The 135,252-nt window shown below is 45.9% G+C and overlaps 1 protein-coding gene and 1 pseudogene across 1 annotated transcript; one reads left to right on the top strand and one right to left on the bottom strand.

Annotated features, from left to right (window-relative positions):
* The first annotated feature begins 23,938 nt into the window (after positions 1 to 23,938).
* On the top strand, positions 23,939 to 124,445 carry LOC147460844 (zinc finger (CCCH-type) family protein). Its single transcript, XM_086508533.1, has 14 exons — positions 23,939 to 24,416; positions 24,498 to 24,590; positions 24,679 to 24,909; positions 25,199 to 25,271; positions 47,260 to 47,392; positions 69,480 to 69,633; positions 69,912 to 69,974; positions 70,058 to 70,174; positions 70,432 to 70,596; positions 70,669 to 70,803; positions 122,900 to 122,995; positions 123,275 to 123,553; positions 123,668 to 123,711; positions 123,815 to 124,445. The coding sequence occupies exons 1-14, from the start codon at positions 23,979 to 23,981 to the stop codon at positions 124,062 to 124,064; spliced, it is 2,271 nt and encodes a 756-aa protein (XP_086364659.1). The 5' UTR covers positions 23,939 to 23,978; the 3' UTR covers positions 124,065 to 124,445.
* On the bottom strand, positions 95,064 to 108,992 carry LOC147460845 (uncharacterized; annotated as a pseudogene).
* Positions 124,446 to 135,252: the final 10,807 nt, after the last annotated feature.

Below are 135,252 nucleotides of genomic sequence, written 5' to 3'. Positions count from 1 at the left end.
CATGATGCAAAAACTTTTCAACCTTCTAATGAAGGAGTCAGCTAGCGTTGCCCACCATATCAATGCCCAGATTCATGCACAGCGGATGACCATTGATGATGAGATGAAAGAAATCTTTTTGCTTTGTTCGTTGCCACCCTCTTGGGATATCTTTTTCACAGTTGTGAGTAACTCTGTTCCTAATGGTATGCTAAAATACAATGATGTTACTAGTGCACTTTTGTCATAGGAGATGCGTCGGAAGACCATGACTAGCTCTCATTATGGCGAAGCTCATTATGTGCAAAGGGATGATAAGCAACGTAAGGGCCATTCTTCGCAATGTGATGTTAGAATTAGGGTTGCAGAGAAATACACATAGCTTGGAGAAGACGAATGAAGCTCAAGGCACACAAAATGTGAGTGTTTTACTTAGTGTGCAATGGAAAGATAGATAGCCCTAGAGTGATGGACGTATATACAATACACGGGGGGAAAAACCTCCTAAAGAGAGAAAAAATGACCCGGCGGTCCTAGTGTGTTCTCACACATCACTACCACATGTATATGGTGACAAATCCCCCCTGGAGTGATGCGGTGAACGGGAGCTAGCACATGAGTAAAGGGAAGTGCCATGCCCTGAGGACATGATCGGTCCACAAAGGGGAGTAAGCCCAAAGCTTTGCAAAAAGCTTCAAACATCTCACGAGACAATGCCTTTGTGAAAAGATCTGCAAGGTTGTCCTGTGTTGGCACATAAGCGAAGCTGATCTCTCCTATCGAGAGCCTCTCCTCGACATAGTGGTAATACACCTCAATGTGCTTTATGCGAGCATGAAAAACTGGGTTCCTCGCAACTTCCAATGCGCTTTGACTGTCAGTTCAGATAGTGTTGGCAGTGTCCTATCCAACACCCAAATCAGCCATAAGGTGTCTGAGCCATACACACTCAACCGTAGTTGTGAAGATTGCCATGTACTCAGTCTCACAACTAGAAGTGGCCATAGTAGGTTGCTTATTGCTCAACCATGATATACAAGAACAACCAAGCATGAAACGAAAACCACTTGTGGACACTCGCGTGTCAAAACAACCAGCCCAATCTGAGTCCGAAAAAGCATGTAAGTCTGGCGGCAATGATCCCCCCTTGGGATAAAACAAGCCAAGATGTAAAGTGCCACTAAGGTAGCAAAAAATCCTCTTGACAGCGTGCCAATGCTTAGACCCTGGGCTATGCATAAATCTATTGACCTGTGAGACTGCAAACTGAATATCCGGCCTGGTGTGGCATACATAAATGAGGCATCCAACAACAGTTTGGTAAAGAGTGACATCTGTAGGATCACCAGCATCACGAGGACTCGATTTTAAAACTAGGAGTGGCAATAGGTTTGCAAACCTCAAGTCCAAAGTTACATAGCAATGTCTCTATGTAACTTTTCTAACACAAGGCAATACCACCATCACATTGCTTAAACTGTACTCCCAAGTAATGATGCAAAAACCCCAAATCTTTCATCTTGAAAGTAGCATTCAAATCAGCCTTAAATTCAGTAATATGTCTCTGATTTGGTCCACTGATTAGCAAATCATCCACATAAAGAACCACAATGAGAAGTACATTACCCTCACGCTTTACATACAATGTGCTTTCAGTTGGATTGTTACGAAAGCCTCGTATGACCAAATGAGTGTCAACTTTCTCATACCAAGCACGAGGAGATTGCTTCAACCCATACAAAGCCTTCTTACATCTGCACACTTTGTCCTCTTGTCCTTTCTTGACAAAACCGCGAGGCTGTGTTACATAAACTTCCTCAAATATGTCAGCATTCAAGAAAGCAGTAACAATGTCTGATTGATGTACATCCCAACCAAAATGAGTTGCAAATGCACAAAGAAAACGCACAGTAGTCATAGGACAAGTAGGAGCAAAAGTCTCTTCATAATCTATGCCTTTTTGTTGTGCATAACCCTTTGCAACAAGTCGAGCCTTATGGCGATCTATCTCACCATCCAGCTTGCGTTTCAACTTGTAAACCCACTTTGTACCAATGGCCTTTTTGCCAGGACGCAAATCACATAAAGTCCGTGTGTCATTTCCTATAAGTGCATCATATTTTGATAGCATAGCAGCCATCCAATTTTTTGAATTATGTGCTTTATCAACAGACAGAGGTTCCTCAACATCATGTAAGCTAGACACAGCCAAAGCATAACAATCTGATGCATAAGATGCATGGTCAGAGCCTGAACGAGTATGACTAGACAAAGGTGCATCCAATTTACCGTCACGCAATGTATGCACCAACCATTTTGGCATGCCTCTAGCCTGCTCATTTTCAGCCCTTCGTTCATCAAGTACATTATGTATATGTGCATCAATAATAGGTTGATCTGTAACATTTTCGGAAACCCCCATAGGCTGTACAATTGCCTCATTGGAATTTACATTCGAACTTCCACCACTGGAAAGAGGCAACAAAGTGTCATAAATGTCCTGTGAGTAGTCTCTAGTACATAATAGCAAAAGCTAAATACCACCCTTTCTTTGAGAAGCAATAAAAGCTTGTTCAACTGCACGCTGCCTAGTCCTCTTTTTTCTAGAAAGTGACTCTTGCAACAACAATGTGCATAATGCATCAAACTTGACAACTTCAGGATTTCCTTGGGTCATAAGTCTCCAAGTACTAGCAAAAGTCTGGTAAGAATCTCGTAAGGCATCAAGAACAGTCTACACAAGGGAACGGTCTGAAATGACTTCACCTGCAGAAATAAGTTGCTCATTGATATCCTTAACACCAGCAAGGAAAGTTTCCATATCATCTTCCTCATGCATAATCTTCGATTCCAGCTCATTACGCAACAAAGCAATTTTAGCCTCATTGCGGCTTGCATAAAGACCCGCTAGAATATCCCAAGCCTGTTTTGCAAATTTCGTTGAACGAATGTGAGGAGTAATGGTGCGCTTCACAGACAACACAATCAATGCATGAGCATGTGCATCCTTTACATCCCAATGATCTTGTTCTGTCGTAGGCAAAACAACTCCAATAGCAGCAATTCTTGCAGCAAGACCTGCAACATCCTCAACATCGCCTACATCCTCAGAACCAGGACGTACATCAATGCCCTGCACAATATTCCAGACACCCTTTGACACAAGAACATGTTGCATCATGTAAGCCCACTTAGGGTGATTGTCCCCAACCAACCTGTCCTCAACAGCAAACATCTTGAACACGTCTGTGTTGTTGTCAGTCATGGAAAATGTCTGCACCTAATGTGAAAACTGCCCAAAATGAGGAGAAACTGACTGAGACTAGCACGTGCTATATAGCACAACCCACAGTAGAGTGTATAGGACCTGTTATGTAGAAAACAACACTGACAAAATTCTGCACAAAATGACGAAATTGCATGTGCAAATCTACTAGTGGAAACGAAGGTCGAAATGAGCCCGAATCAGAAAGCTGTGTAGATTGAGCTGTACGAGCACACCTGAGATTTTTATCGACCTGCGAACGCTTGCCAAAGCTCACTGAAATCAGAGAAATCTTGCAGGCATGTGTTGGAACTGTTGGAGACTAAGCCCGAGAGGATACAACTTGCTCTAATACCAATTGTTGGAATTAGGGTTGTAGAGAAATGCACACAACTTGGAGAAGACGAAGGAAGCTCAAGGCACACAAAATGAGCGTGTTTTACTTATTGTGCAATGGAAAGATAGATAGCCCTAGAGTGATGGGCGTATATACAATGCACGGGGGAAAAAACCTCCTAAAGAGGGAAAAAATGCCCCAGCGGTCCTAGTGTGTTCACACACATCACTACCACATGTATATGGTAAAACAATAAAGAGGGCAATAGAGATGCATCAAAGGGTAATCAAAGTCTCGTGGTCGCCATAATGTTCAATGCCATTATTGCGATAAGTTTGGTCACATAAAGAAGGATCGTTATGCTTGGAAGCATGACAAAGAGAAGGGCAAAGGTAATGGTAAAGATCATGATGATAAAGAGGAGAAACCAAGGAGTTCGGTTAAGATTGAAGAACCGAACATAGTTTAGGATGACAGTGATGTGCAAGACATTAATATATTGACTGAAAACAATGATGCCTTTTATGATGCACAGGAAACTCTATCTTTGCAGAGTTCTATGCCAGCTAAACTCCTGGTTAGTGGTGAAGTATGCCATACATGGATTCTTGATTTGGGTGGTTTGTTGGATGTCATACCTCATAGGCATTGGTTTACTACATACGAGGAAACCATTGGCTCTGTTATGCTTGGTGACAGTTACTCTTGTGTCATTGTTGGTGTAGGTGATATTGCCATAATTATGGCAAATGGAGTGAAGTTTATCATCCATAATGTGCATCATGTTCGAGCCTTCACATGCAATTTGATTTTGGTTGGACATCTTGATGACTTGGGTTACAAAGTCACTTTTCATCGACAGTCTTGGCGTGTTGTGAAGGGTCATCTTATTATAGCCCATGGTTCTAAAGTCGGTTCTCTTTATGTATCTAATAAAAATAGTGTTCTTTCTGTAATCGAGCTGCTAACCGTTGCTTTGTGGCATAGCCGAGTAGGACATATGTCAAAGAAGGGAATGGAGACACTCTCTCGTTTGGGCTACTTACCGTCTTTGTCATTTTTTGGTTTACCCTTTTAAGCACTGTCAATATGGAAAGTAAACACGAACACATCGTACACATTCTTTTGACAAAAAAAACCCTTAGAGCTTGTGCACAGTGATTTATGTGGGCCTATGGCTTCTAAATCCCATGGTGGTGCGCTATATTATGTTACATTCATTGATGATGCAACATGGCATGTTTGGGTCTACACCATGAAGTCTAAAGATGAGACCTTTTCTTGCTTCAAGAAGTTCTTATCTAGTGTTGAAACTCAGTCTGAACATAAGTTGAAAGCTTTGCGCTCAGACATTGGTGGAGAATATGTTTCCAAAGAGTTTACAGACTTTTGTTCAAGTAGGGGAATTAAGCATGAGTTTACATCTCCTTATACCCCTACACAAAATGGTGTTACGGAATGATGAACAGGACCATCAAAGAGCGGATTATGTCTATGCTATCACATGCTAGTTTACCGCAAGCGTTTTTGGCTGAAGCATTATACACAGCCATGTACTTGATCAATAGATCACCACATGCTTCATTGCAATTTTGTGTACCTTTGGAGTTATGATCAAGAAATAAACTATCTTATGAAAAACTCCGCACATTTGGTTGTGAAGCTTATGCACATGTACCCAAGGAGTTGCGTGCTAAGCTAGATCCTAAGTCCAAGAAATGTATCTTCAATGTAGATGGTCAATTTTGGTATCGTTTATGGGATCTGGAAACTCGATCAGTGATCCGTAGAAGTGACACTAACATGCATAGACAACCAGTGAAAGAGGTTGAATTCCAAAAAGTGAAGTTTTCTGATGTATCACCTCCTATCCAGAAAGCTCCCGAGCCACTTACTACACCGGCTAGTACGAGTTTTGATCAACCGTAGAGATCTCAAAGAGTATCACATCTGCCAAAAAGTTTTGTTCCAGGCGTGGATTTTATTTTGCTGATAGATAGTGGTGAGCCTTCTTGTTACAAAGAGGCTATGCTAGTCAATGATAAGGTTCAGTGGGAACATGCTACGAAGAGGGAGTTGTCCAGTATTGCAAAGAACAAAACATGGGAACTTGTTCCGTTGCCAAAAGGTACGAAAGCATTGCCTTATAAATGGTTTACAAGAAGAAGATTAACAAATACAAAGCTCGTATAGTGGCCAAAGGTTTTAAGCAAGAATATGGTGTCGATTTCCAAGAAATCTTTTCTCCATTGGTCAAGATGACCACACTGAGAATGTTGCTTGCTTTGGTTGCCACTAAAGATACGGAGCTTGATCAAATGGATGTCATTACAGCTTTCTTACATGGTGATATCAAGGAAGAGATTTATATGCAGCAACCTGAAGGGTTTGTGCTAAAGGGCAAGGAACATTTGGTCTGTAAGCTTCTGAAAAGCTCTGTGTGTATAGAGCTTCCATGGACAAACACCCCCTCCAATCTGACAACACTACCTCAACTAACGCCATTAGTAGAGCAAACAATGGGTGCCAGAAATGCGGAAAAAGTGCAAGGGCTAGGACCCACACAACCACCTCCTCCAAAGTAAGGTCCAAACAACCTCCAAGGCAAGAATGCCGCCTTAGTACAAGGAAGTTTGTGTTCCAAATGTGCACATAATATGGCACTCAAATCATAACATTGATAAGAAAAGTGCACACAAGAAAGCACTCAAATCATAACATCCATAAACAATGAGTAGTCAATGTATCAAAATCTAGAGTTGAGATAGGAGAGCTCCATGCGAGTGACCTAATCCATCTTGCACTCCATAAACTTCCTTGCAAAAAGGCTATGCAGACAAGACTCAAGAGACAATTTCCATAAAATTACAAAATTGGACCACATGTGCGTACAAGGCAATGTCTCAAAACTCCATATATAAATGTGAGTAATATGAACTGAAATGCTGCTAATAGTAGATGTGCACAAGCATGCACTAAATAATATGACCACAAGCTGTCATACACACCTTAAAGTGATAATAAGGACGGTGGCAATGTAGTATGGCAAGTTCATATGTGGCTCAAATCTCTAGAAGGTGGTAGTGTCTTCCAAAATCACAGCCATAAATCATCAATGGAGTGGCACACCATAAACCAAATCAACTATGGATAATGGCATCAAATGACCATCAGCTATCATACACACCTTAAAGTGATAATAAGGGCAATAGCAATGTAGTTCGGCTAGTTCATAAGTGGCTCAAATCTCTAGAAGGTGGTAGTCTTTGCACACATCATCAAGAACGCATAAAGTGGCATAAACTTGACTATCATTATCTCAACTCATTGAACACAAGGCACATCCGTAATCCATAAACTAGCATGATTGCATATGTGCCTTACATACACTTAATGTATGCATAGTGTCTCTCACATCAACATCATTATCGATGCATAAACAATGAAAGTCGTCTCGCAAGGGGGCACAATTTGGTGTACAATCCTCATCAATAGACCAAGTCCAACACACAGACGATGTACATAATCCACAAAGGGATCAACATCGGCCACTTTAGGCAATCACAACAAGAAGCGTATCCTAGAATTAACACATCCACTAGAAAGCTCGTCAATTAATCGAGTGTTTTTGGGGAATCACCACATTGGGTATACATAACCATTAATGCATCGTTCAATGCCCACATCCACATCTTAGATCTTGCACGTGCAAACTCAATCATTTGTAGTGCTTTCAAACGCACATTACATTTTCACAATGTGAGAAACAAAAAACCAAAAATTTGTGCACATAGTCTGTCTATGTAGAATATCTACAAAATGTTGCAAAATCTAACGAGACTTCCTTTTGCAAAGTTGTAGATCTTGTCAAAAAAGATGCACCTCGTGGGTAGAATTTTTAGATTTTTATTCTACAAAAAGATATTTGTCCTACGGAATAATGTTGTTGTGCACACACAATTTTAGATCAAAGACCACTTGAAGGCATGCACTTAGAGGAGAGAGAGAGAGAGAGAGAGAGAGAGAGAGAGAGAGAGAGAGAGAGAGAGAGAGAGAGAGATAGATAGAGTAGTACACAATCTTCGGTGGAGCTTCATGTAGCAACCTCTGCAGCTCCTTATTGCTTCATTTTGATAAAAATGAAAATAGAGACTTGGTGAGTTAGTGGGTGGTTGGACACTCTGTCTGGGCATAGTGGCTCTTTAACCCCAACAAAAATGAGCCCAAATGGAAATTCTAATGATACCAAGCTCTATGAGTTCTCTTAAAAGTTATGTCACCCTCCTACGAATGGTCACCAAATATGACCTCAATTGGAGAAAGTGAGGTAAGAGGATGGATGTTGGAAACGTTGGCTAAGGTGCCAAAGCCAGTGCTAGTACCCATTGTTGGAAATAGACTTGTAAGATACATAAAGGTTTTTCTTTAGCTTAAAACCTTTGCCATTCTCAACAAAACCTCATAGATGTTTTATGTAATGAAGATCACCTTGTAAGCATGCTATCTTAACATCCGTTTGGATGAACTCGATGTCCTCACTGCTAGCCAAAGCAAGTATTTTCTACAAGCTAGTCATTTCGCCAAGTGGAAAAAAATCCCTTCAAAATCTATGCCTTGCTTCTGCTTGAAGCCTTTGTTAACCAATCGAGACTTGAATTTCATCTTTCCATCATTGGGTGTGTCTTTACCGTGTAGATTCAGTTTCATAGCAAAGCATATTCCACTTTAGAAAAAGATATTAAGTCCCAAGTTTGACTCTTTTTCAAAGAATTTATCTTTGATTATATATCACTCTCCCACTCAAGCTTTTCATCCTATCGTATAGTCTCATCATTGTAGGAGAGCTCACCACAATTCATTAACTAAATGTAATCTTGGCTCGGCACAATCCTCTGAGGTGGCCTAAATACCCTCATTCACCTTCTCAATGAATTAAGTTTTGCATGAGGAATCACAAGTCCCACTCGCATTTCAATACCACTCAATGTAGTGCTAGGACTCTTAGCATGGTTAAAGCTACTAGGAGCATCAATGTGCATGCTTTCTTCGCCCTTTGTCACATGGGCAACCTCATGTCTTCATTCATGAGTAGGTGGCATAACATCTTGAAATGTAACCTTTCTCACATGAACCTGTTTGGGAGGATTCTTTTGCATTTTCTTCTCATTGTATACCACATCACTATTGCATATAATCTTTTGAGAATCTGGATTAAATAAGCAATTTCACCACGTTCTCCATAGCCAATAGAAATGCACTTTGTAGAACGTGGCTCTAGCATTTTTCTAAGCTCCTTGGGTACATGAACAAATGCCTCACAAACCAATGACATGCGCATGATCATATGATTTCTTTTTACCACTCCAAGCTTCTTTTAGAATTCCACCACCAAGCGTCTTATTTCGTGACCGATTGATCAAATGAATTGCAGTCTTAGGAGCTTTAGCTCAAAAGCGATATAACAATTTAGTAGTGGGTAACATCTTGTGAATTGTCTCTTGAATTGTGCGATTCATTCTCTCAATAACTCTACTTTGGTTAGATGTATGGGGAGAAACAAGCTCTCTCCCAATGCCATGGGTATCACAAAAATGCTGGAAGCCATTGGAGACATAGTCCACTATTATCAGTCCTTTACCACTTAAGCTTCATGTTTGACTGATTTTGTACAGGTAAGATTCATCTTTGCATGATACAAAGTGCATAAAACTAGATTTTGTTCCATACATACAATGTCCACACATTTTAAATTTTGCAAAGTTAAAAATGTGCAAGTAACCCAAACACGATAAATCAAACAAAGAACCGATCGCTATTTGGTAGATGATTTTCTTGACAAAGTTTCTTGCATCATAGCAAAAGTCTAAATAAAACCCTTCTTGTGTGGAGTTAAATCCACCAACTGGCATGCTTTGCATAAAGCTTTTGCAAATGTAGCAACATGCATTTGCAATTTTTTGACCTTCTGGATTCCAAAAATATATAATAAGCCTTCACTAGTAGAGTGTGTCATTGCTCTTGGAAAGTCTTTATCGAACACCACTATTACATATAGGCCGTGCCACAAGCTATACCTCCCCTTAGTCCTACCCTTGTCTTGTCATCGTGTGGTCAACTTGGCCATAAATCACGGCTTGCTACAAAATTAACAAATATCACAAAATGCTCGTCCATTGTAGATCCAATGGTAGAAGTAATGGACGAAAACAACCAAAATGATACCCAAATCTAATGGATCATGTGTTTCTCTTAGAACCATTAAGAAGCCAACCACCGTCGTATAGGTTTAGGACTTTGTATGCAAAACCTGTAAACATTGCCATGATAGCTTAAAGCTCCGATGCTCAAATTAGATGCATTTTGATGTCAACTTCATATCCCTTGGATAACTACTACCCTTGGCTCATTCCCTCAAAAGTTCTCTTAGATCAATCCTCTCTCACTACATATCATGCAATTGATTAACGGCCTTTATAAATCTTCTAGAAACAAGCCCTTGTCAATAAAGTACTTTGGGAATGTCCAATACGTATGTGTAGTTGGATGGCAAGCTTGTTTCCTATCGTCAAGTTATGCTCTTCATACACACTTGATTTGGAGCTTGTAACTTCTTGTTGCCAGCCATCATCAAGCTCTCTCAAGTTATGCACCTTGTACACTTGATAGAATACCTTGCATGTTTGCTCATCCATGCATGCATCATACATGTGATATGGATGGTCACCGGACCTTGTATAAAAGCAACGGAAGCAGGCATGCATCGTGCATGCGTAGTCCCTTCTCCATTCTGCTTGAGATCTTTTCTCATGAGCCTTGCTAGTCTAGTTTTGAGAAGTGTTTTGAAACCTGTCACAAGAATCTCTAAGCCCTTTGGCTTTGTTCGATCCTTGAGACCTCACGAGGCAATCTTGCAAATTTGTAAGCAAAGCTTTTGTATGCTCCGTGATGGAACGTTCAGCCTTGCATTAATTCTTTTGAAGTCCCATGCTTTGAGGGTTGTATCCGGCTTGTAGCCCTTGCAATGCCCTTGGCCATGTGTTCTAGAGAGATTTTGAAATTATCACATGGCAATGCCAAGTATAATTCCATGATTACACTTTGATGTATATTGAATCGTGAACCTTGAACTTCTCAAACTTGCAAGAACCTCTCTCTCAAATGGCCACTAGCCACTAAAGTCGCTCGGAGCTACTCATGAGCCTAGAGCAAAATCCAATGAGAAAAGGGGAAAAGAAACAATCCATTTAGCTTGCATGTATGGCTATTGTACGACTAGCTCTGTCTATATGGCGAGAATAAACCCCTTAGAATGGGATAGTCACCAAATAATTCCCCAAGGGGCATCCTAATAGAAAAGCAAAAAGAAACCATGGCTTGCAGGGCTCTTGACAACGTAGAGAGAGGGAACCTTACTTGCATCGTGCTCCATGGGCCTAGGGTGAGCTCATTGATGAAGCACAAGTTGCTAAGAGGGGCATCGCAAAACATTTAGGAGATATAGCCACCTCCTTTTGTGCACACCATCTCTCACCCTCTTTGTGTGTAAGGCCTATTTCTTGCATGGCTCACTAAGCTTCCTACACCCACCATGGAAGCTTTGCATACGATGCAAAATTGTGGGAGTCCACGACCCTTGTACGCAGAACCATGAATTGCTTTGATGCCACTGAGAGGACAGGGAGCTGAAGCATGCCTTTCTCCACCCAACCATACTCTTATAGGCATCCTAGTTTACATTTAAGAGATCCCTTGACATGAATGCCTAGCCATCCATGTGAGGTTGTGCCCCCCCTTGGTCCTGCCCTTGTCTTGAGATGCACAATGAAAGCATTCAATGTCCTTCTTATCCCAAGAATTATTGCGATGTCCACAAGATTTACTACTTTCATGTAAACTCCTCTCTCCCTCAATCAACAGTGAGACAAACACTTTGCTTGCCTTGATCCACGCTCTCTTGTCTAACCTCTTCAAAAAGCAAGTTTCCAACAATGTTATCGATCTTTAGGGTACTGTTAACAAGTATAAATTTATAGATAGTAGCAACATGCATGTCCCATGACAAAGGTAATGAGCATAACATACATCTTTTTATCACTTCAACTTTTGCGCTTGTAACTTACTTAAAATGATATTGAACTTATTCAACTAAGAAGCAATGGTGTTGCCTTCTTTGATTCTCACATCAAAGAGTTTCTTCATAAGGTAGATCTTCTCTGTAGTAGTCTCCTTCTCATAAGCACTACATAACTTTGTCAATAAGGCCATAATGGTCTTTTCATCAATCACAATATAATATATAGATTCTACAAAATGTAGTCTAGTGGTAGACTTTGCCAATGCATCTAACTCAAACGAATCCTTGTCATACATGGTAGTAGGTTTAGACGACAAGCCAACAACGACTTTAACTACTTGTTTAGAATGTCTACATTTGCTTTGGAAAGCATGAAAGGAATGCTTGATTGCGTGTGTAGAGGTTCCATGGTCAAACACCACCTCCAATCCGACAACACTACCTCAACTAAGGCCACTAGTAGAGCAAACAATGGGTGCAAAAAATGCGAAAAAAGTGCAAGGGTTAGGACCCTACACAACCACCTCCTCCAAAGTAAGGTCCAAACGACCTCCAAGGCAAGAATGCTACCTTAGTACAAGGAAGTTTGTGTGCCAAATGTGCACATAATATGGCACTCAAATCATAAAAAGAAGGCACTCGAATCATAACATTTATAAACAATGGGAAGACAAAAGTGCACACAAGAAAGCACTCAAAACACAACATCCATAAACAATGAGTAGACAATGTATCAAAATCTAGAGTTGAGATAGGAGAGCTCCATGCCAGTGACCTAATCCATCTCACACTCCATAAACTTGCTTGCAAAAAGGCTATGCAGACAAGACTCAAGGGACAATTTCCATAAAATTACAAAATTGGACCACATGTGCGTACAAGGCAATGTCTCAAAACTCCATATATAAATGTGAGTAATAAGAACTGAAATGCTGCTAAAGATGTTCACAAGCATGCAATAATTAATACGATCACAAGCTGTCATACACACCTTAAAGTGATAATAAGGATGGTGGCAATGTAGTCTGGAAAGTTCATAAATGGCTCAAATCTCTAAAAGGTGGTAGTCTCTTCCAAACTCACAACAATAAATCATCAATGGAGTGGCACACCATAAACCAAATCAACTACGAATAATGGCATCAAATGAACATAAGGTATCATACACACCTTAAAGTGATAATAAGGACAATAGCAATGTAGTTCGGCTAGTTCAAAAGTGGCTCAAATCTCTACAAGGTGGTAGTCTGCACATATCAATCAAGAGCGCATAAAGTGGCATAAAATTGACTATAATTAGCTCAACTCATTGAACATGTCACATCTGTAAGCCATAAACTAGCATGATTGCATATCTGCCTTACATACACATTAATGTATGCATAGTGTCTCTCGTATCAACATCATGAGCGATGCATAAACAATGAAATTTGTCTCGCAAGGGGGCACAATTTGGTGTACAATCCTCATCAATAGACCAAGTCCAACACACAGACGATGTACATAATCCACAAAGGGATCAACATTGGCCGCTTTAGGCAATCACAACAAGAAGCGTATCCTAGAATTAACACATCCACTACAAAGCTCGTAAATTAATTGAGTGTTTTTGGAGAATCACCACATTGGGTATACATAACCATTAATGCATCATTCAATGCCCACATCCACATTTTAGATCTTGCACGTGCAAAATCAATCATTTGTAGTGCTTTCAAGAGCACATTACATTTTCACAATGTGAGAAACAAAAAACCAAAAAATTGTGCACATGGTATGTCTATGTAGAATATCTACAAAATAATGCAAAATCTAACGGGACTTCCTTTTGCAAAGTTGTAGATCTTGTCAAAATAGATGCACCTCGTGGGTAGAATTTTTAGATTCGTATTCTACAAAAAGATATTTGTCCTACGGAATAATGTTGCTATGCACACACAATTTTAGCTCAAAGACCACTTGAAGGCATAGTGGCCCATGCACTTAGAGGAGAGTCAGAGATAGAGTAGTACACAATCTTTGGTGGAGCTTCGTGTAGCAACCTGTGCAGCTCCTCATTGCTTCATTTTGATAAAAATGAAAATAGAGACTTGGTGAGCTAGTGGGTGGTTGGACACTCTGTCTGGGCATAGTGGCTCTTTAACCCCAACAAAAATGAGCCCAAATGGAAATTCTAATGATACCAAGCTCTATGAATTCTCTTAAAGGTTATGTCACCCTACGAAGGGTCACCAAATATGACCTCAATTGGAGAAAGTGAGGTAAGAGGATGGATGTTGGAAACGTTGGCCAAGGTGCCGAAGTCGGTGCTAATACCCATTGTTGGAAATAGACTTGTAAGATATATACACATATGGAGAACTCAAAGGCACTGACATATACCCATCCCCGAGGTTCTATGCACAAAATATACAATTTACACTTTTTTTACAATTTTCAATATACATCAGAGTTGGGAAAGCATTTGCATAGGGGAGGAGTTTTCAACGCCCGACCAAGAATGGAGTTTAGGCCATGAGTCGGACTGCATCTAGAGGTACCTAACGACTAGTGCTATCCTTGAGTGGGTGTTATGAACGAAAGCATACTCAATAAAAATATAACATTGTGGAGGGTGAATATATGTGTACACCGCGTTGTGGGAAGAGAGAGAGAGAGAGAGAGAGAGAGAGAGAGAGAGAGAGAGAGAGAGAGAGAGAGAGAGAGAGAGAGAGAATATAATGGAGGGTGAAATAGAGTGCACAGAGACATGAGAAGATGACAATAGAGAATCTTTAAATGCCCATCTAAATGGAAAAAGCAACCATGTATTAATGCAAAGACAAAACCTTTGTATACCATAACATCAAAAAGTTTATGAAAAACCAACTAGCAGAGCACCGGACCCTATGTAGAGATCGACCAATCCACGCATCCACTTCCGCTTTACTACGGACATGGAGAATTTCACTTCGCCGGGAGCGAGCCAAAATACCTCCAACCTACTTGAGTTAGACATAGGCTGAGACCGCCTTGCCTCCCTCCATGAACCTGAGCTCTGAAAGGATCCCAAGTACTAGCAGGTGGTAGGGTATCAACACCAACCATACCAGCTGAGGCGCCACGCGTCTTCGATGCCTAGCACCGGGTGTTTAAGGAAAGCCAAGGAAAAATCCCCGACGCATTAGCCGTGTAGGTCATTCAACCCCGGACGCACTAATCATGTAGATGAGCCTAACAAAAAGAAGAAGACCTAAGCAACACCCCTGATCCAGCAAAGCCCCAGGTCAACGACCCTTTAGTCTAAGGCTAATCTATGTAGGTGATCCTACTCTTATAGCGACGCTGCCATGAGAAACATAACACATGAGTCCAATCATAATAGCGTTTCCGAGATGCACAAGCAATTTTTCCCAAGCAACTAGAATGTACAGGTTTTCTACCCTTACACGTCTGCCATAAACCATCCAAATCACTTCACGATCCCATCCCAAAACCATAAACCATAATCCAATCACATCACACGGGCGAGCACTCCACCCAACTTGGGTGGGGCACGACCAATCTTGCATAACCACTTTAGAACATAACATGGTTGCAAAAATTTCGGCAACATAACCAAATCCAAAAAAAAAAACCATGAGCCACATCGGCTTACACCATAGAATTTCAACCATAATCCCTAAGGGAACCTCAACCCTTTACCATGAATCATAATCACACTGAACGAACTCCCACACTTGGATCAATCGAAGTCTACACACATGTGACCCTTAAGATGCAATTTTTTAATGCATAAAGAGAGTCTGATGAGCAACTAATCATGATATAAAAATCCAATTTTGATCACATCCAATCATGCAAAGTTGATGCATCACATCTGCACTTCACCTATCTAGCACATAAAGCTAGTTTTGACCTAGGAAGGTGGAAAGCAATCACGACCTTGCATATGAGGCATCTACATCAATCCATGAGTTCTCATATATCATATGATAACATTCCATCACCATAAACATGATGCAAAACAACTCTGAACTTTAGGTCAATCATAAACTATAACTTCACACGTATGAATTTTTTTTTTTGTTGGGATTTTCGGTCGTATGCAAAACATGCAATTGAAAGTATTTGAACTCAAACCAATGCATCAAGCTCAGCTCCATAATATAGATTATCACTCTTTCACCCATATGGTACTCACACAACAAACGGTAATCCCAAAAGAAAGCCACTTTATTCATATCTGACTATGCGATTCGGGATGTTTAACTCTATACTCCCACATAAGTTTATAGCCATCTAATTATTGAAATCAACTCACCAAAACAAACCATAAAACATATCAAAACAGCTCGGTCAACTCACGACGTCATATGGTACCCCTCCCCCCCCCCCCCCCTTCCCCTTGGTAGCACCCTTACACGTGTAGGTAAAACCGGTTATAGAGCGTTTAATAACTCACATTCCCGAGGTGATAAAGGGACCTAAATTCATTTATCATCAAGTTTCATCAAGATTTTCATCAAGTTTCATTAAGATTTTCAATTGTTTAAGTGGATTTGTCCATCTGATGAATCTAGAAAGTGGTTCTCCAAGGAGCCCGAAGTCCAAAATTGTGGTCGTGTAGTGGTCAACAAACTGTTTTTTGACCATATCTCTTAGCTCGTGCGTGTTTTTTACATGACACCAAAGAGATAAAATATTCTAAATGATGTGTTCTATCTCTGGCATAAAGAGTTCGGACTGATTCATAGCGGTGTGTGATTTATGACCAAAACAGTGTTCCTATCACCTTTATGACGTGAGACAAAAACGTTTTTTTATGCACGCACGTGATCATAAACGCATCATGTGCATAAATCAAGGTGTTAAACATGATGAAATAGTTATGGGGCAACTTTGTATGTACTCGATTAATCCATACATGCACTCGTATTTGAAAAAACAATGATCGAGAGGGTGACTACTTAGAAAAACAACATAGAGAGAGAAAGAGAGAGAGAGAGAGATGATGGTTGTGGAGTTTAGAGCTTCTCTCCGTGATTTAGAATCGATAAGGGGCCATCGAAAGGCTTCTTGCTTCGCCACAAGAGAACGGTGATGAGAGCTACGTAGAGGTATCCGCCACGAGAGCTTTCGAAGAGCGCGTACACCGTGAAACAAGCGAGAAGATAATAAGTAAGTAGAGAGAGAGTGTCCTTCTTCTTCTTCTTCTCAAGAGAAGATTTTATGGAGATCGTAATTAAGAGCTTGCACCACTCCGTATATGTAGATACGAATAGCTTTGCGGTAGAAGATGCAACAAACGACACTGAAAACTGAGGCTTAGGTGAATTTATAGGCTTTGCAGCTGGTTGGAGTGTACCACAAGCAGATAGGTGTTGGAATTAGGGTTGCAGAGAAACACACACAGCTTGGAGAAGACGAAGGAAGCTCAAGGCACACAATAGAGAGTGTGTTACTCAGTGTGCAATGGAAAGATAGATAGCCCTAGAGTGATGGGCGTATATACAATGCACGGGGGGAAAAACCTCCTAAAGAGGGAAAAAATGCCCCGGCGGTCCTAGTGTGTTCACACACATCACTACCACATGTATATGGTAACAAATCCCCCCTGGAGTGATGCGGTGAACGAGAGCTGGCACATGAGTAAAGGGAAGTGCCATGCCCTGAGGACAGGATCAGTCCACAAAGGGGAGTAAGCCCAAAGCTTTGCGGAAAGCTTCAAGCTTCTCACGAGACAATGCCTTTGTGAAAAGATCTGCAAGGTTGTCCTGTGTTGGCACATAAGCCAAGCTGATCTCTCCTGCTGAGAGCCTCTCCCTGACATAGTGGTAATGCACCTCAATGTGCTTTGTGCGAGCATGAAAAACTGGGTTCCTTGCAACTGCCAATGCGCTCTGACTGTCAGTGTAGATAGTGTTGGCAGTGTCCTGTCCAACACCCAAGTCAGCCATAAGGTGTCTGAGCCATACACACTCAACCGTAGCTGTGAAGACTGCCCTGTACTCAGCCTCACAACTCGAAGTGGCCACAGTAGGTTGCTTCTTGCTCAACCATGATATACATGAACTGCCAAGCATGAAACAAAAACCACTTGTGGACACTCGCGTGTCAAAACAACCAGCCCAATCTGAGTCCGAAAAAGCATGTAAGTCTGGCGGCAATGATCCCCCCTTGGGATAAAACAAGCCAAGATGTAAAGTGCCACTAAGGTAGCGGAAAATCCTCTTGACAGCCTGCCAATGCTTAGACCCTGGGCTATGCATAAATCTGCTGACCTGCGAGACTGCAAACTGAATATCTGGCCTCGTGTTGCATACATAAATGAGGCAGCCAATAACAGTTTGGTAAAGAGTGACATCAGCAGGATCACCAGCATCATGTAGACTCAACTTCAAACCTGTTTCCATGGGAGTGGCAATAGGTTTGCAATCCTCAAGTCCAAACTTACATAGCAATGTCTCTATGTAACTTTTCTGACACAAGGCAATACCACCATCACACTGCTTAAACTGTATACCCAAGTAATGATGCAACAGCCCCAAATCTTTCATCTTGAAAGTAGCATTCAAATCAGCCTTAAATTCAGCAATATGTCTCTCATTTGGTCCAGTGATCAGCAAATCATCAACATAAAGAACCACAATGAGAAATACATCATCCTCACGCTTTACATACAATGTGCTTTCTGTTGGACTGTTACGAAAGCCTCGTTTAACCAAATGAGTGTCAGCTTTCTCATACAAAGCACGAGGAGATTGCTTCAACCCATACAAAGCCTTCTTACATTTGCACACTTTGTCCTCTTGTCCTTTTATGACAAAACCGCGAGGCTGCGTTACATAAACTTCCTCAAATATGTCACCATTCAAGAAAGCAGTAACAATGTCTGATTGATGTACATCCCAACCAAAATGAGCTGCCAATGCACATAGAAAACGTACAGTAGTCATACGACAAGTGGGAGCAAAAGTCTCTTCATAATCTATGCCTTTTTGTTGTGCATAACCCTTTGCAACAAGTCGAGCCTTATGGCGATCGATCTCACCATCCGGCTTGCGTTTCAACTTGTAAACCCACTTCGTACCAATGGCCTTTTTGCCAGGAGGCAAATCACATAAAGTCCATGTGTCATTCTCTATAAGTGCATCATATTCTGATTTCATGGCAGCAATCCAATTTTCTGAATTCTGTGCTTCATCAAAAGACAGAGGCTCCTCAACATCATGTAAACTAGACACAGCCAAAGCATAACAATCTGATGCATAAGATGCATGGCGAGAGCCTGAAGGAGTACAACTAGATAAAGGTGCATCCAATTTACTGTCACGCAAAGTGTGCACCAGCCATTTGGGCATACCTCTATTTTCAGCCCTTTCCTCATCAAGTACATCATGTACATCTGCATCAGTAATAGGCTGTTCTAAAACATTTTCAGAAACCCCCATAGGCTGTACATTTGCCTCATTGGAACTTGCATTCGTATTTCCACCACTGAAAAGAGGCAACAAAGTGTCATAAATGTCTTGTGAGCTTACATTATTGTCTCTAGTACATGACAGCAAGGGCTGAACAGAATCTTCCACAAACACTACATCCCGTGAAACCAGAATACGTTTTGTTTGCGGATGATACAACCTGTAACCTTTGCTTTCAGCACTATAACCAACAAAAATACATTTGACAGCCTTATCATCCAATTTTCTGCGCTGCACTTGTGGCACCAAAGCATATGCCAAACAGCCAAAAACACGCATGTGCTCAATAGAAGGCTTTCTATCATGCCATGCTTCATATGGAGTAATAGACTGCAAAGCTTTCGTAGGACACCTGTTAAGTACATAAGTGGCACACATGATGGCCTCAAGCCAAAAAGAATGCGGCAAAGCTTGACTTTTGACCATACATCGTGCCATTTCCGTTAGTGACCTGCTTTTCCTCTCAGCAACACCATTTTGTTGAGGTGTATAAGGCACTGTACATTGGTGTTTTATCCCACGACTAGCCAGAAATGCATTAAATTCATGAGACATATACTTCCCCCCTCGATCGGAACGGAGGGTGCCCATAGTACATTTTGAGACATTTTCAGCCATAGCCAAAAATTGTTTGAAGCACATAAAAACTTCGGACTTCGCTTTAAGCGGAAATACCCATGCATGCCTGGAGTAATCATCAATGAAAGTCACGAAGTACAGGTAATTGCCCAAGGACGGAGTTTGCATGGGCCCACAAACATCACTATCCACAAGCTGCAACCTGCATGTGGCCCTAACTGAACCATCCTTTGGAAACTTAGAACGCTGCATTTTACCCAGAATAGAGCCTTCACAAACATGTTTGACAGGTGCTTCAAGAGGCGGCAAAGAAGCAACCATATCAGATTTCTGCAAACGCAGCAAACTGGCAAAATTCAGATGACCAAAACGTGCATGCCAAAGTTTTGCATCTGAAATAGCCCTTGAATCTGCAACAGCATTTGCAAAATTTTGTCCACACTTGTCATACAAAGTGAGCTTATACAGCCCACGGCACAAAAGCCCAGATGCAACAATTTCATCACCAAAATTGAGATCATGAACTGTACATCTGTCATCCACAAATTTGACTACAAGTCCAAGTCTAGCAAGTGCGGATACAGACAAGAGATTCTTCTTGATCCCAGGTACATAAAGTGCATCAACAAGTGTGAAGGAACTGCCATTAGCAGCAGTGAGCACAATCGTTCCAACTCCCTGAACTGGATAAGAGGCGTTGTTGGCACAAGTGACTGAATTCCCATGAGGGACAGACTCGAGAGAGGTGAACAATTCACGATGTGAGGTAATGTGCTTTGTAGCACCACTGTCAAAATACCACACATGTGAATCTGCAGCAACTGACAAGCATGCATCATGGACAGCAGGATTGTAAGTGCACTCTGCGCTAAAAGCCCATTCTGCATCAACATCAGCATCACAATCTCCTTTCACAGAAGACTCAACAATGGCTGCATTTGTAGTGGAACCAGCATTTGCAGTGGAACCACCCTCTTTCTTCTTAGCCTCTTTGGCCTTCAACTTAGGACACGACTTGATCAAGTGATCATTGGCTTTACAATAATGGCAACGCATCTTCTTTTTGCCCTTATCACCAGAATTGCCAGACGAAGTGCTGCCAGCAGAAGCATTAGGAACAGAATTTTTGCCACTCGCAGCAGAACCATAAGAAGTGGCTGCATTACTGTTACCACCCTTTCTTTGAGAAGCAATAAAAGCCTGTTCAACTGCACGCTGCCTAGTCCTGTTTTTTCTAGAAAGTGACTCTTGCAACAGCAATGTGCATAATGCATCAAACTTGACAACTTCAGGATTTCCTTGGGTCATGAGTCTCCAAGTACTAGCAAAAGTCTGGTAGGAATCTGGTAAGGCATCAAGAACAGTCTGCACAAGGGAACTGTCCGAAATGACTTCACCCTGCAGAAATGAGTTGCTCATTGATATCCTTGACACTAGCAAGGAAAGTGTCCATATCATCTTCCTCATGCATAATCTTCGACTCTAGCTCTTTACGCAGCAAAGCAATTTTAGCCTCATTGCGGCTTGCATAAAGACCTGCTAGAATATCCCAAGCCTGTTTTGCAGATTTTGCTAAACGGATGTGAGGAATAATGGTGCGCTTCACAGACAACGCAATCAATGCATGAGCCTGTGCATCCTTAACATCCCAACGAGCTTGTTCTGCTGTAGGCAAAACAACTCTAATAGCTGCAATCCTTGCAGCAAGACCTGCAACATCCTCAACATCGCCTACATCTTCAGAACCAGGACGTACATCAATGCCCTGCACAATGTTCCAGACACCTTTTGACACAAGAACATGTTGCATCATATAAGCCCACATAGGGTAGTTGTCCCCATCCAACCTGTCCTCAACAGCAAACATCTTGAACACATCTGTGTTGTTGTTGTCAGCCATGGTAAATGTTGCACCTGTTGTGAAAACTGCCCGAAAATAGGAGAAATGGAGCGGGAACAACTTGTGCTATATAGCACAAACCGTAGAAGACTATAAGGCACCTGTTATGCAGAAAACGGCACTGACAGAAAATCTGCACAAAATGACGAAATAGCCTGTGCAGTACTGCCCGTAGTGGAAACGGAGGCCGAAATGAGCCCAAATCAAAATATTTGTCGACCTGCGAACGCTCGCCAAAGCTCACTGAAATCGGAGAAAGTGAGCAGGTGTGTGCTGGAGCAGCTGGCGACTAAGCCCGGGAGGACGTGACCTGCTCTGATACCAATTGTTGGAATTAGGGTTGCAGAGAAACACACACAGCTTGGAGAAGACGAAGGAAGCTCAAGGCACACAATAGAGAGTGTGTTACTTTGTGTGCAATGGAAAGATAGATAGCCCTAGAGTGATGGGCGTATATACAATGCACGGGGGAAAAAACCTCCTAAAGAGGGAAAAAATGCCCCGGCGGTCCTAGTGTGTTCACACACATCACTACCACATGTATATGGTAACAATAGGTAGCGCTAGTTTCTTGCCTGGAATAGCCCCTTAAAAACAAGCCTTTGCTTTTGGTGGTCAACTCTCCCACTTACCATTTAATTTTTAGAGTAAAATTGACTATCCGAGCAGTATTTGACCCACTAATAGAAACCATAGCTAGACTGTGCCACCCTGTAATATCCCGACATAATTATGAATTTCCGTACTGTCCCGGTGTATTTATAGTACAGCTTTTTATAAAAATATTTCTTGTAAAAATCCCATCTAGTCTCATTTTTGCTCCGGGCGATTGGATTTAAATCCGACGAAAACTAAAACTAATATTTTTACATTTAGGTCATCATTAAAAGCACATTGTTTTTCAAAAATGCCGAAAAGCACGGAAAGCTAAAAATAGCGTTAAAAAATCTAAAATTGAACCACGGATTCCCCTCGTCCACTGGAATAAGAAAGCGGACTCGCTTTTCACTGAAAAACACTAGAAATTATGAAAAACTATAAACAACGTGAAAAGCACTCAAAAAGAAAATTTTTACAAAATTGAACCATAGCTTCTCTAGAACACGTAGATTAAAGATCCGACTTTGCTTTTTGCAAAAAAGCACCTAAAAGCATAAAAAACATAAAAAAGCTAAAAATAGCGGAGTTTTTCAAAACTGAACCAAACGTCCGTTTAACCTACTGGAACATGGAAATGAGCTTGCTTTTTACTTTAGAGCCTTCCAATACTATCAATCAAGCATCTTAAAGTCAAAATTTGACAAAATAGATATTGAAAGCTAATTTTTTTATTTTTAAAAAAGACCAAAAAATTGGGGATCTTACAGGCACACAACACATGAAGTAGTCTTATTGAGTGTGCTAATATAAATTGCCCTAAAATGATAGGCATACGTACAAATCAGGGCAAAAAACCCTTCTGGTGAGGGAAAAAAGTGCCTTCATAGTCCTAAGTTTTCTCCCACATATCACTCCCCCCAAATTATGGTGACAACTTATTCATGTAAATATTAATAAGATTAGTACACGTTTTTTCAACCACAATACTTGCGACGATCGTGGTGTATGTAGACTAGCTTCTATTACATCTAACATCTACCATCCCAATAGTTGTTGGGACTATCTACTAAGTTTTAGTGTTAATTATAGAAGAGTATGTGCATGTTAAAGGAATTTTGTTGCACTCAAAAGTTGATGCAGAAGGCCTTGCGATATATTGTTTGTTGGCATCCCAAGAGGGAAAGGGCTCTTATGATGTATACCCTTATTGCTATAAAAGACTGGCAACATGTTTCTTGGTAGTTTTATGTAAGTGAAAAATATACTCTTGGATGATAAATGAGTGGTTCACTCATTATGTTACTAATACCATCATAACTCAAAACTTATTGACCCTCAAGCGAAAAGGGTTTCACACTTTATGATTGTTTCGTTTTGAACCTCTATCCTTCTCCTCCATAATTACTAAATTAGATTGCAATTTTTTAAAAAGAAAATGTAAGCTTTCAACATTAGGGTGTAGCTTTCTTTAGTAAGCCATCATCATGATAAATAATTTAGCCTTCACACAAATAATACAGTCTTCATACAACCTTCACAAGGAGAGCCAAGGTGCTTATCACCAAAGTACAAGTTTTTTTGAGGGACGCGGGACAAAATGCTCCTCAAATTAGTGGACATTCCCAAAATACCCCTCACATTAAAAATTTCCCAACATAACCCTCAAACTTGTTCCGATATGCCCCTCAATTTTGACCATGATTTTCAAAATGTCCCTCCCATGTACAAAAACTCCATATTTATACAGTCCGAAAATTTTGAAACTTGAACACTAGCTAGCCATGGAGGATGGCGTTGTCTCTGCTTCATTGCTTCCTGATGAAACGGGAACAGGGGCTCGCGAGGATGTAACGGTCACTGGAGAAGCAGAGCAGAAGAAGACTGACGCCCTCTTTAAAACCAGTCTCTGCTCTTACTTTCGCAAGTTCGGCAGCTGCAGGCATGACTTGCAATGCAGGTATGCTCACGGCAACGATGAGCTCAGACCTCGACCTGATGGCACCTGGGATCCCACATCTCTCAAAGGCAGTCCCGCTCACACATCAGAAAGCCAACTTTCTTCAAAGAGGAAGGGACAAGAGGAGGAGGAGGAAGAACATGATGATGATGGAGGAGGAGCAGAGAGAGGGGGGGATGGCATGCCTTCCCTTCGTAAATGCATTCAGGACCTTCCTCTAAGGTGGAGTTCTGAGGACCTCAACAAGCTTCTGGCTGACAAGGTATGGCGAATATGTCATCCGGCTTTACTGTCTAGTCTGATTGTGCAAACCCACTGTTTTATTGTGCTGGCCTTTTTCCAGGGGCTCAAATTTAATTCATCTAGAAAGAGGAAACACTCCAGCGTCGCCTTCGTAGAGTTTGAATGTAATGAGCATGCAATATCAGCCAAGGAGGTATTCTCTGAAGCAGAAACTTGACTGCAAGAGGCTCTGTCATGTCTGTTTTGAGTAGTAGAGGATGATATATTTGTGTATGACACAGACGCTGGATGGGTTGTTGCTCAAGTCCAAAGTCCTGAAAGTTGTTGATGCTGCACCGCGCTTTTGGGAAATGCAAAGGGTGGCTGTTTTAGGAGATGAGGAAAGATTGGTTGATCCAGCTGACAGTAAATCCACAGACATATCCGACGTTGTTACACCATTGGCTAAATTGCCCTATGACCAACAACTCGAAAAGAAAAGAGCAGAAATCTGCCAGGTTCTCAAAAAGCTGGTTAGTTGAAATTGTCAACTATTCATGTATAAATTGGCGTATTGGAATCGATTTTTTTGGGCATTTTTCTTTTTTCCATCAAATATCTTAATAATCCAAACATGACCAGAAACTTAAAGATTTTCATGGAAAACATCCAAGTGACACAGTATAGGAGCATACTAACAAAGGAGCCTAAATGTTGGCACATTGGAATATGATTTTATATTGTTTCTCTGTTTTGACAAAAAAAGCAACATGTTGGGAGCATTGTAGTTTGAGTGTTCAAATTTTGTTGAGTGTGTTCCAGGTGCGCAACGTGAGGAAAGCAATGTCTCCTAATGTTCCTCTTCCACAGTGGGTTATGGATGCCAAGCTTAGAGGTGTGTTTTGATTCGCTTATTTGATTAACAAAGCTAGTATTGAAGTGACCTTGAGCAGCCATCGGTAAATTTTAAAGTTGTAATTACATGAGATAGAGAAAGAAGGAAGATTTATTAACGTCTTGTAGAGGCCAAAGTCAACCTATAGGACAAATCAGATACATACTATCTTGTACATTCCAATGCGGGGTTGATGCATATACGACAGAGAGGGAAATGGAATGTATATTAATGTGTGCAAAAGGCCAAAAAGACCCATGAGACCAAAAGAGGTTACATCATCATGATCATATGATTCATATCTCGGCATGAAAAAGACTAAACAAAATACCAAACGACCTACACAACATGATATCACGAGTCTCGCATAGGCCTATGCCTCATGGCCTCAATCCTCGCCTGTGCGAAGAACGTGGTAGGGGCCGCTCTGTGCCTCTCAACGATGGCTTGGATCCGACGATGAAACATATGGCGATGTGATTTAACATGGAGTTGTGGTCGTTTGGATATGCTAGTATGTGTACCTCTATCTATGAGAGTTCCTTCCGTGGTCTTGAGGCACCTCTAGGTCTTCTGCTGAGGATGATCCCCTCTAAAGAAATCTGTGACTTGCCTTTGCATCGATACTCTGATTGGAATTGAACTTTGAAGCAATGTCTCTCTGTGTATGCGTATCTCTAGTAGGAAAAGCCCAAGACGACTGTGATCTATGTAGTCCATCACTCTAGCTGTAACAGACTTGGATACTCCAAGTCAAGAATCAATCACTACAGCACGAAATAACCACTTGAAAACAGTTCATAGTTCACAAGAGATTTGCACTCGCCCGGCGGAGTTTCGTGCCTAGAGATATTGGCCCCAAAGACTGGCGCCCCTTTTGGTATTTCTTTATGTATTAATCAGTTCAAAGTACAAGGGAGTGGTTAGGGTTTCACTCTCAGACTCTGCGTCCAGATGCTCTACAAAGTGTGTGCCCAAACCACTTATTTAAAGTTTACAAGGGTTGCCAAAAGCAGAGCCTCAAAAGCTTCAAATTAGAAGCAGAATCTCTCTCTCACAAGCTCTCTTGCTTTCAATAAAATAAAGCAATCCAATTCTCTCTCTTCAACTCAATTTGCGTAGAGAAAATAAAGCAAAAGCTGCAAATTCAGCGCCGCAAATTCGGGTCTGGCCGTACAGTGCCACGCCATCAAGTAAGCGCTTTTCACGGAAATCTCAGCCTGCTGGTAGGGTTAGGGTTAGGGTTAGGGTTTATGACAGTTTTTAGGGTAAGGAGTTTTGACAGATTTTAGGGTTTGCAGGTTTTAGGGCAGAATTAGGGTTTTCAGCAGCAGTCATGGTTTCGGCTTCCGGGTAGACACGTCATCACTTTGTGACATACCCCCCTCTTGAAAGCATTGTAATCGCCCTCGATTACGCCTGCAAAACAGACAGAGGCCATAAACCATCTTAGCAGACACTAACTGTTAGTACCTATGTACTAGGAATGCATATCTAGCACATGTACCAATCGACACTCACATCACACGACATCACAGGACATCACTAGACATCACAGGACATCACATGACATTCAACATTCATTCGGATCTTAGACCATGATTTATCGGCAATGTAACTAGCAATCGCATCTAGATCCAATCACGACCTCATCTATGTCCGATTGATTAACCCCTATTGCAACCATGTGTATTCGAGATCAATTAGACCAAAATGCTGCAGTCATTTCGTCTATCAGTTCCCGCACTTAAAAGAAGTCAAGAACAAATTAGTATCATAATCACGAATTCCATTTCATAAAGTCATGTAGCAGAATACTGTCAACTTTCAGTATCCCTGAAGCTGGAAGAGACATCAGTGACTCTAGTATCTAAATCAAGGCATCTGTTGACAAAGGAGCGGAGTGACTCCCCTCTTGTGCATCCCACTGCACCAGATCTCCGGCCAAGCTGAATTCTGGGTTCCATTTGGAGTAGACTATGCTAAACCAAAAGCCTCGAGGTAAAGTTTCACAGTCTGAGGAGTATCTGCTAGGTCCTCCTCCTCTATCCACTTCGCATCCAATGCAGGATAGTTCTTGAACTTAACCAAGAAACGCCTTCGGACTTTACCTTTATTCTTCGTATCCTTATGTGCCAAAATCTGTTCAGGAACAAGGATCTCCTCGTTTTCTTCCACTTCGTGTTGCTCATCAGGCTCCCCATCATTAGGCACATCACCTTTAAAAGGTTTCAAGAGACTCACATGAAATGCATTGTGAATCCTCCAAGTATCAGGCAGTTTCAGTCGGAAGGAGACATCATTTATCTTTTCACTGATCTGGAAAGGTCCGTAGTATCGCATACTAAGCTTTGGAAAAAGCCTCTTCTTTCCCTTTTTCTTTCTCAGGCGTGCCTTCTCAAAACGTAAGAGCACCCAATCATCCTCCTTCAATTTCAAGTCGCGACGATGGTGATCCGCTGCCTTTTCAGTCGTTCTTGAGACTTTTGCAAAGTCTCGCGAACCTTGGCAAAAGCCGTATCTAAGTCTCACGTATATTCATGCGCTTCAAAAATCTTATCTTTCGTGCTTAGGAAGGGCGGAACCTTCGCAGCACCTTCAACAATCTCAAATGGCGCCTTCCCTGTCGAAGAGTGTATCGTGTTATTGTAGGCAAATTCCACCAAAGGTAAGTACTTTTCCCATTGAGTCTTCTGATCCGAGATATAAGACTTCAATAAATCTAGAACCACTGAATTAGCAATCTCAGATGCCCGTTAGTGTGCGGGGGGAACGATGACGAGAACTGCAACCGCGTGCCAATGTTCTCCCAAATTGCCTTCCAAAACAAACTCATAAATCTGGGGTCTCTGTCGGAGACAATCGTCTCAGGCATGCCATGTAATCTGAAGATCTGGGCCACAAATAGTCTCGCTAAGTGATTCGGCTTGATTGTTTTCTTCATTGGAATGAAACGAGCCTGTTTGCTAAATATGTCAATAACAGTCCAGATACCATTGTGACCACTCTGTGTTCTCGGGAGATCAAAAATGAAATCCATTGCAATACTTTCCCAAGGGCGGGTGGGTATGGGTAAAGGCTGTAACAATCCCTGTGCTTTATGCCTGTCAAACTTGACCTTTTGGCATACCAAGCAACTGCGCATAGACTCTTTCACATCCTTCTTGAGTCTCGGCCAAAAGAAGTATCTCTCTACCCCTTTTATGGTGGTAGCAATGCCGCGGTGACTCGTAAAAGGTGGACAATGGCATTCAGTCATAACCTTTTCCCTCAACGGCTGTGTAACGCACAACATAGTTTTTCTCATCAAGTAGCCATCTCGAATGGAATATCCCGCTACTGTCTCCCTATCCCGTATCCGTGTGAAAACGTCTGCAAAATCTGTATCTGTGGCATACTGGTTGACCATATCCTCGAAGCTCCTATGATGTATCGTGGAAATAGCCAGAATCAACGGCTTCCGAGACAAAGCATCTGCCACCACATTCTTTTGTCCCTGCACATGGACAATCTGGAAGTGAAACTGTGACAAGATGTTCGCTCACCGCATCTGCTTTTCTGAAAGCTGCTTCTGTGACAAGAAGTAGCGCAAACTCCGATGGTCTGTAAAGATAGTAAAATCCGCTCTAAGTAGGTAATGCCGCCACTGAGTAAGAGCATGGATAACCGCCAAAAGCTCTCTCTCATAAATCTGTGCTGTCATCTTCAGCCTTGAGAACAATCAGCTCTCGTAAGCAATGATATGGCCTTCTTGCATTAAGACCGCACCCAGACTACGACCACAAGCATCACAATATACTTCAACTGATTTCTGCAAGTCCGACAAAGTCAAAATTGATCCTGTAGTCAAAACTGATCCCCACGAGAAAGGGACTCCTTATTGTGTCAAGATATGCAAAGGGGAAGCAACCTCTGCAAACTTTCGAATGAACCGCCTGTAGTACAAACACAGTTCCAAGAAGCTTCTAACTTCATGGACATTCTTCAAATCGTGCCAATCATGGATAGTCTCTATCTTGGCCGGATCCATTTGCACTCTTGCTGCTGAGACAATGTGTCACAAAAAGTGTATCTCTGGTAGGAAAAATTCACTTTTCTTTGCATTAATCACTAACTTGTGATCTCGTAATGCGTGAAAGCCTGAAGCAGATGATCTTTGTGTTCTGCTTCATTCTTGGAGAAAACAATGATATCGTCAAAGAAAGTGCCATCAAATAGCCTGTACTCTCGAAAAATCCTGTCCATCCGGTTAAATGTCGCAGGAGCATTAGTTAAGCCAAAAGGCATCACCAAAAACTCAAATAAGCCAAAAGTAGTCCGAAAAGCTGTCTTGTAGACGTCTCCCGGCGCGATTCTGATCTGATGATATCCACTCTTCAGATCAGCACGAGGATTCCTGTAATCTGTCGAGTATATCATTGATCCTAGGAATCGGAAATCTGTTCCTGATGGTGATTTTGTTGAGAGCTCTATAATGGATGCACATTCTCCAAGATCCGTCTTTCTTTAAAACCAACAACATTGGAGAGCAATACGGTGAAGTACTAGGCTGGACAAGACCCTTTTCCAAGTGGTCTTTCACTTGGTTCATAATCTCTTCATTCTGTGCTCGGCTCACACGATAAGGTGACCGGTTCGGTGGTGTGCTTCCAGGTATCAGATCAATGGTATGATCTTCAGGACGAGCAGGTGGTAACTCGCCTGGTAGGCCCTCTGACAAGCAATCGGCGTGAGAGTGGAGAAAATCTTGGCGTTCTTTATCAAGTTTATACATATTTGTCCTATCCTTATCGCTCAATTCTTTCATAAAGATCGAGTAAACAAACAGACTAGACTTCATTAATTTAGAAATGGCCGAAGCCGATACAATAGGGACAGACTCGCCCTTCAGTTTAATATCAAGTACAATGGTTCTGCCCTTCTTTGTAGTCAATGTCGCTTTCCTCACCCGATAATCGACCACGGCGTTGTTCTTGTGGTACCAGGGAATCCCTAAGAGGACATCACAACCTTCCAAAGGCATTATGAAAAAGTCCTCATGCCCCAAATACCCCTGACAATGCAACCGAAGTTTGCCAATGTGACAGGTATAATGGCTATGTCCCTGCCGGGTGCCGCTAGAACTACCTCCGCAAGTGGTCCCATCCGATCGGGAGTGATCTCGAGCCGCGCCGCCAATTTTGGTGAAATGAAGTTGGCCTTGGCTCCTCCATCAAAGAAGATCATGGCCTCTTGGTCGTTCACTTTGCCCCAAGCTCGGCAAAGTTCTGTACTCTCGTCCATGGTGTTGGGATCGATACCCACACAATTTGGAACCAGTCCTGTTTTCATCTTGCCTTTTCTTCCACGTTCCTCAGTTGCTCTCGAACTCTGAGGCCTGTCGTCGTCCTTGTCAGTCTGTTCTTTCTGTGCCTTTTAGGGCACTTAGCGGAGATATGTCCTTGTTCCCCGCATCCAAAGCACTGCCCCTCTCTGATGAAGCGAGCTCTCTCCTGAGGAATAAGCTTGGGTCGTGCATCCTTCCTCTCTGGGTTGCTCTTTCTCTTTCTACTTTCATTCCCAGAAGTCTATTTGGTTCGTTGTGTTATGACCTCATCGATGGGGTAGGTTCGACGGCCAGAGTGAATGGCAAAGCCCCGCTTCGCATGACTCATCAACTCCTGAATAGAAGTTGACTTTTGTTCCAAGTAGTGATCTCGGATCTCTGTAGATAGACCCAAGGTGAACCGCTCAATCTGTTCTCTGAACGAGATCTTCTTGAATGAAGAGGCGGGTAGAAAAGAGCTCCAGAATCTCTCATAGTAAGCATCCACTGTATCTCTCTTGGTCATCCAAAGATGGTTCCAAGTAGCTCGTATATCGCGTTCATATTCTTGCGTCAACCAAGATTGTTTAAGAGAAGCGTGGACCACCAAGTTCGAGCATTCCCCTTAAAGTAAGAGGCAGCTCAGTGCTCTGAGTAGGGTCCTCCCACGAAAGCGATGTCAAACTGCTGTATAAAAGACAGCCTTCGAAGCATCTTTGTATCCTGAAAAAGTGTCAAATGTGATCGACTGTCCGCCTTCCTTAAACTCTTGGACTTTCTTGCTTTTATCTTCCAGAAAGTCATACTGGTTGGCTTTATAAAAATTCTTCTTGTTCGCATAAAATTTTCCGTCATCGGAGTCTGAACTGTCTGTAGCCGAGTCGTGTGTAGAACTGTCATTCACTGGGCGAGATTTAGACCGCTTTGCCTTTTTCTTGCCCTTTCTGAAGCGTTGTTTCTTGCTTCGCTTTTCACCTTTTCTGTCTTCTTCGCTCGAATTTGAAGAGCTAGAAGTTGTGCTCCTCTATCTCCTTCTCTGTCAATGTACCTCTTGTGAGAGCGCGTGTGCGGGAGCGTGAGAGAGGAGAGAGAGAGAGAGAGTAGACACAAACGCTAGATATGGAAGATCGCCCCCCCACTAACCATAGACAAAAAACGCCAACGAATGGATGTGTACAGATGATATGTGGGTACCCCCCGTGGCTCCATATATAGGTGCCCAAGGAGGGGGTCGAGCAGTGCCAGAAAGTGCTCCACGACCCAACTTAAAAGAAAAGGGATATAAGGACGTCCGAACAAAGTGGACGGCCGGCTTGGACGATGGGCGGCCAGACGATGCAGTCTGTATGCGTATGCAAAGGGTGGCCAGCTCGGAGACATACTAGCGTACATGTATGCCCTAGACCTATGTGAAGCAGCAGAGCGGTGTAAGTCTAACACCCCTTCTCAGCAGCGGATGCTGAACAAACCGCATGAAGCCGAAGATGTGAGGCAAATGATAAAGATGTATGTTGCGATGTCTACTGAAGGACAATACTCTGCGAGTGTAGCAGCAGTCTGGGGTGTCCCAACCGTCGAGAGATCTCCATGGTAAAGTGCCGTCACAAGCAGCGTAGCAAACTGCCGTTCTCCGCTGATACAAGGTGAAGATATTGCGTGAAGGTCCCGAACTGAGTGTGAACAAGTCCTTGTCGTAAAAGAAGTGCGAATAGACCTGCAAGTGTCGTGCCCAATAGGATTTGTGGTGTCTATAGTCAAAACGCCTGGAGAAAATGGAGAAGCCCAGGAACAGTCATGAGAATGACTGGAAGCCTGTCATTGCATGAACCTGCAACCAAGTGTGGCCAGGTGGCTAAGCCGTGTAAAACTCCAGGAAGGCCAAATGTAGCAATTTGCGCCGTAAACGTCCTCCGAATCAAGGAAAGCTAGACTAAACATTCTGCACTGTAGAAGCTACCGTAAGCTGCAGTAGTCACCGAGAGACCGTAGGGACCACCATCGGATGGTGTCCTGTCAGTAGGTAGGGTAATGCAAGATGAGGGGAAAGCCAGACTCAACATTCTCTGAGAAGAGGTTTGGTTAGACCAATCTGTCTGCACTGTAATCATCTTGTAGAAGTAGGGAAGCCAGATTGAGAAGTCTACACTGTGAAGATCCTCTAAGAAGAGGGAAGGCCAGACTAGTGTGTCTGCGCCGTCTTGCCTGTATCTCCTGCCTCCAATCCTCCATTGTCAACCAAAAACAGATTCCGCGCCAACAACGCACCAAGCCGCATCTCGGTGTGGCTCTCAATGTGAATGAGCTGGGAGCAGCCTATTGCCCAGGTCGGGGGATAAGTCTATTGTAAGGTTACCGAGGGTGAGTGTAAGTAACTCTTAAGGTAGCAATCCAAATGATCAGGAGTGTAGAAGAGCAATTGCACTACCATCCAAGCGAAGCTCTGGGTGACTCCGAATGTAGTCTTGTAATGATGCTTGATCTCCCGCATCTCGCGGGTAAACTCTCCAAGAGAGTCCAAAGCACTGAAGTGCCACTCCAGTCTGTAGATCCAAGCAATGAACCTATCCAAGAAGAGATCCAAGATCATCTCCTTAAGTCCCATGTAGATGCTCCAGTGTAAGCAAGTGATCTGACATGTCGAAGGTCAAGCGGTAAGTGTCTGCCCACCCAAAATGGTGGTGTCTTCTCTGGGAATTTCAGAATCCCATATGCCATGAGCATGACCATATCTGGTGTAAACTCCTCTGATGAGTGCATAGGTGTGTCCATAGCAAACCACAAGTCACCACACCCTCTAGAGTGCACAACTGCCGAATGATGGCTGGAATGAATGAATCTCCCAAGGATTGTACGCACGTAGATGATCAAGCCGATGTTGAAGATATTGTGTACCTCAGTAGTCACTGAGAGACTGCACGGACCACCACCGGATGGTGTCCTGGCAGGAGATAACTTCATCCTCTGTGAAAAGCACAAGCCTAGAGGCTGCTGTCCACTCAAAAACACAATTGCGAGGTGATGAAAACGTTGCTGTCCAGCGATTTTCAGCGTGCTCGTACGCTCCCGGCACGGTCCGGAGCGGTGCAGAGGGTGTAGGGAGGGAATCAATGTCACAACCCCAGGTGGGCTGAAATCAGAGAAAAACAGCAGGTGTATGGCTGAAATATGTAGATATGAAGTAGGTAGGGTAATCCAAGATGAGGGGAAATGTCGTCTTGCTCTTGGGAGAGGGGATCTAGCCCAGACGCCGTCGGGATGCGCGTCCAGTGTCCGGGCGGACGTAGTGCGAACCCGGCCAGTGTGGCCGGCCATTATTATAAAAGGGAGGCCAAGGCCTCATTTGCAGTTATCGACCCCCACTTGTAGAGTGCCAGTGGTTAGCCCGCGAGGCTAGGAGTGCGCGAGGTCACCTCGAGGAGGTGAGGCCGGGTGGTATGGGACACTTGGTCTTACAGGTGCACGCCTACGTCCTTGGACGCTGGCCTCAGCACGGGGAAGTTGCCGGATGGTGGCTATGGTCGGGTGTTTCGTCCGACGCGTGTCTGTAGGCGGTCCGTGTAGCCGGGAGATCCACTCTCTTCGTTCGTTTCATGGTATTAGAGTCGGCTTGGCTGCACGAAGGACTGTGTGCACACCTATGGGTTGGTTCGAGTCGGATAATCACTGTTTTATGTAATTTTTGATGATATAATTGTTTAATCGATTATTTTCTTCTCATGAGCATGTTTGCAGGTGTAAATCAATACTATGTTGCTGATTTTTGATAAAAATCAGCAAATTGGCAGGTGAAACTGCTGAAAATTGGGGGATTATTTATTAATTTTACTGGTTTTCGATAAAAATCAGTATATTACTCATTAATTTGCTGATTCTGGATTAAATTCAGCATACATCATGTTTAAAAAAAAAACCCTCCCTATAATCTCCTTCTCTGTGCGAAGCATAGAGAGAGAGAGAGAGAGAGAGAGAGAGAGAGAGAGAGAGAGAGAGAGAGAGAGAGAGAGAGAGAGAGAGAGAGAGTTACCTCTCTCTGTGGCAGCCTACAGAGAAGTGTTTCGGAGGAGCGCTGAGAGGCCAGTGTGGGTTTTTTTTTGCAGAGTTCGCTCTTAGTTGGAGCCTGTTTTGCATGCTGGACACAAGCCTCCACGAGCCCGAAGATCTTCTCTCACTACGTGCGCTACGTGTAGGGTTCTCTCTCCACGCGTCCGATTACCGGATCCATGCGTCGACGGAATTTGTAGCCCTCGCTGAATTTTTTACGCTGGCAGCGTTTAAGCCTTGCGTTGTTTTTCATAAAACATGCTACCTTGTTTTTTTTACTCTCCCAAGTGGCCTTTTATTTTAAATGGCCTGGACACTTTGAGTTTCTTTAAAAGAGGTACGATAGCTGAGTTTATTAGAAACTCACCTACAGAGTCTAACAAGTTTGCAGAAAACTGACTTCTTGGCTCTGTTGCTTCTCTCCCACCGCTCCTCTCTCTCACCCACCCGCATTCCCGCGCTCCCGCCATCACCTGCTTGCCTCCGGACGTGTACGCCGCCACGTAGCGCTCTTCGGAGTTTGACTTTTCGCGATCGAAAAGTACAGAAAAGGTTCAGTTTCGTGTGAAACCTTCAGTTTTTCACGCACTTTGCCATGGATTCCTCTAGCTCGGATGCGCAGCGTGACGACGTGCCAGGTAATTGAAAAATTTTATTCACGCAGGCTCTCTACACATGGATTACAAGTACTTTCTGAGTTTCGACCAACGTGTTATCACTATGGTAAACGTGAACGTTCAGACGAACATTCGCTTGGCCTCTCTTGAAGGGGTCGTGCAAGGGCCTAGTTCCCGGCTTACTGCTCTAGAAAATATGGCTCAGTCGAGGATTGCGCGTATTTTCGAGGGTGAAACCCTCTCCAGCAATTGTGGACGCAGATTGTTGCTTTTGGGCGTTCACAGGGTGGTCCGACTGCAACGATACCGTACAAAACCACAAATTTCTGAGTGAAGGAGTGTACATAACTGGCTGAAAATAAGTGGTTGCATCAATGGACCACGTATTTTGATCTCCATGGGGAGCATGATAAATGGAGGATTCAGATGATTCCTCTCTATTTGCGCAGTAAGGCACTTACCTGGTGGCGCAACATGACAGAGAAGCCTACGACGTGGGCTGATTTTTGTGTGAAATTCAAGAGGGATTTCACCAAAATGGACCCGTTGAAAGCTTACGTTAAACTGCAGAGTCTTTGGATGAAAGCTCTATCTTTGATAAGTATACGACAGCTTTCAGAGAGGCGCTCACCTTCTGCAAGGTGGATTCTACACATACTGTGCACATGTACTTGCTGGGATTGCATGAGGATTACCGTTGGGCCTTAATCAAGGAGAAAGCCCCGACTGATGTCGAGGATGCAGTGGCAAAGGCCAGGTTGTTCCATTTGATAAATGGAGCGAATTATGAGAAGAAAAGAACTGCAGACCATCAATCCGGTGAGGGCGCTTTGAGGAAGCGACCCCAATTCTAGCATAAGTCCAAATCACCGCCGAGATCTTCTCAAGAGAAGAAGAAAGCCAAAAATGCTTCAGTTGCTGATGCAGTGAAGAAGGGGGCTTGCTTCGGATGTGGCCAGACGGGTCACCAAATCAAGGATTGCCCCAAGAAGAAGAAGACGCAGAAACCGCAAGGTCGTCCTTCGGTTTAGATTCACGAGATCTCAGGTAACTCTGATGTCATTCAAGTTGAAATCCATCATTTAGCGCACAGTTCATGCACTAATTGTACTTTTAGAACCAAAGTGTTTGGTAAGCACGATCTTCTCCGTTTTCCCGAGAAGATCAATGGTCACACGTGACCGTACTCCTTGATAATGGAAGCTCACACAATTTTGTGGATGCAAAATTGGTGCAGAAACTGAGTCTGCGGACACGGGACAGTGACCATGAGTATCGTGTGAAGATGGCTCGTGGCGAGGATACGGATGTATGGAATCAGATGGTTCCAGATTTATCGCTCGAGCTGGCTGATTACAAAAAGAACCTGGATTTCCACATCATGCGCCTGGACAGAGCAGATGTTATTTTAGGAATTCGATGGTTTTATGATAAACAAGACTCTTTGTATATAAACTATGTACATCACTCTCTTGTTTTTGTTAAGCAGGACATGCCTCATGTATCTGTGTCGCTTTGTAATCAAAAGTCTGTAAATAATGGTTTTGCAATACCAGTTGTTATTGCTTTGGAAATGTATAAAGATACAAAGTCTTCTGATGTTGACTTTGATCAACGTGTATCATCTGTTTGGTTTGATTCATTAGTGCTTGGTACTTCTGTCACCGAGTTTCGTAAAAATGTTTCACGTTCTTCCGTTGAACTTGGGGATTCCGACGAATCCAATCTTATCCGAGAAATCATGACTGATTTCGAGGATGTTTTTCCTGATGATCTACCTCCTGGCTTGCCGCCTTCGAGAGGAGTAGATCATGGCATTGAATTGGTGGTTGGTAGTCAACCCTTCTCAAAGCAACCCTATCGGTTTAGCAAAAACGAGGAGGACGAGATTCAGCGACAGCTGAAAGATTATCTCGACAGGGGTTTTGTTCGGCCAAGTAAATCTCCGTGGGGAGCGCCAGTATTACTTTCTCGAAAGAAGGATAACACTATGCGCTTCTGCGTCGATTACAAGGGGTTGAACAAGCTCACTGTCAAGAACAAGTATCCGCTCCTTCGCATGGACGATCTGATAGATCGGCTCCACGGAGCGTTGTACTTTACGAAGATAGACCTGCGATCAGGCTATCACTAGATACAGATCAAACTGGAAGATATTCCTAAGACAGGTTTCCATACGCATTATGGTCCATGCCTTTTGGTTTGACCAATGCTCCAGCTACGTTTCAACAGACGATGAATGATCTGCTGAGACCATTTTAGGCAATTTCGTTGTTGTATTTCTCGATGACATCGCGATCTACAGCCGAAGTTTGTCTGAACACTTAGCGCATATACGCGCTGTTCTCGAAGAACTGAGAACTGAGAAGCTTTATGTTAAGGCTTCCAAGTGTGAATTCTTTAGGAATGAGCTTTTGTTCTTGGGTTACATCATTACTCGCGATGGTATTCGCGTTGACCCTGAAAAGTTGGATAAAGTGCGAAATTGGTCCATTTTGAAGAATTTGCGCCAAGTAAAGTCCTTTTTAGGCTTCACAGGATTCTTTCGCAAATTTATCAAGGATTACTCTAAAGTTGCTGCTCCGCTTACGCAACTTTTAAAAGGAGGGGTGAAAGGGCCGAAGACTTCGAGTCCTCATCGTAAAGGTAATCCCCCTGTTGTCATCGAGTGCTCTTATTGCTGTCCATCATCAGACCCATCATCATCTGCGTTTTCAGCCCTGCTTCACGTGACAGATCCGCTTCGTTTCTGCAGCCAGATCTGCGTGCAGCCAGTTTCCAGCCTATCATTCCTCTCACATTGGGAGCGTGTATGAGCCCCAGATCTACCTCTTGGTGGCCATCAGAAAACCCCTCATCGAGATGGATCCAAGGTGCATCAAATCAGCCCGGAGGTGCTTCATTTTGAAAAGTTACCGTGGCGACCTTCCCCATTCGAGTCAGTAGAGTCTGCATTGAAGTATTGCATGAGTGTACATTCCATTTACAGAATCAAAAGCAAATACCACATCGGCAATGGTGTGAGGGTCCTTGAGAGGGTTGGTTGGGACCCATCGGGTGTCATTCTCCTCTCTCTCTCTCTCTCTACACATTTCTACCTCTCTCTAATTCTCTCTTTGTACAAATAAATAAAAGGAACCATTATTTGTGCTAAGTAGCACACATCCAAGCAAGGAAAGAAGTAAAGATTTTTTGGAAGTGTAAAGTCTAGATCTTGTCACCATTTTAATTCCGCTGCACTTCACACAAATAGAAATATTTTTCTACATCTTTAAAGGTGCTTTTGATGCCTCTATGCCCAGCATAAGGTGGATTATGGCACTCTGTCAAGACCATGTGTAACCGGCTTGGGCACTCCAAGCGAGAAATCAATAGCAACACACGAACAGAAACTTCATAATCACTGAACTTTGAGAGAGAGAGAGAGAGAGAGAGAGAGAGAGAGAGAGAGAGAGAGAGAGAGAGAGAGAGAGAGAGAGAGAGAGAGAGAGAGAGAGAGAGAGAGAGAGAGTCGACATGGCCCGGTGGAGTTCCGTGCCTAGAGGTATTGGCCCCAAAGTCTGGCACTCCTTTCGGTATTTGTTTTTCATTAATCATTGCAAAGTAGAACTCCCGAGGGACCTTTGCTCTCAGACTCTGCATCTAGATCGCCTGCAGAGTGAGGCTCCAAGGGCTGTTCTAAATTTTCACAAGGGATGTCAAAAGCAGAGCCCCGAAAGCTTCAAACTCAAAAGCAATAATCTCCAAAACCAAATGGCTCAAAATTTGCCAATAAAATCAATGAGCGCAAAAAGTGGAATTCTGTACAAGCTGCCACTTCAGCACTGTCAGTGCAAATCTCGGAAATCGTAGTCATCGCAAAATCAGGAGAGTCTGTAATGCTGCCACGTCAGCGTCCGTACTGTTTTTGCCATGTCAACACTTACCCGGTGGTCATGCCACGTCATCACTTTGTGACACAACATTGTCTTCCACATTAAATAACCTTCCTTAGAGCATAGTTTGCAACTGTCTCCCTACTCTGTGACTAGTTAAAGATGTCTACAAAATCTAGATCTGTTGCGTACTGATCAATCTCATCCTCGAAGTTCTTATGATGTATCGCCAAAATAGCCGATATGTGTGGCTTTTGAGTCAACGCTCGCGCGGTCTATACATCTCCAGGAGCGATCCTGATTTGATGATATACACAACTTGTCCATAGATAATAGCCGGAGACCCTTTCTGTGAGATGAGGTTTGCCAAAAATGCTCCAAAATACTAGACATAAGAGAATGCAAGCATGAGCTAGACCAAGATAACAGAGGTAAGTAGAACTGCACATAAGCCATAAGAATGACTGAACAATCTTGAGTTGCACATGCAGTGGCCAAGTGGACAATTTCCAATAATTTAACTTGGAGTGCAGATGTTGGAGAACTCAATCCGTTTTTTGTGCCGCTGACACATTCCAAGCAAGGGGATAACCCAAATGACGAACTATGACGTGTGGAGGAACAATCTCCCTCGGCCGCAACAACTTATGCCAATCATTGTTAGGTGCAGCGGAATGAATGTTGTATTTTCTCAAGATTAGTGATCTTTACTGCTCAAGGTTCCTTTTAGTTCTTAGGGAAAGAGAGAGCTTTCCGTCTTATAGAGAGAGTGGTGATCACGAACAAAGTGAGTGGATCTAGTGCGTGCAAATGAATGAGACTGAGAGAAGGAGAGAGAAGAGATACGACACCGAGGGGTTGTAAAACCCTCCTTCGAAGGCCCCACTCTCGTCGGCGAGAGTGGTTTACTTTGATTGCACAAAGGTGTACAATGCGTATGCAATGGACTGATGCAATGGGACTATGCCGATGACGACGAGGGCGATGACGACGGCGACTTTGTGGCTGAAACTATGATCTTCTATGGGCTGAATTCGGTGGCTGTTTCGAGGCTGAAAATGACTGTTTTTCTTGCTATTTTAATGACTGAAAATGACTGTCTTGATCGGGGTTCCTACTGAAGGGAAAAACGATGAACTGAAAGGCTTCTTTGGCTGCGTTTTTAGAGAGGTTTGCACCTGCTGAAAACGCTGTATACGCTGATGTATATCTGCTGAAAAACGCTGGGCAGCAAGCACTCAAAAACGCTGTATGCTGAGAAATCCTAGCGTTAGTAAATTTCTGCAGGCTGGGACAAAAACGCCATGGCATGCTGATGCTGAAATCCCAAAACCCTGGCCCTTTAGGCCGATTTGTTGCTGGTACTGTCGCCAGAAGGGGGAAAGAACTTCAGGGCGAAGATGCTCTATGAAAAAAACGCCAAGAGATGGGAGGTATGGCGATGGGGGTCATAGGGGGGGTTACTGCTGAGAAGTTGCCGGTTGAGCGGGAAGCTCCTGCTGCCTCTTCTGCCAGAAAGTGCTAACTTGGGTTTGCTTATATATTAACTTAGCAAAATTGCCCTACCTACTTTTGTTGGAAAGTCACTTAAAAATAATAAGTGAAAATACCAATAAATAGGAAAATAGGCTAAATGCACTGAAAACTCCCCTAACTGATGCTAATGGATTCTGATGGGAATTTCGATGATCATGCTGTGTGCAACCGGAGGATATGCATTTATGCTAAGTGACTGGGCATGCACGGTCTACGAATAGACTCACAAAAGTGCCAGATCACTGTTAATCTAAATTGACTGGACTGACTGAACCCTGCTGTGGTGTAGCTTGTCCACGGACACATAGGGTTGGGATGTGCCACGTGACATCCCCTCCTTTTCAAAGTGAGGTACCGGTACCGAACTGTATGGCGTCGAGGGAGATCGCCAACAGCATCCGGAATCCTGGAAGGGAGTCTTCGCCGGCCCACTCTGATGTGTGGGTCGTGTGGTACTTGAACTTCATAAAGGTCTGCCACGCTTGCTTCTTTGGGCCGCGCCTAAAGCGACACAAAGTCTTTTGTGGCTCCTTGGATGCTTCAACTTTGTCTAGAGTCATGCTTCTTTCGTCTTCAACAATCTCCATGGCTGAAAATTCATGGAACCATCTCCAACACAAAACCATGAACATACCCATTCCATGTGAAGTGAAGGAAAAAAATCTTGTCTTCTCTAAAGACTGTGTATGCAGTGTAGATGAACATAGAAACGGAGTGACAACCCGTTCATCAAACACATGCAAACAATGCGATCGAATCTTTTCTGTTTGATGGAAATCAATCAACTGTGGCAAATCACAAAGGAAATGCCCATGCTTGGTGCTCATACAATCATGTGCTTGTTCGGAAACTGTGTCATGCCAAGGAAGAGACATGGAATGCGACTTTCTGACATACAAACTTTTCAACTTTTCATGAACAATCCGCATACATTCGTGCTCATCAATGAGAGAAACGTGCTCAACATACAATATGTCATGCCTAGTAAAAGGGATCACATAAGGACGCTGACTAAAATACAGGAAACGATCACGAATGAAACACTCGAACAATGCGTGCGTATCAATCATGCGAACACATAATACTTCCTGTGAGGGTGCTTTTGACCAAGGCTCGAGAGCCAAGATCGCTTCTTCTTGAATGATCGAATCGTCTTGTGGGGGTTCTTTGGACCTCGACTCGAAAGTCAAGATCGGTTCTTCGTGATTGACCGAATCTACAATGGGGTTAGCTTCGCTAGGAAAAGCATCTACTAACTCATCATGCTTGTGAACAATCACATCATCTTCGTGCAAGTCATCATGCTTGTCTTTGTCATCCAAATCATCATGCAAATCATTATCATTCAAATCATCATGCTTATCCTTGTCATCCAAATCATCATGCAAGTCATTGTCAATCAAATCATCATAATGCTTAAAACAATCATGCAAATCTTGTGTGTCATGCTTGGGAGAAGAAGAGACTGAGAGAGTCTCCTTTTCCCGATCTTGTTGCATCTGTGCTTGCATTCGAGAAAAGAGTCGCAACATCTCTTGCCTTATTGCTTTGTTCTCGCGATCAAACTTGGCTTGCATTTCTTTGTTCTCTCGATCAAATTCTGCTTCTCTTGCTTTGGCTTCCAAGCGTGCTTGCTCGCTCTCACGCGCTATGGCTGCCATTCTTTCTTGGTATTGGCGCTCTATGGCTGCCATGTCTTCTTCGTATGCTTTTCTTTTTGCTTCTCTTTCTTGGTCCAACTCCTCCCTAGGAGTTAGCGCAATCCTTGTCGTAGATGGTGAAGGGGGAGGGTCGGAAAAACCTCATGGTGGGGAAAATTCTTCTTCGCCTCTCTCATGCTCATCACCTCCAAGCGAAGTATCCATTCCGCTTCGAGTGATGACCATTCTGCAATCGTGGGTTCTTGTGGGTTCGTAAGTTCACGAGGAACTTGCGTCCTTGCGGGTCTTGGGTTCTTAAGTTCACGAGGAACTTGGGTTCTTGAGGGTCTTGAGGTTCTTGAGGTCCTTGATTTGTGAGAATCTTGGGTTCTTGAGGATCTTGAGGTTCTTGAGTCTTGAGGGTCTTGGGTTCTTGGGGTTCTTGAGGTTTTCTTTCGCTTGCAAATCGCGTTGGAGAAGGATCTTCTCTTCACCCAAGTTCTACTTCTTTCTGTGGGCGCACCCCTTGGCGGCCTTGCGCTCACACCAAGGTTGCTTTTTCCCACCTCACGTCGATTGGCCTGTCGCTAAGTGCACGGTCCGCTCTCAATGAGTGAAAAGAGACACAAGGGGAGGCTGGACAAGCCCTTCTTTCTTGGGATTCCTGTCACTCTTCAACAAAACACGATTAGGAATCGACACGCCCAAGTAAACTTGGGTTCGTGCGACCGCAACAAGCAAAAAAGTTCTTGTGGTTCTTGTGGTTCTTTCCTTGAGTAATGCAAAACACTTCCAAAGCTCTGATACCAATGTAAGGTGCAGCGGAATGAATGTTGTATTTTCTCAAGATTAGTGATCTTTACTGCTCAAGGTTCCTTTTAGTTCTTAGGGAAAGAGAGAGCTTTTTGTCTTATAGAGAGTGTGGTGATCACGAACAAAGTAAGTGGATCTAGTGCGTGCAAATGAATGAGACTGAGAGAAGGAGAGAGAAGAGATATGACACCGAGGGGTTGTAAAACCCTCCTCCGAAGGCCCCACTCTCGTCAGCGAGAGTGGTCTACTTTGATTGCACAAAGGTGTACAATGCGTATGCAATGGATTGATGCAATGGGACTATGCTGATGACGACGACGGCGACTTCGTGGCTGAAACTATGATCTTCTATGGGCTGAATTCGGTGGCTGTTTCGAGGCTGAAAATGACTGTTTTTCTTGCTATTTTAATGGCTGAATATGACTGTCTTGATCGGGGTTCCTACTGAAGGGAAAAACGCTGAACTGAAAGGCTTCTTTGGCTACGTTTTTAGAGAGGTTTGCACTTGCTGAAAACGCTGTATACGCTGATGTATATCTGCTGAAAAACGCTGGGCAGCAAGCACTCAAAAACGCTGTATGCTGAGAAATCCTAGCGTTAGTAAATTTCTGCAGGCTGGGACAAAAACGCCATGGCATGCTGATGCTGAAATCCCAAAACGCTGGCCCTTTAGGCCGATCTGTTGCTGGGACTGTCGCCAGAAGGGGGAAAGAACTTCAGGGCGAGGATGCTCTATGAAAAAAACGCCAAGAGATGGGAGGTATGGCGATGGGGGTCATAGGGGGGGGTACTGCTGAGAAGTTGCCGGTTGAGTGGGAAGCTTCTGCTGCCTCTTCTGCCAGAAAGTGCTAACTTGGGTTTGCTTATATATTAACTTAGCAAAATTGCCCTACCTACTTTTGTTGGAAAGTCACTTAAAAATAATAAGTGAAAATACCAATAAATAGGAAAATAGGCTAAATGCACTGAAAAATTCCCCTAACTGATGTTAATGGATTCTGATGGGAATTTCGATGATCATGCTGTGTGCAACCGGAGGATATGCATTTATGCTAAGTGACTGGGCATGCACGGTCTACGAATAGACTCACAAAAGTGCCAGATCACTGTTAATCTAAACTGACTGGACTGACCGAACCCTGCTGTGGTGTAGCTTGTCCACGTGGCACGGACACATAGGGTTGGGATGTGTCACATGACAATCATACTCAAAGTAGCTTAGATTTACAAAAATTAACTTTGGAGCCTGCCGCCAATACAAACAAGTGAAGAGCATGCATAATTTTTTCCGCATCATCAGAGTGATTGCGAGGCATAAATAAAGAGTCATCCTGTGATGTGTAACGGAAGAGAATAAGGATTTTGCTCTGATCTAGTACTCAGCAAACAAACACAAGGGACGCTTTACTTCACTTGAAAGAATTGAACTGAATTGAAAGAAAGAGAGATGACGAGAGAGAGAAAAGAGATGACACAAGGATGTCGGGTCCCAACCCTCAAGGGCCCCCTTGCTCTGTTGCTAGAGCAAGTACTTTCTTTATTCTTACACAATGCTGATACAATGACGAAATGCTGAGATGCTGATGCTAATGGGTACTGATGCTACTGATGCTGGGTACTGGGTACTGAAGGGGTACTGAGGTATTGAGGTTCTATGTCGAAGACGGGGAGGTCGATGACGAGGTCTATGTCGAAGACGATGAAGTCGACGACGAGAGACTAAGGGTCTTTGTCAATGATGATGAAATCAACGATGGTACTGTGCCGAAGACGGTGAAGTCGAGGACGGTTCTATCTCGATGACGGTTTTGTGTCGAAGACGGTGATGTCGACGACGGGGTCTATGTCGACAATGATGATGTCGACGACAGGTACTGCTCGTCTATGTCGACGACGATGACGACGACGGTGACGGTGACTGTGACGATGACGATGACGATGACGATGACGACGACGACGACGACGACGGTGACTGTGACGATGACGACGACGACGACGACGACGACGATGGTGTCGTCGTCAAGTCCGGGACTGCGATGACGATGACGAAGGTGTCGTCGTCAAGATAGGGATCTGGGATGACGATAGCGATGGTGTCGTCATCAAGATAGGGACTGCGATGACGATGACGATCGCGACAACGACGATGGTGTCAACAACGGCGTCAAGGCTGAAAACTGAAAACGTTGGGCTGTCTGCTACAAACGCCAGGCTGATCTGGGTCTTTTTCTTCTTGAGAAAACGCTAGGGCTTCTGCTGAGGCGCTGCCTGACTGCTGGGTGCCTGCCTCCTTGTGTCCCTGCTTCTTCTGCTTCTACTGACTGCCCAATGGGTTTCTTTTATAGATCTTTAGCAATTTGCGCTACCTACTTTTCCAACAAACTTACAAAAAGAATTCCAAAAGTCACTATTAATAAAATGACTTATAAGAGGTGGTTCGCGCGAGAAAATTCCTGCATGATGAAATGATTGTTCTTGTGCAAGAGAGGGTGTGCAAGTGTGACTGGCTTGGACATGCACGTCCTGCTAGAGGCGCACAAAGGTGCGAGACTTAATCTTAAGCTAAGACTCATGCTAGACTATGGCAGAAGCGTGTCCACGTGGCGCAAGTGAAGTGCGCACGTGACACATCCGCATAGGCCTGACCAACAAAGTGTCGCCCAGATGGTAATGCCCGGCCATGTAATCTACCAGTGGAAGTCAAAAAATCCAAATACATAAGGAGGGGTGAGTGGAGATGGCAAAAAGCAAAGCATTAAGAGGACATCCTTGCTTGACAGACCGTCCAAGAGGCCAAGAGTCTGGGAGAGAGCCATCCAGCAAACCTATTGAAGTACTATGTGCATATAAGAAAAACACCACACGAGAAAGCTTAGGCCCAAATCCCAATTGACTCATGGTGTCTGAAATATAGTCCCAAAGAACAATATCAAAGGTCTTTTCAATGTCAACCTACATGACCAATACATCCTACCGAGTGTATTTCGCATATTCTATGCCAAATGCCAATTATGACATTTGCCAGGTTATCAGAAATTTGATGGCAAGGAATGAAGCCATATTGAGATTGATGGAGCCCATCATATAGAAAGCCCTTGAGACGATTAACAAGCATTTTAGCCATCAATTTATAGACCACAGACATGAGTGTAATTGGTCGCCAATGAGAGAACTCTTCACACAATGCATGCTTGTGTATCAACTTGAGCAAGCCTTCTTTCCAAGAGGAGGGCAATGCCTGCTATTCCTAAGCGGTGTTCATTATGATCAACAATGGCACCTTTAGGTCATCCCAAAAATGACAAGAAAAACTCCACAGTAAGACCATCCCAACCGGGAGCTTTCCAACGACCCAAGTCAAGCAAGCCGGCATATAGACTCAGTGAAAACGGCTTCCAAGTCTTGAGCCTGCTGCAATGAAAGAATAGGAGTAACATGCGATAGGAACAATTGACGCGCTTGAGGAGCTTTTGGTGTCGGAGGTAAAGGAGCCTCAAAGCATAGTAACAGGGAATGGCCATTTTCAGGTCCCCGTTCCCCGTTCTCATCAATTTCCCATTCTGAATCCCCGTTCCGTGTTTCAAACGTGAATATCCGAAACAGGGAATGGCATTTCATGCATGTTGCCGTTCCCCGTTTCCCGTTCCGATTTCCGGTTCCGAGTAACTATGCCTCAAAGAGCTTGCCATAATGAGAGTGTAGAGCCTATGCCAACTTCGGTAAGGAAGAGGTCCACTCCTCAGATGGAAGTTTAATTCTCTTGATAGCTTAAGACTGCCGAGAATGATGCAAGTGCTGGAAGAACTGTTTCGAAGCACAGCCTTTGTCAGTAAAAAGCCTGTTGGCGAGCGTTAGTTTGCTACTTGGCCAGTTTCCTCTCATCATTACGGCGTAGCAAAGTGGGAGTAGAAAGCAACTCAGTCAATTGAGTCTAAGTAAGAGAGGACGTGTCAGTCAAGGCTCACGTGCACACACATCCTCATGCACACACACACACATAGAAAGAGACACATAACCACCTTGCTCATGAAAGTTCAATAACACTTGCGGCACAGCAATGTGCAATTTGCATGTATATATATATATATATATATAGATATGAAGTTCACTATTTCAGCGTAAAAAAGAGATTGCGTGTATGCCTTTTCGATGGTCTTGCAGGTGGTTTATGCTGTGAATTTGATGGTGTTGTGGCATCTCCTTTGGTTGATGGATATCGGAATAAGTGTGAATTTACAATTGGACATTCAGTGGATGGCAAGCGAATAGTTGGATTTCTACTTGGTAATTTTAGGTACGTATGGTCGCACATATCTATTTAAAATGAAGCTATATATAGAAGATTCATGCCTGTATTCAGTGTACATCCTGAACCGTACTTTTAAACAGGGCTTCATAAATTATTTAGTCACTGAACACTAGAGCTGTGTTTCAAGATCATATGGTGCTAAAATTCATACATGCTCGCTTGTTTTTTACTCGGGGTTGGAGATATCCAGCTGCTCACATGGAGAGCTAATGGGGTGCATTTTGCAATGTTTTAGAATGCCATATAAGCGATGCCTTGGATTCTAGACGACATTTTACTGAAGTCATCAGGCACGTAGGCTATGTTGTTCATATATTGACCTACATTTGTTTAAAGGCCATGGCACATTGTCTATAATCTGTTAGCAGAATTTGTTTGATGGAAAGGTGACACCTCACCAAGTGATAAGAATCGCTAGCGGAGTGAAGTGAGGAATTGTAAGGGGTCCAGAGGCAGAGTTGCTTTTATAATCTAATCTTAGTTTGAACTTAAGAGAAGGTGTTTTTTGGCATGCTTTTAGAAGGCCTTAGCCTACCTTTACAGATTATTGTCTAGGGAGTCTTTGAGGCTAAACCATTGGACAGATGCACACTTTTTATGCGAGACAAATATTATGATTGTGTGCAACTAAAAACAGGAAATGTTAATGTTGCCCAGCAGAAGAGCTTTTTTCTTTCGCCAAATTGGAGCCTCAACCTAGAGAGCAGTAGCAAAGGTCAATCAGTGGTGTCCTTTTCACATCTCTATAGAGATTGTTTACCAACAATATAGCTCCTTCTTGCCTCAAACTGATGGATGTGCATCTCTAGTATTGATTCATCTGAATGTGCCACATAGATTTTCTTCCAAAAGGATTCATGATAGGATTACTACCAGCGTCTACGGTAAAATTCGCAACTGTACTCAACTCCATACGAGGCCACACCCTACAAGTTTCTCAATGTTATCAGCAGCCAACTATAGTTTCATTTTTGGCCACTGCACCTTCTCGAGTTTTCACTTCCTGTTCTGTGTGCACTGTTGACGTGGAGTGTCTTTCACAATGGAGTTGCATGGGACATTGGTGCATCTTCATCGTCTTCCCAGGTGCTTTGACAAAAAAATTCTCCGTTTACCAGTTGTTACTGCTCATATAAGGATGCTTTGGCATGAACAGTTTAGAGTTATTTAATTTCTGTTTTTACCGATCCCCATGAAATCTGGGGGTTGGTTCCGCCTCAAACTGCATATGATAGGGATATAGACACCATTCTCGGATGAACTGCTATACCAGTAAAGGATATAGGCATCGTTCTCGGATGAATTGGGATTCTGAGTTGAGGCTGTACAAATGTGAATATTTTCCAGGTAAAGTCTTCTTTTGGCTAACTAAAATTATTCTTTGCGCTCAACTCTGAGTTGATACTCAACAAACGGTGCTTTATCTTTCTCCTTATCCCATATGCATGGGGTAGCATATGTATCGTTTTTTGCAGGACTCTAAAGCAAGGTTTCTATCTATTGCGATAGGTATACGGATTTTCTCAATGTCAATTTTTGCTCACACTTCATCTGAGAGTGTTTTAGTACCCCTTCAGGTGTTGGAATTCTCAGACAAGAAACCGACATGTCTATGTATCTAGCCATATTTTTCTTAAGAAAAGATGCTTGAAAATTTTCCATACCTTGGAATAATTACTGGCATGCTGAGATTTTTGATGTTTACTGAAACAACATATTTTGTGCGGATGATGGCATCAAGCAAGAGCTTGCAAATACTTGATCGCCCTCAAAGAAGGGAGTAGTGGAGAGAAGAATAGGACTGCGGGGAGGATGGCAATGACGGTGCTCCAGCATCGAGATCTGCCGAAGACCTTGTGGGTTGAGGCAGTTGCTACTATGGTTGCTCCTATGATTTCGCTCTCTTGACAGAATCGATTCGAGGCAGGCTTCGGTAGAAAGCTTGATTTCTCCTATTTTTGGGTCTTTGGAAGCGATGCTTACGTAGTATGTCTATGTTATGAAGAAGGAACAGGGGAAGTTGGACTTTGGAGTCAAAACCCAATGCTTTGTGCTGTCTACAATATTCTTTTTTAAGGGCTATTGACTCTATGCTCTTGACAGGAAGGAGATCGTGGTGAGCCATGATGTGGTCTTCGTCGAGCATATTCTTCGAAGGAGGCTTCTGCTCCTAAGTCTTCCACATTATTCTTGGATTTGCCTCATCTTGGTGATCCAGATGATGATTCCTCTTGTACGAGTGATGAATTCTCGTCTCCAGCTTCTGTCCCTCAGACTCCAGAAAGTGATGCATGGTCTCCAGATGATGCAGTGGATGATGATTCTTGTCACAATTCAAATGAGGAGGAGGTAGCAAGAGCTGCAGAGAGTGGGGGCAAACTTGTCAAGTTACCGAGCTGACTGTCGGATACTTTGTGAGATATGATTACAAACTTTCGACGAGGATTGGCGTGCTGTGGGTACTATGAGGTGGTCTTGACCATTGCATAAACCTGAGATAGATAGATGGAGCTCTATCACATGTGAATTATCCCTTGATGTCCTCAGTTTCAAAGTACAGAGAACGTCTTAAAGTTGAGGAGGCACTTTCACAATCGAAGTGGAAGGAGACCATGTAGAGAGAGCTTGTTTCCATCGAGAGGAATGACAAATCGAAGTTGGTTTTGAGGTTGAGCAGAAGGTCATTGGTGTCAAGTGGGTTCACAAAAAAAAATCAGATGGGTCGTTGGACAAGCACAAGGCTTGCTTAGTAGCCAAGGGCATTTCTCAGCAACTAGGAGTGGACTATGAGGAGACCTTTGCTTTCACTGCACCAATGGTGACTATCCAAACAATTTTTCCTCTAGCAACCTATCATTGATGGCCCGTGTTTCAGATGGATGTCTCTCTCAACAATGCCATGTCCAAGAGTTGTTGGAAGCTTTTAGTACACTGATTGCAAGTCGATCTCTATTCTGATGGATCCTAACCAGAAGTTGTCCTTGTATGACCCCTCAGATGTAGTTGATGCTATGAAGTATCGGGAGCTGGTCGGTTCTCTTATTTGCGTGTTGAAAACCCGTTTTGATATCAATGTCCAAATGGACTTCTTAGTTCATTCATGGAGAAGCCAAGTCTCATTTTGAGCAAGCTCTTTAGATCAAAAAAGTCGAACACTTGAGTCACTTAAGCCGGAAAGATCCCACGTCCGCGCTGCCATGTCAATAGCTCCGTATGGCCCGCCACATCAGAATCGTGACTTGTCGCGTTTCACGCCATGATTGCTCTCGGGAATCCTTCTTGTGGGCATTCATGCTATTGTTCTCCCCATCTCTTCCCCATCATCCCTACTGGGAAAACGAGAAAATTTCAGCCATAACATGGTTGCCATACTTGTGTTTCTTTGCAGCTAGCATTCAGGTCTTGCTTACACTGGGTGTGCAAATCAGCCATCCCCTTTTGGTGGCCATCACCTACCCACATTGAGTCGGATTGGCTTAATCAAAATCAACAAGGAGGTGCTTCGATCGAAGAGTTGCTGCGGTGTATTTTCAGTTGGACATTTGGTTTATGCAATTAAGAGCAAATATTATAACAGGATGGGGGGCCCTTGAGAGGGTTGGTTGGGTGTAAGGTGCAGCGGATGTGAATGTTGAACTTTGCTCAAGATGAGTGCTCTGAATTGTGCTCAAGGTTCCTTTTACTTACGGAAGGGAGAGCCTTCCGTTTTCTAGTGAGAGAGTGCAAGTGATCACAAACAAAGTGGATAAACACTGTGAACGAAGGTACTGAGATTGAGAGATAGAGAGAGAAGAATACGACACCCTCCTCCGAAGGCCCCACTTTCTATGGCGGGAGCGGTCTACTATTGATTGCACAAATTTCTACAATGCAATGGACTTGCCGACGATGTCGATGACGATGAGGACGACGACGAGACGGGCTAAAATCTGAAAATGCTAATGGCTGAAATCTGCAAATCTTTATCTGCTGAATTCTGACTCTATGTCGGTGACGACGCGCTGAAAACGCAGATGCTGTAAATCTGTGTTTTCCGGGCTGAATCTGCAAACACTGGCTGATCTGATCGTGCGGCGAGGATCTGCTGCCGGAAGGTGAGATCTGCGAGGTTTGGGGGCTGCAATGCGGAGTCTACATGCTGAAAACTGAAAACGCTGACATAGAGAAGGTGAAGACGCCGGAAAATTGCAAAAACGCTAGGATTAAAATCTGGTGCAAAAACGCTAGGGCTGAATCTGAGGTCTGCAGCAAAAACGCTAGGCTCGTGTTGGGTCCTGCTGTCGCCAGGTGGATCTGCAAATGCAAAACGTTGGGGCTGATCTGCACTTGGGAAAACGTTGGCTGTCTTGGTAGCTTGAAAAACGCTAGGTCTTTAGGCTGGTCTTGTCGAGAAGTTGCACTTCACTGTAGTCTGCTGTCTCTTTTGCCAGAAAGTGCCAGCACTAGGTTTTCTTATATACATGCTTGTCAAAATTGCCCTACCCAGTTTCCCAACAAAAGTCACTTAATAATAATAAGTGAAAAATGGCTAAAATAGGTAAAATAGGTTTTCTGCACTGTAAAATGCTCCTGATGAAATTTGATGGTAATGCTGATGATCATGCTGTGTCCAACCAGAGGATATGCATCTACTCTAAGTGCGTGGATATGCATGGTCTGGGAACAGACTCACAAAAGTGACAGAACACTTCCTAAGCTAGGCTAATTGAACTGAATTGAACCCTTGTCATGAAGTAGCATGTCCATGTACACATAGGGTTAGATGTGCACGTGACATCCCCTCCTTTTCAAAGTGAGGTATTGGTACGGAATTGTATGGCGTCGAGGGAGATCGCCAATAGCGTCTGGAATCCTGGAAAGGACTCTTCGCCGGCCCACTCTAATGCGTGGGTTATGCGATACTTGAACTTCATAAAGGTCTGCAACGCTTCTTTCGGCCGCGCCAAAAGCGACACAAAGTCATCTGTGGCTCCTTCAATGCTTCAACTTCGTCTATAGTCATGCGTCTACCTTCTTCAAGAATCTTCGAGGATGAAAATTCCTGAAACCACTTCCAACACAAAAACATGAACATACCCATTCCATGTGAAGTGACTTGAAAAATTCTAGTCTTCTTTAAAGACTGTGTATGCAATGTAGATGAACATATAGACGGAGTGCCAAACTGTTCATCAAACACACGCAAACAATGGGGTCGGAACTTGTCTTTTTGATCTAAATCTATCAACTGTGACAAATCACAATGGAAATGCCAATGCTTGACGCTCAATCCTTCTTGTGCACTTTCTGAGACTGTGACATGCCAAGGAAGAGACATGGAATGTGAATTCTTTGAATGCTTTATCATGCAAATCATGTGTGTCGTGCTTTGGAGAAAACAAGATTGAGAGTCTCCTTCTCCTGATTCTCTTCAATCTGCACTTGCACATTAGAAAATAGTAGGACCAACTCTTGCATGCGTTGGTCTCTCTGTGCTTCACTCTCTAACCGTCTTTCTTTGCGCTCGCGATCCAATTCGGCTATTCTTTCTTTGTGCTCGCAATCCAATTCTGCGTTTCTTTCGGCGGCCGCCAAGCGCACTTGCTCACGCTCACGCTCTATGGCTGCCATTCTTTCTTCGTGCCACACTTCTTGTTGTCTATTTTTTCGTATCATCATGTCCATCATCGTCTTGACCAAAGGCTCCATAGGATTTGGTGGAATCCTTGGCGTAGATGGGGAAGGGGGAGGGTCAGAAAAACCTCCTGGTGGGGAAAATTCTTCTTCGCCACTGCCATGCTCATCATCTCCATGCGAAGTATTCATTCGGCTTCGGGTAATGACCATACAGTGAAGTCTTGGGTTCTTAAGTTCACGAGGAACTTGGGTTCTTGTGGGTCTTGGTTCTCGATGTTCATGAGGGTCTTGAGTCTTGAGTTTCTTCATTAGCTTGCCTTCTGTGTTAGAGAAGGATCTTCTCTTACCCGAGCTCTACTCTTTTCTGCATGCGCACCCCTTGGCGGCCTTGCGCTCACACCAAGGTTGCTTTTTCCTACCTCACGTTGATTGGCCGGCTGCTAACTGCACGGTCCGCTCCAAATGAGTGAAAAGGGAAACAAGGGAGGCTGGACAAGCCCTTCTTTTTTGGGTTTCGCGTCACTCTTTAAAAACACGATCAGGAATCGACATGCCCAAGTGGACTTGGGTTACATGCGACCGCAACAAGCAGATGCTCTTCCGCGAGGAATCTGTGTTTGCATTGCATCTGTGCGTGAGAATTGCATCCGGGGACGCCCGGAATGTATGTGTGTAGCATCAATTTTCAGCTCACTCAGTTTTATTGAGGTTTGTCCAGGTGTATATTTTTTTTGTTAAGTGACCAGCCGCCCACTTAAATTGGAGCAAGGCCTAAAAAAAGAAAACCCGCTGCTTGTACGGCTGAAAAACAGAAGTGCTCTCTCTCTCCCCCTCCTCTCGCTACAAGCTGTCGCCAAAAAATTCTCTCTCTAGGCGTATTCTGGCCGGTGGACACCCCAAGGCACCTGTTTCCTCTATTCTTGCGAGCCCCCAAGACCTTTAAAAACAGCCAGCGTTCTCTATCTAGGAACAACTACAGCCAGCGCTGAATTGAAGAAGAGTCTCTGCCGCCAAGAAATTGCAAGTGCTCGCGACTATCTCGCAAAAGATCGCTTTTCCACACTCGGAGCAACAAGTACTGATTGTGAATACGCACTACGAGTAGTTGTTTTGTGCTTGTGTTTTTGCCAGGGACTCCGTCACGGAGAAAGAGCCAGAGGGCCCCGGCCTACGCTAGATTTTGGGAAAGGAATCCAGTATAGTTTGCGGAGTCTCGGTTGTGAGTACAGGGGGAAAAAGGACTGGGAGCTCGCCTCTCGGATTTCTCTCATGGGAAGGACCGACCATCGAGTGAGAATTAGAACAGAGTGGTTTTCTCCGGTTCTTGTGCTTGTAAAAAGATTTTCCCTAATAATGATTCTCTTTAAGGGGCCCAAATATTGTGTCGATCTTGTCCCGCATCTCTTTTGAGTTGAAAGATTATTTATTTTCAGCTTGTAGAATATTCATGTGCGTCCCTGTTTGTGACAGTGGTATCAGAGCTCGGATTCGTCTCTTTCTCTGCAAAGAAGGACGATTCCGGAAGGAATGGGAATAACCATGTCAAGCCAAGGGAGAAGCGTTGAAGAGGAACTTCAGCAAGTGCGATGTCAGCTTGCGGAATTGCAACAACTTCTCACGTTGCCAGATGTCTAGAAGATTTTGGATGGACTTAGAAACACGCAAGGAACAAATGCCGGTGGGCATCAGGAAAATACTGCGGGTGGTACAAAACCGCAGGAGGAACATGCTGAGGATGGTGTCGATATGCACAAGGGATCTTTGGATCGGAACAAACGGCCTACAAAGAGCAAAGGCCAGGAAAAGGAACTCTCTATTGGATGAAAGCAAGGATGTCTCTATCTCTTCTCCATCTTACTCTCGTGATTATACTATTTCCACTTCTCATACAATATCTAAATCTTCTCTCAAGAAGAAAGAAGCCACAATTTTTAGCATCAATTTTCAGCTCACTCAGTTTTATTGAGGTTTGTCCAGGTTCATATTTTTTTTATTATGTGACCAGCCGCCCACTTAAATTGGAGCAAGGCCTAAAAAAACAAAGAAACCGCTGCTTGTACGGCTGAAAAACAGAAGTGCTCTCTCTCTCCCTCCTCTCGCTACAAGCTGTCGCCAAAAAATTCTCTCTCTAGGCCTATTCTTGCCAGTGGGCACCCCAAGGCACCTCTTTCCTCTATTGCTGCGAGCCCCCAAGACCTTTAAAAACAGCCAGCGTTCTCTACCTAGGAACAACTACAACCAGCGCTGAATTGAAGAAGAGTCTCCGCCGCCGAGAAAGTGCAAGTGCTCGTGACTATCCCGAGTGCACTCCAAGTCCAAAAGTTGGCGTCTTTTTACTCAATCTGGTAATTGTTCAGCTTCTAGCTATCCAAATGATTTTAAAATTGAATCACAAGCTAATTAGGTCCTAAGGATGCTATGTTGGTGCTCATTTTATGCTGTGAGACATCATATGCGTACTATGTCTATGTGCTCTGAATGAGTTGAAAGTTCAGATTCTTATCAGCATTGAGAGCCTTTCCTAGATCTCTCTCTCTCTCTCTCTCTCTCTCTCATTCTCAAATGTCTCTCTCTCATTCTCAAATGTCCTGCCTCGTTCTACCTCAATGATTGAGCTCTTCTCTATAGGTGTTCCTTGTTCATGTGCTTGGCATTACAAGTGTTCTAGATCGGAGGAGGTGAAAAAACCTAGCAAATTTGGAGGAGACAATTTTGACAAATATCCTCAATTTGACCTTACAACTTGCAACAGAGCAACATAGCGAGCATGGACCTGGGTCAAGTTTGGAGTTGACCAAGAACATCTTCAGCTTCTTACCAAGCAGATTGCATAGCGAGTGAGAAGCCACATCAAACGCCCCCTCCTTCAGAACTTGCATGGTTTCCACCCAGTCCTCCACGTCAGCCTTCGCTGCCGCTTGCTTATTAATCAAGGAAGGGAATGCCTGGCAGCGCACCGCCAGTAGCTGGCGTGGCGCCCCGCTTACAGACACGCCATGCTGGCCGCCTACTGGCTGACGCTTGCCCACACGAGCTGGGAGAGGGTAGGTTGTAAGCTGTTGGGCCGGGCCACGGGCGGCTGATGTGGCAGCTGGCGCGGCAATGACGGCCGATCTGGTGGATGTGGCTGCCATAATGAACTTCGAGTGGTAAGAAATGCGCCTAGGTCAGGCTATGCTGATTCGGCCCGACACCTGAGTAGTGTAAATACAATAGAGTTGCAGCAAGGGCAATGAGAATTGGCAATGCTGACAGGCAATTAATAGAAGCTAGAACTGAGAATCAATGACCAGTTGAGAGCTGGCTAGAGAAGATGCCCTGTTTCACACATAAAGGTCTCCTAGAACGTGACTTGCTTTTCCACACTCTGAGCAACAGGTACTGATTGTGAATACGCACTACGAGTAGTTGTTTTGCGCTTGTGTTTTTGCCAAGGACTCCGTCACGGAGAAAGAGCCAGAAGGCCTCGGCCTACGCTCAGGGATTCCGGGAAAGGAATCTGGAATAGTCTCCGGAGTCTGGGCTCTGACTACAGGTGGAAAAAGGATTGCGAGCTCGCCTCTCGGATTTCCCTCACGGGAAGGAACGACCATCGAGTACGGATGGGTTTTCTCCGGTTCTTGTGCTTGTAAAATGATTCTTCCTAATAAAGATTCTCTTTTTGGGGGGGGGGGGGGGGGGGCAGCCCATCTTCTGGTTCCAAATACTGTGTCGATCCTGTTCTGCATCTCTTATAAGTTGAAAGATTATATATTTTCAGCTTGTTGAATATTCGTGTGCGTCCCCGTTTGTGACGACTACAGAAATTAGTTCTTGACTAAATTGGAGGATTGGTTCATATAGAGATCAGGATACATGGGTATATACATGCCATATGGTGCCCGAGTGGCGATTGGTCAGCTCAAAGTATCATCACACAGATGAGAGATTGAAGCTGGCCGAGCTACACGCTTCCGCCGTGCATGGAGGATTGGCAAGATTTGTACATTAGAGGTAGAGAGTGAAGCCAATATGTATGCACATGAAAAGCTCATGATAGCATATGGAGTTGCCACACAAGCAGATGTAGAGAACTAATGGAGAGGAGAGATTAGAGACAGCTGTGCACTTCTTGCTTGAGATACAGAGAGATAGAGGCACTTCTCGAGTCACCCCAGTGGAGGACGATAGTCACAGCTGACAGATTTTCTATGAGAAGGCACCCCTTGAGAGGAATCGAGACTACAGATAAGAGGCACTCCTCGAGTCACCCCAGTGGAGGACGATAGTCACAGCTGACAGATTTTCTATGAGAACGCACCCCTTGAGAGGAATCGAGACTACAGAAAGAGGTTGTTTGGTCCAATAGATGACCCCAAGCACCAAGATATAATGCCTTGTGGCTACAACATAGTGAGTTTAACAGGATGAAGACGGGACATTAAGAAGCCAGCTGCCAGTAGGAGAGGCTGCATCAGGTTTTCTTTGATCACGGAGCTATCCTCGGTGGAAACTCCTCACTCTCTACTCACATATGCATGATATACTACACCCACGCTTTGGTATTGAATGGAGTTAGATTGGCTAGTTCACGTTAAAAGAGCTTTCATATTGATTCATTCATTCATTGTCATGTGCACATCTAACCCTATGTGCATGTGGAGTCTGGACAAGGTGTAACTCCTACTTCTAGGGTTTAGGTAAGCCTAGGAAGTGTTATTGCACCCTTATGAGCCTGTATGCAGGACGTGCATGTCCATGCACTTAGTGTAGCTGCATACCCTTTGCACAAGAGCACGGCCCATGTCTACTAGGTGTAGGCATCGGGGAGTGTTCCCATTAGCACCAAGCCTAGGCCAAACTGCATGTGAACCATCTTTTATTAATAATTCTCCAATTTATTAATAGGTGACCTCTTAGCATTAATCCAGCAAGGTCGTGGGGGCTCATAATTGTATTGCTTGACCCAGCGTGAGGTTGCTATATAGGCGACCTTAGGGGGGGTCACTAGAAGACAAGTCAGGGCCCTCAAGTACCAGCAGTACCCAGCATTTCAGCACCAAAGTACCCGCGTTTTTAGCCTGTCTTCCTCAGCGTTTTTCAGCTAGGTGTAGGCATCAGGGAGTGTACCCATTAGCACCAAGCCTAGGCCAAACTGCATGTGAACCACCTTTTATTAATAATTCTCCAATTTATTAATAGGTGACCTCTTAGCATTAATCCAGCAAAGTCGTGGGGGCTCATAATTGTATTGCTCGACCCAGCATCAGGTTGCTATATAGGCAACCTTAGGGGGGGTCACTGGAAGACAAGTCAGGACCCTCGAAGTACCAGCAGTACCCAGCATTTCAGCACCAAAGTACCCGCGTTTTTAGCCTGTCTTCCTCAGCGTTTTTTAGCCCATGTCGCTAGCATTTCAGCCAGACCAATCCGTTTTGCAGCACCAGCATCAGCAGATTTCAGCCTCTCATCAGCGTTTCCATCGATAGCAGATTTCAGCCCCTTATTGCCCCGTCAGTTGCAGATTCCAATTGGCATCATTAGTGTTCAGCATTCAGCCCCTAGCCTCGCAGAACCTAGCATCTACGGCAAGTACCATCAGTATCCCCCATTTAGTACTGCTGTACCAACATTTGTGCAATCTAAAAATACCTCTCTAGCAATGGAGTGGGGTTTGGGACCCCATCTGGTCTCTCTCTCTCTCTCTCTCTCTCTCTCTCTCTCTCTCTCTCTCTCAGAGCACTTTCACTCATAGCTTCATTCTCTGCTCGTTCTAGTCTATTCCACAACTCTCATGAAGTAAACAGGGGTCTCTCTCCCCCTTTCAATAAAAGGAACCTTCAGTATGCACTGAGCACTCATCCTAAGGACACACCATAAATCACTTCCACTGCGCATTACATTGGTATTAGAGCTCGTTGGTAGTGTTCGGTATCATCACTCAAGAAAAGAACCTAAAGAATCTCTCTTAGATTCAATTTGTCAAGAATCTTCGTGTCTCGACCCCGAACTTATTAGCCACTCCCACCCTTAGTCCAGACGCGCTTCCGTCTTCATCGCTCTGTCTAAAGGGCAATTAAGCCATAAAGAACCACAATTTGTTTATTTTGCTCTTAGAAAAGAAGGGCTTGTCCAGCCTCCCCTCGTTCCTCTTTTCCATTCATTGAGAGCAGAGCTTGCACATTCTGGCAGGCCAATTGACGTGAGGTGGGAAAAAGCAACCTTGGTGTGAGCGCGCAAGGCCACCAAGGGGTGCACCCGCTAGAAGGAGTTGAGCTTGGATAAGAGAAAAGCCCTCATAAACGCAGATTGCAAGCTGTACCAAGTACTAAGAACCCAAGTACCCCAAGAACCCCAAGAAACCAAGTACCCAAGTATCTCAAGAACCCAAAGTACCCCAAGTACCCAAGTACTCGGTGCATGGTCATCACCAGAAGCGGAATGGATACTTTGCATAAAGGTGATGAGAGTGGAATTGAAAAAGAAGAAGTCCCTACACCAAAAGGAAGATTTCCAGATCCTCCTCCTCCTCCTCCTCCTCCATCCCCATCTACGCCACTGATTACACCAAATGCTATGGAGACTTTGATGAAGTCCATGATGGAGATGATGCTACAACAAAAGGTTCACTGGGCCGCCATGGAAAGGGAGCTTAAAGAACGGAGAGAAGCTCTACGCATAGAAGAGGGCAGCTATGGAGCAAGAGCGTGAAGCGCAGGGAGATCAACGCTTGAAAGAGTTGGTCCTATAAGTACTCTCCTCGAAGAGTGAACCACCCAAGGAGGCCGGCGAGTCATCACGTAGCACAGGTAGAGATGATGACTCCAACAACCCATTCACTGACAAGTTGACTTTCGGTGAGTATGATGGTAAGATGGATGCTTCTGTGATTCATTCTTGGTTGCATCAATTTAATGCTTACAAGAAAACTAGTAACAATAAAGTTTTTACTGCTGCCATGTATCTATCAGGTGATGCCATTAATTGGTATCAAGCCTGGCAAGAGGCACAGATGGCCGAGCACCTTGATCGTGCCGCGGATGGCAAGCCACTGTCTTTCATTTGGGTTGACTTCCAAGACGAGCTCAAGGCTCATTTTATGCCACCGCAGTACCTTGATCGGTTGAAGGAAGATTGAGGAGGCCTCAAGCAAAATGACACTCCTGTTGTGTCTTTTTCTAACTGTATTTTGCAAATTGGCGTTCAATTGCGTAAATAGGATGCGGAACGCAAGGATGCTTCCTTTTTGGGTTGGATGAGTACATCGAATTCGATATCTCAAAGTACTTCACAGAACCCATGACCCAACAAAATGGTAAGAACAACGGTAGTTCTTCCTCTTCTCACTATTCCTCTACACCTAAAGCACAAAACTCTCACAGTGGTAATAAAGGAAAGACTAAAACTCAGGAAACCCCTAAGTTGACACCTATGGAAAATTTGCTAAAGGAATAGTAGGAGGATGGTTAAGTCTTGAAGAACGAACCGTTTATGGAAAAGAAGAAAGATGTTTTTAATGTCACACTAAGGCTCATATGAAAAGAGATTGTTCTAAGAAAGCACCCACAAAAGAACCCACATCTTGTGTCAATGTCTTGATTGACCCAAGTAGTGCACCACAAGTTTCTGATGAGCATCCTGATGAGTCTCTTGTTAAGTGTTATGGTCATGTGAATGGTCAGCGTATTGTGATCTTGTTTGACCCTCTGGCAATATGTATGATGTGGTTAGTGATTCTCTTGTCAAGAAGGCTCGCTTAGAAGCTACTCCAGTAACTCCTATTGACGTTTCTGGATTCGCTCCTCACGTGAGCTCTTTAATCACGTAGGAATGTCCTAGTGTGTTAGTCTTTGTTCAACAATCATCTTTTCGTCGCAAGCTTGTTGTTTCTTCTCTTACTGGATATGATATTTTTTTGCATTAAATGTTTTCGTGAGCATGATCCACAAGTTAGTTGGAATGAAAACGCGCTCACTCTCTCACCGGAAGGTGCCTCTCTTGTGGTCATTCGTGGTGAGCAGGGTCTCCTTACTTTATCTCTAATCTCTCATGTGCAGGCTAAGCGTGAGCTATGATGAGGAGCTCAAGCGGCATTCATTTATGCCACTCTAGTGGCTCGGAACCTCAAGACTCCAGAACGGTATTCAGGTTTGTTGAAGAAGTATGAGCACCTCTTCTTGTAGGATGAGCTTCCACCCTGTCTCCCTCCCGAGCTTTTGGAGGATCATGGCATTGACCTCATGAAGGAGCACTGGCCGTTAGCAAGCCTCCCTACCACTTGAAGAAGTCGAGAGGCAGTGGGAGTGTTTTGTTATTTCTTTTGGATTGACAGGTGCCGTGGATACTTTCAACAATCTCATGGTAGGTCTTTTTGGTGACGTGATTGGCCTATGTGTATTTATTTTTCTAGACGACATTCTCATTTTTTTTGCATCATGGGAACAACACATGAACAGGATGTAGAGAACGTTTTAGCTCGCTTAGATGAGTGCCAATTGTACATTGGAGCTAATAAGTTGGAATTTTTTTCTAACTGAGGTTACTTATTTGGGCTGTATTATTTCGGCAGACGGTGTGAAGCTGGACCCCGCAAAGGTAGAATAGGTTCGTAGTTGGGATTTGCCCAAAACAACATATGATGTGCGTTCATTCTTAGGTCTGTGTCATGCATATAGTTCGCATATAGCAAATTTTGTACTCGTTGCCGCACCAATGATTGATGTTTTGAAGGGGTAAAGACTCGCCTCGTCGCCAACGGGTTGTCTTGCCCAAGGCAACCGTTGAGGCTTTTTAAGCTCTCAAGGTTGTGGTGACTAAGGCCCTATATCTCCTCCTTGTCTCTTGGGATGACCCCTTTGAGGTTTGGACGGATGCGAGTAACGTCACCATAGGAGCTGTGCTTCAGGAGTATGGCCATCGAGTTGCATTTCTCAGTAGAAAGTTAAACAGTGCAGAAAAGAATTACTCTGTGTACGATAAGGAACTTCTCTCTGTAATTCATTCTCTAAAGTCATTGGAAGCATTTTTTGTATGGTAGAGAGTTTACTACTCGTACTGATCATCAAGCCCTCAAGTGGCTCCAGTCTATGCCTATGCACATTGGAGTGACCTCCAGGCACGGTGGTCTCAGTTTTTTGAGCATTTTGGTGTTTTGGTTGAATATGTTCCTGGTAAAACTAACCTTGTTGTAGATGCGTTAAGTCACAAAGGACAAATCTTGGCTCGAGTCGAAATCTGCAGTCTCCATTCAAGGAATATCTATTGACATCATGAAGAATCAGTATGCAGATTCGGAGTTGGGTAAGCAATGGTTGTAAGCTCTTGCTTCCCAAGGACCCAACAACTATCTTATTTGTGAGGGTCTTTTGTATTTTCGTCACCGTTTATGTGTGTTACCTTCTCATAGGCAAGCCATATTACATGATGCACATGATTCACTCACGGGTGGGCACAAAAGAAAGATTCTTTTATTGGCTTTAAATGCAAAAAGATGTGTTTAAGTATGTCACACAATGTTCCATTTGTCAAAAAGTAAAAGCTGCTAGGAGTAAGCAGCAGGGTCTTTTTATGCTGTTGTCTATTCCCGAAGGGCCATTTCAGGACATTTCCATGGATTTTGTGACTGATCTTCCACCTAGTTTTCTCTCAGTGTTTAACAATCGTTGATCGTTTCAACAAATTTTGCATGTTAATTCCTTGTAAGGCCACAATCACAATGCAAGATGTAGCACGTTTGTTCTTTAGCACTCGTATCCTCTTTGTGGTTTTCCAAAGTCATTTGTGTTAGATAGGGATGTCAAGTTTACATCACATTCTTGGCAAGCACTCTTTGAAAATTGTGACGCTAAGTTGCATTTTTCATTTGCCTTTCACCCATAGTCCGATGGTCAAACTAAGATCTACAATCAGTTAGCCTTCGGTGTCTTAAAGTCGTATGTGCATGATCAACAGTCTTATTGCGAGCATTATCTCTAGTTCAAGCAATTTTGAATGACTCCTATTCTAGTGTCATTGGTAGAACTATGTATGAGGCAACATTTGGCTGCTCGTTCTAGTCTTTGTTGAGATCAATCAATCAATTGCCTGATGCCAATGCTGAGAGCCAGTCCTTGGACGAGATTACTGAGAGTGTGAAGCTTCGGCTAAGCAAGGCTCATGAATCTTGTTCACAGGAGACTAATAAGCATCGTCAGGATGTTACTATCAAGGAAGAGGATTGGGTCTATCTTAGAATCATGAAGCCACGTCTTAAGCAGGTAGGAAAGAAGTGTCCAAAGTTGTCCTTTTGAATGTATGGTCCATTTCCAATCATTAAAAAGATAAATGATGTGTGTGAAATTGCGGTTACCTAACTCATGGTCAACGCATAACATTTTCCATGTTTCTTGGTTGAAGGTTTTTCAGGGAGATCCATTTGGATGTATGGTCCATTTCCAGTCATTAAAAAGATAAACGATGTGTGTATGAAATTGCGGTTACCTAACTCATGGTCAATGCACAACATTTTCTATGTTTCTTGGTTGAAGGTTTTTCAGGGAGATCCCCCATAGGACATTTTTGAAGAAAACGGACCGGAGATCGGACAAAGCAGAATTCATGGAGCCGGAGCAGATTTTGTTGCATGGTTTTCGCCATGGCTCAAAGAAACAAGCACGAAAGTACTTTTTGAAGTTCAAGGATCGAAGAACCCACGAGGCAGTGTGGGTCGACGAAGATTTCTTCATAGATTACCTTGAGTTGTTGGTAGACTGCAAGGAAGCCATGCAGCTCGATACAAGTACCTCACCTTGAAAAGGGGGGGATGTCACGTGCACATCTAACCCTATGTGCATGTAACTCCTACTTCTAGGGTTTAGGTAAGCCTAGGAAGTGTTCTGACACCCTAGTGAGCGTGTATGTAGGACGTGCATGTCCATGCACTTAGTGTAGCTGCATACCCTTTGATTGCATAAGAGCACGACCCGTGTCTACTAGGTGTAGGCATCGGGTAGTGTTCCCATTAGCACCAAGCCTAGGCCAAACTGAATGTGAATTACCTCTTATTAATAATTCTTCAATTTATTAATAAGTGACTTCTTAGCATTAATCTAGCAAGGTCGTGGAGACTCAGAATTGTATTGCTCGACCTAGCATGAGGTTTCTATATAGGCGACCTTAGCGGGGGTCACTTGAAGACAAGTTAGGACCCTCAGTACCAGCAGTACCCAGCATTTCAGCACCACGGTATCCGCATTTTAAGCTTGTCTTCCTCAGTGTTTTTCAGCCCATGTCGCCAGCATTTCAGCCACACCAATCCAGTGTTTTGTAGCACCAGCATCAGCAGATTTCAGCCTCTCGATCAGCGTTTCCATCGATAGCAGATTTCAGCCCCTTATCGCAGTTGCAGATTCCAATCGGCATCATTAGTGTTTTCAGCATTCAACCCCTAGCCTCGCAGTACCTAGCATCTACGGCAAGTACCATCTGTATCCCCGCATTTAGTACCGTCGTACCAGCATTTGTGCAATCTAAAGCAAATACCTCTCTAGCAACACAGAGAGGAGGGGGGGGGGGGGGGGGGGGGGGGGGGGGGGGGGGGGGGGGGGGGGGGGGGGGGGGCTTGGAGGGGGGTTTGGGACCCCATCTGGTGTCGGTCTCTGTGTGTGTGTGTGTGTGTGTGTGTGCGTTGTGCGTGCTGCTGCAGCTCCCGCTGCCCCTGCGGACCCGCACCCGCACCCCCTGCCCTGCGCTCCCCCTCCCTCGCTCGCCTCGCACCCGCTGCTGCGCACCCGCCCCTGCTGTGCTCCCGCACCCCTCTGCCCTGCCCCCCTCCCCCCTCCCCCCCCCCCCCCCCCCCCCCCCCCCCCCCCCCCCCCCTTTTAATTTTTCAACCTATCTATCGCGCCCCCCTCTCCTGTGTCTATCGCGCCCTCCCCCCCTCCCCCCCCTTTTTTAATTTTTCAACCTATCTATCGCGCCTCCCCTTTTTAATTTTTCAACCTACTAACTTAACTCTATCGTTTTAACTTTTCTCTATTGTGCTGCTTTTAACTCTATCGTTCTTTTAACTTTTCTCTACCGTGCTGCTTCTCTCTCTCTCTCTCTCTCTCTCTCTCTCTCTCTCTCTCTCGCCCGTACTCAATCGCTCCCCCTCCCTTGCCATACCTCCTCGCGTTCTCCCACTCGCCCAGCTACCACGCCCGCTGCTAGTGTGGATGCACACGTATGCTTAGTGTCTTTTTCGAACGGCGATCAGGCATGAGGAAGCTGAAAGATAAAGCCGACCCTCTAGAGCATGCCATTCAAAAGTGCAAAGAGGAAATGACGGAGACCATTACCAAGATGAACTGCAATCTCTTGGGCACAATAAACATGTTCGAAGGACGCGTGCTGATCCAAGAGAGCAAGATAAATACGCTGAAACACCGAGTGACGACTCAAGATGAAGAGATTGCGTCACTCAAGAAAGATCTGGCCGAAGCACGATCAAGAAACACACTGGAAGAGGGCGAACTGCAACCCTCTGTAATCGAAGAAATCAACACGATCAAAGAGCAAGTACGGGCAATCAAAGAGGGAGAAGAGCAACACAAAGAAATGACGACTTCTTGGGTGGATGTTCTTACCAAAACTCAACAGAAGGCGGATGAAGCTAAGAAATGGATCAAGGTGGCCAAGAAAGGAAAACGCAAGGAGATAACGCCCACGTCCACACCCACTATCATTAATCAGACACTAGAGGAGGAGCAAAGAAAACGGGTACGCGCTTTACATGTGAGAATTTGTGGTCTTAAAGACAAAGGCAATGTGGACGAAGAGGTAAAAGAACTCATAGCCTTGATGGGGGTACATGAGTCGACGCACACAACAGCATGGAGAGTGGGCAACATAAAGAAAAATGGAAGCAGTGGGGAAACCTCAAAAGAAAGAGCTCTCATCCTCCGTTTTCCCTCCATGGAAGCGAACAAGTCCTTCTTGAAGAAAAGACCAACTCTTAAAGAGATCGGCATCTTTCTCGGGGATGATCTCACCCTCTCGCAGATCGCTCATATGCAGGAAGTAATGCCGGAGATTAGAGTGGCAAGGGAAAAAGGCAAGATTGCCTTTCCGAGATGGAAGAGTGGTAATACTAGAGCGACGCTCCACATGACGGTGCGAGACTTATGCGACCACATTCAAAGTGGCTGCCTGGAATTGTAATGGATCTATGCGTCTTAATATGGGTGCTTTGGAGGATAGCTTTACTGGAAGAGACATCATCTTTTACTCTGAGACACACCAGGCCCCTGGGCAATCCATGCCTCACATCAATGGATACAGGTGGGAGATAGCTTACAGCGAGGAGACACGCTCAGAGCACAGAGGACGGGGCTCGGGGGGAGTGGCTGTGTTATTTAGAGAGGATCTGCAACCATTGATACATATAGCCCGCAGGGATGAGCAGGCTAGGTACATGTGGGTGAGATTGAAAGCAGAGACAGGAAGATATCTCTACCTTGCTATTTGCTACTTTCCCCCGAGTACATCAGTTTATGCATCACCCGGAGGACAGTCCCCTTTCTCTATTTTGGATGATGACATATGGGAGTTCTCTAGGGATGGTGACATTATCATCCTAGTGGACTTCAATGCTAGGACTGCCCATCACCAGACAATGTTTTATGATACTTTAGAGGAGATGCTAAGAGAGCTAGATGTTGTAGAGACAAGCCTGTCCAGACTATCACACGATGTGGAATATACTGAAGATGGGCGACACCTGATAGACATGGGCACCGTACATGGATTGGCCATCTTCAATGGCCTACAGAGATTTCGTGCTGCGGGAGTTTTTACATGCTTCCCACACAGACATGGAGCCAGCACAGTGGACTATCTCATGGCACAGCCGAATCTCATCTCTAGTATCTAGGATCTCACAGTTGGGCCGAGACCGGTCGGGGTGGCAGTGGATCATGCTCTGGTGTCGATGGCCATCTCCTTCCAGTTCAATGTAGCACAGAGGCCACGGGTAGCAGCCCCTACTCGCTACACCTTCACACGGGAGACGGATTCTGTATACATAGACGGGATCTACAGACGCCTATGCACTGAGGACCCGGGGCGACCTCTGGAGGAACTAACTACTATATTGACACAAACATTACATGATGCAGCAGTAGAGGCATAGCCACACACCAAACCTGAGCAGAGACGCCAGACTTCAGAGGGAGGTGCTTTTGGGGGATGTCACTCACAAACAGTCACAGATTGACTTCCGACGCCTGGTGCGGCGGAAGAATAGGGCTTTTTTTGCTCGACTAGAGCAAGATCTATACCAGCTATTCTTGAGTCAGGACTCGCGTGAGGCGTGGCGGCTCTATCATGAGCAGCCCCCCCCCCCCCCCCCGCTATATCCTCCACGGAGACCTGGGGTGAGTACGCATCATCTTTGTACACAGTACCTCAACAACCGCCCCTTCCCAACCCCCCCGATCCATGCCCACACACATGTGCTTCTTCATGATCAACCTTGGTAAAACCAAGGTTATGGTGTTTAATACCACCCCACAGTGGATCAGGAGGTCAACACCTACCTTCACATACGGAGTACACAGATGCTTACACTTACCTTGGAGTGGTTTTTAGCGGACCTGCATTCTTACTCAGAAGAGGAGCAGAGACCAGACTGACTAGAGCCCACGCAGCATTGGGTAGATTAGAGAAGATGTGTTCGCAGGTTCAGTGTCCAGAGCCCCGGACGAAGCTGTGGCTCTTTGACACTTTGGTGGATTCAGCATTGCTCTATGGAGCTGAGATATGGGGACCTTCATTGCATCACCACGGCAGGCCGGGGCGCACAGATGGATGGGGGAACATGGAGAAACCTCTCGTCTCTATCGCTCATTCGAGCGGCTCAGTACACAGTGGGCCATTACTGAGCAGAGCTAGCGCCCCCCCCACTAGTGGTGGAGGCGCTCACTAGATCAGTCTCCTTCATAAACCGCACATGGGAACTTCCTAGAGACAGATATGCTCGCATAGCACTTGAGTCCTCTCGACAGTTAGCCATGCAAGGAAATACAACATGCTGGTATGGGGAGATGGCATCATGGTTTCAGGCGCATGGGTTCAACATAGACAGGCTGCCACCATTCCAGTACTCATTGGCTGCACCATCTCTCACTCTTACACAGTCAGAGATCACCAAGCTCATCCGCCAAGACCTGACCCAGCTAGACACCAGGAGGACATGGATACAGCCAGCACAGGAATTGGGCACGAAGATGGCTTTCTACAGAGACCACCTCCTCCAGCTTACGGAGGATGGTTTTGTGACGAGACCCAGATACATGGACACCCACTTGTCCCATGGGATACGATGTGCTATTGGCCAGTTACGCACATCTTCTCACCAGCTGCGGATTGAGACTGGGAGATACAACGGAGTACCAGCAGAGGCCAGGACATGCCCCTTGTGTGACATGGAGCCTGAGACAGAGCTGCATTATTCATGCCGCTGCCCCGTCTACTACGAGATACGAGGCCGCTTCCATTGCTTGTACAGAGAGGGTTTTGGACCACTCTCAAGAGTCATGGGATACGAGGATCAGAGATGCCTGGGTCTGTTCTTGCTCGAGCTACGCAGACACAGAGATAGCTTGATGGGTGGCGAGGCTAGCCAGTCTCAAAGATGGATCACAGACTTCTTCAGAGCAGACATGGGACAGCCGCAAGAGCCACTCCCACAACAGAGATCCCCCTCGTCTCACACCAGAGGCACACTGATCGACCGAGCGACTGAACTGGGGAAATCCAGGCGCCCACGACTGCGGAGGACCACACAACATCGACGGAGGCTACGTTAGAAGATTTGGAGCACTCTGGCCATGCATGCACGACGCCCGGTCAGAGTACTAACCATGGAGGAGATTGATGAGATCCGCCAATGCTAGATCTCCTGTGATTCAGGTATCCCAGCAAGCCGCCCCTTTTTTGCTTAGTTCACATCGACCAGTCTAGGATCCCATAGTATATATCTTTGTTTTGTACTGTTGTTATTTTGTTACTCTAACTTTGTATCATATCCACCACTTTGTAACTTTCTGGTCTTATAGGTCACTATGGCCTTTTGAAGATGTTAATATAACATTTCATTACTCTCTCAACACTGTTACTCACAATTTCATTCTCTTCTCATTCTAGTCTATTGCACAACTCTCATGAAATAAAAAGGGGACTCTCTCTCCCTTCTAGTAAAAGGAACCTTGAGTACGCACTGAGCACTCATCCTGAGCACACACCATAAATCACTTCTGCTGCAGATTACATTCATTCATTCATTTTTTCTGTCTTTTCAAATCTCATGTTACAAACTTGTTAGTATTCTATGATTGCTTATTAGAAATCTAATTATACAGGTTGTTCAGTTGACTGTTTGCTGTTTTTTATGAGGAACCTTGTATATCTATTTTGATTTACCATGTTGATTCATGATTTCTCTCTTTTTCCAAAGCAGGGAAGGATTAAGTACTGTCATGGAACCAGTTGAGTGCCGAAATGTTTCTTCAAATGCTCAAATATATGCAAAAGCATTGCAAAATTTCATCCAGAATTCTGAACTTCCAGTGTGGGACAAGTCAACCAATTCTGGATTTTGGAGATTGTTTACGGCAAGTGCATAGTCTGGCCTACATTGACGTGGTGCTTTGGATCTATCTCTAGTGAATCTTTTAGTAGTCTTATGGAGGGCATTCCTTTTGTATGTCTCAATTTATCTGAACCGCCAAAAGAATTTTCACAAAGTCACAATAATGCATATGCACTTAGGCTTTCTGCAATTATCCTTAACAGTCTTTTTGAATTTCAGGTTGTATTACTTTTTCAATGTAAGCGCATTGTACTATTTTTGGAGGGGATTTTAATGACAAACTGCTTTTATTTTGTTTAGGTTCGAGAGGGCCGTGCAACAAGAGGTGATTCCAACGTTGCTGAGATAATGCTAATTGTGCAGGTTTGGCATGCTCAGGATGTTGAAGTGTAGGAGTGATGGGCATATTTTTGTTTCGTTGCTGATGATATGGAAACGTCCTTTAGGTTTGCCCAACAGGTGTTGAAGAAAGCATCAAGTTAAAGGAATACGACCATGTGGGTCAAGCACTGGCTTCATTTGCTGTTGAGGCTCACCTCCCACTTTCAGCACTACTGATTCAGGTCGGGTGCTTGAATTCTGACAGAACGAGTCTGCTATATCAGAAAGAATGCAGAGCCGATTTGTAGACTCCTGTGTACAATCTAATGCTGGGTGTCAATAGATTTTATCTCTTGAAGTCAGTGTGAAGAATGAACAACTTTAAAATCCCACATAATTTGCATATGGTTCCCTTTAGTAGGGTACCCTGTTTTGGATAACTGTCTCACAGCATTACCTTGAGAAGATTGTTTGATTTCTCTGGATGGTTTTCTTGCAGGAGCATTTGGGTATCTCAAATGCAGCCTCACCTGACTCACTGTTACTTCCCCTCTCTATTCCGCAATCAGCTGGCTCAGAAAAAACTGGCAGAGGCTCCCAAAGCTTTATCCATGATTATATATGCAACCTGCGGTTTCGCATATCTCCAACTGCCTTTTTTCAGGTTGTCCGGGTGTGTAGACCAATTGTTTTCTTTATATACTCTGTATCAATGCCTTCTGTTTTTACTATACAGGTCAACACAACAGCTGCTGAAAAGCTGTATACTCTGGCAGGTGATTGGGCAGGTCTGGATTCTCACACACTTCTCTTTGATGTGTGCTGTGGCACTGGAACGATAGGTCTGACACTTGCCCATCGCGTTGGAATGGTAATTTCCCCCCTCCCCCTCCCCTCCCCCTCCCCCTCCTCCCTTCCCTTCCTCCCCCTAAAATTGTTGAACTTGCCTATCTTGGGGCACCTCATGCTGATCCTGAATTGCCTCAGAGTGTTGGTTCTCATGCTTTGTCTGTCTGTTCACCTGCTCTGAGACATCCTCTCGATCCCGATTTGGTAACCCCTGCTCAAGAGGTCTATCTGAGGGCTGCTCTACATCATCCAACCTCTTTCTCACCACCGGTTTGTAAACAAGGATAGGCTGTACCTGTCCCTATCTAACTACTTGGTTATCTCTGTCTCTGTGTCTGATTAACATGCTACTTCTGTTGCTGCTTACTCTAACCCCTCTGATCTCTATCATGCCGACGGTGGGGAATTCTGCTTGGTCTGCTTGGGCTGTGAGGACGGACTCCCGCGACTCGTTTTTTTGTGTTGTCGCCCTCACCAAATGCCCCATCTCATGACATCTAAGGCACTGGTTTGGTTTGTCGTAACCACAATCCATTGCGAGTATAACACCCCTTTCCACTCACAAGTGATGGTATCCAGAAACTCTGTGAAAGGGGTGGTCACCATCTTTATTGATGAAACACATGTTTGGGTCTATACTCAACACATGAATGGAATGCAAACATAGAACCCATCTGCCTCAACATATGTGGCAACCAAAACTGTGCAGGGGCCACAAACTAGAGCGCGTAACAATATCAAATATGCTTTGATAAGTAGACTTTGTCTCTTAATACTAAAGCCAATTTATAGAGAGAGAGAGAGAGAGAGAGAGAGAGAGAGAGAGAGAGAGAGAGAGAGAGAGAGAGAGAGAGAGAGAGAGAGAGAGAGAGAGAGAGAAAATGAAATGAAATGAAATGTTATATTAACGTCTTCAAAAGGCCAAAATGACCTATGAGACCAATCAGTTACAAAATAGTGAATCTAATACCATGTCTGGGTACAAAAGAACTAGAAAAGAACTAGAAGTGGAACAAAATACTACTACTACTACTACAATCTAAAACTACGTGGGTGTAGCAGCTGATACAATAGGTACCCAGTAAACTGGATGTAACAGTGTGTGAAACAAAGATGGAAGAAATGGTGAGGATCCATCCTCATCTGCACTCTGGATGTCGAGAGAGTATGGCTCGAATCTTCTGTTGTAGTCTCCGTCGATGCTGTGTAGCTCCTCTCCTCAGTCGCGGTCGTCTGTATCTCTGTAGCTCCAATGCTCGGTCGATGAGAGTGCCAGTAGTGGTCGAATGAGTGTGGGACGAGCTCTGCAGTGGTGGCTGCTCCTCTGGCTGTCCCATATCTAGTGAAAAGAAATCTGTAATGTGTCTCTGGGACTGCCTCTCTCTAGCTCTCCCCAGTAAAGTGTCTCTATACCTGTGTAACTCAAGTAGATATAGTCCAAGACATCTCTGATCCTCATAACTCATGACCCTAGATAGAGGACCAAAACCCTCTCTGAATAAGCAGTGGAAACGCCCCCGTATCTCATAGAACACTGTGCAATGACATATGTAGTGCAACTCTGTCTCTGGCTCTCTCTGGCATAATCGACATATCTTGCTGTCTGCTGGTATCCCTCTGAATCTACCAGTCTCAATCTCGAGCTGATGTGAGGATGTGCGTATCTGACCAATGGCACAACGCAAACCATGAGACATATGTGTGTCCATGTAGCTGGGTCGAATCACAAACCCATCTCCTGTGAGGTGGAGAAGATGCTCTCTATAGAAAGCCATCTTCGTGCTCAACTCCTGAGGCGGCTCTATCCATGTCCTCCTGGTGTTGAGCTGGATCAGGTCCTGACGAATGAGTCTAGTGATCTCCACCCGTGTAAGAGACAGCGAGGGTGCCTGAAGAGAATACTGGAAAGGGGGCAACCTGTCCATGATGAAGCCATGCGTCTGAAACCATGATGTCATCTGTGCATACCAGCATGAAGTGTCCCCCTGTAGAGCTAACTGTCTGGAAGACTCAAGGGCCATTCTAGCATATCTGTCTCTAGTAGTATCCCATAGGCTGTGCACAAAGGACACTGATCTGGTAAGCGCCTCAATCTCCATGGGGGGGGCAGCTAGCTCTGCTCGAATGATCGCGTGAGGTACGGAGGCCTTGGCTCTAATCAATCGCGAGATCATAGATACCAAGGGCCTCTCCATACGTCTCCAACCATCCTGGCCTACAGAAGGTCCCCATACCTGTACCCCATACATCATAGCTGAGGCTACTAAAGTATCAAAGAGCCATAACTTTGTCCGAGGTTCCTGGAACTGAACCTGCGAACACATCCTCTCCAAGCCTCCCAAGGCCGCATAAGCTCTGGTCAGTCTAGTCTCTGCTGCTCTCCCCAAAGAAAACCTCGGCCCAGTGAAGACTATCCCAAGGTAAGTGTATGCATCTGTATACTCCACAATCTCTTGACCATACGTGAAGGTCGGTGCCGATCTCCTGATCCACTGCGGTGTGGTGTTAAACACCATGACCTTGGTTTTACCAAGGTTTACAGACAATCCACTATCCTCTGCAAAACTGTGTAATGCATCCAATTGTCGCTGCATACCCTCTGGTGAGTCAGAGATCAAGACAATATCATCAGCATATAACAACAATGGGATCCACGTCCCTGCCAGCTGGGCACCTCTATTACCCTCTCTGTCAATGTAATCAGACACCTCATCAACATACATACCAAATAGAGTAGGAGACAATGGGCAACCCTGTTTCACCCCGATGGTGGAGTGAACTAAGTCAGATATCCCCTCTGGGGTGCGTACATGTCCCATCACTGATCTGTATAAAGCCATAATTCCCCAAATCAACACTGTGGGCACCCCCATCTCCTGCAGTCTGCGCATCAGTCGAGCTCTCGGTACCATGTCAAATGCTTTGCGGAAATCCACGAAGCTACAATAAATCCGTCTCCCATGTGACCTGCCCTCCTCAATGATAGCTCTGAGTGTCAGAATATGGTCAAGAGTGGAGAAACCCCTCCTGAAACCTGCCTGTCCCTTTGCCCGTACACCCTCACCCTCTGCCCAGTTACTCAACTGCTGCTCAATAATGGATGCATACAATCGTGCCAGTGTGTGTCCAACCATAATAGTGCGGTAATTTCCAGGCTCTGTAGGATCACCTGCCTTGAATATAGGCACAATAGTAGACAACCTCCAAGTCTCAGGTAATCCCTCACACATGGCACGATTGAACAACACTGCAAGAACCTCCATCAGCATATCCCTAGCATGTATAAAGTGCTCCGCTACTAGACCGTCATGATCGTAAGCCCTCTTGGTCCTCATCCTGTCAATGGCTCTCTTTACCATCTCAGTGGTAAAGAAGGTGCTTGTAGGTGGACATGGCTCTGTAGGATCTGGAAGGGGATCCTGCCCAGGAACTGTATATAACGATGTCGCATACTGGCCCCACACATCAGGAGAAGTAATCACTGGGGGAGGGGAGTGCTCATGGAAGAGTCGCCATGCCTCGCCTGAGTCTCTACTCAAGAACAACTGATACAAGTCTCGCTCCATCTGGGCCAGGTAAGCTCGTTTCTTCTTTCGCACAAGGCGCCGGAAAGCAATCCGCGACTGTCTGTAGGTGATGACTCCTAAATGAAGATCCCTCTGAAGCTGGGCTCTCATCTCTCTGCACTCCTCATCATACCAACTATTCTGGGGCATGCTCCAAGAATGTCGCCTCCGATCCGGTTGAGTGTGTGGGTATGCCTCTGATGCTGCATCATGTAGTGTCTCAGTCAGTAAAGTAGTGGACTCCTCTACTGAGAGGCCTGGAGCAACTGTGCATAGACGATCCCAGATCGCCTCTGTATAAACCGAGTCAGTCTCTGGTGTAAATGTATAACTGGTGTGTGACCTGCCTCCTGATTTCTGGGCTGTACTAAACTGAAAAGATACGGACAGTGTCGAGAGAGCATGATCCACTGCTACGCCCACTGGTCTGGCTCCCACTGTGAAATCCTGAATACGAGGAATAAAGCTCGGCTGTGTCATAACATAGTCCACTGTACTCGCCCCATGTCTGTGTGGAAAGCATGTGAAGCCTGCTGCTCCAGGAAACCGCTGTAAGCCATTAAGTATGGCTAGCCCATGTGTAGTCGTCATCTCCGTGAGGTATCTCCCATACTCAGTCTGCTCTCTGTCATGTGAGCATCTGTCAAACCCCAGCTCGCCCACATCCAACTCTCTAAGCATCTCATCTGAAGTGTCGTAGAAGACTGTATGACAGTTGCCCGTTCGAGCATTGAAGTCTCCTAGGAGGATGATATCACCATCCCTAGAAAACTCCCATATATCATCATCTAGAATTGAGAAAGGCGAGTGCCCTCTGGATACAGCATCTACTGACGTACTGGGGGGGGGGAGTAACATATAGCAATATATAGAAATCGACCTGTGTCAGCTCTCAGCCTCACCCACATGTATCTAGCCAGATCATCTCTCCGTACAATATGTAGTAGTGGCTGTAGCTCCTTCCTAAACAACACCGCTACTCCTCCTGAACCTCTACTCCCATGCTCAGATCTCGTGACTGTTCTGTGGGCTGTCTCCCATTTGTATCCCACCACTTGTGGCAACAGTTGGCCAGGGGCCTGGTGAGTCTCTGAAAAGAAAACAATGTCCTTGTCTCTGAAACTGTCCTCAAAGGCACCAACATCCAACCTCATAGACCCATTACAATTCCAAGTCGCCATCCTCAATGTGGTCCCATAGGTCTCGCACCGTCATGTAGAGCGCCGCTCTACAATCACCACCCGACCATCTCTGTAAAAGGCCATCTTCCCCTTCTCCCTTGCCGCTTGAATCTCGGGCATTACTTCTCTTATATGCGCAAGTTGTGAGAGAGTGAGGTCATCGCCTAAGAAAATACCTGTCTTCTTGAGAGTAGGTCTCTTCCTCAAGAATTCCTTCTTCTCTTCCAATGAAGGGAAGCGTAGTATGAGAGCTCTTTCCTTTGAAGATTCTCCGGGGCCCTCACTCTTCTTGCCCACTCTCCATGCCTTTGTGTGTGAAGGCTTCTCCACCCCCATCATTGATGTGAGGCTTGTGACCTCTTTTTCCACATTGTTTATGTCCTTGAGGCCGGTTACCCTCACATGTAGAGCCCGCACCCTCCTTCTTTGTTCCTCTTCGAGGGTCATGTTGATAAGAGTGGGTGTACAAGGAGCTTCCTTACCTTTCCCTTTCTTGGCACCCTCACTCCATTTTTCGGCCTCCTCTACTTTCTTTTGCGTTTCGGATATGACCGCGGCCCATGACTTCTTCTCCTCATTGATGTTGTCAATTTCTTCCCTCAAAGAGGGCTGAAATTCCCCCTCTTCAAGCCCATTTTTTGGCCGTGTTTCCAACACTTCTTTGTGGAGGTCCAAAATGCTATTCTCCAACGTGGCGATCTTGTTGAGAAGATGATCCTTCTCGTCCTTCCACCTCTTCTCCTTTTCTTCATTTTCTCGGAGGAAAACGGTCTTCGCGTTCGTCCAATCTTCCATCTCTTTTCTCCATGCTTTCATTTCCAATTCAATGATGGAAATTCGTTTGGAGTGAAGCATATATTTGAGTTTGCTTGTTGCCATAGGTGAGGTTGGGGATGACATGAGAGAGAGAGAGAGAGAGAGAGAGAAGAGAGGATTGATGTTTCTAAAGTGCAGAAAATGCAGCAAACCCTAAAACGCAGATCTGTCAAACAATCCCCATTAAAAAAAAAAAAAAAAAAAGTCGCGAACCCTAAAATACAGCAGCAAACCCTAAACGAAAGCATGGTAAAGAGAGAGAGAGATGGCGTGATGAGAGAGAGAGAGAGAGAGAGAGAGAGAGAGAGAGGAGAGAGAGAGAGAGAGAGAGAGAAGAGAGGAGAGAGAGAGAGAGAGAGAGAGAGGAGAGAGAGAGAGAGAGAGACGCTATTGGTTTGGGAGAGAGGGGGATCACGCAGAGATCAACAGCCCATTTGCAAAACTGTTAGAGAGAGAGAGAGAGAGAGAGAGAGAGAGAGAGAGAGAGAGAGAGAGAGAGAGAGAGAGAGAGAGAGAGAGAGAGAGAAATGAACTGAAATGTTAAATTAACGTCTTCAAAAGGTCAAAGTGACCTATGAGACCAGAAAGTTACAATGCGGTGTATCTGATACAAAGTCAGATTAACAAAATAAATTAGACTAGGGTAACAAAATATAAATACTGCGGGATCCTAAACTAAGCAGTACACTGTGAAGACAATATGGGAGGGGAGTAGAGATCCATCTTCATCTGGACTCTGGACGACGAAAGAGTATGGCTTGAATCTTTTGCCATAGCCTCCTTCGAAATTGTGTAGCTCCTCTCCTCCCTCGGGGTCGTCTAGATCTCCCTAGCTCCAATGCTTGGTCTATGAGAATGCCAGTAGTGCGGGTAGACCTCTCCACCGTCGCTGGTTGCTCCTCTGTCTGTTCTTCTGGGTGTACAGTATCTAGTGTAAAGAAATCTGTGATCTCTCTCTGGGGATGTCTCTCTTCACCTCTCCTCAGTAAGGTTTCTCTATGCTTGTGGAACTCAAGTAGATAAAGCCCAAGACATCTTTGATCCTCATAACTCATGACCCTAGATAGAGGCCCAAAACCTTCTCTGAATAGACAGTGAAAACGGCCTCGTATCTCATAGTACACAGTGCAATGACATATGTAATGTACTTCTGTCTCTGGCTCTAGATGGCATAAGCGGCATATTCTGTTATTTGCTGGTGTCCCTCTGAATCTGCCAGTCTCAATCTCGAGCTGATGTGAGGACGTGCGTATCTGGCCAATGGCACAACGCAAACCATGCGAAAGATGCGTGTCCATATAGCTAGGTCGAATTACAAACCCATCCCGCGTGAGGTGGAGAAGATGCTCTCTATAGAAAGCCATCTTTGTGCCCAACTCTTGTAACGGCTCTATCCATGTCCTCCTCGTGTCCAACTGGATAAAATCCTGACGGATGAGTCTATTAATCTCTACCCGTGTCAGAGACCTCAAGGGTGCCTGAAGAGAGTATTGAAAAGGAGGCAACCTGTCCATGGTGAAACCATGATGTCATCTGAGCATACCAGCATGATGTATCCCCTTTAAGAGCTAAGTGTCTGGAGGACTCTAGAGCCACCCTGGCATATCTGTCTCTCGTAGTATCCCATAGACTGTGTACAAATAAGACTGATCTTGTGAGCGCCTCAATCTCCATAAGGGGGGCAGCTAATTCCGCTCGAATGATATCATGCGATACAGAAACCTTGGCTGTAATCAGCCGAGAGATCATAGATACTAGGGGCTTCTCCATACGCCTCCACCAATCCTGGCCTATAGAAGGTCCCTAAACCTGCACCCCATATAACATAGTAGAGGCAACCAAAGTATCAAAGAGCCATAACTTTGTCCTAGGTTCCTGGAACTGAACATGTGAACACATCCTCTCCATTCCTCCCAGAGCCGCACCAGCTCTAGTTAGTCTAGTCTCTGCTGCTCTTCTCAAGGAAACTCTGGGCCCAATAAAGACTACCCCCAAATAAGTGTATGCATCTGTATACTCCACAATCTCTTGACCATACTTGAGAGTGGGTACTGATCTCCTGACCCACTGCGGTGTGGTGTTAAACACCATAACCTTGGTTTTACCTAGGTTAACACACAATCCACTGTCCTCTGCAAAATTGCGTAGTGCATCCAACTGTCTTTGCATACCTTCTGGTGAGTCAGATATCAGCACAATATCATCAGCATATAGCAACAATGGGTTCCACGCCCCTGCCAGCTGTGCACCCCTGTCACCCTCTCTATCGATGTAGTCAGACACCTCATCAACATACATACCAAATAGAGAAGGAGACAATGGGGAACCCTGTTTCACTCCAATGGTAGAGTGAACTAAATCAGATACCCCTTCCGGAGTGCGTACCTGTCCCATCACTGATCTGTACAAAGCCATAATCCCCCAAATCACCTCTATGGGCACCCCCATCTCCTGTAGTCTGTGCATCAATCGAGCTCTTGGTACCATGTCAAATGCTTTACGAAAGTCCACAAAGCTACAATATATTCGTCTCCCATGTGCTCTGCCGTCCTCAATGATGGCCCTGAGTGTCAGAATATGATCAAGAGTGGAGAAACCCCTCCTGAAGCCGGCTTGACCCTTCGCTCGTACCCCCTCGCCCTGTGCCCAATTACTCAAGTGTTGCTCCAGGATGGATGCATACAACCGCGCCAATGTGTGTCCAACCATGATAGTGCGGTAGTTCCCAGGCTCTGTAGGGTCACCAGCCTTGAAGATGGGCACAATATTCGACAATCTCCAAGTCTCAGGTAATCCCTTACACATGGCACGATTGAACAACACTGCGAGAACCTCCATCAGCATATCCCTGGCATGTATAAAGTGCTCCGATACTAGACCGTCATGATCATATGCCTTTCCGGTCTTCATTTTGTCAATGGCCCTTTGTCCAGGAACCGTATATAATGATTTCGCATATTGGCCCCACACCTCAGGTAAAGTAATCGCTTGGGGAGGGGAGTGCTCATGGAAGAGACGCCATGCCTCTCCTGAGTCCCTACTCAAGAACATCTGATACAAGTCTCGCTCCATTTGGGCTAGGTAAGCTCGCTTCTTCCGTCACACAAGGCGTCGGAAAGCAATCCGAGACTGTCTGTAAGTGATGACTCCTAAAAGAAGATCCCTCTGAAGCTGGTCTCTCATGTCTCTGCGTTCTTCATCATACCAACAATTCTGGGGCATGCTCCCAGAATGTCGTCTCTTGCCCGATTGAGTGTGTGGGTATGCCACTGATGCAGCCCCGTGCAATGTCTCAGTCAGTAGCATGGTGCAGTACTCCACTGAGAGGCCTGTACCATTTGTGCCAGCTGTGCCTTCCAATAGATGGTGCCAGATCTCCTTTGAATAAACGAAATCAATCTCTGGAGTAAATGTATAACGGGTGTGTGACTTGCCTCCTGATGTCTGGGTTGTACTATACTTAAATTTAACGGATAGTGTCAAGAGAGCATGGTCTACTGCTATGCCCACTGGCCTGGCTCCCACTGTAAAATCTTGAATGCAGGGGATAAAGCTCGGTTGTGTCATATCATAATGCACTGTACTGGCCCCATGTCTATGTGGAAAGCATGTGAAACTGGCTGCTCCAGGAAATCGCTGTAAGCCATTAAGTATGGCTAATCCATGTGTAGTCGTCATTTATATGAGGTATCTGCCATACTCCGTTTGTTCTCTGTCATCTGAGCATCTGTCAAGCCCCAATTCACCCACATTCAACTCTCTAAGCATCTCATCTGAAGTGTCGTAGAAGACTGTGTGCGAGTTCCCCGTTCGGGCATTGAAGTCCCCTAGGAGAATGCTATCACCATCCCTAGAAAACTCCCAAATGTCATCATCTAGGATAGAGAAAGGCGCCTGCCCTCTGGATGCGGCATACATTGATGTACTGGGAGGAAAGTAACATATGGCAATATATAGGAATCGACCTGTGTCAGGTCTCAGTCTCACCCACATATATCTAGCATGATCATCTCTTCGTACAATATACAGTAATGGTTGTAGTTCCTCTCTGAATAGCACTGCTACTCCTCTTGAACCTCTACTCCCGTGCTCAGATCTCGCATTTGTCCTGTGAGCTGTTTCCCATCTGTATCCCACCACATGTGGCATTACCTCTCCAGGGGCCTGATGAGTCTCTGAGAAGAACACAATATCCTTGTCTTTGAAACTCTCCTCAAATGCGCCCACGTCCAATCTCATAGACCCATTACAGTTCGAGGTAGCCATCTTCAGTGTGGTCCCATAGGTCACGCACCGTCATACAGTACGCCGCTCTAGAATCACCACGCGTCCATCTCTGTAGAAGGCTATTTTTCCCTTCTCCCTTGCCGCTGTAATGTCTGGCATTACCTCTCTCATATGTGCGAGTTGTGAGAGAGTCAGGTCATCACCGAGGAAAATTCCTGTCTTTTTTAAAGTAGGCCTCTTCCTCAAGAATTCCTTCTTCTCTTCCAACGAGGGAAAGCGTAGTATGAGAGCTCTCCCCTTTGAAGACTCACCCGTGCCATCACTTTTCTTACCTACCCTCCATGCCTTTGTGTGCAGAGGCTTTTCCATCCCCATCATGGATGTAAGGCTTGTGACCTCTTTCTCCACATTGTTTATGTCTTTGAGACCGGTCACTCTCACATGTAGTGCTCGCATCCGCCTTCTTTGTTCCTCTTCGAGAGTCACGTTGATAAGCGTCGGTGTACAAGGAGTTTCTTGACCTTTCCCTTTCTTGGCGACCTCAATCCATTTTTCAGCCTCGTCCGCCTTTTTCTGTGTCCTTGTTATCATCTCCGCCCATGAAGATGTCTTTGCCACACTCAGTTTCTCTTCCTCTGTGATCATCCTTACCTGTTCTTTAATTTCCTTGATTTCATCTATTAGCGAGGGTTGAAATTCTCCTTCCTCTAGTCCATTGCTTACTTTATCAGCAAGCTCCTGTTTAAGGGCTGAGACTTCTTTTTTGAGTGCCCGTATCTCCGCGTTTGGGTTCTCTTGTTTGAGGGTTGAGACTTCTTCTTTGAGTGTCTGTATTTCTGCGTTAAGGCTCTCTTTCTCCTTCTTCCACTGTGCGCCCTGATTGAAGACCATCTGAAGTAGGTTGGCCTTCTCCTTCCACCATCCTTTTATCTCTGTTTTCCACTCCTTCATTTCCCTCTCCATCTGCGCCATCCGCTTATTCGTGAGCACGAAGGTTGCCTTTGCTCGTGGCTTGCAAACAGGTGAGACAGTGGCGGCTTCCGTGTCCTGTGTAGGGTCTTCTTCAAGTGGATCCCTTACGGTGAGGCCCAAAGAATCAGGGTCTTCTTCAAGTGGATCTATTACGGTGAGGCCGAGAGAATGAGAGAGAGAGAGAGAGAGAGAGAGAGAGAGAGAGAGAGAGAGAGAGAGAGAGAGAGAGAGAGAGAGAGAGAGAGAGAGAGAGAGAGAGAGAGAGAGAGAGAGAGGTGCGATAGATAGGCTGAGGAGAGGGGGGGGGGGGGGGGGGGGGGGGGGGGGGGAAGGGGCGCGATAGACTGAGGGGGGGGGGGGCGCGCGATAGACGGCGATAGAGAGGGAGCGGGGGGGGGCAGCTCGAGAGAGAGGGAGCAAGAGAGGGGAAGCGCGAGGGGCAAGGGCGGGCATGGAGCGCGAGGGGCTGGTGCAGCAGGGGGTGCGGAGCGGGCAGCAGGGCGAGGGTGCAGCGGAGAGAGAGAGAGAGAGAGAGAGAGAGAGAGAGAGAGAGAGAGAGAGAGAGAGAGAGAGAGAGAGAGAGAGAGAGAGAGAGAGAGAGAGAGAGAGAGAGAGAATGAAATGAAAGGATATATTAAGGTCTACAAAAGGCCAAAATGACCTATTAGACCAACTGATTACAATGATGAGTTCTAGTACCAAGTCTGGGTACAAACAAAGAAAACTACAAACAAAGAATTGACATAGGAGTGCTACCGACTCCTATGGGTGGCTGGTAGGCTGAGCAATTGTATCATGCCACAAAGGTACAAAATGGGGATAAGTGTCACCATGATATAATAAAGCAATAGCATGGAGCCTATCCTGGTCGACACTCTAGGTGTCGTGCTAGAATCCTGTGGATCCTCTGTCGCAATCTCCGCCGGTGCTGCGTGGCTCCCCTCCTGAGTCACGGTCGTCTTGATCTCCCCAACTCTATAGCTCGGTCAATGAGAGTACCGCTGGTGTGTGTATGGGTGGGAACTGAGCTCTGTGATGGTGCTGTCCCCTCTGCCTCTGTGGTACTCAGACTGAAGAAATCTAAGATGGGTCTTTGAGACTGTCTCTGTCTTTGCCCTCTCAATAGAGCGTCTCTATGTCTCTGTATCTCAAGTAGAAATAATCCGAGACACCTTTGATCCTGATATCTCATGACTCTATCTAACGAGTCAAAACCATCTCTGAATAAACAATGAAAGCGTCCCCGTATCTCATAGTAGACTGTGCAGTGACATATGTAGTGAAACTCTGTCTCTGGCTCTGCATGGCATAACTGACAAATCCTATTGTCTGCTGATATGCCCCTGAATCTACCTATTACAATCCCAAGCTGGTGTGAAGATGTGCGAATCTGGCCTATGGCACATCGTAACCCATGAGATAGATGTGTGTCCATGTAGCTGGGCCGTGTGACAAATCCATCTGTCGTGAGTTGGAGAAGATGCTCTCTATAGAAAGCCCTCTTCGTACCCAACTCCCGTGATGGCTCTATCCGTGTCCTCTTGCTATCAAGCTGGATAAGATCCTGTCGAATGAGTCTAGCGCTCTCCATCCGTGTAAGAGCCAAAGATGGTGCATCAAGAGAATACTGGAAAGGGGGCAGCCTGTGCATGCTGAAACCATGCCTCTGAAACCATAAGCTCATCTGTGCATACCAACATGATGTATCTCCCTGCAATGCCAGCTGTCTGGATGACTCAAGAGCAAGCCTAGCATACCTGTCCCTGGTGGTGTCCCATAAGCTGTGTACAAATGATACTGATCTGGTGAGTGCCTCAACCTCCATAGAGAGAGAGAGAGAGAGAGAGAGAGAGAGAGAGAGAGAGAGAGAGAGAGAGAGAGAGAGAGAGAGAGAGAGAGAGAGATATGAAATGTTATGTTATATTAACGTCTTCAAAAGCCAAAGTGACCTATGAGACCTGAAAGTTACAATGTGGTGGATCTGATACAAAGTCAGAGTAATAAGATGACAAAATGACAAAATAAAAGAGTATGGAATCCTAAACTGCTAGGTGTAAACTAAGCAGCTAGCTGGGATAGCTAGATCACACGAGATCCAGCATTGGTCGTTGGCGGATCTCATCAATCTCCTCCATGAGACTGGGCGTCGTGCATGTCGGGCCAAAGTGATCCGAATACTTTGATGCAGCTTCCGTGGATGTTGTGTAGTCCTGTGCAGTGGTGGGCGTCTGGATCTCCCAAGCTCGATCGCTCGGTCGATCAGTGTACCTCTAGTGTGAGGAGACGAGCTCTGCTGTGGTAGTAGCTCCTCCGGGTGTCCAGTGGCAGCTCTAAAGAAGTCTGTAATCTATCTCTGAGACTGGCTAGCCTCGCCTCTCATCAAGCTCTCTTTGTGTCTACGCAGTTCGAGCAAAAACAAACCCAAGCATCTCTGATCCTCGTGCCGCATGACTCTGGAGAGTGGTCCAAAGACCTCTCTGAACAAGCAATGGAAGCGGCCTCGTATCTTGTAGTAGACGGGGTACTGGCATGTGTAGTGCAACTCTGTCTCAGCCTCAATGTCACACGGGGGCATGTCGAGGCCTCTGTTGGTACTCCGCTCTATCTCCCGATCTTGATCCGCATTGTGTGTGTGTGTGAGAGAGAGAGAGAGAGAGAGAGAGAGAGAGAGAGAGAGAGAGAGAGAGAGAGAGAGAGAGAGAGAGAGAGAGAGAGAGAGAGAGAGAGAGAGAGAGAGAGAGAGAGAGAGAGAAATGAAATGTTATATTAACGTCTTCAAAAGGCCATAATGACCTATGAGACCCAAAAGTTACAAAGTGGTGGATCTGATACAAAGTCAGAGTAACAAAATAACCTAACAACAGTACAAAACAAAGATATATACTATGGGGTCCTAAGTTGGTTGATGTGAGTCAAGCAAAAACTAAGCAAAAAAATGGGTGGCTTGTTTGGATAGCTGAATCACAAGAGATCTAGCATCGGTCGTTGACGAATCTCATCAATTTCCTCCATGGTTAGTAGTCTGACCGGGCGTCGTGCATGCCTGGCTAGCGTGCTCCGAATTTTCTGTCGTACCCTCCGTCGATGCTGTGTAGTTCCTCGCAGTCGTGGGCGCCTGGATTTCCCTAGTTCAATCGCTCGGACAATCAGTGTGACTCTGGTGTGAGACGAGGGGGAGCTCTGCTGTGGGGGTGGCTCTTGCGGCTGTCTCGTGTCTGCTCTGAAGAAGTCTGTGATCCGTCCTTGAGACTGGCTAGCCTTGCCATTCATCATGCTATCTCTGTGTCTGCGCAGCTCGAGCAAGAACAAACCCGCAGCTCGAGCAAGAACAAACCCAGACATCTCTGATCTTCGTATCCCATGACACTTGAGAGTGGTCCAAAACCCTCTCTGAACAAGCAATGGAACGGCCTCGTATCTCGTAGTAGACGGGGCAGCGGCATGTATAGTGTAGCTCTGTCTCAGGTTCCATGTTACACAAGGGGCATGTCCTGTCCTGTGCTGGTACTCCGCTGTATCTCCCAGTCTCAATCCGCAACTGGTGAGAAGATGTGCGTAACTGGCCAATAGCACATCGTATCCCATGAGACAAGTGGGTATCCATGTATCGGGGTCTCGCCACAAAACCATCTTCCGTAAGCTGGAGGAGGTGGTCTCTGTAGAAAGCCATCTTCGTGCCCAATTCCTGTGCTGGTTGTATCCATGTCCTCCTAGTGTCTAGCTGGGTCAGGTCTTGGTGGATGAGCTTGGTGAACTCTGACTGTGTAAGAGTGAGAGATGGTGCATCCAATGAGTAATGGAATGGTGGCAACTTGTCTATGCTGAACCCATGTGCCTGAAACCATGATGTCATCTCCCCATACCAGCATGTTGTATCTCCTTGTATGGCTAACTGTCGAGAGGATTCAAGTGCTATGCGAGCATATCTGTCTCTAGGAAGTGCCCATGTGCGGTTTATGAAGGAGACTGATCCGGTGAGCGCCTCCACCACAAGTGGGGGGGCTGCTAGCTCTGCTTGGATAATGGCCCGTGGTACTGATGCCTTGGCTCTAATGAGCCTCGAGATCATAGAGACGAGAGGTTTCTCCATGTTCCCCCATTGGTCTGAGCGACCCGGCCTCCCGTGGTGATCCAATGAAGGTCCCCATATCTGGGTTCCATAGAGCAATGCTGAAGCCACCAAGGTGTCAAAGAGCCAGAGCTTCGTGCGGGGCTCCTGAAACTGAACCTGCGAACACATCCTCTCCAGTCTCCCCAAAGCTGGGTGGGCTCTAGTAAGTCAGGTCTCTGCTGCTCTTCTGAGTGAGAATGCAGGTCCGCTAAAAACCACTCCAAGGTAAGTGTAAGCATGTGTGTACTCCACAGTTTCCTGGCCGTATGTGAATGTAGGTGCTGACCTCCTGATCTACTGTGGGGTGGTATTAAACACCATAACCTTGCTTTTACCCAGGTTGACAAACAAACCACTTTCGTGGGCAAACGTATGCAAAGCATCCAATTGACGTTGCATTCCCTCTGGGGATTCGGAGATCAACACTATGTCATCAGCATATAACAGAAGTGGAATCCATGTCCCTGCCAACTGAGCACCTTTATCCCCATCGCTGTCAATGTAGTTAGAAACCTCATCCACATATATACCGAAAAGAGTAGGAGAGAGCGGGCAGCCTTGCTTCACCCCAATCGTGGAGTGAACCGGTGTAGAAAGTCCCTCCGGGCCCTCCGGGGTGCGTACATGCCCTACTACTGATATGTACAATGCCATGATCCCCCAAATGAGTTCTGTGGGTACTCCCATTTCTTGTAGTCTGCGCATCAGTCTAGCTCTGGGTACTGTGTCGAAAGCTTTGCGGAAGTCCAGAAAGCTACAATAGATCCGTCTCCCATGAGATCTGCCTTCTTCGATGATGGCCCTGAGTGTTAGGATATGGTCAAGAGTAGAGAAGCCTCTCTTGAATCCTGCCTGCCCAGTTGCACGTATTCCTTCCCTCTCTGCCCATCTACTGAGCTGTTGCTCCAGAATGGATGCATACAACCGTGCAAGTGTGTGCCCAATCATAATAGTGCGATAATTCACAGGCTCCATGAGGTCTCCTGCTTTGAAGATAGGTATGATCGTAGATAGGCTCCAAGTGTCTGGTAGGCCCTCACACAGGGCCCAGTTAAACATAACTGCTAGAAGCTCTGCTAGTAGGTCTTTGGCATGCATGAAATGCTCACCGACTAGGCCATCATGATCATATGCTCTCCCAGTCTTCATCTTGTCGATAGCTTTCTTCACCATCTCAGCGGTGAAAAAGACACATGTGTGTGGGCATGGATCGGGGGGGTTGGGGAGGGGCGGCTGTCCAGGTACTGTGTACAAAGATGATGCGTACTGCCCCCAGGTCTCTGTGGAGGAAATAGGGGGGGGGGGGGGGGGGACTGCTCATGAAAGAGCCGCCACGCCTCACGCGAGTCCTGACTCAAGAATAGTTGATATAGATCCTGCTCGAGTCGAGCCAAAAAAGCCCTCTTCTTCCGCCGCACCAGGCGTCGGAAGTCAATCTGTGACTGTCTGTGAGAGACTTCCCCCAATAGCACCTCTCTTTGAAGTCTGGCTCTAGTCTGGCGGCACTCCTCATCGTACCAGCTGTTCTGAGGTATGCTCCCTGATCGGCGGCTCTGCTCAGGTTGGGTGTGTGGGTATGCTTCTGCTGCTGCCTCATGTAATGTCTGTGTCAGTATAGTAGTTAGCTGTTCCAGAGGTCGCCCCGGGTCCTCAGTACATAGGCGTCTGTAGATTCCGTCCATGTATACAGAATCCGTATCCCGTGTGAATGTGTAGCGAGTAGGGGCTGCTACTCGTGGCCTGTGTGCTACACTGAATTGGAAGGAGATGGTCATCGACACCAGAGCATGATCCACTCCCACCCCGACCGGTCTGGGCTCAACTGTGAGGTCCTGGATACTAGAGATGAGATTCGGCTGTGCCATGACATAGTCCACTGTGCTGGCTCCATGTCTGTGTGGGAAGCATGTAAAACCTCCCGCAGCAGCAGGAAATCTCTGTAGGCTGTTCAAGATGGCCAATCCATGTGCAATGCCCATGTCTATCAGGTGTCGCCCATACTCAGTATATTCCACATCGTGTGATAGTCTGGAAAGGCCCGTCTCTACAACATCTAGCTCTCTTAGCATCTCCTCTGAAGTATCATAAAACACTGCCTGGTGATGGGCAGTCCTAGCATTGCAGTCCCCTAGGATGATAATGTCACCGTCCCTAGAGAACTCCCATATGTCATCATCCAAAATAGAGAAAGGGGACTGTACTCTGGGTGATGCATAAACTGAGTACTCGGGGGAAAGTAGCAAATAGCTAGATAGAGATATCTGCCTGTCTCTGCTTTCAGTCTCACCCACATGTACCTAGCCTGCTCGTCCCTGTGGGCTATATGTATTAGTGGCTGCAACTCCTCTCTAAATAACACTGCCACTCCCCCCGAGCCCCGCTCTCACTCCCCCCGAGCCCCGCCCTCTGTGCTCTGAGCGTGTCTCCTGTCTGTAGGCTGTCTCCACTTGTATCCACTGATGTGAGGCATGGATTGCCCAGGGGCTTAGTGTGTCTCAGAGTAAAAGATGATCTCTCTTCCAGTAAAGCTATCCTCAAAGGCACCCACATCAAGACGCATAGATCCATTGCAGTTCCAGGCAGCTACTTTGAGTGTGGTCCCATAGGTCTCGCACCGTCATGTGGAGCGTCGCTCTAGTATTACCACTTTTCCGTCTCGGTAAAAAGCGATCTTGCCTTTTTCCCTTGCCGCTCTAATCTCCGGCATTACTTCCTCCATATGAGCGATCTGCGAGAGGGTGAGCTCATCCCCGACAAAGATGCCAGTCTCTTTAAGAGTTGGTCTTTTCTTCAAGAATGACTTCTTTGCTTCCATGGAGGGAAAACGGAGGATGAGTGCTCTTTCTTTTGAGGTTTCTCCTTTGCCTCCATTTTTCTTTATGTTGCCCACTCTCCATGCCCTTGTGTGTGTCCGCTCATGAATCCCCATCAAGGCTGTGAGTTCCTTTACTTTTTCATCCACATTGCCTTTGTCTTTAAGACCGCAGATTCTTACATGTAAAGCGCGCACCCTTCTCCTCTGCTCCTCCTCTAGTGTTTGGTGAATAATGTTGTTGGTTGTGGACGTGGGCATTATCTCCTTGTCTTTTCCTTTCTCGGCCACCTTGATCCATTCCTCCGATTCGTCCGCCTTCTGTTGGGTTTTGGTAAGAACACCCACCCAAGAAGTCGTCATTTGTTTGTGCTGTTCTTCTCCCTCTTTGATGGCCCGAACTTGTTCCTTGATCGTGTTGATTTCTTCGATTGCTGAGGGTTGCAACTCGCCCTCTTCCAGTGTGTTTCTTGATCGGGCTTCGGCGAGTACTTTCTTGAGTGACGCGATCTCTTTCTCTTGGGTCGTCACCCGGTCTTCTAGCGTGCTTATCTTGCTCTCTTGGATCAGCACATGTCCTTCGAGCATGTTTATTGTGCCCCAGAGATTGCGGTTCATCTTGGTCATGGTCTCCGTCATTTCCTCTTTGCATTTTTGAATGGCATTCTTTAGGGGGTCGGCTTTATCGTCCGTCTTCCTTATGCTTGATCGCCGCCCGCCAAGGGGTCCCTTAGCGTACGTGTGCACCCACACTAGCAGTGGTCGTTGGCGAATCTCATCAATCTCCTCCATGGTAAGTACTCTGACCGGGCGTTGCGCATGTCGAGCCAAAGTGATCCGAATCCTCTGATGCATCCTCTGTCAATGATGTGTAGTCCTCCGCAATCGTGGGCGTTTGGATCTCCCCAGCTTAGTCGCTCGATCGATCAGTGTGCCTCTCGTGTGAGGCGACGAGCTCTGCTGTGGTAGTAACTCCTCCGGGTGTCCAGGGGCAGCTCTAAAGAAGTCTGTGATCTGTGTGTGAGACTGGCTAGCCTCTCCTCTCATCACGCTCTCTTTGTCTGCGCAGCTCAAGCAAAAACAAACCCAGACATCTCTGATCCTCGTACCGCATGACTCTAGAGAATGGTCAAAAGCCCTCTCTGAATCTGCAATGGAAGCGACGTCGTATCTCGTAGTAGGCGGGGCAGTGGCATGTGTAGTGCAACTCTGTCTCAGGCTCGATGTCACACAGGGGGCATGCCCTGGCCTATGCTGGTACTCCGCTGTATCTCCCTGTCTCGGTCCGCAGCTGGTGTGAGGATGTGCGTATCTGGCCAATAGGACATCGTATCCTATGAGACAAGTGGGTGTCCATGTATCTAGGTCTCGTCACAAAACCATCCTCCGCAAGCTGGAGGAGATGCTCTCTGTAGAAAGCCATCTTCGTGCCCATCTCCTTTGCTTTCTGTATCCATGTCCTCTTGGTGTCTAGCTGAGTCAAGTCCTGGCAAATGAGCTTGGTGATCTCGGACTGTGTAAGAGTCAGAGAGGGTGCCTCCAGTGAGTACTGGAAGGGAGGCAATCTGTCTATGCTGAACCCATGCGCCTGAAACCATGATGTCATCTTCCCATACCAGCATGATGTATCTCCCTGCATGGCTAATGTCCAGAGGACTCAATTGCAAGGCGTACATATCTATCTCTGGGAAGTTCCCACATGCGGTGTATGAAGAGGAGAGATCTGGTGAGCGCCTCAACGAGTAGTGGGGGGGCAGCTAGCTCTGCTCGTACAATAGCACGTGGTACTGAAGCCTTGGCTCTAACGAGCGGTGAGATCATAAAGACCATAGGCTTCTCCATGTCCCCCCATCCATCACTGCGGCCTGTCTTACCGTGATGATCAAGTGAAGGTCCCCAAATCTGCCATAAAGCAATGCAGAAGCCACCAAAGTGTCAAAGAGCCAGAGCTTCGTCAGAGGCTCCTGAAACTGAACCTGTGAACACATCCTTTCCAATCTACCCAATGCTGCATGGGCTCTGGTCAATCTAGTCTCTCCTGCCCTCCTCAATAAAAATGCTGGGCCACTAAAAACCACTCCAAGGTGTGTAAGCATCTGTATACTCCACCTTCTCCTGGCCGTATGTGAATGCTGGCGCTGACCTCCTGATCCACTGTGGGGTGGTATTAAATACCATGACCTTGGTTTTACCAAGGCTGACGGACAAACCACTTCCGTGGGCAAACCTATGCAAGGCATCCAAATGACGTTGCATCCCCTCCGGAGAGTCGGAGACCAACACAATATCATCAGCATATAACAATAGTGGAATCCATGTCCCTGCCAGCTGTGCACCTCTATTACCATCTCTCTGAATGTAGTCAGAAACCTCATCTGCATACATACCAAATAGAGTAGGAGAGTGCGGGCAACCCTGCTTCACCCCAATAGTGGAGTAAACCGGTGTGGATAGACACTCTGGGGTGCGTACATGCGCTACTACTGACCTGTATAATGCCATGACCCCCCAAATGAGCTCTGTGGGTACTACCATCTGCTGTAATCTGCGCATCAATCTAGCTCTGGGCACTGTCTCAAATGCTTTGCGGAAATCCACAAAGCTACAATAAAATCCGTCTCCCATGCGATCTTCCCTCCTCAATGATGGCTCTGAGTGTCAAGATATGGTCGAGAGTAGAAAAACCCCTCCTGAAACCTGCCTGCCCGGCTGCACGTATACCCTCCCTCTTTGCCCATCTACGGAGCTGCTGCTCAAGAATAGATGCGTACAACCGTGCCAATGTGTGTCCAATCATGATAGTGCAATCATTCCCAGGCTCCATAGGGTCTCCCGACTTGGAGATAGGTACAGTAGTAGATAGGCTCCAAGTATCAGGCAAGCCCTTACACATGGCACGGTTAAACAGAACTGTTAGAAGCTCTGCTAGTAAATCTCTGGCATGCGTGAAATGCTCAGCCACTAAGATATCATGATCATATGCTCTCCCAGTCCTCATCTTGTCAATGGCCTTCCTCACTATCTCAGCGGTGAAAAAAGCACATGTGTGTGGGCATGGATCGGGGGGGTCGGGAAGGGGGGTTTGCTAGGGAATTGTGTGCAGAGATGATGCATACTGGCCCCAGGCCTCTGTAGAAGTGATGGCAGAGGGGGGGGGGGGGGGTGCTCATGAAAGAGCCGCCATGCCTCACGTGAGTCCTGACTCAAGAATAGCTGGTATAGATCCTGCTCTAGGCAAACCAAAAATGCCCTCTTCTTCTGCCGCAGTAGGCGTCGGAAGTCAATCTGTGAACGATGTCCCCCAAAAGCACCTCCCTTTGAAGTCTAGCTCTAGTGTCCCGGCATTCCTCGTCATACCAATTGTTCTGGGGCATGCTCCTCAATCGGCGTCTTTGCTCAGGCTGGGTATGTGGGTATGCGTCTGCTGCTGCATCATGAAGTGTCTATGTCAGTAGAGTAGTAAGCTCCTTCAAAGGTCGCCTCTGTGCACAGGCGTCTGTAGATCCTATCTATGTATACAGGTCCATTGTCTCCGGCGTGAAGGTGTAGCGAGTAGGGGTTGCTGCCCGTAGCTTGTGTGCTACACTAAACTGAAAAGAGATGGTCAACGACACAAGAGCATGGTCCACTGCCACACCAACAGGTCTGGGTCCAACCGTGAGATCTTGGATACTAGAGATGAGGCTCGGCTGTGCCAATGACATAATCCACTGTGCTTGCACCATGTCTCTATGGAAAGCATGTAAAACCCCTCGCAACGGGAAATCTTTGTAGGCCATTCAAGATGGCCAATCCATGTGCAATCCCCATGTCTATCAAGTGTCATCCATACTTAGTGTGTTCTCCATCCTGTGATAGTCTGGATAGGCCCGTCTCTGCAACATCCAACTCTCTCAGCATCTCCTCTGAAGTATCATAAAATACTGTCTGATGATGGGCAGTCCTAGCATTGAAATCCCCTAGAATGATGATGTCACCCTCTCTAGAGAACTCCCATATGCCATCCTCCAAAATAGAGAAGGGGGACTGTACTCTGGGTGTACTCAGGGGGAAGTAGCAGATAGCAATGTAAAGATATCTGCTGGTCTCTGCTCTCAATCTCACCCACATGTACCTAGCTTTCTTATCCCTGCGGGCTATATGTATCAATGGCTGCAACTCCTCCCTAAATAACACTGCCACTCCTCCTGAGCCCCGCCCGCTGTGCTCTTATCGTCTCTCCTGTCTACAGGCTGTCTCCCATCTATATCCACTAATGTGAGGCATAGATTGCCCCGGGGCCCGATGTGTCTCAGAGTAGAAGACGATGTCTCTTCCCCTAAAACGATCCTCAAAAGCACCCACATCAAGGTGCATAGATCCATTACAATTCCAGGTGGCAACTTTGAGTGTGGTCCCATGGGTTCGCACCGTCATGTGGAGCGCCGCTCTACAATCACCACCCAACCATCTTTGTAGAAGGCCGTCTTTCCCTTCTCCCTTGCGGCGTGAATCTCTGGCATTACCTCTCTCATATGCGCAAGCTGTGTGAGAGTGAGGTCGTCTCCAAGGAATATGCCCGTTTTCTTTAGTGTAGGGCGCTTCTTCAAGAAGTCCTTCTTTGCCTCCATGGATGGGAAACGGATGATTAAAGCTCTCCCTTTTGAAGTCTCCCCATTGCCTTGTGTCTTCTTGCCTACCCTCCATGCCTTTGTATGAGTAGCCTCACTACCCATCATGCGGAGAAGTTCTTCGACTTCCCCTTGCACGTCATCTTGGTCTTTTAGACCGGTTACTCTTATATGCAAGGCTCTAGTTTTTTTCGCTGCTCTTGTTCTAGAGTCATTTTGATGATTGTAGGAGTGGGGACGGATGTGGTTTCTTTCCCTTTCCCTTTCTTAGCGACTTCTATCCATTTCTCGGCCTCATCCGCCTTCTTCTGCGTCTTCGTGATCACATCCATCTGTTTACGAAGACGTCTGTACCACCTTCTGCTTCTCCTCCTCTGTGATCATCCGTACCTGCTTCTTTATAACCTTGATCTCCTCTATCACCGAGGGTTGGAATTCCCCTTCTTTCAGTCCATTGCTTGCTGTATCAGCAAGCTCTCGCTTGAGGGTTGTGACCTCTTCTCTAAGTGCTTGTGAATCCGCCTTAAGTGCTTGTACCTCTGCGTGCAAGCCCTCTTTCTCCGTCTTCCATTGCGCGCCTTCGTTGAGGAACATTTGAAGAAGGTTGGCCTTATCTTTCCACCATCCCTCCGTCTTTGCTTTCCGCTCTTGGATCTCCCTTTCCATTTGTGGTATCCGCTTGTTTGTAAGCACAAAGGTTGCGTTCGTATGGGGCTTACATACTGGCGAAGCGATCATGGCCTCCTGTGGCGAAGCGCTCATGGCCTCCATTGGTGATGCCGGTATAGCTCGATGCTCTGGCTCGGCTGAGTCCAGGCGGAGAAGTAATAACAACCACAACCCGAATGCGGGTATATGCACTACCACAGCCCACTGCGGGACACTCAATCTGCTCTGCGAAATATCCAGAGGTTCAGCCCCATTTTCGTTTATTCACGATACCTGCACCATGTGAATATATTTGTTGTCCTCAATTATGCATACATGATATAGCTGAAATTTTGTCTGCTGAGAGAGAGGCACTTCTGGAAATTCTATGCGGGCTGAAATCTGTCGCTGATGTGATCCTAACCTTGGGCTGTTCTGGGGTGATAATACTGCTAAAGATCCTGGCTGAAAACCGGCTGCAATCTGGGACTGTTTAGGGGCTGAAATCTACTGCTGAATAGAGGCTGAATGTCTGCTACTACTGGCTGAGAGGGGTGTTGTCCTCTTGGCTGAGATACCTGCAAAAATGCAGGTGTCCTTGGGCTGAACCTGCAAACGCAAACCAGCCAGCAGGCTGAAAAAACACAGGCAGATGGAGGGATTGTAGAGGATGGTGATGGTGCAGAAAGAAGGTTGGCGATGGCCTCTCTCTGTGAGCTTAAACAGAATCTGACGTGCTGCTTGGTCCTGCGCGAGGCCTCAGCCTCTGCCTATCTGCACCTGCGCGAGTTCCCTTGCCTGCGCGTGGTTCAAGAACACCTGCACGGGTCTCGCCCCTCGGCCTCTGCGCGAATTAGCCTGCAGCAAGAGAGAGAGAGAGAAATGAAATGAAATGTTATATTAACGACTTCAAAAGGCCAAAGTGACCTATGAGACCAGGAAGTTACAATGCGGTGTATCTGATATCAAGTCAGATTAACAAAATAAATTAAACGAGACTAGGGATAACAAGATATAAATACTGCGGAATGCTAAACTAAGCGGATAGGTGTGAAAGGCGAGAGGCGTGAAACGTGTGAACTGAGCTATACAATGTGTAGACAATTTGGGAGGGAAGTAGAGATCTATCTGCATAGAGATCCATCTTCATCTGCACTTTGGACGACGAAAAAGTATGGCTCGAATCCTTTGCTGTAGCCTCCTTCGAAGCTGTGTAGCTCCTCTTCTCCATCGGGGTCGTCTAGATCTCCCTAGCTCAAATGCACGGTCTATGAGAATCCCAGTAGTGCCGGTAGACCTCTCCACTGTTGGTTGCTCCTCTGTCTGTTCTTCTGGGTGTTCAGTATCTAGTGTAAAGAAATCTGTGATCTGTCTCTGGGGTTGTCTCTCTTCAGCTCTCCTCAGTAAAGTTTCTCTATGCCCGTGTAGCTCAAGTAGATAAAGCCCAAGACATCTCTGATCCTCATAACTCATGACCCTAGATAGTGGCCCGAAACCTTCACTGAATAGACAATGAAAACGGCCTCGTATCTCATAGTACACTGTGCAATGACATATGTAATGTATCTCTGTCTTTGGCTCTAGAACGCATAAGCGGCATATCCTGCTATCTGCTGGTGTCCCTCTGAATCTGCCAGTCTCAATCTCGAGCTGATATGAGGACGTGCGTATCTGGCCAATGGCACATCGCACACCATGAGAAAGATGCCTGTCCATATATCCCCTGTGAGGTGGAGAAAATGCTCTCTATAGAAAGCCGTCTTTGTGCCCAACTCCTGTATCGGCTCTATCCATATCCTCCTTGTGTCCAGCTGAATCAGCTCCTGACGAATGAGTCTATTAATCTCTACCCGCGTCAAACACCTCAAGGGTGCCTGTAGAGAGTATTGAAAAGGAGGCAACCTGTCCATGGTGAAACCATGTGTCTGAAACCATGATGCCATCTGAGCATACCAGCATGATGTATCCCAATTAAGAGCTAATTGTCTGGAGGACTCTAGAGCCACCCTGGCATATCTGTCTCTAGTAGTATCCCACGGACTGTGTACAAAAGAAACTGATCTAGTAAGTGCCTCAATCACCATAGGGGGAGCAGCTAATTCCGCTCGAATGATATCATGTGGTACGGAAGCCTTGGCTCTAATCAGCCGAGAGATCATACATACCAGGGGCTTCTCCATACGCCTCCAACCCTCCTGGCCTACAAAAGGTCCCCAAACCTGCACCCCATATAACATAGTAGAGGCAACCAGAGTATCAAACAGCCATAACATTGTCCTAGGTTCCTGGAACTGAACCTGCGAACACATCCTCTCCATTCCTCCCAGAGCCGCACCAGCTCTGGTTAGTCTAGTCTCTGCCGCTCTTCTCAAGGAAAATCTTGGCCCAGCAAAGACTACCCCAGAAAAGTGTATGCATCTGTATACTCCACAATCTCCTGACCATATTTGAAAGAAGGTACTGATCTCGTGACCCATTGCGGTGTGGTGTTAAACACCATAACCTTGGTTTTACCTAGGTTTACACACAATCCACTATCCTTTGCAAAACTGTGAAGTGCATCCAACCGTCGTTGCATACCTTCTGGTGAGTCGGATATCAGCACAATATCATCAGCATATAGCAACAATGGGATCCACGTCCCTGCCAGCTATGCAGCCCTGTTACCCTCTCTGTCGATGTAATCAGACACCTGATCAACATACATACCAAATAGAGTAGGAGACAATGGGCAGCCCTGTTTTACTCCAATAGTAGAGTGAACTAGTTCAGATACCCCTTCCGGAGTGCGTACATGTCCCATCACTGATCTGTACAAAGCCAGAATCCCCCAAATCAGCTCTATGGGCACCCCCATCTCCTGTAATCTGCGCATCAATCGAGCTCTTGGTACCATGTCAAATGCTTTACGAAAATCTACAAAGCTACAGTAGATCCGTCTCCCATGTGCTCTGCCCTCCTCAATGATGGCCTTGAGTGTCAAAATATGATCAAGAGTGGAGAAACCCCTCCTGAAGCCGGCTTGACCTTTCGCTCGTACACCCTCGCCGTTTGCCCAATTACTCAAGCGGTTCTCCAGGATAGATGCATACAACCGTGCCAATGTGTGTCCAACCATAATAGTGCGGTAGTTCCCGGGCTCTGTAGGGTCACCAGCCTTGAAGATGGGCACAATATTAGACAACCTCCAAGTCTCAGGTAATCCCTCACACATGGCACGATTGAACAACACTGCGAGAACCTCCATCAGCATATCCATGGCATGTATAAAGTGCTCCGCTACTAGACCGTCATGATCATATGCCTTTCCGGTCTTCATCCTGTCAATGGCCCTTTGTACCATCTCAGGAGTAAAGAAAGTGCTCGTAGCTGGGCAAGGCTTGGTAGGTTCTGGAAGGGGTTCCTGTCCAGGGACCGTATATAATGATGTCGCATATTGGCCCCACACCTCAGGGGAAGTAATCACTGGGGGAGGGGAGTGTTCATGAAAGAGTCTCGATGCCTCTCCTGAGTCCCTACTCAAGAACATCTGATACAAGTCTCGCTCCATCTGAGCTAGGTAAGCTCGCTTCTTGTGTCGCACAAGGCGTCGGAAAGCAATCCGAGACTGTCTGTAAGTGATGCCTCCTAAAAGAAGATCCCTCTGAAGCTGGGCTCTCATCTCTCTGCACTCCTCATCATACCAACTATTCTGGGGCATGCTCCCAGAATGTCGTCTCTTGCCCGGCTGAGTGTGTGGGTATGCCACCATGCAGTGTCTTAGACAGTAGAGTGGTGCACTCTTCCATTGAGAGGCATGTACCATTTGTGCCAGCTGTATAGCGGGTGTGTGACCTGCCTCCTGATCTCTGGGTTGTACTATACTGAAATTTAACGGATAGTGTCAGGAGAGCATGATCTACTGCTATGCCCACTGGCCTGGCTCCCACTGTGAAGTCTTGAATGCAGGGTACAAAGCTCGGTTGTGTCATAATTTAATCCACTGTACTGGCCCCATGTCTATGTGGAAAGCATGTGAAACCGGCTGCTCCAGGAAATCTCTGTAAGCCATTAAGTATGGCTAATCCATGTGTAGTCATCATTTCCATGAGGTATCTCCCATACTCCGTTTGCTCTCTGTCATCTGAGCATCTTTCAAGTCCCAACTCGCCCACATCCAGCTCTCTAAGCATCTCATCTGAAGTGTCGTAGAATACTGTCTGCGAGTTGCCCGTTCGGGCATTAAAGTCCCCTAGGAGAATGATATCACCATCCCTAGAGAACTCCCAAATGTCATCATCTAGGATAGAGAAAGGCGACTGCCCTCTGGATGCGACATACATTGATGTACTGGGAGGAAAGTAACATATGGCAATATATAGGAATCGACCTGTGTCAGGTCTCAGTCTCACCCACATATATCTAGCATGATCATCTCTTCGTACAATATACAGTAATGGTTGTAGTTCCTCTCTGAATAGCACTGCTACTCCTCCTGAACCTCTACTCTCGTGCTCAGATCTCGCATTTGTCCTGTGAGCTGTTTCCCATCTGTATCCCACCACATGTGGCATTACCTGTCCGGGGGCCTGATGAGTCTCTGAGAAGAAAATATCCTTGTCTTTGAAACTCTCCTCAAATGCACCCACGTCCAATCTCATAGACCCATTACAATTCCAGGTAGCCATCTTCAGTGTGGTCCCATATGTCTCGCACCGTCATGCAATACGCCGCTCTAGAATCACCACCCATCCGTCTCTGTAGGAGGCTATCTTTCCCTTCTCCCTTGCCGCTGTAATCTTTGGCATTACCTCTCTCATATGTGCGAGCTGTGAGAGAGTCAGGTCATCACCGAGGAGAATACCTGTCTTTTTGAGAGTAGGCCTCTTCCTCAAGAATTCCTTCTTCTCTTGCAACGAGGGGAAGCGTAGTATGAGAGTTCTGCCCTTTGAAGAGTCTCCTGTGCCATCACTTTTCTTACCTACCCTCCATGCCTTTGTGTGCAAAGGCTTCTCAATCCCCATCATGGATGTAAGGCTTGTGACCTCTTTCTCCACATTGTTTATGTCCTTGAGACCGGTCACTCTCAGATGCAGTGCTCGCATCCGCCTTCTTTGTTCCTCTTCGAGAGTCATGTTGATAATCGTCGGTGTACAAGGAGTTTCTTCACCTTTCCCTTTCTTGGCGACCTCAATCCAGTTTTCAGCCTCGTCTGCCTTATTCTGTGTCCTTGTTATCATCTCAGCCCATGAAGATGTCTTTGCCACACTCAGTTTCTCTTCCTCTGTGATCATCCTTACTTGTTCCTTAATTTCCTTTATTTCATCTATTACCGAGGGTTGAAATTTGCCTTCCTCTAGTCCATTGCTTACTCTATCAGCAAACTCCTGTTTAAGGGCTGAGATTTCTTTATTGAGTGCCCGTATCTCGCCGTTTGGGTTCTCCTCTTTGAGGGCTGAGACTTCTTCTTTGAGTGTCCGTATTTCTGCTTTAAGGATCTCTTTCTCCTTCTTCCATTGTGCGCCTTCATTGAAGACCATGTTAAGGAGGTTGGCGTTCTCCTTCCACGATCCTTTTATCTCTGTTTTCCACTCCTTCATTTCCCTCTCCATCAGCGCCATCCGCTGATTCGTGAGCATGAAGGTTGCCTTTGCTCTTGGCTTGCAAACAGGTGAGACATTGGTGGCTTCCGTGTCCCGTGCAGGGTCTTCTTCAAGTGTGACAGTTTGTGCAACATCCATCAAGCATTCATGGCCTTGACGTTGATCCGTAACGGTGTGGCTCAAAGAATCATTTTCCATTATAAAATTATAAAATTATAAAATTCAAGCTCACCTGCCGGGGCTGCGCGCTCTGTACGTCGTCAGTCATTGCAGTCCGCCATGTGTTCAAAGATGGGCGCGCTGCTGCACAGAGAGAGGGATTAAAGTCTTGACGATGCTCCTGCTGTGGTGCCGCACGAACAGAGGGAAGCTGGGCTGCTGCTACAGTCCCGCGAGGGAGGTTGGGCTTGCTGCTACAGTCCCGAGAGAGAGAGAGAGAGAGAGAGAGAGAGAGAGAGAGAGAGAGAGAGAGAGAGAGAGAGAGAGAGAGAGAGAGAGAGAGAGAGAGAGAGAGAGAGAGAGAGAGAGAGAGAGAGAGAGAGAGAGAGAGAGAGAGAGAGAGAGAGAGGTAGCGGACGAGACGGGGTGCAAAGGCAGCGTGCGCGAGGGGGTGCAGAGAGAGAGAGAGAGAGAGAGAGAGAGAGAGAGAGAGAGAGAGAGAGAGAGAGAGAGAGAGAGAGAGAGAGAGAGAGAGAGAGAGAGAGAGAGAGAGAGAGAGAGAGAGAGAGATGAAATGAAATGTTATATCAACGTCTTCAAAAGGCCAAAGTGACCTATGAGACCAGAAAGTTACAATGTGGTGGATCTGATACAAAGTCAGAGTAACAAGATGACAAAATGACAGAAATGACAAAATAAAATACTACGGAATCCTAAGCTGCTAGGTGTGAACTAAGCAGCTAAACAACTAGCTGGGATAGCTAGATCACAGGAGATCCAACATCGGTCGCTGCTGGATCTCATCCATTTCCTCCATGGTCAGTAGTTTGACTGGGTGTCGTGCATGTCGAGCAAAAGTGATCCGAATCCTCTGATGCAGCCTCCGTCAATGCTGTGTAGTCCTCCGTAATCGTGGGCATCTGGATCTCCCCAGCTCAGTCGCTCGGTTGATCAGTGTGCCTCTGGTGTGAGGGGACGAGCTCTGCTGTGGTAGTAACTCTTCCGGATGTCCAGTGGCAGCTCTAAAGAAGTGTGCAATCTTTCTGTGAGACTGGCGAGCCTCTCCTCTCATTAGGCTCTCTCTGTGTCTGCGCAGCTCGTGCAAAAACAAACCCAGGCATCTCTGATCCTCGTATCGCATGACTCTAGAGAATGGTCCAAAGCCCTTTCTGAACGAGCAATGGAAGCGGCTTTGTATCTCGTAGTAGACGGGGCAGTGGCATGTGTAGTGCAACTGTGTCTTAGGCTCGATGTCACACAGGGGGCATGCCCTGGCCTCTACCGGTACTCTGCTGTTTCTCCCAGTCGCCATTCGCAGTTGGTGTGAGGATGTGCGTATCTTGCCAATAGCACATCGTATCCCATGAGTCAAGTGGGTGTCCATGTATCTAGGCCTCAGCACAAAACCATCCTCCATAAGTTGGAGGAGATGCTCTCTTTAGAAAGCCATCTTCGTGCCCAGCTCTTTTGCTTTTTGTATCCATGCCCTCTTGGTGTCTAGCTGAGTCAAGTCTTGACGAATGAGCTTGGTGATCTCGGACTGTGTAAGAGTCAGAGAGGGTGGATCCAGTGAGTATTGGAAGGGAGGCAATCTGTCTATGCTGAACCCATGCGCCTGAAACCATGATGTCATCTCCCCATACCAGCATGCGGTATCTCCCTGCATGGCTAACTGTAGCAGGCTACAATGTCACTTTCACAGGACAGTTAGTTTACAGTTGGTCTTTGGTCTGGTCGGTTCACAGTAGACGGACTCGCTCGGTAGAGATGTGTGGCAGGGATACAGTGGTTTAGTGGACATCGTGGCCAGGTCACGAGCGCCACCCAGTGGGGATAGACTTAGGTGATGTTATTTATGAGCCGTTGGTGGCTCTTTATGATTGTATATATGAGTAGTAGCGTTTGGTCAGAGAGCTAGTACGTAGTCGTCTAGAGTGAGTCTATACACAGAGCACGTCTTCACCATCCCGTCACATCTGAGCCTCGAACCTCCATTGTACCTGTGAGTCCTGGGCTGGAGCTGAGTGTGCATGCCACGCCAGAGTCTGTATCAGTCTTTGAGATAGTCGAGTCATATGTTCTGGTCTCGTGTTGTGTCTTTGTGAGCTCTGTTGATGTCTGTTGTTTCCTTTATGTTCAGTCTGTTTGAGTGAGATTCTCATGCACATTGCACTAGGACCACCCACTGTATAGACATTATCCGCGCTACAGGTGCTCTCATTTTGGCAATCACGGTGGGACCTCAAAGGAAGTCTCACTCTTGTTGAGATACAAATCGTGAAGCTAGTTGGTTGTTACGTAGCTCCGCACACTTGGTTGCACTGTGTAGATACTCTACTGGTCTGGTTCTCTCTCACCCTGGTCCAACCAGTCCTCGTCCTCGTCCCGGGTCCTCGTCTAGTCCTCGCCCTGGTCCAGTCCTCCTCGTCCTGCTAGCTAGGTGGTCTAGTCACTGGTCTTGGACAGGTGGTCTAGGCACTATCCTCACTTGTCCTGGTTTAGACCTGTGTTGTTCAACCCACAGTTGGAGTCTTCTTGCCCAAAGCTTGGTTGGATTGCTGGTCACTGCATGACACATACAAGGCGGTCAGTCGAGCGTCAAAGCGCACTACTGAACCCTCTAAAGCACTATAACAGAAGACGACCTGTGGTATCTAGTAGAAGTCCATTAACCTCATCACCCATACCTCCAATTACCACATCCCCCATTCCTTCATCCGGTTCCACATCTTCCAGATCACCTTCTCCAGCAAAGCTCTCTCCTATTTTGCTACAGCAGGCTATTGAGCAACAGGCTCAGCAAGGGGCCATGGAGGCGTTGGCTAGTGTGTTGGTCAAGGTAAACATCAAGTTCCCCACCTTCAAAGGACTCTCTTCAGAAGATGCTGACGACCATGCACGGAGGTTCGTATCTCTCTGTAGGGGACGTGGTCTTAACAGAGAAGATGCTTATTTGGTACTGTTTCCATCCACCTTGGACGGCTTAGCGGACAAATGGTACAGCCAGTTTGCAGAGAATCATTTTTCAACTTGGGCAGACTTAAGACAACAGTTTTGTGCAGCTTTCAGGCCACGTGACTACCAAGAGAAAGTGTTGGATGAGTTGGCCAACATGGTGCTCTAGCCAGAGGAGATATTTGCATTGCTTATGACTAAAACCAAGTCTCTGGTTGCCAAGCTTCCCCAGCAACCCGGTGAATTCATGGTTAAGAAGTGGGTGGAGAAGGCGCTCCCCAAAACCTCTCGGTAAAAACTCTGAGAGAGCCTCCGAGCTGACGCCACTCTGGAGGAATTCATCGCAGCTGCTACTAGGATAGAGGGGGCTAGGAAGCTGTTCAACAACTCTCCTCACATAGATACTCCCTTTGTGTTCTCGGAAGGTAGTCATGCTGATCCATTGACTTCCTTGCGCAGGGAACTTGAAGCCCTCAAACTACAACGCGCTCTCCAAGAAGAGAAATCAATCTCTCTGAGACAAGAGAAACCATCACACCTTGAGGCTTTGGATCAAATCAAGAGAGAATTAGAAGAGCTTCGGTCTTAGCAGGAGACTAAAGCTATGGTATGGTGCAGCTCTTGTTGCTCTCCAGGACATCCTCCACAGGACTGCCCCCTTCGGGCTTATTGCCACTTCTGCGAAGAATCTGGGCACGAAGATAAGGATTGTAACTATATCAAACGATTGCGGCAAATACATCAAAGACTAGGTCCTTCTCTCGAACAGGGGCTAGCACCTACATCCAACATGGTCTCACTCTATGGCCATCAAAACCCGTTGCCCCCTTTGCTGACAACACCCCCTATGCAGCAAGGTATGCACAACAACTTTGCATCCCCCAGCTATTATCATCCAAGTACTCCCTCAGTTTCCCAAAGCTTCTACACCTCAGTCTCCAGCTCCATGCAGCAACAAGAGCAGCGACCACCTCGTCCCCCGTTTCGTCCGTCTAATCGGCCAATCTTATGCTACAGATGCAGCGAATATGGGCATTATCAAAGTAAGTGTCCTTTACTTGAAGGGCTCCTCCTTGCAGACATTGTTCGGAGTCTAAGGACCACTACAATAAAGATTGTCCCAAACAAAGGGCATCCTCATCTTCAGGCCCGAATCAAAACCAACAAGAGTTTACATTCCCGAAGATCAATCTAATCACAGTGAACACCACCCCTCAGCCAGCACCTGCTACACATATAGTTCGGCCACACCAAGCAGCAGAGCCTGCTGGTGTGCTCACTCTACATGATTTCATATCCAGCTGCTCCCCTCACCGACTATAAAAGTCCACGTCTTACTGTATCTATTCTTGGGCATCACTTCTCAGGCGTCATAGTGGATGGTGGGTCTGGAATCAATCTAATGTCCGAATTTACCATGTCAACCTTAGGTTTGCAGCCTACCCGCCCTGCTCCATTCACTGTTACATTGGCATACCAGAGGACAGTCTACCCTGTGGGCATAGTAGAGAAGGTGCCTTTGAAGGTACAAGACTTCACATTTAGCTTGGATTTTGTGGTGGTCAGTCTTCCTCGGGTGGAGGGAGGATTTCCTTTGCTAATGGTAGACCATGGCTGCGGCATACTAAAGCACTTTATGATTGCGGAAACGATGCAATGTGGATACATACTCCTGGCTCCCAAATGCAACCAATTCGGCTTGAAGGAGGGCTGGATCTAGTGGCTCATCATGGCTCATTGTTAGTACAGTCCAACCCCGACCCTGAGCAGCCCATACCACCTGACGGGTCTGACGAGGACCTGCTACAGTGGTTGGAAGCTACCATATCGATGCCATGCTATATGTTCTCTATTCAAAACTCACCTGTGCCGCCGGTAACACTCTCTCTTCCTACTCCTGAGGAGGACACAAATGTCCAAAGTCCTACAGCAGACAGTACAACAGTCGAAGAAGTAAGTGTGTCAGCCCCAACTTCTCATGCTTCGAATGACCCGCCGATGAAAGCCCTCGGTCTCGGGGAACCTGTAGCACATCTCCGAAGGGGGAAGAAATCTCCTCTGCATGAACTCGCCAAAGATCCACCCCTTCCTGTAGCATCTCCCAGGTCGAACCCCCTTCAAAAGCACTCTGTTATGTCTGGGTCTGAAGATTTACCCTTCGAGGAGCTTCCACCAGGATGATTACAAGAACAGTATGCGGAGTTTCCAATCGATCAAACACCTGCACATGATGTCTCGAAGCTCCACAAGGCAGCTCATCTCTCATCTTCAGAAGCACCCTCTCCAGCTACACTCCCTGACCCGGTCAGAGAAGTCAACCTGGGAGATCCTGACAACCCTCAACACGTACTCTTAGTAGCTTGGTTATGGGAGTATCCCGCATTACTCAATCAGGTAGTCTGTTTCATACACTCTTTTAAAGATGTTTTTGCTTGGTCCTACAAGGATTTGGAGGGGATCGCACCAGAATTGGGTGTCCACACTATACCTTTGGTTGAAGGGGCTAAGCCTGTAAGAGGCCGAGCTTACAAGCTCAACCCGAAGTATGTTGAGGCGGTCAAGTCAGAGTTAGAAAAAATGCAAGAGGCAGGGATCATTGTACGTGTGGAGCACTCTTTGAGTGGTTATCACCCATAGTGATAGCGCCTAAGAAGTAGTCCAACAGAATCCGTGTGTGCGTAGATTACCGCGCTTTGAATAAGGTAACTATCCCAGATGGTTTCCCAACACCTTTCACTGAGCGTGTGTTCGAAGATGTAGCAGGGCATGTATTGTACAGTTTCATGGATGGGTTTAGTGGATACAATCAGTTGGGCATCCATCCAAGTGATCATCTGAAAACGGCCTTTGTGACTCCCTGGGGTATTTTTATCTACACTAGAATGTCTTTTGGGTTGAAAAATGCTCCACCTTCTTTCAATAGGGCGGTATATCTCATCTTTTGTCCTCTGCTTACGGATCATCTTCGCATGTTCAAAGACGATTTTTTGACCTTCTCAGGTGCTCAATGTTCAACCCCAGTGGAAAATATAGAGGAACACCTCGTTCAGCTCTCTGCTGTCTTCCTTAGGTGCAGAGAGGCACGCCTAAAGCTAAATCCTAACAAATGTCATTTTTTGGTTACTGAGGGCACACTTCTAGGCCATGTGGTGTCTGCTAAAGGTTTAGCGCCTGACCCCAGAGAAGATAGTGGCAATCTTGAAGTTACCACCTCCCATCAACCCAAAAGGGGTGCAGAGCTTTGTAGGTCACACAGGTTATCATCGTAGGTTTATACGCATGTATGCACAGGTGGCTCAACCCCTAACCTGCCTAACGAGTGCTACTGTTCCCTTTCAATGGTCAAATGCAGAGGCTGAAGCTTTTGCATATCTTAAAAAATGCCTGATTGAAGCGCCTCTCTTAGTAGCTCCCGACTGGTCTCTTACCTTTCATGTGCATACAGATGCCAATCAACTGGCTGTGGGTGCGGTGTTGACTCAGCCTAGTAAGGAGTACAGCCTGGATCGCCCTGTCCACTATGCGAGTCGCCTACTCACCAAGGCAGAGCGCAACTATAGCACCACAGAAAGGGAAGGTTTAGCTATTGCGTATGCTCCGCAAAAATTTCGGCATTACTTATTAGGAGTCCACTTCACTATTATTACTGATCACCATGCCCTGCGATATCTGCTCAACAAGCTCCAAGATGTAGGTAGAGTATGGCGATGGCTACTCTTATTTCAAGAGTTTGATTTCGAAGTGGTCCTTGCCGACCACCTTTCTCGCGTCCACACTGGTGAAGAAGCAACAGGGGTTGCTGACGACTTTCTCGATAGCAGTCTCATTAAGGTGGATACCACCCCGGAATGGTACGGCGATGTTTTGCATCTGCTTTCTACTGGCCTGTACCCAGAGAACGCTTCTCCACTGTAGAAGAGACGATTGTTGGTGAAGTCTAGGCCATTCACTCTGATTGGGGGCCAGCTATACAAATCAGGACAAGATGGTGTTCTGAGGCAGTGTGTCTCCCTTCATGAAGTCGAGTATATTTTGGAGGATGCCCACAGTGGTCTCACTGGTGGCCATTACCCTGGTCATATTACTGCACAGAAGATTCTCCAGTGTGGCTGATGGTGGCCCTATATTTTTCGCGATGCATGTCAGCGCTGTGGCCCTAAACCAAGCAAGCAGTCAAACTGTCCTCTGCAGGTCTTTATGGCATGGCAGCCCTTCGAGAGATGGGGCATTGATTTTGTAGGTCCAATTACTCCCTCTGCCCAACCCGGCAATCGGAAGTATCTCTTGGTAGCTACAGATTATGCAACAAAGTGGGCAGAGGTACTGGCGACAACGGACTGCACTGGCACTACGGTAGCCAAGTTTCTGTACGAAAATATTTTATGCAGGTTTGGATGTCCCTTGGAAATCACCAGTGATAGGGGTAGTCACTTTGTGAATGAAACAATTTCAACCTTGCTTTCCAACTACAAGATTTTTCACCGAAAATCTTGTTTCTATTACCCTAGAGCAAACGGGCAGGCAGAGAGCACTAATAAGGTTCTGATAGCAGTCCTGCGGCAAGCATGTCATCTTCATCCCTCGACATGGGCTCAAGCTATCCACGGTACCCTTTAGGCATATCGAACTTCTTTCAAAGCCACAACCAACCACACCCCATTTCAATTAGCTTTCGGTTTGGAAGCGATAGCACCTTTCGAATTCAACTCGGGATCTCCGCGAGTGGGCAGTCTGCGTGCCAATGGAGATTTGGGGTCGGCATCTGTCTCTCGTCTTTTCCTTTTGGATGAAAGCCAAAGTTTGGCTTCATTGGCTCTGGAAGCAGAGCAACTTTGTCGTAAAGCCTGGCATGATCGCCATCTCAGAAATCCGCAAATAACTCAAGGAGCACTGGTGCTACTTTATCAAGCCAAGTTTCTAGAAAAAGCAAAGAAGTTGGTCCCAGCATGGCAAGGACCATATAAGGTGATGGAGATTCTACCCCACGGAGCTGTACAACTAGCCACCCTGGAAGGAGTTCCGCTGCCTTTAGTCAATGGATCTAGGATCAAATGCTATCATGCTTAAGCTGCCGATCAAGGGTCTAACCGGTCTACAATCAAGTGTTGAGCTTCGCCGACTCGTAAACCTTTAAATAACTTCGGAATCACTATCTTCGGCATCCTTGCTGTTTCTTTTCATCCTATCTCATACACCCTCTCCTTAGACAGCTCTCCTTCTACAGTCTCTGTTGAGTTCAATGGGTTTGAGTCTGGAATTGGATAAACTCTACCCTTCACTCTCTGTCTTCAATCTCTGTCTGTATCCTATGTAACCCTCTTCTGTGTTGTGTGTAGGAATGATTCTAGCCTTGGGCATAACCTACCCTCCTCAACCCCGACTCAGGCCTTTTTCAAAGCACAAAATTCTTTGATTTATAACGTCTCGAGTGAATCTGAGTTCTTCTTTTTGTTATGCATAAATGCCTTAGTATTCTTGAGTTGGGTATGTATGAAGGTAATTTTTTCACTAGCAATTTTACTTCGAGTTTTATCTGCCACGGATTCTTTCAGAGGGGTTAGATGATCTCTGATTTCGGGAATCTTTCGTGCTCGTGCCTTGCTAGTCCCTTTGCCTATTTAATAGTTCTCTTGCTAGTCCCTTTGCCTGTTTAATGCTTCTAATGTCCTTTCACTCCTCTTTGCTTGGGAATGCCTCTATAATTTTAATTTCACCACACCTCACCCTCACCCTCACCCTGAAGCCTTGAAGCCTTGTTGCCAGGCCTCGTATCTCATAGTACATTGTGCAATGACCTATGTATTGTACCTCTGTCTCTGACTTTAGATGACATAAGTGGCTATCCTGCTATGTGCTGGTGTCCCTCTGAATCTGCCACTCTCAATCTCGAGCTGATGTGAGGACATGCGTATCTGGCCAATGGCACAATGCAAACCATGAGAAAGATGCGTGTCCATATAGCTAGGTCGAATCACAAACCCATCCTCCGTGAGGTGGAGAAGATGCTCTCTCTAGAAAGCCATCTTTGTGCCCAACTCTTGTATCGGCTCTATCCATGTCCTCCTCGTGTCCAACTGGATCAGATCTTGACGAATGAGTCTATCAATCTCTACCCGCGTCAAAGACCTCAAGGGTGCCTGTAGAGAGTATTGAAAAGGAGGCAACCTGTTCATGGTGAAGGCATGTGTCTGAAACCATGATGCCATCTGTGCATACGAGCATGATGTATCCCCATTAAGAGCTAATTGTCTGGAGGACTCTAGAGCCACCCTTGCATATCTGTCTTTGGTAGTATCCCACAAACTGTGTACAAAAGAGACTGATCTGGTAAGCGCCTCAATCTCCATAGGGGGGGCAGCTAATTCCGCTCGAATGATATCATGCGGTACAGAAGCCTTGGCTCTAATTAGCCGAGAGATCATAGATACTAGGGGCTTCTCCATACGCCTCCAACCATCCTGGCCAACAAAAGGTCCCCAAACCTGCACCCCATATAACATAGTAGAGGCAACCAAAGTATCAAAGAGCCATAACTTTGTCCTAGGTTCCTAGAACTGAACCTGTGAACACATCCTCTCCATTCCTCCCAGAGCCGCACCAGCTCTAGTTAGTCTAGTCTCTACTGCTCTTCTCAAAGAAAATCTCGGCCCAGTAAAGACTACCCCCAAGTAAGTGTATGCATCTGTATACTCCACAATCTCCCGACCATATTTGAAAGTAGGTACTGATCTCCTGACCCATTGCGGTGTGGTGTTAAACACCATAACCTTGGTTTTACCTAGGTTTATACACAATCCACTATCCTCTGCAAAACTGCGTAGTGCATCCAAATGTCGTTGCACACCTTCTGGTGAGTCAGATATCAACACAATATCATCAGCATATAGCAACAATGGGATCCACGTCCCTGCCAGCTGGGCACCCTTGTCACCCTCTTTGTCGATGTAATCAGACACCTGATCAACATACATACCAAATAGAGTGGGAGACAATGGGCAGCCCTGTTTCACTCCAATAGTAGAGTGAACTAAATCAGATACCCCTTCCGGAGTGCGTACATGTCCCATCACCGATCTGTACAAAGCCATAATCCCCCAAATCACCTCTATGGGCACCCTCATCTCCTGTAGTCTGTGCATCAATCGAGCTCTTGGTACCATGTCAAATGCTTTACGAAAGTCCACAAAGCTACAATATATTCGTCTCCCATGTGCTCTGCCGTCCTCAATGATGGCCGTGAGTGTCAGAATATGATCAAGAGTGGAGAAACCCCTCCTGAAGCCGGCCTGACCCTTTGCTCGTACACCCTCGTCCTTTGCCCAATTACTCAAGTGTTGCTCCAAATAGATGCATACAACTGTGCCAATGTGTGTCCAACCATAATAGTGTGGTAGTTCCCAGGCTCTGTAGGGTCACCAGGTTGAAGATGGGCACAATATTAGACAACCTCCAAGTCTCAGGGAATCCCTCACATGGCACGATTGAACAACACTGCGAGAACCTCCATCAGCATATCCGTGGCATGTATAAAGTGCTCTGGTACTAGACCTTCATGAGCATATGCCTTCCCGGTCCTCATCCTGTCGATGGCCCTTTGTACCATCTCAGGTGTAAAGAAAGTGCTCGTAGCTGGGCAAGGCTTGGTAGGGTTTGGAAGGGGTTCTTGTCCAGGAACTATATATATTGATGTCGCATATTGGCCCCACACATCAGGTGAAGTAATCACTGGGGGAGGGGAGTGCTCATTGAAGGGTCGGCATGCCTCTCCGAAGTCCCTACTTAAGAACATCTGATATAAGTCTCGCTCCATCTGAGCTAGGTAAGCTCGCTTCTTCCGTCGCAGAAGGCGTCGGAAAGCAATCCGAGACTGTCTGTAAGTGATGACTCCTAAAAGAAGATCCCTCTGAAGTTGGGCTCTCATCTCTCTGCATTCCTCATCATACCAACTATTCTCGGGCATGCTCCCAGAATGTCGTCTCTTGCTCGGCTGGGTGTGTGGGTATGCCACTGATACAGCCCCATGCAGTGTTTCAGTCAGTAGAGTGGTGCACTCCTCCACTGAGAGGCCTGTACCATTTGTGCCAGCTGTGCCTTCCAATAGACGGTCGCAGATCTCCTTTGTATAAACGAAATCAGTCTGCGGTGTAAATGTATACCGGGTGTGTGACCTGCCTCCTGATGTTTGGGTTGTACTATACTGAAATTTAACGGACAGTGTCAAGAGAGCATGATCTACTGCTATGCCCACTGGCTTGGCTCGCACTGTGAAATCCTGAATGCAGGGGAGAAAGCGCGGTTGTGTCATAACATAATCCACTGTAGTGGCCCCATGTCTATGTGGAAAGCATGTGAAACCGGTTGCTCAAGGAAATTGCTGTAAGCCATTAAGTATGGCTAATCCATGTGTAGTCATCATTTCCATGAGGTATCTCCCATACTCCGTTTGTTCTCTGTCATCTGAGCATCTGTCAAGTCTCAACTCCAGCTCTCTAAGCATCTCATCTGAAGTGTCGTAGAATACTGTCTGCGAGTTGCTCGTTCGGGCATTGAAGTCCCCTAGGAGAATGATATCACCATCGCTAGAAAACTCCCAAATGTCATCATCTAGATGCAGCATACACTGATGTACTGGGAGGAAAGTAACATATGGCAATATATAGGAATCGACCTGTGTCAGATCTCAGTCTCACCCACATATATCTAGCATGATCATCTCTTCGTATAATATGCACTAATGGTTGTAGTTCCTCTCTGAATAGCACTGCTACTCCTCCTGATCCTCTACTCCCATGCTCAGATCTCGCATTCGTCTTGTGAGTTGTCTCCCATCTGTATCCTACGGCATGTTGCATCACCTGTCTAGGGGCCTGATGAGTCTCTGAGAAGAATACAATATCCTTGTCTTTGAAAGTGTCCTCGAATGCACCTACGTCGAACCTCATAGACCCATTACAATTCCATGTAGCCATCTTCAGTGTGGTCCCATAGGTCTCGCACCGTCATGCAGTGCGCCGCTTTAAATTCACCACCCGCCCCTCTCTGTCGAAGGCTATCTTTCCCTTCTCCCTTGCCGGTGTAATCTCTTGCATTACCTCCCTCATATGTGCGAGCTGTGAGAGAGTCAGGTCATCACCGAGGAAATACCTGTCTTTTTGAGAGTAGGCCTCTTCCTCAAGAATTCCTTCTTCTCTTCCAACGAGGGGAAGGGTAGTATGAGAGCTCTCCCCTTTGAAGACTCTCCCGTGCCATCACTTTTCTTACCTACCCTCCATGCCTTTGTGTGCAAAGGCTTCTTTATCCCCATCATGGATGTAAGGCTTGTGACCTCTTTCTCCAGATTGTTTATGTCCTTGAGACCGGTCACTCTCACATGTAGTGCTCGCATCCGCCTTCTTTGTTCCTCTTCTAGAGTCATGTTGATAAGCGTCGGTGTACAAGGAGTTTCTTGACCTTTCCCTTGCTTGGCGACCTAAATCCATTTTTCGGTCTCATCCGCCTTTTTATGTGTCCTTGTTATCATCTCCGCCCATAAAGATGTCTTTGCCACACTCAGTTTCTTATCCTCTGTGATCATCCTTACCTGTTGGTTGATTTCCTTGATTTCATCTATTACCGAGGGCTGAAATTCGCCTTCGTCTAGTCCATTGCTTACTCTATCACCAAGCTCCTCTTTAAAGGCTGAGAGTTCTTTTTTGACTGTCCGTATCTCGATGTTTGGGTTCTCCTGTTTGAGGGCTGAGATTTCTTCTTTGAGTGTCTGTATTTCTGCGTTAAGGCTCTCTTTCTCCTTCTTCCATTGTCGGCCTTCATTGAAGATCATCTGAAGGAGGTTGGCCTTCTCCTTCCACCATCCTTCCATCTCTGTTTTCCACTCCTTCAATTCCTTCTCCATCTGCGCCATCCGCTTGTTCATGAGCATGAAGGTTGCCTTTGCTCGCGGCTTGCAAACAAGTGAGACATTGACGGCTGCCGTATCTTGTGCAGGGTCATCTGAGAGAGAGAGAGAGAGAGAGAGAGAGAGAGAGAGAGAGAGAGAGAGAGAGAGAGAGAGAGAGAGAGAGAGAGAGAGAGAGAGAGAGAGAGAGGTTATATTAACGTCTTCAAAAGGCCAAAGTGACCTACGAGACTAGAAAGTTACAATGTGGTAGATATGATACAAAGTCAGAGTAACAAAAGTAACAAAAGGACAAAATGAAATTACTATGCTATGGAATCCTAACTGCTAGGTGCGAACTAAGCAACTAGCTAGGATAGCTAAATCACAAGATAGATCACAAGAGATCCAGCATCAGTCGCTGGCAGATCTAATCAATCTCCTCCATGGTCAGTAGTCTGATCGGGCGTCGTGCATGTCGGGCCAAAGTGATTCTCCGTCGATGCTGTGTAGTCCTCCGCAGTCGTGGGCATCTGGATCTCTCCATCTCGGTCACTCGATCGATCAGTGCGCCTCTGGTGTAAGGCGACAAACTCTGCTGTGGTGGTAGCTCCTCCACGTGTCCAGTGTCTGCTCTAAAGATGTCTGTGATTTGTCTCTGAGACTTCCTAGCCTGACCTTTCGCCAGGCTCTCTCTGTGGCTGTGCAGCTCGAGCAAAAACAAACCCAGGCATCTTTGATCCTCGTACTGCATGACTCTGGAGAGTTGTCCAAATCCCTCTGTGAACAAGCAGTGGAAGTCGCCTCGTATCTCGTAGTAGACGGGGCAGCGGCATGTGTAGTGCAACTTTGTCTCAGGCTCTATGTCACACATGGGGCATGTGCTGGCCTCTGTTGGTACTCCGCAATATCTCGCAATCTCGATCCGCAACTAGTGTGAATATGTGCGTATTTGGCCAATAGCACATCGTATCCCATGAGACAAGTGGGTGTCCATTTATTTGGGCCTCGTCACAAAACCGTCCTCCGTAAGGTGGAGAAGATGCTCTCTATAGAATGCCATCTTCGTGCCCAACTCGTATACTAGCTGTATCCATGTCCTCCTGGTGTCTAGCTGAGTCACGTCTTGGCGGATGAGCCTAGTGATCTCGGACTGTGTAAGAGAGAGAGAGAGGGTGCATCCATATATATATATATATATATATATATATATATATATATATATAGAGAGAGAGAGAGAGAGAGAGAGAGAGAGAGAGAGAGAGAGAGAGAGAGAGAGAGAGAGAGAGAGAGAGAGAGAGAGAGAGAGAGAGATGAGATGAAACGTTATATTAACATCCTCAAAAGGCCAAAATGACCTATGAGACCAAACTGTTACAAAATTGTTAATCTGATACCATGTCTGCGTACAAAAAGACTAGAACAAAATACTACTACTACTACTAGAATCCATCCTCATCTGCACTTTGGATGTCGAGATATATATATATATATATATATATAGAGAGAGAGAGAGAGAGAGAGAGAGAGAGAGAGAGAGAGAGAGAGAGAGAGAGAGAGAGAGAGAGAGAGAGAGAGAGAGAGAGAGAGAGAGAGAGAGAGAGAGAGAGAGAGAGAGGAGAGAGAGAGAGAGAGAGAGATGAAATGAAATGTTATATTAATGTCTTCAAAAGGCCAAAATGACCTATGAGACCAATCAGTTACAAAATAGTGAATCTAATACCATGTCTGGGTACAAAAGAACTAGAAAAGAACTAGAAGTGGAACAAAATACTACTACTACTACTACAATCTAAAACTACGTGGGTGTAGCAGCTGATACAATAGGTACCCGGTAAACTGGATGTAACAGTGTGTGAAACAAAGATGGAAGAAACGGTGAGGATCCATCCTCATCTGCACTCTGGATGTCGAGAGAGTATGGCTCGAATCTTCTGTTGTAGTCTCCGTCGATGCTGTGTAGCTCCTCTCCTCAGTCGCGGTCGTCTGTATCTCTGTAGCTCCAATGCTCGGTCGATGAGAGTGCCAGTAGTGGTCGAATGAGTGTGGGACGAGCTCTGCAGTGGTGGCTGCTCCTCAGGCTGTCCCATATCTAGTGAAAAGAAATCTGTAATGTGTCTCTGGGACTGCCTCTCTCTAGCTCTCCCCAGTAAAGTGTCTCTACACCTGTGTAACTCAAGTAGATATAGTCCAAGACATCTCTGATCCTCATAACTCATGACCCTAGATAGAGGACCAAAACCCTCTCTGAATAAGCAGTGGAAACGCCCCCGTATCTCATAGAACACTGTGCAATGACATATGTAGTGCAACTCTGTCTCTGGCTCTCTCTGGCATAATGGGCATATCTTGCTGTCTGTTGGTATCCCTCTGAATCTACCAGTCTCAATCCCGAGCTGATGTGAGGATGTGCGTATCTGACCAATGGCACAACGCAAACCATGAGACCAATCTGTTACAAAATAGTGAATCTAATACCATGTCTGGGTACAAAAGAACTAGAAAAGAACTAGAAGTGGAACAAAATACTACTACTACTACTACAATCTAAAACTACGTGGGTGTAGCAGCTGATACAATAGGTACCCAGTAAACTGGATGTAACAGTGTGTGAAACAAAGATGGAAGAAATGGTGAGGATCCATCCTCATCTGCACTCTGGATGTCGAGAGAGTATGGCTCGAATCTTCTGTTGTAGTCTCCGTCGATGCTGTGTAGCTCCTCTCCTCAGTCGCGGTCATCTGTATCTCTGTAGCTCCAATGCTCGGTCGATGAGAGTGCCAGTAGTGGTCGAATGAGTGTGGGACGAGCTCTGCAGTGGTGGCTGCTCCTCAGGCTGTCCCATATCTAGTGAAAAGAAATCTGTAATGTGTCTCTGGGACTGCCTCTCTCTAGCTCTCCCCAGTAAAGTGTCTCTATACTTGTGTAACTCAAGTAGATATAGTCCAAGACATCTCTGATCCTCATAACTCATGACCCTAGATAGAGGACCAAAACCCTCTCTGAATAAGCAGTGGAAACGCCCCCGTATCTCATAGAACACTGTGCAATGACATATGTAGTGCAACTCTGTCTCTGGCTCTCTCTGGCATAATCGACATATCCTGCTGTCTGCTGGTATCCCTCTGAATCTACCAGTCTCAATCTCGAGCTGATGTGAGGATGTGCGTATCTGACCAATGGCACAACGCAAACCATGAGACATATGTGTGTCCATGTAGCTGGGTCGAATCACAAACCCATCTCCTGTGAGGTGGAGAAGATGCTCTCTATAGAAAGCCATCTTCGTGCTCAACTCCTGAGGTGGCTCTATCCATGTCCTCCTGGTGTTGAGCTGGATCAGGTCCTGACGAATGAGTCTAGTGATCTCCACCCGTGTAAGAGACAGCGAGGGTGCCTGAAGAGAATACTGGAAAGGGGGCAACCTGTCCATGGTGAAGCCATGCGTCTGAAACCATGAAGTCATCTGTGCATACCAGCATGAAGTGTCCCCCTGTAGAGCTAACTGTCTGGAAGACTCAAGGGCCATTCTAGCATATCTGTCTCTAGTAGTATCCCATAGGCTGTGCACAAAGGACACTGATCTGGTAAGCGCCTCAATCTCCATGGGGGAGGCAGCTAGCTCTGCTCTAATGATCGCGTGAGGTACGGAGGCCTTGGCTCTAATCAATCGCGAGATCATAGATACCAAGGGCCTCTCCATACGTCTCCAACCATCCTGGCCTACAGAAGGTCCCCATACCTGTACCCCATACATCATAGCTGAGGCTACTAAAGTATCAAAGAGCCATAACTTTGTCCGAGGTTCCTGGAACTGAACCTGCGAACACATCCTCTCCAAGCCTCCCAAGGCCGCATAAGCTCTGGTCAGTCTAGTCTCTGCTGCTCTCCCCAAAGAAATCCTCGGCCCAGTGAAGACTATCCCAAGGTAAGTGTATGCATCTGTATACTCCACAATCTCTTGACCATACGTGAAGGTCGGTACCGATCTCCTGATCCACTGCGGTGTGGTGTTAAACATGATGACCTTGGTTTTACCAAGGTTTAGAGACAATGCACTATCCTCTGCAAAACTGTGTAATGCATCCAACTGTCGCTGCATACCCTCTGGTGAGTCAGAGATCAAGACAATATCATCAGCATATAACAACAATGGGATCCACGTCCCTGCCAGCTGGGCACCTCTATCACCTTCTCTGTCAATGTAATCAGACACCTCATCAACATACATACCAAATAGAGTAGGAGACAATGGGCAACCCTATTTCACCCCGATAGTGGAGTGAACTAAGTCAGATATCCCCTCTGGGGTGCGTACATGTCCCATCACTGATCTGTATAAAGCCATAATTCCCCAAATCAACACTGTGGGCACCCCTATCTCCTGCAGTCTGCGCATCAGTCGAGCTCTCGGTACCATGTCAAATGCTTTGCGGAAATCCACAAAGCTACAATAAATCCGTCTCCCATGTGACCTGCCCTCCTCAATGATAGCTCTGAGTGTCAGAATATGGTCAAGAGTGGAGAAACCCCTCCTGAAACCTGCCTGTCCCTTTGCCCGTACACCCTCACCCTCTGCCCAGTTACTCAACTGCTGCTCAATAATGGATGCATACAATCGTGCCAATGTGTGTCCAACCATAATAGTGTGGTAATTTCCAGGCTTTGTAGGATCACCTACCTTGAATATAGGCACAATAGTAGACAACCTCCAAGTCTCAGGTAATCTTATGTGTATTAGAATCCGGAGATGGCTCGCATCTTCATAGGGCATCTCTGATGTCTCGCCAATATAGGTTTGATTCTGTGTTGCAACCTCCTCCATCGATGGGAACATCTCCTTATCGATCTCTCGAGCTCGACTGCTCGATTGCTCAGTATACCTCTGCTAGTGATGTGCCCTGTATCCCTCCTCTTTGGTTGGTTTGGTCTCCGCTCAATCTCTGGATGGAAGAACATTGTGATCCGTCTCTGGGGGAGAAACGTGTGTGAGCCTCTCTCTCTCTCTCTAAGTAATTCTGCTCGATATCGTTGAATCTCCAATAGAAAAAAAGGCCAAGACATCTTTGATCTTGGTATCTCATAACTCTAGATAGAGGGCCAAAATTTCCTCTCTAAAGAGTCAGTGAAAGCGGCCGCGTATCTCATAGTGTGTTGTAATGGCATATATAGTGAAGCTCTGTCTATGGCTCTCTCTGACACAGTTGGCTCAACGTGGCCTGAGCGAAAATGCCTCAATATCCGCCGGCGGTCACAATCCTCAACCGATGTGATGATGTTCAAATCTGTCCATAGCACATCGTAATCTGTGGGACAAGTGAGTGTCCATGTAGGCAAGCTTAGATAAGAATCCGTCCTTTGTGACTTGGAGAAAATGCTCTCTATATGTAGTCATCTTTGTGGCCAACTCTTTCATAGGCTATATCCATGTCCTTCGTGTATCTAATCAAAATAGATCACGTCGTACCAGTCTAGTGACCACCCTCTGAGAGAGAGAGAGAGAGAGAGAGAGAGAGAGAGAGAGAGAGAGAGAGAGAGAGAGAGAGAGAGAGAGAGAGAGAGAGAGAGCATGATCTCTCTGAGGGTAGGTTGCCCTCTGAATAGTGGCTCATATTGGCCTCTAATGTCAGCATAAGCTCTGCATCTGCAAACAAAATGCTCTTCACTCTCCATTTCCTCTTTGCATACTCGATAGACTCTCTCCTTCCTGGGACGGTCATGAGCTCGCCCCACCTCGATCTCTAGTCCGTGTGATGACACTCTGAGCTGCCCAATCGCCACCCGTGAGCTGTGAGGCATGTAGGTGTCCATATAGCGTGGTCGCTGTATGAACACGTCCTCCAATATGGTAAGAAAATGATCTCTGAAGTGTGACATCTTCCGTTGGAGGGGAGATGTGATCCAAGTCTGTCTTATATGGAGTTGCCAAAGATCCTGTCGGATCACTATGTTTCTCTCACCACGTGAGAGATGAAGCTGGGGGGAGTCAGGGTCGTACTAGAAAGGTGGTAAACTCTCAAGATCAAGGCCGTGTGCTCCGGATCATGCTCTAACATGTGTGTACCATGCTCTATCGTACCCACACTTTGCTATTTGTATAGCTGACTCAAATGCTCGCCATGTGAGTCTGTCGGTCGGGAGCTCTCTCACTCTTTGGATAGAGCATATTGTTTGAAAGAGTGCCTCCACGGGGGGGGGGGGGGGGGGGCAGGGGGGGCAAGCTTTGCCTTGCCGATGTCTTGTGGCACTGTGTGTTCCTTGAAACAGATAAGAAATTGTATGCATTCGGGGGGAGGGGGGGCAAGCTTTGCCTTGCTGATGTCTTGTGGCACTATGTGTGTTCCTTGAAACAGATAAGAAATTGTATGCATTCGGGTGAGTCTGTCAGTGGCGGCCTGTGCCATGGAGAAGGGTCCCTGGCTACTTGTGAATGTGACTCTTGGGAAGATGTAGGAGGTGACCACGTCTACTGGTCCTCCTACCGCTGCAAATGTGGCTGCTCGTCGGATTGATCTAGAGGTGTGGAAGATCATGACCTTGGTCTTCCCAAGGTTCATTGTCAATCCCCGATGTGTACAAAACTCATCCAAGGCGCTCAAATGGCGCTGTAGGCCCACAAGTCATTTTGAGATCAATACAATGTCATCAGCATATAGCATAATGTGGACTGGAGTACTCGTTAGGTCAGCTCCTACCCGTGTTGCTCGAAGGATGTAGTTGGAGATCTCGTTGATGTAGAATCTGAAGACGGTCGGGGAGAGGGACCACCTAGGCAACGAACTCTCCCAATCACTCTCTAATAGAGCATAGATGGCCCATATCATCTCTGAGGGTATCCCCAGACTCTGAAGTAGTCAAAAGAGCCTATCTCGTGGGATTGTGTCAAACGTTTTGCGGAAATCCACAAAGCAGCAGTAAAGCCTCTTCTTCCGCACCTTTGCCCCATCAATGAGGCAATGCAGAACGAAGATGTGGTCGATGGTCGTGTAATTTCTTGGGTTCAAGGTGTCTCCAGATTTGTGCATCAACACAATGGTGTACCTGGTCCACTCTAGAAATCCCTTTCCTATAGCCCGGTTGAATGCATGTGCAATCAATGGGGCTATCGTGGCGGCTTTGTAAATGAGGTGCTCACTCTGTCATCATGTATGATCTAATGATCGGCGGTGGTGTAGGCGGTGATGGGCTTCTTGACCATCTCTGTTGTGAAGAAGGAAGAACTCGTGGGTCGAGGCCTTGGTGGTTGTGGAATCGGAGACTCGTGTGGCACCTCATAGAGTCTCTCTGCATCATCGTGCCAGAGTTGTGGATCCTCAATAGGAGTAGTCGGTCGTTGCTCTTGAAGGGTGCACCATGCTATGGCACTATCCATGCTCATGAACATGTGGTATAGCTCTGCCCTTGTGCCTCCTCAAAAGCTCACGGCTTTGGGGGCGTGAGTGTCTTCATCGGGCGTCTGTCTTCTCGGTCAGTGATCTCTTCAAGAGTTTGCTGCGCACGTAGCCAGCGGTAGAGTTCTCTGTACTCATCAGCATACCAACAGTTCTGTGCCATAGTCCCTAGGGGAAGTGTGGCTTATATGCGTGGTGTGTGGGAAAGAGCTGATGGTTGATGTTTGAAGAACAGATGTGATGCTGGAGGCAAGCGTAGGTAGTGGTGTAGAGGGGTGGAGGAGAAGGAGCCTCTCCTTGACCTCTGCCGAGTATAAGGGGGACTAGCTCATGTGTGAAATGGATTGTGGTGTGTGGGGTGCATGTCATGGATGTGTAGGGTGTGGCGTCGCTAGTGAGAGAGAGAGAGAGAGCAAGATAGGTGTGGTCGGCTCCAATCGGTATGGGTGGGATGGTGAAAAAGCTAAGTAGGTGGGTGGGATTCTGTATTGTGTCGTATGGCAAGGTCACGTGGTCGTAAGGTCACCGCCGGCTTTGGGATATAGCCATAGGCACAAATCCTCGATAAATTCTCGTAAAAATTCTCGTTGAAACTTCTACCTCTCAACCCAATATGAGGTAAAATTTCAATGGCATTCTTGAACAAATCACTGTCAAAAGTGACCCACTCTCTTGGACACCTCTCCATAGTTGCAGAAGAAGCAGAACCATCTGTCCAATGATAGATACCAGACCTGAAACCCGATGATATATATAAATATAAAAATTTATTTTAACTTGAAGCTTGAACCGTTTACTTAAATAATAGATCAGTTGCATCTATCCCTACAGATAATCAAATGCATTTCATAAAGCTCACCGAGATCCTATAGCATGATAAAGTTGAAGCCATAAAAAAGGGCTATCACTTTGTTCATCTTGGTTGTGTACAAATAGGAGTAAACCCTCTGTTCAGAGCAAGTTTAAAAGTATCTTGTTTAGTAATAACTCTAGATACCAGACATCGAAATTTGCAAGACCAATTAGTCGGAGGAATTGAAAGCAACTTAGCAAATGGACCAATTTTTCTGTAAGTTTGCCCGAATTACAATGTGTCATTAGATGACCTCTATTTTGGCGAAGCTTTGACTCTTGCAATTAAAATAGTCGGCTGTGATCTAAAGCACATGATCTCCAATTTAGAAATTGCTTTTTGTGTTTTAGGAAGAGCACTAACCTCAGGACTTCCTGCAATTTATGAAAGGAAATTGACAGCAAAAGAGAAAAAAGATCATAAATGGCAAAACATCATTATGCGTTGTGATGATCATTCTCAAATGCTGCGATGTGATCAAATTGCATGGACGGAACTAAAATTACCTGAAAATTGGGAGGTAGACATTTAACCTACCTTAAACTCAGAAATAGTAAAATAGAGTATTGAGTATTGATAATATAGAGTATTGAGTATTGATAATATAGACTCATCTAATTATGTTATTAGCTCTCAAAAACCTATCTCTTCTCCTGTTGTGCATTAAACCCCTACCAAGTCTAGAGCAATGAGAATAAAGGATTGTCAACATTCAGAAACTTTTGAAAATGAAGACAAAACCTTTTGTAGACACTCCTTTAGACTAATGAGTCAAATTGCCTCGTCATCCTTTGCATTCTTGATACAGTTTTGTATGATCAAGGGTAAAGATTTTATTATCTTAGATAATGATAAAGTCTTTATTACCCCTTATGTTATAATGATTGATCATACAAAACCCAGTCCTGAAGTACTTCAAAGCAATTATCAGATTGTGAAGTTGCATATGCTTGAAAAAGAGTTACACGACTTACATTAGCTTGTTTCTGAGTCAAGCCACAACCTTACTCAATTGCATACACAACTTCAAAGCATGCTTACAACATCTCCTCCCTCGTGGCATACTGATTTAATCGTACCGTCTTCTAAAGACTTACCATACTTCTCATTCACTAAACCTTCCTTGCATTGTCGTCCAGATCACTCAGACAAGCGTCTGCTCTTAAATGTCTTGGAATTTGAGAAAAACAGGGTCATTCGTCAGACATTGAACTTGGGAGGGAAGATTGGGAAGCCGCGAAGAGAGAGGACTGACACCATATCTCTAGAAAGATATTTGCTTAGATTGCACAAAATGCTAATACAATGGTAGTAGATCCGGAGATTCTGATGTTGAGACACTTGGACACTCCAAGCTAGAAATCAATAGCAACACACGAACAAGATCTGCAAATAACTTAACTTGAATAGAGAGAAAGAGAGAAGAGGAGAGTCGACACAGAACGGCGGAGTTCCGTCCGTAGATGCATTGGCCCCAAATTGTGGCAGCCCTTCTGGTATTTGTTTATTATTGCTTTACAAAGGTACAACTCCTTGAGGGTTTAGCTCTCCAAGACTTTGCGTCGAGATGCTCTCAGAAGACTGGCCGTAGGGCACTTATAAACAGTACAAGGCATGCCCAAAAGCAGAGCCCCAAAAGCTCGAGTTCAAAAGCACTCAGCCCTGCAACGTCAGCACCTAGTGCGTGAAACGCGGAGCGCTCGTACAACAGTGCCACGTGAGTAGCAGCCTGTAATTTGCGGAACCTCCAGCCAGCCTTTAGGCTTTCTGTGTTTATGGGTTAGGCCCCTCAGCCAGTGTCCATAAGTTGGTCAGATAGAGTTTAAAGTTGTAACCTCTTGGGCCATCTTTTAGGTTGGGCATGCCATGTCACAAGCTTGTGACAAGAACCAAAAGTTTGATTACCACCAAGGTACAATATGATGGTGTTGTTCACCTGTTCGCTCACAAGGTAGAGCTTAGATAGCGATCTAGACAACTCTAGATGGAGGATACAAGGGGTAATAATGCATGAAGCGTTAGTTGCTCGATGGATTATTGCTCGGGACCTCATCCTATCCAGGCTAGGGTTCCCACCAAAGTTATACATAATGGCTTCTCGTGATATGGGGGCCTTACAAGGTGTGCAACAAATAATGTAGGTAGGCAGTACTTAGAGGTGGGCATTGAGTGCATACCAACAATATGTAGGTCAGGATTCTTTGAGAAAAGGTGTTCTAAAGTAGAAGAAATATCTGCTCTTAGGTATCAAATACAAAACTTAAAAAGTGTGTGTGTGCACGTGTGCCCATGCAGACAAGTAGAAATCTTTGTCCTAGCTCCGCTAACAAGAAATAAATAAGTCAGTTTACTTTGATGCAGGTCATTGGGATTGAGATGAATGGTGCTGCAGTTGCAGATGCTTGGACAAACGCTGAGATAAACGGCATCAAGAATTGTCGATTTTTCTGCGGAAAGGTACTTGCTCAGATGTTTAGATAAGAATGTTTTAGGTACGCAATGCATTTTTAGGTGGGACTTAAATTGGGGTGGACGAGGTAGGCATAGAATCCGACCTCATGGGCCACACTGACACATCCGTAGCCTACAGTGTTTTTGACATTTTTATAGTGGTTTTTCTTAGCATTGAAGAGTTATTGCTATCTCCTCACATGTTACCAAGCGAAAAGATCCTGAATTTAAGTAATCTCCTTGAAGTATCTCTTGCACTGGCTGTGATTAGCTTTGATTGTGTAGGCCGAAGATGTCATGCAGAGCCTGCTTGATGAATACCTTATGAAGGAAGAACATTCGAATGGAGTGGCAGACAAAGAACCGAAGGGAACTGTTGAGGCTCCAACCAAGTTTCTTGATTCGACAGAGTTGTCAAGCGTACAAACAGGGGATGATGCGTCTACAAACCAGAATGAGTTGGGTTCTCACCCGGAAGATGGTGAAAAGGAAAACCTGGGGTCTGGAAAATTTACGTCTGTTGTGGTGTTAGTGGACCCACCCAGAAGTGGGTTGCATCCTGTGGTAATCACTTCTTGCACAGATATTTTGTGTATGCCTAGTGTTGGCATTCGAAACATGGAGTAATAAAGGTTTTAACCATTGCAAGGCTTGGTCAAACTTTTTGGATGTTTGCAGGTGCTAAAACTGCTTAGAACACATGAGAGGATTCACAGATTAGTGTGAGTCGCTTCTTGATTTTTGAAAACTGTAGTTTACATATATTCCAAATTGCATGTGCGTGCATGCGCATGCGCTACTAAATTGTGTGGCATGGGTTCACAGGTACGTGTCATGCAATCCAGACACTCTTCTAGCTAATGCTGTGGAGCTCTGCACACCAAGTGGAACAGGGGATCCTGGAAAAGGAGCAGGGCAAAGGGGGGGACCCTGGAGGAGGAGTGCGGTGGGGCTTGCTCGACAGCGTGTCAAGTCGATGCCCACGTCCAGTCCTTTCTCACCAGTTAAAGCTGTGGCTGTTGACATGTTTCCACACACTCCTCACTGTGAGATGATAATGCTGATGGAAAGATGACATTTTATTGTGCAAGAGCTGTTCTATGTAGATGGCAATGCAGCAATAGGCAAAATCCATGAGGGGTTCTCTACCTCTAGTTCTTTAAATTGGACTGGCAGACAAACAACTTTAATGTGAGCTTCCTGTGAGAGCTATAAAAAACGATGGAGCTCACGCAAAGGTTGTCGTCATGAAATTGTGGATGGAAGTTGCCAATTGGTGCTTCATCTTTTAGCGAGCAGGATTGATGCTGCTGGTGAGAACAGCACCCTTCAGGGGTATCATAGGGTTAGAGATTGTAAAATTAATTACCAATATTTCTAATTTGTTTACATTTATAGTGATTCTTCCATATTATTTATACACACAAGGAGATTCTCTTGTTTTTGAAAACAAAAATGGTTCCACCTTGGTCTAGTCGCTGATTGAAAACTTCGTTAGTATAAAGGCTAAGGTAAGATTCTTTTCGCAGTATTGTTGGACGCCTTTCACAGCCCCTGAATAGCGATCTCTTCAAGAATTCTCTCACCCATGTCAACATCTTGCGTAAGGCCACATACCTTCAAGATTGAAAGCAAAGTTTATTGTATGTGGAGAAAGGCCTTCCCTTTCCCATCAGGCCCAACCTACCCATGCTGCTCCCCGCCTATTTGTGTGCAGAGAAGCTTTCCACTTATACCCTCATGGGCGTGCCCAGCAGACTTCAGTTCTAAAATAAGCTGGGCCCTAATCTTCACTCGTACCTGAGAGAGAGAGAGAGAGAGAGAGAGAGAGAGAGAGAGAGAGAGAGAGAGAGAGAGAGAGAGAGAGAGAGAGAGAGAGAGAGAAATGAAATAAAATGTTATATTAACGTCTTCAAAAGGCCAAAGTGACCTATGAGACCAGAAAGTTACAATGCGGTGTATCTGATACAAAGTCAGATTAACAAAATAAATTAAACTAGGATAACAAAATATAAATACTGCGGGATCCTAAACTAAGAAGTACAATGTGAAGACAATATGGGAGGGGAGTAGAGATCCATCTTCATCTGCACTCTGGACGACGAAAGAGTATGGCTTGAATATTTTGCCATAGCCTCCTTCAAAATTGTGTAGCTCCTCTCCTCCCTCGGGGTCGTCTAGATCTCCCTAGCTCCAATGCTCGGTTTATGAGAATGCCAGTAGTGCGGGTAGACCTCTCCACCGTCGCTGGTTGCTCCTCTGCTGTTCTTCTGGGTGTACATTATGTAGTGTAAAGAAATCTGTGATCTGTCTCTGGGGATGTCTCTCTTCACCTCTCCTCAGTAAGGTTTTTTTATGCTTGTGGAACTCAAGTAGATAAAGCCCAAGACATCTTTGATCCTCATACATCATGACCCTAGATAGAGGCCCAAAACCTTCTCTGACTAGACAGTGAAAACGGCCTCGTATCTCATAGTACACAGTGCAATGACATATGTAATGTACTTCTGTCTCTGGCTCTAGATGGCATAAGCGGCATATTCTGTTATTTGCTAGTGTCCCTTTGAATCTGCCAGTCTCAATCTCGAGCTGATTTGAGGACGTGCGTATCTGGCCAATGGCACAACGCAGACCATGCGAAAGATGCGTGTCCATATAGCTAGGTCGAATTACAAACCCATCCCCGTGAGGTGGAGAAGATGCTCTCTATAGAAAGCCATCTTTGTGCCCAACTCTTGTAACGGCTCTATCCATGTCCTCCTCGTGTCCAACTGGATCAAATCCTGACGGATGAGTCTATTAATCTCTACCCGTGTCAGAGACCTCAAGGGTGCTTGAAGAGAGTATTGAAAAGGAGGCAACCTGTCCATGGTGAAACCATGTGTCTGAAACCATGATGTCATCTGAGCATACAAGCATGATGTATCCCCATTAAGAGCTAATTGTCTGGAGGACTCTAGAGCCACCCTGGCATATCTGTCTCTGGTAGTATCCCACAGACTGTGTACAAAGGAGACTGATCTTGTGAGCGCCTCAATCTCCATAGGGGGGGCAACTAATTCCGCTCGAATGATATCATGCGGTACAGAAACCTTGGCTCTAATCAGCCGAGAGATCATAGATACTAGGGGCTTCTCCATACGCCTCCACCCATCTTGGCCTATAGAAGGTCCCCAAACCTGCACCCCATATAACATAGTAGAGGCAACCAAAGTATCAAAGAGCCATAACTTTGTCCTAGGTTCCTGGAACTAAACCTGTGAACACATCCTTTCCATTCCTCTCAGAACATACATACCAAATAGAGTAGGGAACAATGGGCAGCCCTGTTTCATCACTAATCTGTACAAAGCCATAATCCCCCAAATCACCTCTATGGGCACCCCCATCTCCTGTAGTCTGCGCATCAATCGAGCTCTTGGTACCATGTCAAATGCTTTACGAAAGTCCACAAAGCTACAATATATTCGTCTCCCATGTGCTCTGCCCTCCTCAATGATGGCCCTGAGTATCAGAATATGATCAAGAGTGGAGAAACCCCTCCTGAAGCTGGCTTGACCCTTTGCTCGTACCCCCTCACCCTCTGCCCAATTACTCAAGTGTTGCTCCAGGATGGATGCATACAACCGCGCCAATGTGTGTCCAACCATGATAGTGCGGTAGTTCCCAGGCTCTGTAGGGTCACCAACCTTGAAGATGGGCAAAATATTAGACAATCTCCAAGTCTCAGGTAATCCCTCACACATGGCAGGATTGAACAACATTGCGAGAACCTCCATCAGCATATCACTGGGGGAGGGGAGTGCTCATGGAAGAGACGCCATGCCTCTCCTGAGTCCCTACTCAAGAACATCTGATACAAGTCTCGCTCTATTTGGGCTAGGTAAGCTCGCTTCTTCCGTCACACAAGGCGTCGGAAAGCAATCAGAGACTGTCTGTAAGTGATGACTCCTAATTGAAGATCCCTCTGAAGCTGGTCTCTCATCTCTCTGCATTCCTCATCATACCAACTATTCTGGGGCATGCTCCCAGAATGTCGTCTCTTGCCCGGCTGAGTGTGTAGGTATGCCACTGATGCAGCCCCGTGCAATGTCTCAGTCAGTAGCGTGGTGCAGTCCTCCACTGAGAGGCCTGTACGATTTGTGCCAGCTGTGCCTTCCAATAGACGGTGCCAGATCTCCTCTGAATAAACAAAATCAGTCTCTGGAGTAAATGGTTAGCGGGTGTGTGACCTGCTTCCTGATGTCTCGGTTGTACTATACTGAAATTTAACGGATAGTGTCAAGAGAGCATGGTCTATTGTTATGCCCACTGGCTTGGCTCCCACTGTGAAATCCTGAATGCAGGGGATAAAGCTCGGTTTTGTCATATCATAATCCACTGTACTGGCCCCATGTCTATGTGGAAAGCATGTGAAACTGGCTGCTCCAGGAAATCGCTGTAAGCCATTAAGTATGGCTAATCCATGTGTAGTCGTCATTTCCATGAGGTATCTCCCATACTTTGTTTGTTCTTTGTCATCTGAGCATCTGTCAAGCCCCAATTCACCCACATTCAGCTCTCTAAGCATCTCATCTGAAGTGTCGTAGAAGACTGTGCGAGTTCCCCGTTCGGGCATTGAAGTCCCCTAGGAGAATGCTATCACCATCCCTAGAAAACTCCCAAATGTCATCATCTAGGATAGAGAAAGGCGCCTGCCCTCTGGATGCGGCATACATTGATGTACTCGGAGGAAAGTAACATATGGCAATATATAGGAATCGACCTGTGTCAGGTCTCAGTCTCACCCACATATATCTGGCATGATCATCTCTTCGTAGAATATACAGAAATGGTTGTAGTTCCTCTCTGAATACCATTGCTACTCCTCCTGAACCTCTACTCTCGTGCTCAGATCTCGCATTTGTCCTGTGAGCTGTTTCCCATCTGTATCCCACCACATGTGGCATTACCTGTCCAGGGGCCTGATGAGTCTCTGAGAAGAACACAATAGCCTTGTCTTTGAAACTCTCCTCAAATGCGCCCACGTCCAACCTCATAGACCCATTACAGTTCCAGGTAGCCATCTTCAGTGTGGTCCCATAGGTCACGCACCGTCATACAGTACGCCGCTCTAGAATCACCACGCGTCCATCTCTGTAGAAGGCTATTTTTCCCTTCTCCCTTGCCGCTGTAATGTCTGGCATTACCTCTCTCATATGTGCGAGTTGTGAGAGAGTCAGGTCATCACCGAGGAAAATTCCTGTCTTTTTTAAAGTAGGCCTCTTCCTCAAGAATTTCTTCTTCTCTTCCAACGAGGGAAAGCGTAGTATGAGAGCTCTCCCCTTTGAAGACTCACCCGTGCCATCACTTTTCTTACCTACCCTCCATGCCTTTGTGTGCAGAGGCTTTTCCATCCCCATCATGGATGTAAGGCTTGTGACCTCTTTCTCCACATTGTTTATGTCTTTGAGACCGGTCACTCTCACATGCAGTGCTCGCATCCGCCTTCTTTGTTCCTCTTCGAGAGTCATGTTGATAAGCGTCGGTGTACAAGGAGTTTCTTGACCTTTCCCTTTCTTGGCGAACTCAATCCATTTTTCAGCCTCGTCCGCCTTTTTCTGTGTCCTTGTTATCATCTCCGCCCATGAAGATGTCTTTGCCACACTCAGTTTCTCTTCCTCTATGATCATCCTTACCTGTTCCTTAATTTCCTTGATTTCATCTATTACCGAGGGTTGAAATTCGCCTTCCTCTAGTCCATTGCTAGAGAGAGAGAGAGAGAGGGGGGGGGGGGGGGGGGGGGGGGGGGGGGGGAGAAATGAATTGTTATATAACGTCTTCAAAAGGCCAAAGTGACCTATGAGACCAGAAAGTTACAATGTGGTGGATCTGATACAAAGTCAGAATAACAAGATGACAAAATGACCAATCTGTTACAATATGGTAAATCTCGTACTATGTCTGAGTACAAAAGAAGAGATGCTAAATTGAATCTAGAAGTGCTACTAGCTCGAATTGTGTGGGGGGTATGTGTAATGATTGATACAATTACTGCCCAAATACAAGAGAAAGATACAATGGAATGAATCTACTCTGGATGTCAAGATAGTATGGCACGAATCCTCTGTTGTAGTCTCTGTTGATGTTGTGTAGCTCCTCTTCTCAATCGTGGGCGTCTCGATCTCCGTAGTTTCAATGCTCGGTCAATGAGAGTACCATGGGTGTGAGTATGAGCTGAGCTTTGCATTGGTGGCTGCTCCTCTATCTGTCCAGTGTCTGGTGTAAAGAAATCAGTAATTTGTCTCTGGGATTGTCTCTCTCAAAATCTCCTCAGTAAACTATCTCTCTGTCTGTGTAACTCTAGTAGATACAATCCAAAACATCTTTGGTCCTAATAGCTCATGATTCTGGAGAAGGGTCCGAAGCCTTCTCTAAATAGAGAGTGGAAGCAACCTCGTATCGCGTAATACATTGTGCATTGACGTATACAATGCATCTCCGTCTTTGGCTGTGTATGGCATAGGTGGCATATCTTGTTAGTTGTTGGTATCCCTCTGAATCTACCAGTCTCAATCGTAAGCTGGATTGAAGATATCCGTATCTCACCAATTTCATAGAGCTGGGTCGAATCACTTGGGAGTTGAAGGTCTTTGGGCCCAACTCCTCTATCGGCTCTATCCATGTCCTCCCAACTAGGTCAGGTCCTGGCGAATGAGTCTAGTAATCTCCATCCGTGTACGAGACAACAATAGTGCATCAAGGGAGTATTGGAAGGGAGGCAAGTTGTCCATGCTGAAGCCATGTATCTGGAACCATGAGGACTTGTGTGGATATTGGCATGTGTCTCCCTATAAAGCTAATTGTTTGGAGGACTCAAGGGTCAATCTAGCCTATCTGTCTCTGGTAGTATTCCTTTAGCTATGCATAAAGGAGACTGATCTGGTAAGCGCATCTATCTCAAGAGGGGGGGTTGCTAACTCCGCTCTAATGATCTCGTGTGGCACAAAGGCCTTGGCTCTAATCAACCGAGAAATGAGAGATACCAAGGGCCTCTCTATACTTCTCCACACATCCTGACCCACAGATAGTCCCCAAACCTGAACCTCATAGAGCATAGCTAAAGCTACCAAGGTATCAAAGAGCCAGAGCTTTGTTAGGGGTGCTTGCAACTGAACCTGCGAACACATCCTCTCCAATCCTCCCAAGGCCGCATACGCTCTGGTAAAACTAGTCGCTGCTGCTCTCTTCAAAGATAACTTTGGCCCAATGAAGACTACCACAAGATAAGTGTATGCGTCTGTGTACTCCACAACAGGCTCTTAACCATAAGTGAATGTAGGTCCTGATCTCCTGATCCATTGCGGTGTCGTGTTAAACACCATAACCTTGGTGTTACCAAGGTTTACAGAGAATCCACTATCCTCCGCAAAGCCATGTAATGCATCCAAATGTTCCTGCATACCCTTAGGTGAGTTAGATATCAACACAATATCATCAGTATATAACAACAATGGAATCTATTTTCTTGCTAGCTGGGCACATCTGTCACCTCTCAGTCAATATAATCAGATGATAGAAACCTCATCCATATACATACGAAATAGAGTAGGAGACAATGGACAGCCTTGTTTTGTTTCACTCCAATAGTGGAGTGAACTAAATCGGATGTCCCCGCTAGAGTGCGTACATGTCCCAACATTGGTCTGTATAGAGCCACGATCCCCAAATCAACTCAATGGGCACTCCCATCTGTAGCGCAGCTAGTGTGTCGTGCTCTCTACAGTGGGTGCTCCTCAATGCAATGTGCGTGACAATCTCACTCAAAGAGACTGAAAACAGGAAACAATAGACAACAACTGAGCTCGCAGAGACACAACAGCAACAGTAGACCACAACAAATGACTCGACTATCTCAAAGAACTGATACAGACTCTGGCGTGGCAGCACACTCAGCTCCAGCCCAGGACTCTGAGGTACAATGGGGTGTCGAGGCTCAGATGTGTAGGGATGGTGAATAAGTGCTTTGTGTATAGACTCTAGACTCACTACCACGACGCTGGACGAGGTGTAAAAGAAGATGATCCATGACCCAACTACTACTACTCATGTGTACAACCATAAAGAGCCACCAACGGCTCATAAATGTCAGCCATCTAAGTCTATCCCGAAACTGAGTGGTGGTGACCTGGCCACGATGTCCACTAGGCCACCGTCCGTATCCTGCCACGTGTCACTGTCCAGCCCAGAGAGTCCGTCCAATGTGCACCAGACCAGACCAATTGTACGAACTATATGTCCTGTGAAAGTGACTTTGTAGCCCTGCTACAGGTTGCCCGCCACGAAACCACTCACCGTCTCAGTGAGAGAACCGCTGAAACTACTAAAAGACTGAACTGCAATAAGAAATGAATATTGTACTGTCATGGTGAAAAGACTGTCAATCATCATCCTAGAGAAAGAGTAGTCGCTATAGCTACACTCGAAGGATCGGTCTCCGATGGTGGAGCCATCAAATCAATGCTGGAACTTCCTTGTAGGGACTGCTGAGCTGGTAGAGGCTGCTGGGCTCTGTTGTCTGTAACCTTGCCGCCTTTGACAGGAGCCGCCAGCTGCTACACGGCAAAGGGTAACACCTGTCCAGAAGTGAACTGAGGACGACGAGTGACACAGCCATGGCAGTGTGTCCCAGCAACATCGTCGCAGCAAGGAGCGCTATGCATGTGGGTCGATGAAGGCTGAAACCCGTGAGGGTACTGTGGACTGTAGTACTGAATTGGAGGCTGAGGCCGTGTGTATAGTCCCATAAAGTGCTGAGAAGGACCTGCAGTCTGCAATGGTGACCCGGATCCAGTCCATCCAAACCCTCCGCCAGCCTGAGCCTGGGCCTAAGCCTTAGCCTGAGCCTGACTATCTCCATGTAGAAGCATTTCCCTAAACATTTGTACATGTGCCCGAAGGTCTTCAATGATGTCTGACTTTATCTTCAAAGCTTGTTGTAGGGCGAAAATCATAGCATCCCGATCCGAGATGGCACTTTCGGCCACCTTTAGAGATCCCGCCATAGCCGCATATATGGTAGAGTGGCGTTGGTGCGTAGTAGCTAACTGTTCCGCTCCAAGCTCTATGGTGGCGATAGCGTTCCTGGAGTCTTGTAATACTTTCTCCGAAAGATGTACCACAGAAGTAGAGTCATCCACCCCTGATGATGTCCCAAGTGGCACAGGTGGCTCGCCATGAGGAGGTACCACTGGTCGAGTAGGAGTTGAGACGGGGTTTGAGATGGTAGTTGCAGGTGAAGTCAGATGCATATGGGTGAATAGTGGGGAAGAAGGTAGAGGAATCACCGAGGGAGAAGCCGCCGATTTGTCATGAAATTCAGGAGTCGACACTGGTGGCGTACAGAGAGGGGTGGAAGACAGAGACCGCCGTGGAAGATGTGTTACTTAGTCTGTTGGCTCTCCGATATTGGCAAGGAGATTAGAGACTCTGCTATATCTTTGGCCACCTTTGCTTTTATCTTCTTTCTCTTGTGGATTGTAGGATCAGCATGAATGTTTAGTGATTTCCTTTTCCCTTGCACACTTCGTGTATCATCATCTACTTTGTCTGGTGTAACATGAATACTTACAACCCACGCCAAGAGAGGGGTTGCAAAGCATTTGAAGCTGAGCTGCACAAATCTCACGTGAAATCTTTTGGCCCGAGACTGTAAAGATGAAAAAAGGATCTGGTGAAATCCACAGGGTTGGGCATGGAGCAAATAGTAAAGACCGTCCCAATGAGATAATGTAGTGGGTAGTTCACATTTCCCTTTATCTTCTTTGGCATCTCTAGCTAGAAAGTAGTATCTAAAGATTGCCAAGATCTGTTTATTTCTTTCATAATTCGGGTGATTTGTACTGAGCATTTCCTCGCATGACTGAATTGTGGCCTCCTTAGAAATCTGAGAGAAGGTTCGAGTGGCAGGCTGCACAGCTAGAAAAGTTGGTATACACATAGCATGGCCTATCCTTGTAGCGGTGAGTTTATGACCCCTTACCTTGGGAAAGTTCTTCACAAGATCATGAATCATCTCTATAGGAACAGTGGTTCGGAGATCTTCGGCCAGTGCTGTGAGACCCATCGTCTGTAGCTGGTCCTTGGGGAGGATTTGGCTGAGAGACGGTCGAGGCGGCTGTAGATAAACAGCCAAGGAGAATGGTGTGCCACTTTTAGATGTAGCCGGCCTAGCAATTTCCTGATGGATGATTTCCTGATTGCGTTTCTTTTTACCTACTGTTTTCAAGTTTGTTTCTTTTGATGCATCCAATTCAACAGCTTTTGACTCCAACTCCCAAGTTGGGGATGCTTTGTAACTTTCATGGCTGGCATCACTTGAAGTGAAGTCATCCACATCTTGGTTGTTAGTTTCCGAATCCTCCTCCTCTTCAGCAGAGCTCAGCTACGGAGGTGGTGGCTTCTTGACTGCTTTTCTGGAGGGTTTGCTGGTACCTGCCATGATAATTGCAATTTTTCTTGAACTAACTGATGTGCACACCTCGTGCAGAGAGAGTGAAGTTATTCCAATACAGAGCAGACACTGAACAAATTCCAAAACTGATCCACGACTGCTTACATATCAAGACTTTCACAGAACTCCTAAAATCCTAATTGCTAAACGAAGGCGCAGATGCTCGCTATCAGGGACGCAGTTGCATGGAAGCAAAGCTTACCATCTTAAAAATGTCGAGTCGAGTTGGTTTTGATGAACCCGAGATGGGACCAATGATGGCCGAGGCGACCTGGTTTCAAATTTGGAACGGGTGGGCCAATTTGGAAACTTCCTAATTGGGAACGGTGGGCGAAATTGGAAATATGGGAAAGCACGCCGAATTGGGTTGATATGAGGGGAGGGCCAATTGGGGGGAAGGGGGCGAATTGGGAACAGGTCAACCATAAATTGGGAGGGAGGCTAGTTGGGCAGGGGAAGGGGCGAGTTGGGAAAAAAGAGGGAGGGACGAATTGGGGAGAGGGGGGTGGGGGGGCGAATTGGGAGGGGAGGGGACGGATTGGGAGGGCAGGGGGGACGAATTGGGAGAGGGTCGAAATTCAAATGGCAGGGGGGCCGAATTTGGGCAAGGGGGGCGAATTTGCAAAGGCAGGGCGAATAGGGAGGGAGGGACTAATATGCCGAATTGGGGTGGGGGCGAATAGGGAGGGAGGGGCGAAATAGGAGAGAAGAGAGGGGGACGAAATTGAAGAAGTAGGGCGAATTGGTAGGCAGGGAGGGAGAAGGGGGCGAATTGGGAGGGGGGACTAATATGCCGAATTGGGGTGGGGGCGAATTTGCAGAGGACGAATAGGGAGGGGGGGGCGAAATAAGAGAGGAGAGAGGGGGACGAAATTGAAGAAGTAGGGCGAATTTGATAGCAGGGTGAATTGGTAGGGAGGGAGGGAGGGCAAATTGGGCAGGAGAAGGGGGCGAATTTTAGAGAAAGGGGAGGGGGACGAATTGGGAGGGGCCGAATAGGAAGAGGAGGGGCGAGTTTTGGGAGGGGGTGATTGGCAGTTAATGATGAAGACGAACACTCTAAGGTTGTGCCTGCCTGTGAGGATATCATACAACACTCTATAGAGAGGCGTACACCAAAGAGCTTAAACCCTGCTTGATTGTCCAAGCATGTCCTTGAATTTTGCCCATTGTGACCACAATGGGAACAATGCCGCGCCATCTTTGAGGAAGGCCAAGCAAAGCTAAGATTTTACTTACCCATTGTTACAGGACAAACTCCGTATATGTGGGAGACCTTGATCCCAATTCCAATGAAGCACAGCTGTATGACTTGATTACCAGTGTCGGGCAAATTCTGTCTACTGGGGTTGGCCGTGTTACGAGAGTAGAGGTCGAATGGGTAATCCACTTGCAGGCGGGGTTGTTCTTCTAGAGGATAGGAGCCTGTTAGTCGGTTGGGATGAGACTGCAACCATAGCTCCTTGGAGTAAGTAGAGGTTAAGTTTGTCTCAAAGACAGCCGAGGATGTGCTTGGAAATCACCAATGCCAAGGCACCTGATTAGGGCTTTAGAGAGTAGAGATGGTAAGGGTTTACCATAGAGACAGACAACTCTATGCTACAGAGAGAAGCGTGTAAACTTAAAGAAAATATCACAAAAGAGACTAGGAGCTTAATTGGAAATATTTTAGTGCTAACGTCAAATAACACTGATGATAGAAAGAATTAGAGAAAGAGGTTGTATTGTAAGAAGTTCAAGACAATACCCAATTACCGAGACTGAGCGGAGA

The sequence above is a fragment of the Adiantum capillus-veneris genome, chromosome 3 (genome assembly GCF_014529385.1).
Source record: "Adiantum capillus-veneris isolate H3 chromosome 3, ASM1452938v2, whole genome shotgun sequence".
In the NCBI taxonomy this organism is placed as follows: Eukaryota; Viridiplantae; Streptophyta; class Polypodiopsida; order Polypodiales; family Pteridaceae; genus Adiantum; species Adiantum capillus-veneris.
Note: the sequence above shows the minus strand (reverse complement) of the source record. Positions and strands in the feature narration are given on the sequence as shown.

Bases quoted from the DNA above. Each gene is read 5' to 3' on its own strand.
- LOC147460844 (XM_086508533.1), top strand. From the start codon at position 23,979: ATGGAGGATGGCGTTGTCTCTGCTTCATTGCTTCCTGATGAAACGGGA. The intron at 24,591-24,678 runs GTATTCTCTGAA...TGTATGACACAG, and splicing joins ATGCAATATCAGCCAAGGAG to ACGCTGGATGGGTTGTTGCT. The intron at 122,996-123,274 runs GTACTTGCTCAG...TTGATTGTGTAG, and splicing joins GTCGATTTTTCTGCGGAAAG to GCCGAAGATGTCATGCAGAG.